The following is a 128582-nucleotide window of genomic DNA, read 5'->3' as shown; positions in this document are numbered from 1 at the left end:
GTGAGGAGAAGGTTTTTGTAGTCGATGCGGTGTTGTACAGGGAGCCAGTGGAGTTGCGTGAGTACGGGAGTGATGTGATCCGATGATTTGGTACAGGTGATGATCCGGGCGGCCGAGTTCTGAATGATTTGCAGTCTGTTGATGAGTTTGGTGGGGAGTCCGGTGAGGAGGGCATTGCAGTTGTCGATGCGAGATGTGACAAATGGGTGGACCAGGATTTTGGTGCTGGACTGGGTCAGTGATGGGCGGAGTCTGGAGATGTTGCGGAGGTGGAAGAATGCAGTCCGGGTGATATTTTGAATATGGGGTGCAAATGAAAGGCTGCTGTCCAGAATGACGCCGAGACTCTTAACTTGAGGGGAGAAGGGTACAAGGAATCCGTCGACGATGATGGGTGGAGCAGGGGTGTGTTGGGATATGGTGATGGTGGATTTGAAGCCGATGAGCAGGGCCTCAGTTTTATTGCCGTTTAGCTTCAGGAAGTTCCTGCTCATCCGGCTCCGGATGTCATCAAGGCAGGTGATGAGGGAGGTAGGAGGGATGGCAGCGGTCGGTTTAGAGGAGATGTAGACCTGTGTGTCATCGGCGTAGCAGTGAAAATGGACCCCATGGTGACGGAGGAGTGTGCCCAGGGGGAGGAGGTAAATGGTGAAAAGAAGGGGACACAAGACTGACCCCTGGGGCAGTCCCAGTGAAACACCCAAACACCCAGACTTGTGGTTCCTTAGTTGCACGAATTGTTAGCTGGGTGGTGGTTGTTTTGGCTTTATGTACGAGTTCCGAGATGGTGTGTTCTGATACTGGGGTGAAGTCGGAGAGGGAGCTGATGAGAGGTTGGCCAGTGGTGATCATCCAGGGTGGATTGTTTGAGGAGGTGCAAGATAAGGCCAGTTGTTGGTGAATGGTGTTGATTTTAGAGCTGAAGAAGTCCAGGAAGGCAGTGCACTGATCAGTGGAGATGTCTGGAGGGAGGGTTTTAGGAGGCTGAAGTAAGTGGCTGACTGTTGAGAAGAGGACTCTGCTGTTGCCTGTACCAGTGTTGATTAGGTTGGAATAGTATGAAGATTTAGCAGTGGTAAGGGCTCTCTTGTAGTGATGAAGGTCCAGTCGACGGCCAGTGGCTTTGAGCTGGCGGAGCTCCGGTGTGAACCAGGGAGCAGTGTGAGTAAATGAGACTGACCGACTTTTCAGAGGGGCCAGGGTGATGAGGGAAGAGGAGAGGCAGTTATTGTAGTGAGTTACAAGGTCAGCCAGGGAGGATGCTGGGGGAGGGCTGGGGTAAGAGCTGATAAGGATTGAGAGATCTGTGGTGTCGATATGTTTGATGTTTCTGAAGGAGATGGTCCGTTGTTCTTTGGCTTTGTGTAGTTGGGTGTGAATTTCAAAAAGGACAGCTTTGTGGTTCGGAAATGGGGAAATCAGTGACATCAATGTTAGTGGGAGTGATGTCAGTACAACAGATCAAGTCGAGTATTTGACCTGTGTTACGGGTTGGGCGGTTGACATGTTGTATAATACCAAAACAGTCCAGAAGTGATGTGAAGTCTTTAGCAAAGATACTAGATGGGTTGTCAATGTGGATGTTGAAATCGCCGAGGAGGATAACAGTGGGGGACATTGCACATACAGATGTTAGTAGTGATGAGAATTCATTGAGGAAAGCAGCAGCGGGTTTTGGTGGTCTGTAGATGGTTACAATGATAGCGGGTTTGGGGCCTGTGAGTTTTACAGCTAAACATTCAAAAGAGGAGTGATGGGGGATTGTGACAGCAGTGACTTTGATGTTATCACGGTGAAGGAGAGCGAGACCACCCCCCCTCCCAGTCGCACAGGATTTACTAATAAAAGAAAAGCCCAGTGGGACAGCCTCATTAAGCTGGGAGAAGTCATTTGGCTGTTGCCAAGTCTCAGTGAGGCATAGAACATCTAGCTTATGGTCAACAATGAATTCAGCAATCAACAGAGCTTTGTAACTGAGGGATCTGATATTCAACAGACAAGGTTTCAGACAGGTGAGTGGTGTGTAGGTGGTTGCTTTGAGCAGGGGGGACAGTACACTGTGATTGACAGGACGGGCAGTGTGGCGGGGGGGGGGGGGCCTGTGGACCAGAAGGAGCAGATCTTTGTGTTGCTGTTGTATTGAGTGTATTGAAAGTTCCGTCCAGAGCCACGGTGGATGTCAGGGAAGATCTCCAATCACAACTAGCCCAGATATTTCTCAAAACAGGCCCATGGACCTACACACATCAGTAGGAAATAGACTTCCTTTCTCTTGGACTCGCGGGGTGGTGTCTGTCGCCGGTGCGGAAGGCGGGCCATTGGAGGGGACCGGGTACGGCGGTCGGCGGCGGCGACTCTGGACGTGTGTCGGGCCCTTCTCGCGGATCACCTCAGTTACGGCGCCCGCTGGGGGAACCCTCCGTTCGCGCGCGGGGCCTCTAGCCTGAAGGCCGGAGCATGCTTCTGCGTTTTCACGTGCTATCGTAGCCCTTCTTACGTGCTTACGTGCGTCGGCCAATTTTTCTAACTAGACAGCAAAGCCCCGCAAGCGTCAACCGCCCGCAAGGGCTGTGATTGGTCTGCTAACTACATCATTTCCGGAGTCGCATTTCCGGTTCATGCCCGGAAACCACGGAAGATTTAGAAGAACGAATATGGACCAAATAGAAGAGCACTTGGCAGAAGAGATCCGAAACTATGACCACTAGTATCACCCGTCACTGACCGGCGGATTTTTCCGCCAGAAAAAGGCTCTGAGGAGCCGCCGTGGCGATGTAAATAAATCGCTCTTCTTCGTGCCACACACGAAGAAGAGCCGACTTCGACAAAAACATTACTCCGCCTAGTGTTCTGGCGGGGAATTGCAATTGCATGAGAACGAGTCCTGCGTTACAACTGCGTGCTTGCGGGCCCCTGACAACGCAGAAGCATGCTCCGGCCTTGAGTCCAGAACATGTGGACATGCTGACATTCTTACATTACAACACACATATCTAAGTCGGATTTTGAGCTGGACACCATTGTTTCATATACTTTAAACATGTTGCACTTGTTTAATATGCAGAACTAACTTTTTTATTTTGATAAGGGTTAAATAGAAACTTTGATTCCTTTTTGAGTTGCACTGCTGACTCAACTTATAAGCCCTCTTTTTTATTTATTTTTATCACATTGGAGTTGCTAGTTTAAACCTACAGTTTTGCACTTTAATATTTGAGCCTTTGTTTACATTTTGTTTTGTGCTGCATTATACGATGACATACAGTTTGTTGTTGTCAAAATAAAATTAACTGAAATGAAATGGTCAATTTGATTTTTTTGGAGGAAAATTAATCGTTTAGATTAATTGACTAATCGATAAAATAGTCGACAGATTAATCGATAGAAAAATAGTCGTTAGTGGCAGCCCTAATTGTATCTTTAATAAAACACTTGAATTGAACCAAACCCTTGGATCGGCTTCTCTCATATTTAAGGATAAACAAACTCATTGTCTCATGAACCAAACCCAGGAGCTCTATTATGACTGTAACCCTGACTCTAGCACAATATGAGAAATTCAAGTGTGTAAAGGCCAAATAAACTACAGCAGTATATTCATGATTCATATTGTTGTAATACAAAATCATAATATAATCATAAAACTGTACTACAGACAATCAGAGATCATTCTGTGGTACAATCTGATAAATACATATTTTTGCCTGATATGAAAATGTTACACACAATTGTCTGTGCACATCCTGAAGTTTTTACACACACAAACAAAGAAGAGTTCCCTCACAATTCCTCCTCCAGCTGCTTTCTAGCATACCACCGTCTCTTGAAAATAATCCTGGCAACAGTCGTCAAATTGGGTTTCCTTTGACACAGAGAGAATATTATATTTATTAGTGTTTCTCTACTTCTCTTTCATACAGTAGCATCAGGGAGGCACCTGATTTTTCCAGAAATCATTCTTCACTGGGGCAAATACCCGGAACACACAGGTTGAGTCATATAGAACTGTCTCCAGAGACAAGAAGAACCAGGAGTCCAGCCAGTGTCGGCGCTATGGGGGGGCATTTATAAATAGGCTATATAGGCTATTATTAAACGAAATCAAACAAAAATAATCTTAAAAGAAGTGTGTGTTTGTGTGATTGTTGATTGGTGTGTTTGAATTTATTATTACAATTGCGTCACGGTTGAGTTGACGGCTGTAGTCAGAGCGGAAGTTAGAGCGATAAGCATAAGCAACGAGGGTCAGGGACGTTAAAACACAAAATGATGCATTGACTGTGATCATATATTTATTGATGCAATGGTGATAGTTGTACTGTAACATTACCTACTTAATTATTCGTAGGCTTGTCACTTGTGGTTTCGGCGATGCTCTGATGCGCACGGTGCACAGTAGGCTACTCAGTGTGTGGTTTCGCCGATGCGTGTGTGTGTGTGTGTGTGAGATAGAGAGAGAGAGAGAGAGAGAGAGAGAGAGAGAGAGAGACTGTCTTACGTGCACTCATGTTTTGAGATTGGAGGTTAGTGTGTTTTGTGTGTTGGTTTGCGGAAAATTCGTTTTATGTCACTGTCAATTGAATGGGAATTTATGCCCCTCCGCTGTGAGCCTATGCCCCCCCATTAGATTGGTTCTGACGCCGACTCTGAGTCCAGCATCAGATGGTCTGAACTCCACAGACCTGATCTGAACATCACAGAGTTGGACTGGGATCATGTAGAGAAAAGGAAACTGGTGTTTTTAACTGTGGGGCTGCGATGGAGCCTGGTTCGGCTGTGAAAGAGTAAAAACCAACACTTTACATTTGCGTTGCTTTTTGAATCTTTAATTTAGGAATAAACACATAAAGCACGAAATGGGCGGTAAAAGAGACAATGCTCCATGAGCCGGAACCGGAAAGATTTCTTCTTCTTCTCTCCGGCATACTCGGCCCTATGTAGCTCGTTGCTGCCTCCTACCGGTACGGACGCATCACTGCAGTTCATGACTGCAATTCATATCTTCCGATAAGAATTTGAAGTTTTAAGGAAGTGCCAGACTTCCCCAGCTCTCTTCTTCTCACACATCCCATCACCAAGCAGTGCTTGTACAGGAAAGGTTTCACTACCCAGTTTGCTGCTTCTATAAAAAGCTTCCTCCTGTCTTTATCTCAGAATGGACAATACATCGAAATATGTTGGACAGACTCCAGGACTCCACAGTTGCTTTCTGTCTTTCCCCACAAGCATCATCCCACTCGTCCACAAGGCCCACTGCTGTCTCCATCCCACTGCTGTCTCCATCCCTCTCTCCTGGAAGATTTCAGGATCAGGTTTTAATGCCAAGCTGAATTACACATACAAGGAATCTGCGGTTGTGTATCTTTGTGCAAGTATAAATATACAAAATAGAAGACTTTTTATGTCATAAATAAATGTAAAATACTATGAGCAACCAGTGCTCAGATTTAGTTGAATAACAATAACGTTGCCACGGTGTTAAAATCACTCAATTACAGGTAAAAGTGCTTCAGTAAATTGTACTTTTATTTTTGCTTCAAAGGGACAAAAATAAAACATTTAAATATATATATATATTTAAATCGAAATACAAACAGACAGGAATGTGAGGACGCAAGTTTAACAGCAAAGTGAAAAGTCATCCGAGGTAAAGTAATTACACTGTTCAAATATGCAGAGGGAAACTGTCAATGGAATGAAGAAGCTTGGAGGTGAAAACTGCAGCTCTGCTCCAGTGACATCGGCCAGAGAGAAACAGAGACAACTGTCTTCTGATGACAACAAGGTAATTCTCCATGTCACAAAGTGTGGGGGAGATTTCTTCAGTCCAGCTCCAGCAGATGAACTCACAACACATCAGACGCAAAAAAAGGATCAACATGAACAGATTGTTTCACCCTGAAGCAGAATAATTGTTTCTAACCTTCATAAAAACACCTTTTTTAATAATAGTTTTTTCAACAGATTGTTTGTTTTCTCACTCCAGGTTGGGCCTCATCAGACACCATCACACAATCCAGATGTGAGGAGTCAGAGCAGACCTTGCAGCCTCTAATCACCCGTCCACTGTTCAGAGAAGAGTTACAGACAATGGTAATAGTCAATCAGGTGGCAACTATATTATAGTAAAATACTATATATAACAACGATATGATAGTAATGTACTATTTATGACAATCACATTAATATGTATCAGTTGCTATTAAAGTTAGCTGCTATGCTTGATAGTTTTAAGAAACCACTCAAGACCTATTTCTCTCCGATCTTTCTTTAAATTAATTTTGTCTGTTTTATTTATTTATTTTGAGTATTTATCCTGAGTCTTTGTTTTATCACTAACAGGTTCTTATTGATCTCTTAGTTCATGTCTTTGATTTGATCATAAAGCACTTTGAGCAGCATTTTATGTATGACAGGTGCTGTATAATCAAATGTATCATTATTATTATTATATGTAACAACCTTATTATAGTAATATACCATTTATGACAATCATATTATATTAATATCCTATTCATGGAAACCAGCACACGGTATATTATTCTAGTAAAATACTTTATTTTTAACCATAAAATATACTATATATACACCTTAAATAACCTGATACAGTGGCTCTGACCGGTGTTTACATGTGTTGATTTTGGAGAAACACAGATTCTGTGCCTGTGGGTGAACGACAATAATACTTGATTTTTCGTGTGATTTAATGTAAATTGTGTTTATTTGAAATCCACGAAGAAGTGGGGGCCAGACTTTAAATGTCTTTATTAAAACAGTTTGAATCAAAGAACAGTGGACTCCATGTTGCACCGAGGGGAAGCTGCAGAGCTCCCCGGCTTCATGGAGGGTTTCTCTGGGGCTGAGTGAGGATCGATCAGTGTGCCTGAAGATCGATTCTCACTCATCCAGCTGCTGCACATCTGCTTCTCCTCTCTCACTCCCTCAGAGCAGGACACGGTGGAGAGGACTGTGTTTCCTGTTTGTTCACATCGCACTTCCGAGCCTTAGCTTAGCCCGACAGAGCGAGCTAAGCTACCGGCCTGTTGGTTAGCAGCCATTAGCTTCAGATCATAAATCACTATATAAATATCGTGTTGTTGTGTCGGTGCTGTCGGTTGTTAAACAGCCGGGAGATGAACCGTGTGATGACGACAGGCCGCGACTCGACAAACCGCCGAGGCTAACAACAAAGCTAAAGCTAGCACGCGTGACTGCTAGCTTTAGCGTTAGCATTAGCTATAGCGTTAGCCGTCCATGTGGACACTGATCCAGGTCTCCGTGGTTCTCCTGGTGTGGACCGGGGCTCCGCGGGCCGGGGAGGCGTGTGCTGCCGCCGGGGAGCAGCGGGGAACCAGCGCCGACGCCCTCCTGCTGTGCCGGGCCTGCGGACTGGAGCTAGCCACCGGGGCGGACATTCACCTGGTCCCCAGCCGCCTGGCGCTGTCCTCCCGCAACCACACGCTGCCCGGGGGCCGGAGGGTCACCGTGCAGCTGTTCGAGAACCCCCACGGGCTCCGCTTCGAGGTGTTCACCTTCAGGAAGGCGGATGTGGAGAAGCACTGGCCGGCGGACAAACACTTCACCTGGTTCCCCGGGTTCTCGTGGACCGCGGCCACATGTCCCCGGTGTCGGACCCATCTAGGTGGGTACCGACCTGCAGGCTCAGGCTGGGGTACCACCGACCTGTAGGCTGGGGTACCACCGACCTGTAGGCTGGGGTACAGACCTCCAAGCTGGGGTACCGACCGACCTGTAGGCTGAGGTACCACCGACCTGCAGGCTGAGGTACCACCGACCTGCAGGCTGTGGTACCACCGACCTGTAGGCTGGGGTACAGACCTCCAAACTGGGGTACCACCGACCTGCAGGCTGGGGTACCGACCGACCTGCAGGCTGGGGTACCACCGACCTGCAGGCTGAGGTACCACCGACCTGCAGGCTGTGGTACCACCGACCTGTAGGCTGGGGTACAGACCTCCAAAATGGGGTACCACCGACCTGCAGGCTGGGGTACCACCGACCTGCAGGCTGGGGTACCACCGACCTGCAGGCTGGGGTCACAAGTATTCTCTGGGGCTTTAAAGTTAAATCTAAAGGGAGATACATTCCAAACAGAACTGTACTGTTTTGGCCACAAACTATTAATCAGAATAAATTGAAAACATTAAATTCCTTTTTGAAAACTGAATTGAATTAAACATTTATCCCTCTCAATATAAGTAGGGTTGAACAAACTCAATACCCCCAGACTGACTTAATTTAATTAATGTGCTGGCTCATTGAAATCACATTTCTCCATTAATGTCAATTATGAAGTAAATAACTTAGAGAGAGTCGAGATATAAAGAAATATTATTCAATGGTGACAATGCTCAACAGGGATTAGTGCAACTCATTCAGGATGCAGTATTGTCAATCATATTCATGCTAGTGACAGCGTTATATTTATAATTAATTAAATTACACAGTATAATGTTACTTGCACTAAATACTTGCATTTATATTCTAATGTGTTTCATTGAAGACTTAGTAGATCATGAGACGTAAGGTCTTAATTATGGTGTAAATCCCTTTGAGCAGTGGAGCTGCAATAATTAATAACAGAAATCAAACTACTTTGATAGTTGAATAATAATAATTGAGTAATAATTTTAAAGCAAAAATGCTGAACATTTGACTTGTTCTCCAGTCGTGAGGATTTTATTTTATTCACTAATTGTCAATTGAAAGAGTTCTTACATTTGGACAGTTGTGTTGTGGATATTTTTCAGTCCAATTTATACAAAAATAATAAAGACACTGGTCAACTGGTGACAAAAATAACCCTTATTGAAAAGTTTAAACACAAAAAATAAATTCTTTAATTAGACCTGCTCAGTTAATTTGAGATATTAAATTTATAGCTAAAATATTCATTATTGTCTGGGTTTAATATGTCCCTTCACTTTAGAGAAAATAAATACTGATGTTGCGCCAAATATATAAACACACCTTAGAAATTTAAATTTACAATCGAGTTGGTAACTTATTTTAACTGATTTAAACTGATTTTAAATTTCTTTACTTAACCTTCCTTAAAAAAAGTCATCTTTATTTCAGAATACACTGCCCAACTCACTGGATTCTTTGTGTTGTATGATCAATGATGTGCTCTCTATTAACATCTTCATCCCAGTGTGTTTAATACCAGTGATTTGGTTCTCTCCCTCCAGGATGGGCCTTCCAGCCGAGTGCCTGGCCCGACACCATCACAAAATCTCAATTTGAGGAGTCAGATGAAACCTTCGTGGCTTTAATCACTCACCAGCTGCTTAGTGAAGACTTTGCTTCAAGCCTGCTGATGACTCCCAAATCCTTCACCAGCTGATGAGACTCTTTCAGTTAACCCAGGTGCCTTTTCTGTGACCTTTCCCCTAAATAAATGTCTATATGCCTCCTTGGTTTGAAGACTCCAACACGTGTGTACACAGTAAGTTTTATTATCGTAACAAAGCAAGTTGTACACCTCAAATTTAAAACAGTTTCTTTTCCCCCCAGCAGAAAAGGAAAGGGTGATTATATGTTAATTCTTTGAGATAACAGGTGGTTTGTTTTAAACCCATGAAGCAGTGGGGGCCAAAATTTACAAGCTTGTTTTTTTCCATTTTGTTCTTTATTAAAAATGTCATTTCAAATCTCATGGATATCTGTAAAACAATACAATGAAAAGAAAAAAAGAAAAAGTCCCATAGAAATGATGTCAAAATAACCACTCTCCCCATAACCAACTGTCCTGCCCCTCCCCAGCTTACCCCACCCCCCGCCCCCTAAACATTACAAGTCAAAAGGAATGAGCTGGTACTTGTTAACCACATAGGGGAAAAATAACAGTTTAAGGGACCGACGCCCCAACTAAAAAAATAAAAAACATGGGAAAAAATATCGAGGTCTGCTAGCACTAGGTCACTACACCATGGCTTTAGTCAATTTACCACACAACCTTAAACAGAAGGAATTCTGCGTGAAGTATCTTCAAATTCTACTCAGGATGCCGTGCTGATACTATTGCAATACTTTTTTTATTATCATTTTTTTTAGATGATTGCGGGGATGGTATTCATAATTCAGGGCAAAGTGCCATTGGCCTTAAGATGAGACAAAGGAGAACATAACATGGCACCGACAGGTGAAGAGGCTTCAGAATGGAAAATGAAGCACACACAATAAAAAAGCAAAAAAACAAAATAAAAAAAAACTTTGCTCCCGAACACGAGTGGAAAAAGCAAACAGGGAATCGAAGGTTGAGGGTCTGGGTTGGTGAAGTTATTTCATTAGTCATCTTCTCCTTCGTCATCCTGCAAGAGAAAGTAAATACAGGATTCTAAGTGAATGTTCAAAAATTACTGCAGACATCATGTGTTTTGTTTACTTTTATCACTTTACCTCTCCATCTTCTCCATCATCCTCTTCATCCTCCTCTCCATCTTCATCGCCCTCCTCGTCGATGTCCTCCAGACCCTCTTCATCCTCTTCCTCGTCTTCTCCTTCGCCCTCTTCGTCGTCCATGTCAGGAACCTGAGGGAAATAATCACTGTCAGCACTTCTGTGTTTCAATAGTAGAGGATGTTATGTAATTACAGCTTCCTGTTGTGGCGCAGCTCAAACAGTTCTGCTCATTGTGGGAAATGGCATCCAGGGAAATTAATATACCACTAGAGCATGAGCAGTAATAAGCACTTTTATTTGCGTGTCATAAACCTACCAGGTAGTACTGCAGAGGGTTGGGCCAGATGTCGTCCTTGATGACCTCCCCGAGCTCATCAGCGCCAGCGTCGGCATGATCAGTGAACCAAGTGAAGAAGCTCTCTGGCTCTTCGTGTTGCCTCTTCCTCCCGGCTTTGTTCTGTGTCTGGCTGGAGCGCTTGGTCAGGTCCTACAAATAAAACAATATATAAAATGACTGCTCAGCACAGGTTGTGTTGCTTTGATTGAACTCTAAAGTAATTCAGGTCAAAAGTTGACAATGAGGTCTCGCCACATAATTTACTTTAATAGCAAAGACAAAATAACAAAAAGACCAACATACCTTTCCTGACTTCCATTTGATTTCTGTTGACTTTGAAGATGGGTCTCCGCTCTCGTTCAGATGGAACTCTTTGGAAAGTACTTTGTTTTCGAAGTACGGATTTTCATCGAAATACTAGAAGAGACAGAATGCACTCAGGTGAGAAAACAAGACAACTTCTTTGTGGTGTGAGCGTGCAAAATTACAATACTTACAAAATCTATTCTGTAGCCCGACTTGATGTCTTCAAACTCTGTCACCTCCACCCGGCTCAGGTAGTGAAGCGCTTCTTCATCTTCCTCTCCCAGTAGGGCAGATACTGCAGGGGAACATTCAACAGAGCAAACATCAACTTCCCTCCTGGTGGACCGTCACACAAACATCGCTGTGTATCTACAGGCTTTCCAAAAGACCAGATACCTAATCTTAAATTACTGACCTTGTGGATGGTTGACAAACGTGGTGACCCAGAAGTTGGGGATTTTAGCGATCAGTTCTGATCTCTTCTGAAAGAATGGCTGACGGAGTTTGTTGTATTTCTGTTCTACTTTGAGGATCTCCTCACTGGCTTGCTCGTTCAACCTGAAGGGGGAGAAATAAAGAAAAGATAAAAACAAAATTAAAAATATCATCCAGGCCTGTTTGTTCTCAGACACACGGCAGAAAAATAGACAATTCCCATTCATATCATTTTAATAACAATAATAAATTTGATTTATACACTAACCATTAATCTAAAAGGGAGAACATTTAAATTACCTGTCAATTTCATTCTGAACTTCGTCGATGTGTTCAATCGCTTCTTGCTGCTCTTTCTCTGTGGGACAGAAAAAAAACAAGAATTGTTAAAAATACACAGAACTTATTACAGATAAATTAAAACCATCAACAATAGAAACCACATACACCTCATATATCAAATCTGAGGATTACCTCATAACAAAAACATGTTTATTTACTTGTTCCCGCTTAAAAAAAGACATTTATGAATTTAAAAGTCAGGTTTGAAACAGTCAAAGTGTTTTATTAACCCACAGCTAAGTTCTGTCTGTGGGGTTTGTGTGTTGTGCACATGTTTCCGGATCACACGGAGAAACACGCCACGGTTTCGCGGTGGATAACGGGAGTTTGTCCGGATCTCCAGCCGGAGGTTCAGGCAGCGCGTTTCCGGCCGGTTGCTATCGACGAGGCCGCGTGGTTTAAATGTGGGACATCGGACCTGCACACACCCGCACGGATCCCCGGTGCCCTGGGTACAGATTCCCCGGGGTGGACACACACACCTACCGCCCGCTGATCCCACTGCGAGCTCCCGGGTCCCCCCATCCAGGAAAGACGGGTACAAATAACACAACTTCCCGCGGGGGGCTGGAGGATTTAAAAGCTTCTCGGTGCAACACACAGAAACACAACGTCGTGCGCTAGCGTTAGGTAACATCACGACAACAACACGACTGGGCTAGCGGCTAAAGCCCGAATGTGAGGTGCAAATCCCCCGGTTATTAAACACAGTTACCCCGAGGGGGGGCTCCTGCCGGGTGGGAGAACGTAGAACAATGACCCCCTAGCATCGCACACGGCCACTCGGTCCGCAGCCGTCGACACCACTGGCCACGCTGGTGATGCTAACGGGGCTAGCTAACATGGCCTCTCTGCACCCGGTGTGGATGGAACAAGGAGTAGCAACATGCTAACGAGCTAATGCTAGCCGCTGCTGCCGCCGCCGAAGCGGGAACACACGCAGCGGTCTCCCGGGGAACAGAGGCCCAGGGACCCGGGGGGGCGAGGAAATAAAAACCAGGCCAACTCGGTCGGTGGGATCCCCGCAGCACCGCGGCACAAATCCACGTTAGAGAGAAGAAAGTGAAAATGGCGGTTGAACAGGAGGCCGCCATTCTCTCTCTCTCTCTCCCACCCCCCCACGCCACCACCACCACCACCACCAGCACTTACCGGAGGTTTCGTCCGCTCCGTCGTGGTTCGAGTTCAGCTCCTTTTTACTCGCTTTCGCCGCCGAGGCCGACATGTTTCCGGGCGCTGGGGTTGACCGAGGTTCGTCCGGGAGGCTGGCGGTGGGTCTGGTGTCTCTCCCCCGGGCAGGAGAGCAGTAATCGGGCGTAGAAGTTCCGCGTGGAGGAGCCGACAACGTGCTGCCTTCCACACAATGACGCTGCGAGGAGCGAGGGAGGCAAGCTCCGCCTCCCAAAGTAGGTCCCTGTGCGCGGGCCCGAGCTGCGCGGGCACGCCGCTCCCCTCTGCCCAAACCTCCACTTCCCACTCGTCAACAACGCGGGCTTCATTTATATCAAGTCAAATAAAGAAAAGAGTAAAGTTCGGTTGTTTCAGGGCGAAGCTGCAGCGGGACCGACGCACGCTGAAAGGCCCAGTGTTATGGAGGACCATACATGACTTAAGTATAAATAAATAAATGTATAAATAAATACAGAAATAAATACAGAAATAAATAAATAAAAAAGGAAATACATAAATAAATGTGGAAATATATTTAAGGCATTTATTTAGACATTTCTGTTGTTATTAACGTATTTATTTATTTATTTCTGTATAAATATCTGTATTTCATTTTTTTTTAATTTATTTATTTATTTATTTCTGTATTCATTTATACATTTATTTATTTATTTATTCATACTTAAGTCATGTATGGTCCTCCATACAGTGTGTGAGCGGCGAGTGAAATTGATCTATGGGCAGAGAAGGAATGCAAAACAATCCCACTGATATCAATTGTTTTACATTACATGACATGACATTACATTACATTACATTTAGCTGATGCTTTTATCCAAAGCGACTTACAATAAGTACATCAACCCCTAGGGTACAGACCAAGAACAACAGGAATCAAGAAAGTATAAGTTTACACATCTTCTGCTGCAAACTAAAAACACACCTATATTAGGTGATAATACTATACCTTGAATAAAAAAAAAAATTAAAAAAATTACTAACAATTTTTGAAACTAACAATTTAGTAGCACTTAAATGGCACTTACTTATAGCACTCTGTAGTTTTGCTTTATTTTTGAAGATTTTGTACTTTTACTTCTTGATTCTTGTTGTTCTTTGTCTGTTCCCTCAGGGTTGAATGCACTTATTGTAAGTCACTTTGGATAAAAGCGTCAGCTAAATGAAATGTAATAATTTCTTAAGTGCCATGTAAGTGCTACTTAATTGTTAGTATATTTCAATTTTTTAAATTTTTTTTTTATTCAAGGTATAGATAAATTGTATGAACTTAAAGGCCCAGTGTGTGAGATTCAATTGAAATGGATATATGGGCAGAGAAGGAATGTGAAACAATCCCACTGATATAAATTGTATAACATTGTTTTACATAACATTTAGCTGATGCTTTTATCTAAAGCGACTTACAATAAGTGCATCAACCCCGAGGGTACAAACCCAGAACTACAGGAATCGAGAAAGAACAATTTCTTCAAAAATAAAGCAAAACTACAAAGTGCTGTCTAGTGCCATTTAAGTGCTACTTAATTGTTAGTTTTCAAAAATTGTTAGTTTTTTTATTTTTTTAAAATTTTTTTATTCATTTTTTTATTTTTATTCAAGGTATAGATAAATTATAGGAACTTAAAGGCCCAGTGTGTGAGAGGCGAGTGAAATGGATCGATGGGCAGAAAAGGAATGCGAAACAATCCCACTGATATAAATTGTATTACATTGTATTTCATTTCATTCAGTTGACACTTTTATCCAAAACTACTTACAATAAGTGCATCAACACCGAGGGTACAAACCAAGAACAACAAGAATCAAGAAAGTAAAATTTCTTAAAAAATAAAGCAAAATTACAAAGTGCTATAAGTAAGTGCCATGTAAGTGCTACTAAATTGTTAGTATATATATTTTTTTTTTTATTCAAGGTATAGATAAATTGTATGAGCTTAAAAGCCCAGTGTGTGAGATTCAATTGAAATGGATATATGGGCAGAGAAGGAATGTAACACTTAAATGGCACTTACTTATAGCACTTTGTAGTTTTGCTTAATTTTTTAAGAAATGTTGTTGTTCTTAGTTTTTAGCCTCGTGGTTGAATGCACTTATTGTAAGTCCCTTTGAATAAAAGCATCAGCTAAAGGAAATGTAATGTAATGTAAAATAATCCCACTGATATAAATTGTATGAATTGTTGTTTTATTTACCCTAGAATGTGCCCTTCATATTTAAATACTTTATAAATACTTCATATTCAGGAGTGGGTCCTCTCTATGGGGGCTGCCATGTTTTGTAATGACTGTAAAATAATTTGTATGAATTGTGGTTTCCTTTACCCAAAAAATTCAGCCCTTCATATTTAAATACTTTATAAATACTTCATATTCAGGAGTGGGTCCTCTTTATGGGGGCCACCATGTTTTGTAATGACTGTAAAATAATTTGTATGAATTGTTGTTTTCTTTACCCTAGAATGGGCTCTTTATATTTAAAAAAGTTATAAATAATGAATATTCAGAAGTGGGTCCTCTCTACGGGGGCCGCCATGTTTTTTTTACAGTAGCCCAAACTGGACAAACTAAACCTTTTGAGTTTTCGTGGCAACTGAAGCTACTGCAAGTTCTCCTTCATGTTTGGAAGGGGAGAGGCGGAGGTGAGGGGTGTTCAGCTGCAACCTGGCACTTCACCACTAGAGGTCACTGAATTCTACAACACTGAACCTTTAAAACATTTCCTGTGAACACTGTGTTCCTTGTATTTTGTTCAAATAAGGGTCAAGTTCAGAGAACATTTCAGTCCACTGATATCAGTGCTGGCATCAAAAAGCCTGATTTGAATTGTGCTTCCTGCCCACTTATCTCTGTGGGTGTTATTTGTATAATCCAGAAAGTGAAACCACTCTGACAGCATTAATAAACAGGGTATTTTATTAGAGGTTGAAGCCATGTCTGAATATTAACCATATATCACATAATAGGCAAATATTCAGTGAGTGGGCTGTTTGCATAATTGTGATAATATTATGTGAATATTGATGTTGTTCAACTTGAGCTCACAAGTCTCCATTGTCAATAAGACAGCTGAAAGGAGCACAGAGCAACCATGTGTGTGTATGCAGACATGACACACAGACACACACACAGTGTTTGTCAGCAGACCTCCATGTCCAGGATCATGTTCAGTACATCAGCAGCTGCTCCTTCATTTCCTGTCCTCTGCATGTGCATATCGACTCCATCACTGTGGGTTTTATTGTCTCTGAAACTGTCTGTCTCGTCCGAGCAGGATAAACAGATCTGCTAAATGCTGCAGACTGTTCTCGGCCCCGTCCCAAACACAGAGGCAGCAGCAGCTCGGTGTTTTCTCTTTTGGTTGGTGGCAGCACAGGGACATGTGGTCATGCAGCGGCCAATGCCGAGCCTAGAGCAGGCGATCAGCAGCAGCAGGACTGGCACTGGAGAGGAACTCTGCCTTCCCCCTGCAGAGAGAAACCCCTCTGGAAGAGAGAGAGAGAGGGAGAGGGGGAGAGAGAAGGGGATAGAGAGAGAGGGAGAGAGGGAGAGGAGGAGGGGGTTTGCTTACAGAGCAGAGGATGAGGATGCAGCGTGAAGGAGATGTTGCAGAGGAGGCTGCAGGGAGACACAAACAAACAGGAGAACCTGCTGTGTGATCCAGGTCTCAAGATGTAGGAGCTGCACCAGAGGAGCCCTCAGACCAGACTGTGTGTGTGTGTTTGTGTGTTTGTGTGTTTGTGTGTGTTTGTGAGAACGCACCATAACAGCAGCAGACTTGTTATGTTTCAAGGATAGTGAAGGTGGAGAGGCGCAACCTGAGAAGCCCCCCCTCCCTCCTGCACTTCCACAGAGGATGACAGATTAGTCCTTATTCAGCAAGGAGCCTGAGCATCTCTCTGAGGTGAGTGAAGTGCAAAGTCATACTGTTTCCGTCCGGTCGGGACCTGCTGTTCTCACTTAGTCCACTTGTTCTCCTCCCATATGGAGCTGAGTTGCATGTGCAGCACTGTGCCTGGTGATCTCCTCTGCTCCTCTTGTTATGGTAAACTATATGGCTGTGTTTTGGTCGGTGTTGTTGTGTGTGACTGTGCCTCCTGCCCACCTGAAGTGTCACTGGAGATGAAGTCGGGCTTGTTGTCTCTTGATTTGATGTCGTTATCCAGGATCAGATGTTGTCCACAGCTCAGCAGATGCTGCAGGATAGCCGCTCCAAGATCGAGCTGATCCGGCTGCAGATTATCAGAGTCACCCAGGCTGGCAACAGCAGCAGCAGCAGCAGCAGCAGCAGTGGAGGAGGTGGAGGAGGTGGAGGAGGTGATGATGGTAGCAACCACGACAGCTCCACTAACAGAGGTTAGTATAGAGTCAGAGTCCTGAGTTATGCCTCCTTTGGTCACATGTGATTCACTGGATCTGAAAAAAAGCACAAAATCTACTCAAAAAGTCACAATTTTGCTTTATACTTTGGGGACAAGACATCTCTGTTTGAAATGTTGTGTTATTACCAGACCAGGTGGAAAGAGGCATCAGATAAATCAGCATGCAGATACTTACATGTATGATGCTTTCATGATAAATGTCACATTATTATTTATGTTATGTTTAAAGACTTTAAAGATGTTGGCTCCTGAGTGAAGGTTGTGGTTTGAAACTGAGCCGCGAAGCAAACACAAGATTTGACAAATCTGAGGTCGGTCAATGATGTCAATTATATAAACACTATATCCATATATATTGGACATATGCTATATTGCTATAGATACAAACTCTATTTGATAATAATTGATATTGTTTTGTTGCCCCTAATTTGTTTAAATTTCAAACCTTTAAAGCTAAAGTATTAATCTGGTTTATTTCCTGTGGACAGAATGCAGACATGTGGCTTGAAAATCGTATGTTTTATTAATTCAATTCAGCCAAAGGCCTTGTTGTCAAAGTATCTAATTCATCGAGGAGTTGTAGTTTTGACGAGCTGCAAAGAAACCAGGTGATTTTAGTATCAGTCCCTCAAAAACCTTAAAGTGAACACTGTGTTTATTGTATTTGGTTCATATAAAGGTCAAGTGCAGTAGAGAACATTTCACTTCACTAATATCAGCGTCGGTATCAAAAAGCCATATTGGTTAAACGGTGCCAACTGCTATCTCTGTGGGTGTTATTTGTATAATCCAGACAGGGAAACCACTCTGACAGCATTAATAGAGACAGACAGCAAATGCGATGATTAAATTCTGAACTGGGGATGTGTGCTGTTTGAAAACCCTCAAACCAACACTGACAGAAATATCCTCCTTGAAAGCGAGAGGAGGAAATAGTAGATGAGTAACTCTACACCCGGTTTCCTCTGCTCACGTTTCCCCTCCCTGACTCTCGACCTCCTTTCTTCTCCTCGGCTCCTGACTGTCGGGCCTTGGCGGACGGACGTGCTGACCAAGCGCCTAAAAGTCTCTAAAAACACCCAATCTCTCGATTCATGAAGAAAGTGAAAAGGCAATCTTGGATCCTCCCCCTTAAAGGGACTCTTACCTTTGTTGCATTTTTACACTTTTTTTGGATAAGGTTAAATTGGTATTAATAAGGTAATGACACTCTAAAATGCAAGACAGACCCACCAGGAGTAAAAACAAACAATTATTTCACTCTCATAATATTTAGTGAAAACTTCAACCAATAAAATTCTTCGGACCGAAGGACCTTATTGGCCGACAGACCTGTCTGTTTGCTGCATGGACATGCAGGTTTTCCGTCTGCTTCTTGTGGCGCAAATAAATGGTGCAAATAACCATTGAACTGAAAAATATATATGTGAATGTAAATGTATATAACTTACCGGTGCTTCTGAATCCGAATCCATTGCTTTGGTAAACAAAAACTCACGTGCGTGCGCGGAGGCTGCTTGTAAATAAAGTTTCTTCAAAAAAACACCGCGGATGGGAACGAGGGGGTGGGGCATTGGAGGAAGGCGGGATGATTTGAATGTGCTGTAATTCTCAAATGCAACAAAGGTAAGAGTCCCTTTAATTGAATCTGCTCCAAAAATTGATGGGTTCTCTCTTGACCAATGTTCCATTCTTCCACCAAGTGTCAATTCAAATGGGTTCAGTAGTATTTGTGTAATCCTGCAGAAAAGCAGACAAACAGCAATGAAAACATAATCTCATGGCGTTGATACTGTGTCACTCCTCTGAACTGAATTCAGTTTTCTCCCCCGTCTTCGTCCCTGTCCCTCAGGAGTGTCTCCGGTCGCGGTCGCTCCTGTGGACGCTCGTCTGGCAGAGCTGCAGCACCACATGCAGAGGGAGACAGATGCTCTGGTTCTGGCCAAAGATGTGGTGAAGCAGCTGGAAGGGATCTCCTCTCTGGACCAGAAGGCGCTGACCGAGGTGGAACACTTCATTTACGTTATATCTCATGATTTCAATATTTACTGTCGAAACTTAGAGAAACACTGGATGACAGAGTGTGAAGTGATATTTAATTATTGTTTTCAATTTGAATTTGGTGTAAAAAACCACACGTCTCATTTGACCTTCAGAGGAAAACAACCTCTAGCTGTAGGGAATGACGTCTCCTTCGCTGGAGAGACTCGGACAATAACTGATTAATTGTTTCGAAAGGCAAATACAGATATTTTGAGATCGGAGCTGACACTTTTTAGTCGGCCTCATTTTCTTGTCAACATTTTTTTGAAGTGAGTTATTGTGAAGGTGGAGAAGCCTCTAAAAGAGTCGTTAGATCGTGAAAACAGTTCAGTGGCACCAGACTGACGATCAGCAGCGTGTGTCTGCTCTTTATAAATCATGTGGAATCACTATTGCAGCTTTAGCTGTGGACTCGGGTCTGTGTTGTAATATTTTTTAAGCATAGTCTTTCTGTGTTAATGAGGTTTGAGTCCGATTTGGGAAGTCTGCTCTGAGTTGCACAAACCGATCACAGACTGTGGAAGATTCACAAGCTCACATTAGATTTTTAAAGTCACATAGATATAAAATGGAAATGGGTCTTATGGGTTCAATGATTTTTGCCAAAATGGCAAATACACCCATAAACCCAAGGTTCATTGATTAAAGTATTGATAATTAATAAAACTATTTTATTTATCAAGATCCATATATCAGTCTCTGGGAAATCAGTGAAAATGTCTCGCAACTTGGTGAAGGTGATGGATTCACTCACCAAAATATTATGATTTCATTCCCTGACTCATCCAACATCTTTCCACTGAGCTCCCTGGTAACCTGTTGTGTTGTTTTTGTGAGATCTCGCTTACAAACAAACAAACGGACGGCTATAAAACTCCCTGAAGGAGGTCAAGAAAGAAAAAGTCAAATTCCACTTAAAGTCTAAAGTTAAAAGTCCCAAAAATACAACACAGCTGTGCTATATTTAAAAAGAGCAAACACAACAACACAATGTTTATCTTCCCATCAGGCCCAGTCCCGGGTGCACGAGTCCTCCCAGAAGCTGGACCTTCTACGACGGTCCCTGGAGAACAGTCTGGACGAGCAGAGCCAGGAGCCGGAGCCACAGCAGCCTGCAGGGGGCGTCCACCCCTCCCAGGGACCCCCGTCCTCCCAGGACCAGAGACCTGGATGTCCCCTGTCCACCTCCCCATCCGTCTTCTCCCTCAGACCTGCCTCCTTAACTGGTATCGACACACTAAGAGAATCATGGGAATACTCAATGTTCAATTTGTTTCTCATATGCAGCTTTTTTAAAAGGTTCGACATTTACCTTATAATGTCCAGGAGATACCTTGGTGGTTCTAAATAAAGATAAAGTAGCAAAACGCTTTAATTTAGACCCAAAATAAATATGAACTCAGTCGTCTTTTGTTGTATTAACTTCATTATTTATCTAAGCTGCATTGTTTGGCTCTTGATTTCAATTATTATCCTGTTCAGCTAACCGCCAATTAATTGTAAGTAATTACTGAAGTTTACTTGAACACTTTTTGTATTAATTGGAACCAGATTATAGAATTTAACCGGACATTGTTTGCACAGCAGCTCGTTGTCTTGTTCTTCTTCTGTAATTATCTGAGAAATGACCATTAATTCATTAATCACTTGTTATGGAAACTTCATTCTAAATCTAAGCTGCATTAGATGGAGGCAGATTTTAATTATAAGGAGCTGCCCCGGAATGAGCTGTAATATATCAATTGGGAGTGAAATTAAAGCCAAATTACAGATATTTAAAGGAAATATCTGAGGAACGTTAATGGAAACACCTAGAAACTGTTTTAAAGGACGTTACTCTGTTCAGCATCGATCTGAAACACTTTGCCTTCGAGGGAAACTTCAGAGAGTTGACGTGTGATTTGTTCATTTTCCATCAAATGTGCAAACAGTGGTATCATGGATGGCCGGTGTCTGATCACGATTTGCCGTACGCTGACCTCTGGATAATCTGGACGTGTAATCTGTTGGTTTTTGGACGGTTCAGTTGTGAGCCAGTCGCTCGGCTGCAGCAAAAAAAAAAAAAAAGGCTTTTTGATGATGTAACGAGGAGACAAATCCTGGAGTTGCTCTGTTGGCAGCGAGTAATGAGGACGAGTCTCGGGGGGGCGGTGAAAGACACTGGGGGAGATTTGCTGCTGCACGGCTGTTAGTGCCACGGTGAAAAGAAGAAAATGAGGATGTGAAAGCTCCAGACAGTTTCTGATTAGAGGCCCTGACTCACAGAGATTTATTCATGCTGACGAGTGCAAGGTTTTATTTTGTAAATGCTGCCTTCACTTTTCAGAGGTTCATTGCACTAGAATAACACTCGTTACTTCTGGAAGTTAGAACAGCACACTTTATTTCACCTTATGAGCTCTTTTTTTTAGTAAATTCTGTTTTTAGGGCAAAACTTGAACTTTGGTTTTGTCTCTTTTTAAGGTAAACTTGAAGTGAAGCTTCTTGGATGTGAGGATTTACTGAAACCTCGGACGAACCCGGAGCAGGAAACGTCTGGGGACGAATCACCAGCTGCTCACAGGACGGAGGGACATCCGGGTCAGTGGAACTTTTTGTTCCGGAAGAATTTAGTTTGTGGTTTTACATTTGAATGTTTTACCAAATATTACATCTTATTTCCAGCCTGGACAATAAAAGATAATAATAATCATCACAATACATTTCATCATTAACCATTCAACACAGATCCAATATATATTTATAGATGTAAGGCTTATGTGTAAGCACAGATCTATGTGTTTTGTTTTTAAACATATCTTTTAATAAAAAATGTTATCTTGATATTGTTTTTGGCCATATCTTCAAGGCCTATTGTTTCCTATGCACAGGAAATATATTCATAAAGAGTACGACATCTTTATTTTCCAGGTCTGTAGTTTCTGAGTTATATCTTGGGAAGGATTCTGGAAAATACTGTATTTGGGTAGTAAAATAAAACAGAAAGTTCAAATTGGTAAATGTTCCAGTCAGTTGAATGTGTGATATGTAATTTTTCTAGTGCTGCCTCATTCATGTGTCTCTCTTTGTGACCTCCCACAGCAGAGATCAGTGCGGTGCTCAGGCTGGACGGCAGGGTGGTGGGCCGGACGCGGTGGGCGGCCGTCAGCAGACTCAGCTGGGATCAAACCTTCTGCATCCAGCTGGAGCGGGTGAGTCCACGGCCGCAGACGTAAAACTCTGCGTTATAATCTTAAACGGGACAGTACAACACTGTAGCCACATTGGGAACATATTCATCCATCCATCCATCTATCCATCCATCCTTCCTTGCATCTTTCCATCCATCTATCCATCCATCCTTCCTTGCATCTTTCCATCCATCTATCCATCTATCCATCCATCCATCCATCCACCAATCCATCTATCCATCTATCCATCCATCCACCCATCCATCCATCCATCCATCCATCCATCCATCCATCCATCCATCCATCCATCCATCCATCCATCCATCTATCCTTGCATTTGTCCATCTACCTATCCATCCATCCATCCATCCATCCATCCATCCATCCATCCATCCATCCATCCATCCATCCGTACATCTGTCCATCTATCTATCCATCCATCCATCCATCCTCGCATCTGTCCTTCTATCCATCCATCCATCCTTCCTTGCATCTGTCCATCCATCCATCCATCCATCCATCCATCCACCCTTGCATCCATCCATCCACCCTTGCATCCATCCATCCTTGCATCTGTCCATCCATCCATCCATCTATCCATCCTTGCATTTGTCCATCTACCTATCCATCCATCCATCCATCCATCCTTGCATCTGTCCATCTATCTTTCCATCCATCCATCCATCCTCGCATCTGTCCTTCTATCCATCCATCCATCCATCCATCCTTCCTTGCATCCATCCATCCATCCATCCATCCATCCATCCATCCATCCATCCATCCATCCATCCATCCATCCATCCATCCATCCATCCACCCTTGCATCCATCCATCCATCCATCCTTGCATCTGTCCATCCATCCATCCATCCATCTTTGCATTTGTCCATCTATCTAACTGGGATCTGAACCGGGAACCTCCGTACTGTGTGGGAACAGGGCTAACCTGGGAACAGAATACATTTGAAGTGTAGCCTCACCCTCAGGTTTGACCCCAGCTCCATCCACTGCATGACATAGAAGAAATGCTAAAAGCTTAGGAGAGGTCTCTTTAGAAACCCTCCCCTCCAGAAGCCCCTGAACTGGGCGTTAGTGGAATGAGAACCACGTTGGTCCTGAGTCAGGTCAGTTCAAGTCGTTGGCTCCGGCCCCAGTTAGGCCTGAGGCCGGAGCTCTGGTAGCCAAGGCAGTGAGAGGGCAGGGTGGAACCAGCCACTGAGACGTAGTATAAGGCTAATGTGGGTTAATATCAGCGGACGTTTGAATAAGTTGTAAAGCTATGTGATGTTTTTTCCATATTACTCCTCTCCCACAATCTGCACAGTCTCTGACTTTTGATTCCAATAGCAGGGATTCAACCAGTAGAGGACAGTCAATCTGCATATTTATCACACAAAGAGTCACTTTAATGTCAAGATTTGGACCTGAATCAATCAACAGTACAACTCAAGACCTTCAGGGGTCTGAGTTACTCTTTATTCCTTCGACAGAGCTTCCAACCGAATCTTACTGTGAGTTTGCTCAAGTGCAAAGAGCAGATTCACTACGCACATCGTTTTTTACACCAGAGAAACCTACTAAAGACAAAAGGTGCTGAGCTCACTGAACAGCTGAGGTGGACTGCAGCAAAGGGAACTTGACTTCAGTCAGGATCGGAGCATGAAGTTACTGAGACGGTTCTAAAAGTGAAGCCGCCATCTATCAAGATCTATTTGTTAAATCGTGAACTAATCAATGCATGTTGAATAACAAAGGCCCAAATCGGCAGTAGATAGTTGACTCACTTATTTTTAATGTAGAAATTAGACAACAGACAGAAACTCGACCTCAGATCTCTGCAGCTCAGCTTCCAGCACCAGGGACTCATGTCTCATGTTCGTTCTGATCCACGTTCAACTCGTCATTCTTTTGTTTCTACTTCCCCCCCCGATCGTCCTGTTTTCAACCTGAAATCAGTTTTATCACAGAGCACGAGCTGAGATGCTCTAACCCCCCCCCCCCCCCCCCCCATCGCCACAGGTCAAACACAACAAGGTCAAGATCTGTGACGCTGGAGCAGAAACAAACAGCATCAGCAGCTGTAGAATCACTGCTGACGCACATGTTACAGCAGCAGCAACAACAGGACAACACAAGGGCACCGAGTGGGACAGACACACACAACACATATGGAGACATGACTGGGACAAGAGGATTTCTGCCAGGACTTAACTCTGTAGACACTAGGATCTTCTTTCATGTACAATTAGGTTTTTTTAAGTTTTATACATCATTTAAACAAATCAAACAAATGAACTTACTCAAGCTCTAAATCATATTAACAGACTTTAATTTTACTTGGTATGTCCTCCTTATGCAACATTACACATCTGCCTCACTTTATTTCAGAGGAAAAATATTTGTCATCTCACTCCACAATGTTCATTTGACAATGATTACAGTTACAAATTACTTATACTGAAATATCTTACACACAAACCAGATATGATTTGGTATATATATATTTTTACAACAGTATTCAAAGTAGTTATATCTTTCTAAATTCTAACATTAAAATTATATAAATGTATGGTAAACACAGAATGTAAAGCACCAAAAAAAATCTGTATTAATGTCTATTTACTGATGATATTTTTGCTGAATGCAGTTCCTCTACATGCACGAGTATATATTTATATTGTGGTATTTGCTCAAGTTAAAGCAGCTTATACTTAATTTATGTATATTGCGTTTATTGCACTGTACAAATTTCAGCTACTTGGATTTTACTCGAGTTTACATCTATTTATTACACTTCTACTCCTCCACATTTCAGAGAAAATATACTGCTGGATATATTACACTCTGCATCCTGACTTATTGTTGCAGTTCAGTGTAAGACCAGGAGGTGTCTCCCTCTCACCTGCAGATAAATATTCGGCTCTGAATCTGAATCCTCTTGATTCTCAGAGTTCAGCTTCACCACTGGATGGTGGTTGCAGCTTTTCCTCTCCTCCCTGGTAACAGAGTGATTCCAATTGTCTCTCTCATTCTCCTCTGGTTTGTCTGTCGTTGGTCTCTGATCAGTCTCGAGAGCTGGAGGTCAGTGTCCTCTGGCGGGACCGGGCCGCCATGTGTGCAGTCAAGTTCCTGCGACTGGAGGAGATGATGGAAAACCAGAACCACAACCAGGGTCTGACTCTGGAGCCCCAGGGCCTCCTCTACGCCAAGGTACCAACAATGACCTGCCCCGGGGTCAAAGGTCAACTCAAGTCTCCTCAGGGGTTTACGCTGATGGAGAACTTGTAAAAACAATTCAAGTACTTGAAGTGATGCTATAAATACAGTATCTATTGCTGGAAGGATCACATACATGTCATATTGACCAGTAGCTATTAGGTTCAATAAAATTGGCCAAATAGGACATGTCTGTCCAATTTAGGGTCAATGCCCAAAACACTCACATTCTCCTGTTGTGTTTTGTTGCAGCTTCGGTTCATTGACGCCGTGGTGGAGCCGCGGCTGAGACGCCAGCGCTGCATCTTCACTAAAGAACGAGGTAAAGAACCCACAACCTGCAGAATCCTCAGCTTCCATCAGGTTCTCTGCTGCTGCTGCAGTGAAACGTGTGTCTTACAGGGAAGAACTTCCTCAGAGCCGCTCAGATGAACATGAATTTTGCCACGTGGGGTCACCTGATGATGAGCATCCTCCCTCACTACAGCTCCTTCACCACATTCAGCTCGCCGCCCTGCACCACCCCCGACCCGACGGCCACCAGCAGCCCGCGGGCCGAGGAGAAGGAGCCACCGATCACCGCTGCACTGCCGGGGTCAGAGGGAATCTGAGCATTCTCAGTTTTCATGATGATAGTGAACATCCCAGAGTGTTTTGACTGTCTCTCCTCTTTCTACCTCTTGTGCGTCTGCAGTGAAACTCCAGTGATCAGACTCAGCGTCACTGAGGATCCTCCTCCGCCCTCCAGCCCGGAGCCGAGAGTGGAGTCTCCCACCGCCCCCCCCACAGAACACAACCACACCTCACCTGGGCCGCCACTGCAGGAAGAACTGGTGACTGATCATCAACCTGACGATTATTTACATTTTATGAGACTTTCAATTTGAGGGTTTTATACTTGTGTATTGGCTCTTGGAGGCTTCACGTTACCTGAGATAAACACTATGAAGTTATTTAAGTTATTTCTTTAGTGTCACAAATAACATTGTGGTTATTCGAAGAGATTAAGTGAGACTGGTTCAGGATTTTGGATCCAGGACAAACGGAGCTCGGGTTCTGCTTGTCGTACATTTCCCTAAAAGATCTATATTTTGTAATATGACGTTTTTTATCCGTTATACTCCAACGTACAAACTTATTACGTTTCATATGAGCTTTTCCTTGTCGGCCACTAGACGTGAAAAGTGACATATTACTGGAAATACTGTAAATTTAAATTGTGATTCTAGGTTATTACAGCCTCGGTTTTTACAAAATGGGAAAAAACTTCTTCAGAGCGACTTGAAAAACTCACTTGACTGTGAATCAAAGAGAAGTAGAGAAATGTTTGATGTCCGGATGTGATTTGTGTGAATGACTTGTTTTCTCTTCTTGCAGTCGTCCATAAACAACACAGAGGAAAGTGAAGACCAGCCTGTGTCTGATCTCAAGTAAAGACACACACACAAACACACAGGTATACACAGGTATACACACTTATCTCATAATGCTCTAACGGACTTTTATTCATGTTTCACAAGGATGCACAGGGAGGATTTCAGATATATCTCGGTTCTGGGCAGAGGACACTTTGGGAAGGTAAACGGATTCAAAGTTTGATCCCTGGTTTCTCGTCCCACTCGATCACATCTTCCTCAGTGGTTTCTTCTCTCTGCAGGTTCTGCTGGCAGAGTTCAAGAAGACAGAGAAACTTTACGCCATCAAAGCCTTGAAGAAGAGAGAGATCGTGACTCGAGATGAAGTCGACAGGTGTGTGGGTCAGTTTATCCAAATTACACTAAGAGTAATCGTGTGGTGTTTTTCTCTATAGATGCTATCAAATGACAAATTTAAGATTGATTAAAACAATAAAGCAGTGTAAAGATTAAAACATCTGAGCTGAAGTTCTTTAGTTTGAGCCAAAACGTTATGAGAAGCAGTAAAATCAGATTAAAACATGAAATCCAGTGAAGTGAATAATACCTGAGTAACTGGTGTGAATCGGATCTGTTGTTTCTTCAGCCTCATGAGTGAGAAGAGGATCTTTGAGATGATCAACGCGTCCCGACATCCGTTCCTGGTCAACCTCCACGGCTGCTTCCAGACCAGCGACCACGTCTGCTTTGTGATGGAGTATCTCCCCGGCGGCGACCTCATGATCCACATCCACAACAACGTCTTCACCGAGGCCCAGACCAGGTCCGTGAGTCGTCCTGTTGCTCAGAGATAATACACATCTGTACTTCTGCTTCCAGGGAATCCTTTCAAATTTTAGCAAAAATTTTCATATAATGATTTTCATGGTGCAAGGTCAAAGGTCAAGGTCGTGGTGGCCTCATAAACCACGTTTTTGGCCTCTTTAACATTCAGGCAATTTCCTCAAATGTTGACCAGTCGTCACTTGGAGTTAAAGATGAACTGATTCGATTTTAGTGGTCAAAGGTCAAAGGTCAAAGTGAACTTACATGAATCTGGGAAAAAAAGCTTGTAACTCAAACTGCACTGGTTGATGGAGATAATTTCAATTCTGAAAGATTATAAAATCCCACTTCATCTCTAGGATCAAGAAGATCCAGTAAACAAAGTTCTTCAGGTAATTAAATGTTCAGCGTTATAATCTAAAACCTGTCGTTGTTGTGTTCAGGTTTTATTCAGCGTGTGTTCTTTTGGGTTTAGAGTTCCTGCATCTGAATAAAATCATCTATCGGTAAGTGACGACTGAAGATTCTGAGAAACGTTCTGCGGCTGCCGGTTTGAATCCTCATCCCACTTTGTGTTTGTCGCAGAGATCTGAAGCTGGACAACCTGCTGATGGACGCGGACGGATTTGTGAAAATCACAGACTTTGGACTTTGTAAAGAAGGTGATTTGAGCCACAAATATATATATATAAATATATGCTTCTACACATCTGGCTTCAGCCTCTGGGTGTGTACTTTATACGTGATTGTTTGAATTTCTAATTATTTTCTGGGAAATGTTCTTTAGATGTAATTTGGTTTAAAGGCCATTAATCTCCATGTATCTACACCTGCAGACTCACATTACACAAACGTAGGATTTTAAACTAGTAAAAACGAAATTTCAAGAAAGAGGTAACGAGACAATCAACGTTGTTCCGACAGGGATGGGTCACGGAGATCGGACCTCGACTTTCTGCGGGACCCCGGAGTTTCTGGCCCCTGAGGTCCTGACCGACGACAACTACACCCGGGCAGTGGACTGGTGGGGGATGGGCGTCCTGATCTACGAGATGCTCGTGGGCGAGGTGGTTAACGCACGTTCAACTCTCACTGGGGAAACTTGCAAGCTGTTGTTTAGCGTTTACAATTGATCATTTGTTGTGTTTTCTTGTTTTTCTGCTGGGTTTTGTGATTTGACGCCATCGTACTTAAACAGCTGACTCAGACAAATCCCCACCAATGTGTTCAGCAGCAACAGGATTTACTGAGACAGGCGGGTTTTAATTTTTTGGAAGAACCCTCAGACCAGAGTTGAAAGTTTTTCCAGGGTAAAAAACATCCAAAGCAAAATTGGTCAAATCCAATATCATTTCCTGACGTTCATTAAAGAACATGTGAGAGATGATTTCTACGTCACAGAAAAGTATTAGAAATGAGAGTTTTCAGTTTATTGGTTCTTGTGTTGTTTGTATGATGTTCTGTTCAAAGTTTTATGTCCATTGAAACAATATATGTTGGTGAAACTAGAGAAATAAGATATTAAAAGCAATTTGAAACCAGATGAATGTCTGACACTCGGCGTCTCTTTCCCTCCTGACAGTCTCCGTTCCCTGGTGAGGATGAGGAGGAGGTGTTCGACAGCATTGTCAACGATGACGTTCAGTATCCCTCCTCTCTTCCTCCCGACGCCGTCTCCATCATCCAGAAGGTACCGAACCACGAGCAGCTGATCCTGGGACATGTTTAAACCTCAGCTCCTCGCTTTGAATTTCCACCTCAGCAGCTTTAAAGTCCGAAAAGAGTCAAATAAAGTTTGAATCTATCACAATAACTTTATATTTATGTCTGATGTTTCATGGATTTTAATTCAGCTTCACGTTTCTTCGTGTTTTCAATTACAAGACCTGGTTTGTTTTCTGCAGCTCCTGAAGAGAAATCCTCTGAAAAGACTCGGAGGTGGAGAGAGAGACGCCAACGAGCTGAAGGGAGAGAAGTTCTTTGGGGTGAATCACTTTGTGTTTTCTCTAAATTCATGTTAAAGTCACCTCTTCTTATATTTCAGTATCTAGACACTGTGTCTGAAATGATTCTATATTCTATGTTTATCTGTAATTGTTCTGCTGTTAAAAATGAATTTCCCCCATCAGGATTAACAAAGGATTATCTTATGTTAGGAAAGTTCAATTTGTGCAACTGTGAAACTAGAAAAAGGCACAAAAAAAAACAGAAAATTCAACCACAACATCATATGTGATATGTGTTCATATAAACCATATTGATATTATATATCATTTTATACAATAATATTGTCTTTTGCACACTCTGTCTACATATTCTTAGACTCATAGTATATTATATTACCTATTGTATAATAAAATTCTTATATTCATATTCATACCTCTACTATATATCATATATTATATCATACTCTCTGTATATTCTTTGTATACATAAGTCTATATACACATATTTATACATGTGTACATGTTATAATTACGATATTATATCACCATTACTATAATTATTATATATACTGTTGCTGCCATTATTACCATATACTGCTTTTATATTGGTATAATTACTATCATATATAAATATATATAATGTTATATTATATACTATATATACTGTACTATTCTTATATACTGTCTAACAATAACATTACCATCATATCATCAGTACTATTACCATCATCTTGCCACTGCACCTTATCTACCTATTTAGCTTGTGTTTCTGTTTTTTTATTCTTTCTACCTCAATATTTTTAATTTTATTCTATTGTATTGTATTTTATTGTATTCAAATATACCGGCTGCTATGACGACTTAATTTCCCTTCGGGGATGAATAAAGTAATCTATCTATCTATCTATCTATCTATCTATCTATCTATCTATCTATCTATCTATCTATCTATCTATCTATCTATCTATCTATCTATCTATCTATCTATCTATCTATCTATCTATCTATCTATCTATCTATCTATCTATCTATCTATCTATCTATCTATCTATCTATCTATCTATCTATCTATCTATCTATCTATCTATCTATCTATCTATCTATCTATCTATCTATCTATCTATCTATCTATCTATCTATCTATCTATCTATCTATCTATCTATCACAACTAAAAAGAAAAACACGAAAGTCTAAATCTGTGTGTGTCTTTGTGAATCTCTGCCGCAGACCATCGACTGGGAGGCTCTTCTGGCCAAGACGGCCAAACCTCCGTTCCTGCCGTCGATCACAGAATCCAAGGACGTCAGCAACTTTGACAGCGAGTTCACTCGACTGCAGCCGATCCTGTCGCCTCCGTGCAAACCCTCCGGCCTCTCTGCCGAGCAGCAGGAGGCCTTCGCGGACTTCGACTTCTGCGCTCTGCACGGATGAAAGACGAGGAGACCGAGGGGGGAGACAAACTGTTGTTCAGAGGCCGAAACGCTTGTCCACTTTGGCAGGTAACCAGCTGTCGTCTCTGAGGTGTAGATCGTCCTCTAACAGCCTGAACACATAGTGACTCACCACTTCTACAGGAACATTAAACAAGGAGTTTAAATGGGAGCAAACAGTCGAACCTTTTGCATTTTTTGCTCTACTAGTCGATCGATGAGTCAATTGACATAAAATCAATCCAGGACAATTTTTAATGATGGATTTCAGATGAAACATTTGCTCATTACACCACAGACGTGAGCGTTTCCCTCATTTTCAACTTCTGACATTTTGCTCAGCAGCTATTTTGACGTGAAATCAAAGGTAAACACCGGAGTCATGGTTCTGTACCTGAACACAACAGATGCTTTATTAGTGGGTTTCGTTAAGCGTGTGTTTACCTAATATTACAAATCAAAATGGCTGCTGTCAGGCCTCTGGTAACACGTAACATCAATGAACCTTCAGTTCCCTCAGAGAACAGTGAAGTACACAGTGTACAATAAACTGAATGTGATGAACGATCACTTCATCCTTCACCCGACTGCCACTCACAGAAAGTTTCCCGCTCTGGTCTCGAGACGTCTCGATCTCCATGGCTGACTCCGCCGACTGTTGTCACTTTCATCCCGTGGACCCCGAGTCGTCCAATCAGGCAGCTTCTCCTTCTTTCTGTTTCTTTTCGAACACAGACAGTGATTGTAGATCTTTATATTCTCTTTATATGTTTTCCAGCGCTCGACTGCTCCTGATGTCGAAGCTCATTTGAGTTCAGGTGAAACGTACAAACAGAGGAAAGTGATCCGACAGAGGCCGGTGCAGGAGATTATAACAGTTTCTCCTCTTTCATTCAACATCTTTTTTTCCATTTCGGAGTTTAATTTCAATACTGGAATTTGAGATATCATGGATAGAGGCCGCTGTGACCTTTGACCCTTGACTGCCACAATCTAATCTGTGAAACACATCCACCAAATTTGGAAGGATTCCCTGGGGATGTTCCTGAGATATCCAAAATACAAACAGTGATTTGTGAGGTCGCTGTGACCTTGCCCTTTGACCTCCAACCCCCAAATTCGAATTAGTTCATCCTTCGGTCAAACTTGAGGTGTCCCTGAGATGTCGTGTTCACAACAATGAGGCGGACGAACGGACAACCCAAGGACATAGTGTCTCCGGCCTCTGGGTTTGATTTGTTTTATTTTCTGTCATTTTTGGATCTGAAAGATTACTTGACTTCATCTTATTTTGATAAAATCTCACGTACAAGCTGTGGCACAACTGCTTCTCTGCACTAAACAGGAAACAGATCACACCCTTTATTTGATTCTGTTAAAGGACACATGAGGAGAAACCTTCCCACTCGTCTGCCCGTGAACCTCTGGGAGCTCCCAGTGAGCTGGAGACTCCGCTTGCTTTGTGGCCTTTGCTCATCACGTTGATTTGAATCTTTTCAGAGGTTAAGTTGCCGTTTCTATGCATCACTGTGACAGGCTTCGCCCACTGCCTTGACCAAACAGACAAAACGAGCAAACACACTTTTAAAATATACCTTCTTAGTGAAATCCCACATGGGGAAGTTTCACGTGTTTGTCGAGTCATTCCGTCGTAGCAAAGACGTTCTGTTCACATATCAGGCTCCTCCTCCAGAGCCGCTGTTTTCTGTTCCCACAGTAGAGGTGCATGGCACTGTGCTGAACGGGGGTGCACTAGGAATCCTATAATCGCTAGCGGTGTAAAAGAAGCCATAGAGAATCTAACATAGCCATAATAGTAAGAGATATCTGTATTTTCAACTTAGCAAATCGTATTCTGTGATAGAGAGCTGTGATGATGTCAGTGCAATAATAGAGGAAGAGGAGGAGGAAGATGAAGAGGAAGATGAGCCCTCTTATTGTGTAGAAGGGTAGAAAAAGATCTTTCAGTTTCCAGTTGGTTGTTGTGGATGAAGGAAGGTTTGAGGATTTAAAGGAAACCACTGCTTCATTCACAAAAAGAGTAACATATCATTTAATATAACACAAAATTATATTGGTAAATTTACTTTAGTATACTGTACTAATTATATATATATATCATAAAATATATTTCATAAAATACTTTATTTTACTGACAGATAACGGTAAGTTTTAATGTAATCAGTGTTTTTGCTGCTGATTGGAGATTCTGTGTTTCAAACCGATGAACAAATTACACACTCGGCTCTTTAATACATGGAAATATCTCTTGAACTGCTTTCCTCAGAATGGACCTTTTAGAATAAAGAGCCTCAACGTGGAACAGTTTCCATTCAAACAGGACTGAAGAGAGTTTATTTGTCTTTCTCTGAAATGTTAGTCGATACAGAAGTTGAACCATTTTTCATTTAATTACAGAAGAATCTCGATGATTTAAACTCAAATAAAACAACCAGGTTCTAAATGAGTGCAGCATCTAATGCTCGCGGCTCCAATTCCATGATCACAACCAAATTACGTAGATGTTTATCGGAAATATACGATTAATTTTACATATATATGAGCGATAGTATGACAAATACAGGACGCGTCAAATAAAGTGACTAAAGTTTCTTAATTGTTGTTGAGTTGTGGAGGCAATTCTGAAAATGTATCCAAGCTGCAAGTTGCTCTTCAGTCCAGAATGTCCCCTCGTGTCCATGTGTCCTGCTGACGTGCCCATGAGCAGGACGCTGAACCGTCCAACGACAACCAACAGGCGCCGGTTCAGCTGCTGTAGCACTTTACGTTAATGCTGCTGAATGTTACATGTTACTTGTGTGTCAGTTCTGTATTAATGTGTAAACGCATCCTGACCTGGACTGTCAGTGTGTGCAGATGTAATCTATTACATGTGTATCATCAGTGTTTTAATGTGCTCTCGTTGTCAATAAATACAAAATCGTACAAATACCGTAGAAACAATTGTAAAATATTTGGCTCCATCTGGTAGTTGAGTTATCAAAAGAAGAGTCAGGCTGGATTCAGAGTGTTTCTCTTGTAGACCTGCTCCCACATCACCGTCCTGCAGATGCAGAAGAAATCCAGCAGGTTGCAGAAGAAGCCGCGGTCGAACGGGTTCTCCTCGCACTCGCAGTTCTTCAGGTACGAGATCCGGTGGCGCGACATGAACTCCCAGGTGGTGCAGTTGATGGAGGCCAGGTAGAGGTGGCAGCCCAGCAGCAGCGAGGCCACCACGGAGAAAACCCCCACCACCAGCAGCGCCGCCAGCAGGAACCCGTTCACCCGGAACCACAGCTCCCACGTGACGCCGGGCGAAATCCCCGACCTGAAAGATTCACACGATAGATTCACACGTTCACATCAGCAACAATCAAATGGTTTTTTAAGGCTCAGGCAATTAAGATCTTAGATTTGATTCGATTCGATTTGACATCTGATTTAAAATCTGATTCAACAACTTTGGAGCACCTTGTTCCACTTGCTTGTTTTCTAAATTCATTCTAATTGTATTTTACCTGGAGTTCAATCAATCAATCAATCAAATTGTATTTGTATAGCCCATATTCACAAATCACAATTTGTCTCATAGGGCTTTAACATGGTGTGGCATCCTCTGTCCTTAACCCTCAACAAGAGTCAGGACAAACTACTAAAAACCCTTTTAACAGGTAAAAATACGTAGAAACCTCAGAGAGACACATGTGAGGATCCGTCTCCCAGGACGGACACAAGTGCAATAGATGTCAAGTGTAGGAAAACATCATCAGGATTAAAGTTTTTAGCAGCATCGATGAGGGTAAACATTTTGAAGGATAACTTCAATACTATATGTCAAGCAGTCCTTCTGCAATCATAGTCTCTGGTCAGCAGCCAGCAAGATCACGATCCAGTTAATTTCCTCCCTGTTACTGAAGTGCTTGATCTTCTTAAAATCTCCTTTTCCATTCACTTAAAGGTCAAATTTAAAATCCTGTCTTTTCTCTATTGTTGATGTTTCTTCACCGGCTGGTCTCACAGCCTCTTCTGTCTACTTTATCAAACGTTTAACAGAGTCTGTCAATTCCCTGGCTTTCTCCAAATCTCAACTGTTACCTAATCTGTCAGAATGTGGGAGAGATAAATCTGCAGCACAGAGTTTACAGTCGCCACATGAAAAACTTCGAAGTCAGGCTGAACGTTGTGATATCTCAGAGACGTACAGAGCGATGTGCAGAGCCCACAGCAGAGCCAGCAGCTGCACCAGCAGGTAGACGATGAACCAGCGGTGGTTCCGCTCCCCCACACAGTTCTCGATCCAGGGACAGTGGTGGTCGAAGCGCCGGACGCAGTGCTGACACGTCTGACAGTGCTTCGCTCTCATTGGTTGCTGCGCGAGACAGAGAAAGAGAGAGAAACACAACTTAGTTCAATTCTGTGTCTGCATTTTATCAAACTGCGGAAAAAAAGTAAAGCTCTGAACTTGAGCAAAATGTAAATATATAAAACTACTATATAAAAATTCTTGTGAGGTCACTGTGACCTTTGACCAACAAAATCTCATCAGTTAATCTGTTTCTAAAGATTCTCTAAAAGCGTTCATGAGATAACATTTTCACAATAGGACAAACTGTTGCTTAAACTGAGGCATAAAAATCCTTCACTTTTACTCAAAAAAAGCTAAAAACTAGATAAATAGTTAGTTTATTGATTCATAATAATTTAATTATCATTAAACACTACTGATGAAATTTCTTTCGACTTAAATAAAGCTCCAGATGTTGTTTAAGGGTAAAACCCTCCCGATAATAATCATAACCACAAAACGCATTTTCTACTCGTATGCTTTCCTGAATCAAGCTAAAATATATGGCTTGAATATATATATAAAGTGTGATGATGTCACCAGGTCATTGCATGATGTCATCGCTCTAGAAACTTCCCACAGACGCCAGAATAAAAAGAACGAGAAGTTGAAAGAAAGAAAAGAGAGAGAGAGGTCTGGAACGAGTTGAGTGCTTCAGAGTTGGAATGGTTGAAATTGGTCTAAATCCCAAAATTAGGATTAAGATGAAGAAACTATGATGATGTGAAAGTAGTGTAACTGCTGAGTCAAAATTCACACAGATAATCTGTCAGCTGAAGACGTATAATCTGAGTATTATTCCCCTATTATTTCCTTGAATGGAAATGCACTGGTGGCATTTTTAAGAGTGTGACTTTAAATTCCTGAAATCCTTACATTTTAAATTGTTCACCGTGACACAGAGTTAAAATTCCATTCATGACCATGGAAATAGACGTTTTATAAAAAGAAAAACTTGCACGTAACTACACACGAGAAAGAACACTTCTGTTGATTCACGACCGGTTGCACTGATTTGAATCGACAATGTGGTGATAAGATGTTCCATCGAGCTGATTGTGATTGGGTTTTTGCCAAAATTGCAAAATACTCAAATACAAATTGAAACAGATCAAGATAATAAAACATTTCGAAAGCCCCAAAATAAATAATAAATGAATCGGTTTAAGGGAAGTTGTGTTAATGACAAACTTGTATGCAGATTCAGATGTTGTGTTGCGTTTGCAGCGGCTGGTTACCTGCAGAAGACAGTATCCACAGCGCCGCAGCCGGGGGGGGGTCGAAGTCTGAGGAATCATTGATTCCATTTCCTCATTTGAACCTTCCACCCCCTGCAGGACATAGAGGGATGTGGGTCACGAGTATACAGACAAGTACACACGTACACACACCTACGCACACCTACACACGTACACACACCTGCACACACCTAGACACGAACACACGTACACATCTACACACACCTACACACGTACACACACCTAGACACGAACACACGTACACACCTACACACACACCTACACACCTACACACACACCTACACACCTACACACCTACACACCTACACACACACCTACACACCTACACACACACCTACACACCTACACACACACCTACACACACACCTACACACCTACACACATACACACATACACACACCTACACACATACACACACCTACTCACGTACACACACCTGCACACACCTAGACACGAACACACGTACACACCTACACAAACACACGCAGGTGATGCCAGGAGAAGGTTGTTGATATTGGAGAAACGTGAATCTACAGACACTTGCGGCTAAAGACAAGAAACTCAAGCAGGTCCCACTGTGCAGGTGGATGGGGATTTACATTATGAATTTCCTTATTAACGCATGTAAAGAAAGTTATACATGAAAAACATTTGACCAATGATTGATAACTAATGATTAACACTCTCAAATAAATACAGATTATAAAAGACAAGTGGGGAATTAATGTTCCTGCAGAAAACATCTTACAATCATTAATTTATGGAAGGAATTATTTTGTCTTTAATAACAAACACATCAGACGTGTCAGAGAGAGAGAGAGAGAGAGAGAGAGAGAGAGAGAGAGAGAGAGAGAAAGTGTGGATCCCTTGATGTTGATCAAACACATCAGCCGATCAATTAATCAATTAACAAACAAGCGCCCATATCTTTTTACATCGGCGTGATGACGCGAGTCTTTCTGTCGGTTTCTCGTACCTTGACGGCGTCGGTGAGAACGAATCCAGGATCCATGAGAGAAACAGCGAAGTATAAGAGCACGGACATCACGACCAGGAAGAAGAAGAGGAGCGGCAGCAGCAGCTCCCCTCGCTCCTCACACCTCCGCAGATCTACACACACACACACACACACACACACACACACACACACACACACACACACACACACACACACACACACACACACACACACACACACAGTTAAGTGTTTCAAACCACATATGTAAAGAAAAGTCATGTACTTCACGTACCATTAATGTAAAATGAAATCTAACCTACAGATGGATGATGATATTACATAGAGACAGTCAGACAAGTTCTATAATTGTTGGAGGGAAACTTTAATATTTCAAATTTCAAATATTCCCAGTGTTTGGTTGTTGTGGTATTTTCTATTATTCTTTGTTTGAGATTAAAAACCTCTTTTTACCAGAGACCTGGTTAAGAATGGCAGAAACACCGTAAAAGTAATTAACAGACAAACATTTAGATGAAAAACATTCAAACGCGATCATATAAATAATAAAGATAATTGAGGGTCAAAGGGAAAATAAGTAAACAAAGCTTCTTTCCCCAGTTTCTATTAAATACTGGACATATTTCCTCCTGGAAACCATTATTCAAATGGCAGAAAACCATGTTTCTTGGCTATAAATTAAACTAAGATTGCCATTAGTTGATTTATAAATTGTTTTATTTGTTAGATGATGATCTGTGTTTTGATTTAGCAGCTTAAACTGTCAAATATACAGTAAACACTAGGAGTATCCATGTGAAGCACAAGTATAGCATCTAAGCTAGCTACTGGTTTTACCCCAGTTTGAAGGGACTTACCAGTGTCGTGCAGGAACAGGATGAGGGTCGTGACCCAGGTAAGCAGCGTGTGACCGGCCCGAACCAGGACCCCGGTCCGAAACATGCTCTGCACCATTTCACCCACATGTACAACTGGGGAGCTAACTGGTGAGCTAACTGGTGAGCTAACTGGGGAGCTAACTGGGGAGCTAACTCTGTAGCATCGCTAGCTGCCCTTTAACAACGCAGGGGAGAAGTCTGGGGAAATGAAACATGGATTTGAACTGTGCTAGTGAAACACACATTAGTTTAATAACGTCACTGTGGAGCTAGTTACTGAAGTTAGTGCGTATTTCATTCACTTGTTTTAAATCTGGGTTTGTTGTGTCGCTCCTGGAGCCGCCACTTCCGTGTTATGGTACGGCAAACAGCGAGGGACAAACCGAGCGGGGAAACGCAAACGACCTATAGAACTGAATTTAATGTTGTTTTCCTGCGTCGCTGTTACATAACAACACTTTACATCCTCTGATTAATCCCAGTCATTAAACTATCATGCTGAGCTGCATATATAAGAACCAGTTATAATCCCCATCATTGCATAATGTCATAAATACTGTAAATAATGCCATAAATACTCAAGGTCACAATGTAATCATACAGTTTCCCTGGAATAATATTACGTGACTCAGTCCTTGTTTGTGAGTTTACTCCAAAGTACAGTGAGTTAATCTGTCACTGATCTCCTCTCTGCCCGGGACCAGTTCAGGAAGAAGGTGAAACTGTTCTCAAGACAGTTTCATCTAACCCTCACTTGTTTTGAGTAAAACATTATAGGAAATACCAGAGACATTAATAAGACAGGTATGAAATCATTTCAGAAATATTTGAATTGGGAAACTGACAATCTTACCAATTGGTGTTTCTCTTTCCCTGTAGATAATCAGACGAGGAATGTAAACTAATAAAAACTGTAGAATGGTTTATGGGGAATATATATATTAAGATGACTGGAAGGATCATCATTAAGTAGATGTGTACAAAGGCAGTAATCTTATCATATTGTGCTTATGGGAGAATGTGTAGGGAAGAGCTTTGTGGGGGTGTTTCACAGTTAAGGATGAAAACTGAGTCCACGATCCTCAGACATTTACTCCTGTAGATTGAAAAACTGTAAAACTCACATTATTTTCAGACTGTTTTAAAGTGGCTGCTGATGTGTCACCATCCAGTCTGCTTGGTTCCAGGGGGAGAAATAAAATTAAATGTGGTTGTAAGGAGCTCGTTAGATGAATCTTTGACAACAATCTGCAGAAAGTCCTGCTTCAATTCCACTTCCGTTTTAATCACCTGATGTGTACATGAGGAAAATACCCTGTGACATCTGCATTCAAGTTCCCAGAAACGGCAGATTAGCAGAACTGGCAGTTGAGAAATAAAGTGCGTTTAATAACTGAACTAAAAGCTGCTTCGGGCGGATTTCCTCTGGTCGATGTGGTTAGAGTGAAACTCTGCTCTCAGTCATCTCTGATACTTTGACAATGATCTGCTGTGTCCAGGTTATAACAGAACATCCAGCTCTCTCATATTTAATCCATTTTAAAAAGGAAAAACACCCAACAAGACATCTGACAAAATTGCATTTATTTGCATGAAAATGGTCCATTAAAACACTTTTAAAACATGAGACAATTCAAATCTTAATACCTGGATTGAAGTGACATTCTTTCAGAGGCTGTTACAGCTTTGATTAAAGTGCATTCGTTGCTCATCCTTTTCAAGCCCTTGTTTTTCCGAGTAGAAAAGTGAAACAAGAATCTAGTGTCCTCTTCTGTGTATATATTAAACAATAACCCGCCCTTAAACCTGAGGTGAACATTGAAACATATTCTTTTTTCTCAAAAGGGCACAAACAAATCTCCACACATTAACAGACATAACCTGAAGCTGTTTGAGCATCTAGAACTTCGTCAGCCACAGCGAAACAAGTACAAGTTCAAACCCCTGTTTTCAACAGTGCACCAGACAACTATTTAGTGTTGTAAGTCACAAGTTAAGGCCGTTGTCTGGTGCTCAGTTCCCACCTTAAACACAATCACACTGCATTTAAAAAAAATAAATGTTCTCCATTGCACATTTGAGTCTTCAGACGGAAAACACTAAAGAACCGGCTCGCTCGGCAATAAAATAAAAAACAATAAATACAGGATTGGGTGGAAATAAATACTCCAAAGTCATTCAGAAAGTCATGTCATCCATCCATTCATGCAGGAAAGAGGTGTAGGGAGAGCAAACTCACATGTGCAAAATCTTCTCATTAAGTGACACTTAGAAATACTCTGTTTGCCTTGAACACTAAATATTCTTTTTTAACTCAAGTGATTCTGCTGGTGATGCTTTTTTAACTCAAAAGACTGAAACACCAGAACATGAAAGAGAAGTAAAAGTGGACATTTGGTACAAAAACGGCAAATGGAAGACAGAGCGAACACATTTGGTCCTCGACTTACAGTCACTCATCCTCCTCGTGGTTCAGCTCCACCACACGACCTCTTAAAACATAAATAGCAGCAGTCACAGTCCCGACAACTTGAGCTCATAGAGTCCATATCCTCCACTTTGGCCTTTTCTTTTCACACGTCAGCGGACATTCACAGAATGAGGAGGCCCCATGAATCCCCAGAGAGACCAGAAGGTCCCGGGATTCCCTGGCATTCACCGTGGGAGAGGGGGTGGGTGGCCTTTGTCACTTATCAGGTGACCTTCACTTGTTTGGGTAAGGGGCACATGTCATTTGAGCCTTTAGAGTCACATGATGGTGTCAGCGTGATTTGACTCCCAGCTGGGTCTTCAGGTGCTCGTACACGACGTAGCTGATGGAGACGGCGGGGATGACTTTGAGGAAGTTGGGGGCCAGGCCTCGGTACAGCCCGGTCGGACCCTCACTTTTCAGAATCTGTCTGAAGAGACCCGTCATGGTCACCTTCTGGCCGCCCTCGGTCGCTGCTGTAGAACATAATGAAGAAGATATGTATTTATTAATAATGCAGTGATTAAATAAAGATTTAAGAGCATCCTGGTTCGTCCTTCGTTTAAAAAACTCTCCACACTTAAACCTGAGCTTCAATTGATTAATATGTTTCAGGTCCTCAAATGTTTGATATTTTATTTATTTACTTTTTAACTGTGGGTCGCACAAAACGAGGTGTCTGTGTGTTGGAGTCACACTTTAAGATGCTGAGTCACTTAAATTAAAACCTCTTTATTGGTCAATACCTCTATGAATCATGTCCTCCACCCATGATATGAATGATGTGAATGTTGTGAATGCTACTCCCCAGTTAGGTGTAGTCCTTCTCTACATCTCCTTTTCAAATAAACTTGAACAATATAAAAATGCGTTTGTGCATTTTCCTTCCATTCTTAGTTAAAGCAGTATATTTTTTTAGGATATTAATTTGGTTAATTTAACACCTGCACACTGACACATCTCAGGATTGAAGGCCTCACCTTGTGCTTGCATGCGTGTTCGGACCAGAGCCAGAGGATAACTGGCGAGCTGACCGCACGTGCTGGACACGGTGCCGCAGCCGAGGAGGACCAGGACGCCGGGATCGGTGCTGTTGGCGCCGTACTTCTCTATGTAGCTGTTCTTCAGCGTCTGAGAAGGAACAAGATGGAGAAATGTTGACATGCTTGTTTGGCTGCAGTTGCATTCCATCGGATGGTGTTATGTAAACCCGTCCAGTGACAATCAGGGTGTGTGTGGAGTTCATTCTCAGGGTGATAAAGTGGGAACAAAACAAGTATAATCAGGCTGGAACAGTACAGACACAATCTGAGGGGTCATAGGGTCAGTACGCTTGTGACTGCTCACCTCATAAATGGCCAGGTCGATGCCTGCGTAGGGGATGACGCCGAGCATGTTGGGGATGAAGCCTTTATAAAACGCACCGAGTCCTTCTCTCCGAAAAATCTGCTTGGCACAGTCAGAGATTCCAGAGTACTGCCCGGTGTTCCTCAGAACCAGACGGGTTTTCAGGACCTGGAGACAGAACCAGAGGAGAAAACGTTTAATGCGACGCTAGAGTTTTGAGAAACACGGTTCCCTAATTGCCCTTCGGCATAAGAGCAGCTGCAGTTAAAGTGGCGCTCACCTCCATGGGGTAGATGGCGCTCTGGGCCATCACTCCTGCCAGAGACCCGGCAACAAATCGCTCCACGATGCTCAGGGTCTGCTTATCGCTGCCGATCAAATGTTTAATCTGAGGAAATAGAGAAGGAATTAGCGAACGGGCGACTAAAGTGGTTTTAAATCCCTGGTTTGCAGATAAGTGCAATTCCGTACCTGCTCGTACGCCATGAACTTGAGCGCAGTCTCTGGGGCGATTTTGATGATGTTCAGGCCGTTGCCTCGCCACAAAGACCTCATCCCGCCCTCTTTGATCATCTGCATCATTCCGCTCATGATGCACATGTTGTTGGTTCGAGTTCCATAAACCTAAGAAGAATGGGATTTGTTAGATTAAAACATTGAAACAGGAAATCAACTGCTCTATTCTGAATTTACAAGCAGGTAAAATAAAATTGGAAATTAAAATTTTGGGGTCAATTAGACACGAAGGCCAAGATTTATTTGACCTTTAAAACCTGGGTCGAAACCGTTTAATCTATGATGGGACAGAGACTAAAACGTACAAGTCAAGCATCTATAGGGCTCCAAGTCGACGGGATTGTTCCAAAGTCGACATGCCAGATAGCGAATGACGTAAATGAGCCATGGACACAGATCCAGAATCTGCACACTCCGACCTTCTGTGCATTGATGACGGTTGAGATTACGCAGCAGAAGGAGCGGTCAGAGGTTTCCCAACGTGGCCCCGGACTCTGAGCCCTCGCTCTGTTAGACATTAACTTATTTATTGGCTTCAGGCAACGCAAGCTGAGGCAACTCTGCTTTGGACTTGGAGCACTAATCGTTTCACCTGCTGCCGCTAAGAAAGACTTCCAGGAGAATCTCCTTCTCATTTAAAAATCAGTTTTTAACTCGCAGGATTAGGAATAAATAATAAAGTAGGTTTTAGACTTGATGGTTGTGAACGAGGTCATGTGACCCCCGAGCTGGAGATAATTTTCTGCTGCTGCAAATGGTGAGCAAGATAAGAGTTTCCTCCTCTCACAAAGTACACCCCCCCTTGTTCAGAGCCAATATATTACTCAGCGTTTGGTTCTAGTTAATTCGATTTGACCTTTGATTTCACCGGGTTTGGATGTGGGCGTCTTACCTGCATCATGACCTTGACTCGGTCCAGGGGAGCCGTGCACGTCCTGGAAACGGCTCCAGCTCCTCCGCCCGCGACCAGGTGCCGCCACCACATTCCAGTCCGTTTCTCCTCAATGGTGAAGTCGTCAGGCACCATCAGGTTCTCGCCCACATCGAACATCTGCAGGGAAGACAGACAGGGAGGTTTAGAGACACAGTAGATTGAGATATGACCGACAGACCACAGAGGGAGAGGTCACATGGAATTCTCTTTCTTAACTGGCACTTGTCGGTAAAGACACCACATGCACACTACAGTAGTTGACCAGTAGCCACAGTACGGGTCAAACTGGGTGGCCCTCACCAACCGCCATGTTTGTTTTCACACATACCGCAGTATAGATCAGGACTTAATTGACCTCAGTGGTTAATCACAGATAATCACCGCCCGGCTTAGAAATCGGAGCCATGCAGATTATAAATGAGGCTCTTTGGGCGAAGGTCAAAAGACAAGAGTCTGCAAGGAGATGAACTTGAAATTGATCTACACCAGGAACACGAGGCAGGCTGACCAGTGGATCTACTTAAACCAGCAGATGTGGATATGTGCCATAAGTTTGTGGTGGGAACCCGTAACCACAGAGAATTAAACATGTTTTTTCCAAAGTGAAACGGTCCCGCAGCTCACATTACATCATAAATTTTTGCCTTTAGTTTGACCTGCTGGGTTTGGAAACTCCAGCTTCCCTCTTGGCCCGGGTTCATTCCGCCAGTGTCTCATTTACACCAAGCAGAGGCTGTGAGGCTCATTAGAGGCACAGCGTCGAAATAACTTGTACAAAACCCAAGATCACAGCGTTCTCCTGAGGGAGCTGCGCTACATCGGTTCTGCCTCCACCCGCTGCTCCCTTTTACATAACAGCCAGACAAACAGGCAAATCCTCCCGACATAATCCTTCCAGAATGGGAGCAATTCCTCGCATGTCCTTAATGGAGCTTAATTACTGACGCAGGATGTTTGCTGACGCCGCTTCTCAATTGACCTCTTCCCCTCCGACCGACAGAAGATGCAACATCTTACGCATGTTGATAAGTTCCAGATTGAGAGAAACAATCATCAGATGCCTTAAGACCCATATCAAATAAAAGAATGTGTGAAAATGTACATAACAAAAGTGGGAGGTTCTGTCTTTCAAACTCACCGTGGAGCGTTTCCAGTAGAGGATGATCTCAGGAATGTTCTCCGCCTTCTCCACCGTCATGTAGTTGCTCCAGTCTTCACTACAGATAGTTATCATCCCGTTCTTATCCATGCTAACAAAGAAACAGAAAAAACACCAAACTAAGACTGGAGACTCTACTTAATACAATCCAAACTTTCAGCAGAGGAAACAGATGAAAAAAAATCACCTTTTAAGGGCTTTGTCTGCGTGCTGCAAGGAGACGTGAACCCCGAGGTCGTGGAGGGACTGCATGAACTCTCTGGCGTCTACGTGGCCTGAAAAGAGACAAAAGCAAAAAGATGTGAGATCAAAGGCAACTCATACTGAAAGTGATCAACTGACACAAACTGAAATAAAACCGAAACCTCAGCACATAACAGCAGCAGCCACTTACCAGCATTGTTCCGGTCGACGCTTTGCACCACCAGTTTCAGGTCCTTCTCGTAGTCCTGCAGATAGTGAACAAACTCCTCAAAGTCCAGCTGTCCATCCGGGTCTTTTTCTTCCCCTGTGAAGGTTTTCTGTGAGGATCAAAGGACACAGGCAGTGAGACAAGGCCCTTCTGGTTGATCGGGTAACAGAACAGAGCAGAGATTTAATAATAATAATAAAGATTTCTTTTTTTATTGAAGCATGTAAGTGGTGGGGCATTAATGCTACACTGCACAAACCCATCAAAACAGGTTAACAGTCAACTTCTGAAATGTGCTCCATGTACAATATGCAGCTGAAAGTCCTGCAGTTCTGAACACGACACTGTTCCCTGGCTCCTGTTTCACGACTCCACAGGACGGTTCCCTGACCCGTCTGCCAAGTCACAGCGCACCTGATGTGCTTGAATGACGCACGTCCCTCCAGCACCCAGTAGGGTATTAGGTAGTATCACCCGCTTCTATCTTTGACCTCAACCACAGGCCCCCACCTGCCAACTGCTGTAATCTCATTAAAGACCTCAGATGTCAGGCGTCCCGAGCTATAACGAGACTGAGGACAACCGGCATTCCTCCGGCCCACTGGCCAGAGCCGACACCGGACCCTCCGGCCCCCCCGAGGGCAGGCACATGACAGCGTAATGAAACCCTGCCTCCACCAAACTACCTGGCAGAATTCATGTACATGGCCCTTGCAGCAGGGTAGTGGTAGAGAGGGAAACCTGTGTCCAGTGTTTGTACAAGACTGGTGTAGCTGCTCTGCAGAAAACAACTGTGACTCAAGATGCTAAGAGAAGCTGTCACACTAAAAGTAATGTTTCAAATAAGACAGTTTCATCATCTCCAAGGCCATAAGACTTTTAAACTCCTCCAATCAGTCATAATTCCACCATCTCTGCACCTTAGCATATTTGCACCATTGCACTATTGTTTTCTTCAGGTGTATATATATATATTTTAGATTTGTATATTTTATTTCTATTTAGATTTGAATATAGTTTTATTTTATTTTTTTAATATTCTGAGCATTGCCATAAGAGGGCCTGTGATCCAAACATTTAATTGCAAGCGACTGCTTAAATGTCATCGTTGTGCATATGACAATAAACTCTTACTGATAATTCTCACTTTGACTTTTAATGTAAACATCAGAAAATCTGACAGGTCTGCTTCTCATTGACCACAGATGGAGCCTGAGTCAGAGTCCAGAGCTTTAAGATCGACTGCTCCTGGTTTCAGAGAAGTGCATGTGCAGGTTTTAGTAACAATAATTATTAATTTAATTATTGAAGTTTACACACTAGAGCAGAATTAATGAGATTTGGTGGGAAAATGCTGCAGCTACTCAGGTTACAATCTCTCGCATAAGTGTTTCCTTTGTCACATAAAATTCCTCAAGTGAAACACATTCGAGTTTCTGACTTTTAGCACAAGTCCTTTTTGATTAAATATCTTATTTACATCCTTTGAAGAGACGTTTTTTAACTGGAGCAGCGTCCAGATTGAAATGAATGACTCGTAGCGACACTTCCTCTTCAGGGAGGAACTTCACCCAATGAATGGCGCCGGTTCCTTTGAAGTTTAGAAAACCCACTGAACGCAGGAAAAAGCCTTCGATCTCAATAGAAACTCCCAGTTAACTGAAAGTTGATCCAATATTGACAGTTTACAGTTTTTATAAAAAGTGGTAAAGTCGCTCGTAGCTTGTTTTCTCAGAAAGCCGGTCCCCTGTATGTGAGGCCTAGTCGTAAGGCTTGTTAGCTCCCGGTGCTAACGCGGTGCTAATCCGTCCTGAGCCCGGGGACAAGCGACCTACTGACTGGATCAAAACAACAACTGACCCCTGATCCCCAACCAGCGAGCCCACAGGTTCGATTCCCACATGTTTCCTTTCTTCCTCACCTGTCTCCACCGCTGGTAGCTGGAGAACTCCTGGGAGGGCAGCAGCACGCTGAGCCGGTTGAACACGGACTTGAGCTCCGAGGGGAGGCCGTCGGACTCGAAGTATTCCACCGCCACCGGGTCGCGGTCGGCCACGGGGACGTAGAGGCACAGGCCGAGCATGGTGACGCCGGGAGAAGGGAGCTGAAAGCCGGGTAAAGAAAGCGAGCGGCGCGGCGTGGGTCTCCCGATGGGATCGAATGAGAAGCCGGCAGAGGAAAAGCCGGTTAACCATGCCGGCAGGACACGCCCCTTCCCGGAATACTGACACGTCACTGGCTGCCCCGCCGGCCACGTCGACGTCATTTTACTACTGACCAATCGCTGAGCTCGCCCATTCAACCGGCTCGGTTCGGCGGGACGGCCACGCCCCCTGTGGACGTGGGAGATTGGCTGACGATTCAATGCCTTTGTGGAATCGTCGACCAATCCCGTGTCGTCTTTCATCCCCCGCGTCGAGGATTGACCAATCCTGGGAGGTCTTTCATTCAAACTGCGGCTGAGGCCAAGATCAAGCGCAGGAGGCTGTAAATAAATAAATAAACAAATACAACAACAGCAGAGAGAAAAAACAACAACAACAATACAACTACTACTACCAATACTATTAATAATAATAATCATCATCATCATCATCATCATCATCATCATCATCATCATCATCATCATCATCATCATCATCATCATCATCATCATCATCATCATCATCATCATCATCATCATTAGCAATACAAAATAAACGAATGTATTCTTTGTGCTCTTTTTGTGTACGTCTGTATTTTTATGATGTGTATGGGTTGTGTGTGACAACTGTTTACAAACCAACTGGCCCCTCGGGGACAGTAAAGACGACCTTAACCTTAACTTAATCTTCATTCTACTTTGTTATTTTTTCATTCTTCGTTGAGTGAGTTTGTATTTGTTATTTTTACGAGTTTTTCTTTGTTAGTATTGAGATGTGCTTTATAAATAAAGATGTGATTTATTATTATTAAATAAACAGGCCGCTGGGAAATGCAGTAAATCCATAAACACCAACAACTTCTTCCTCAAACACAAGCAGCTCCTCCCAGTCAGGGTACGTCTGTGTCTCCTCCCTCCCACAGGTGTGTCAGTGTAAGAACCAGTGAACAACAAGCTGGGAACTGTGGGAGTTGAGTCACTGCAGGAAGTGAACGAGAGGGTGAGGAACAGAGATCTGTCTCTTTTCAGAGAAAGTGAAACTGTTCTACAGTCACTGGAAGCAGCTGAAATGGCGCAGCAAGAAAATCAACTGGACAGAGAAAGATTCTGCTGTTCGATCTGTCTGGATCTGCTGAAGGATCCGGTGGCTACTGTCTGTGGACACAGCTACTGTAAGAGCTGTATTAACACCCACTGGGACAAAGGGGAGGAGAGAGGAAGCTACAGCTGCCCTCAGTGTAGACAGACCTTCACTCCGAGGCCTGTCCTGGGGAAAAACACCATGTTAGCTGATTTAGTGGAGGAGCTGAAGAAGACTGGACTCCAAGCTGCTCCTGCTGATCACTGCTCTGCTGGACCTGAAGATGTTGCCTGTGATGTCTGCACTGGGAGAAAACTGAAAGCTCTCAGGTCCTGTTTGAATTGTTTGGCCTCTTATTGTGAAAAACACCTCCAGCCTCATTTTCAGGCAGCTGCATTGAAGAAGCACAAGCTGGTGGAGCCCTCGGAGAAGCTCCAGGAGAACATCTGCTCTCGTCACGACGAGGTGAAGAAGATGTTCTGCCGCACTGATCAGCAGTGTATCTGTTATCTCTGCTCTGTGGATGAACATAAAGACCACAACACAGTTACAGCTGCAGCAGAAAGGACTGAGAGGCAGAGAGAGCTCGGGCTGAGGAGACAAACAATCCAGCAGAGAGTCCAGGACACAGAGAAAGACGTGAAGCTGCTTCAACAGGAGGAGGAGGCCGTCAATGGCTCTGCTGATAAAGCAGTGGAGGACAGTGAGGAGATCTTCACTGAGCTGATCCGTCTGCTGGAGAAAAGAAGCTCTGATGTGAAGCAGCAGATCAGATCCCAGCAGGAAACTGAAGTGAGTCAAGTCAGAGAGCTTCAGGAGAGACTGGAGCAGGAGATCACTGAGCTGAAGAGGAAAGACCATGAACTGAAGCAGCTCTCAGACACAGAGGATCACAACCAGTTTCTACACAACTACCCCTCACTGTCACCACTCAGTGAATCTACACACTCATCCAGCTTCAGGATCCGTCCTCTGAGGTACTTTGAGGACGTGACAGCAGCTGTGTCACAGGTCAGAGGTCGACTACAGGACATTCTGAGTGAGACAGAGACAAAGATTTTACAGATAGTGTCTCAAGTGGATGTTTTACTGCCACGACCAGAGCCAGAGACCAGAGCTGACTTCTTCAAATATTCACAGGAAATCACACTGGATCCAAACACAGCATACAGAAAGCTGTTATTATCGGAGGGAAACAGAAAAGTAACATATATGAGTGAAGGTCAGTTTTATTCTAATCACCCAGACAGATTCATTGATAGGCCTCAGGTCCTGAGTAGAGAGAGTCTGACTGGTCGTTGTTACTGGGAGCTGGAGGTGGAGGTGGGGGGGGGGGGAGTTCGTGTAGCAGTCACATACAAGAATATCACCAGAGCAGGAGGCTCAGAATCTAGATTTGGAATCAATGATAAATCTTGGTCGATATATTGTAATAGAAACAGGTATAACTTTTGTTACAATTGGATCGAGACTCCATTGTCAGGTCCTGTGTCTTCCAGAGTAGGAGTGTACCTGGATCACAGTGCAGGTGTTCTGTCCTTCTACAGAGTCTCTGACAACATGACTCTCCTCCACAGAGTCCAGACCACATTCACTCAGCCTCTCTATGCTGGAGTTGGGGTCGGGTCTGGATCCACAGCTGAGTTCTGTAAACTCAAATAGACCCGAGTCATTAAAAGCAGAGATTTAGATTATGTGTTAAAATCTTTAACTTCTTTTGTCTCCATGTTTGTTGATCAAAGTTCGTCGTGGTGACGTTTCTGCTCCGCACAGACATCAGCTGTCAATCAAACACTGACCTTCCTTTATCACACGTGTTGAGTTCTCACTTTTTAAAGATAGAAATCTATGATTACACTGACATGAATGTGTTTGAAAGAACTAATGTTGCTGTTGATTTCTTAATCAATGTAGAAAGTACAAGTAATGCAAAGTAAAAATGTGGAATATGGCCAATAGGCCACTAAATGCAAAATGGCGGGCTTCCTGTTGCGTTTGCGGGGGCTCGGGGGGCCACCGTTGAGCCATTTTGCCACACCCATTGAAAATTCCTTCAAAATACGTACATTTTCCCCACTTTCTAATTTTCTGATAATTTTGGTAAGAATTTGAGCATGTTTAGCCTCAAAAAGCCAATTCATTTGCCTGAAAAATTATAATCCTTACAATTTCAATAGGGCCCTACCCTGTCTCACTCTGTTTGGTGCTCAGGCCCTACGAAACAAAACATAGTTCAACATGGTACATTCAGAAACAAATTATAAAATAAAATACCATCAATAATCATGACGTGAGTGATGACGTGCAGAGACAAGTTTTAATTAAAAAGTACCATTGATAATAATGATGATGATATAATAATCAACAGTAATAAACTGAAGATGTGAGGACGAGAAGATTAATGTTAAAAATGAACTAAATAAAATACAAATTGGTGATTTCTGTCTTCATATTCAATTATAAAGCAGAATGGAATAAACTGCTCCAGTCCAAACTGAGTTAGTAATGAAATAATAACAGCAAGTCAATTTGTATGTCTGTTTGTGAAAATATACTTGAACAAATGAAAGAATTCTGATTCTGATTCTGATCTGAAAAGTGCAATTAATCAATTGCTACCAACAACTGTAAACTGGCGAATGTTTTAAGTATCATAACATTGAATGTATAAAATAAAACATACAATAAACCTGATTTATTAACCTCAAGTCATCCTCTCTGAGTTTCATTTGCCTGTGTGGCAACAGCCCTGCTGCCACACACACTATATACCAGTTTATGTCTAAATATTTACGAACTTTATTCTCTCTATACCTATTTTCCTCTTGTATCTTACTTTCCATGATCTATACAGTTAGTTCTGACCTTGTTTATCCTATTAAAAATAAAGAAAACATCATGAGGTCGGGCGCACGAGCTGTGGAACTAAACTGGGAGATGGACGAGAGCCAAAAGCCCAAAAAGGTGCTGAAGAAACATAGAGAGCTGAACCCCGAGTCCGTCAGCTGATCCTGTCTGGGTTTATATAACACACACTCACATACACACACACACACACACACACACACACACACACACAGACACACACACCCTCTCTCACTTAAGTGTGGAAGAACAGACCTAGCTAAAACACATGTGGCTGAACTGGAGCATGAAATGATTTGTCGTCCACATACTTTGGGCCAAGCATCAGATTCAATCAAATTCATAATAAAATATCACCACCTCCACCAAAAATTGTGTTTAATGTTAAAATGGACGAGGACGTGTTTCTCTGCAGCTTCACTGACTGAATATTCTGCAGCTGGGATCAAAACTTTAATTTAGCTCAGATACAAGTTACAAGAACCACTGATCAATATATTAACTACTTAATCCACTTCACTGGTTACAGATTATGTTATCAACTCAAACCTCAGGAATTTAATCTTAACTAAAATCCATGTGTTGCTTTAATGGGCTTGTTTTCCTCACCAGTGCAGTTGTAGTCTACATAATAGTTTTCCCACACTCATGAAAGGTCACCGCGACCTTTGAACTTTGAAATCAATTCAGTTCATCTTTGAGTTTAAATGACAACTGATCAAAATTTGACAAAATTCCTCGACGGCAGATATGAGATTTGATGTTCAAGAGCCCAAACACTTTGTTTAAGAAAATGCATTGTCAACACAAACCATTGTGGCATATACAATAACCTTTGATCATATCAAATAATTTTCTGATATGAATCTACTTGAGAAGTATATTTTGTTAGCTCTCTAATTGTTTACCTGTAAACTTCTGAACACTTATTGCAAGACAGTTTTTCTTTTATACACGTAATGATCTAAATATGATTATTATCAGGTCATATAAGCAAAATTGTGCTGAAAAATAAAGAAACCAAACAATGACAAGGTAAATATTCTATATAAAAATACAAAAACATTCAAAGTTAAACTCATAATGAAGAAAATATGCATAATAACTCGGACTAAATAAAGAGTTTTCCAGCTGCATCTGATCCTTTCCGGATTCAAAATGTCTGATTGAACATCCCAGTCTGTTTGTGACACCAGTTAAAGTCCAGCGTCAACACAAACATGTTGTTCTCTCGCTCATTGTCGAATCCGGTGGCGTCACAGAGCCGAGAGTAAAGGATTCCAGGACAGAGCAGCACGTTAACCTGGAAGGAGCCAAACAAACAGCATCATATCTGACGGAGAGAAACCAGGTGAGAGGTGAACGGCTGCTCTGTCACGACGTCACACATCTGGACCGAGAGGTTCCACAGCTGGATGAGGATGTTTTTCTGTTGTTGTGGAGAAACATCAGTTTTCATTAGTTAATCTTATCTGTGGATCATTTAAGTTATAAAAATAAATATCATATATGTTGAATAGATAATAAGCACAACCCCCACACACCCTCAGGGGCTGGAACAACTATATAAAAAAAGTTTTTATCCACATATTCTCTCGTGAACATGAATCCAAATGAAGGTGAAACCATCAACTGTAAATAAAGAATGCAAAGGGTGAAAGACTGCAGGAAAAAAATTCACAGAACTTTTATTTCTGTCGTCTTTAGTCTGAAGGATTATACTGAGTGTTTTTAATTCTTATGTCATTCGTATCTTGTTTTACAAAAACAAAGTTAAAAAATATGGCAAAACGTTTTTTAACATTGACATATTGGATTTTCCCTGGCAGTTGAAAATTCTGTTGATTTATTGATTGTTGGTTAATAATTACATGTCTTTAATGGCTCTTCCATCACATTTGTGTTCTGAAATATACAAATCAGGCCTTTAATTAAATAAGGCATCATTTACATAATTAAACATAATATTTCAGTGAATGGAACCTGATGTCTCCTTTTCTTCTGCTATTTTTTGTTGTTGCATTAACCAGCTCGTGATTCTTTCCCATCTCTGAATTTTGAGTGCATCATATCATTGGAATAGAACTTGAACAGAACACAAAGTTCACCCAGAGATCTGCTGCTCTCTGTTGGCTGAACAGGAATCTGAAGTTAAAACTGAGCAAGTTCAAGCTGCTGCTCAAATTCACTCAGTTTCATTCTCATGTTTGAAAGTTAAAATCTTAAAACCTTGAAATTGATTTGACTATTTTTCCAAATATGGAGGTAAACATTCCTTTATGACAAAGATAAATATATATATTTTATTACGTTTTCACCCTCATTTACTTTAAAATGTTGATCTGAGTTTGTAAAATGAAAACAAACTGAGGCATCTGAACTGAAACCGAGCCTCCAGCACTTTAAAGGCTGGGTAGTTTATTCTCCAATGAAAATATTACAAAACATAATTTTTTTAAACTGATTGTGTTTATTTCTATTTTAATGTGTAGAGGTACATGTAACCTATATGACCACACGGTGTCGCTGCTTCACCTCTGAGGCCGATGGGTGTCAAGTCAACGAGGGTGAGACAGTAACTGACCGGATGGTGGACAACTCTACCTTTAAAAGTAAGATCACTCAACATTAAACCATGAATCTTTGTCTAGTGATTTAAATTGTTCAATTAAATACAACAATAACAACAACAACAATACATATAATAATAATGATAACTGTTTTATTATTATTATATGGCACCTTTTAAAACAGCATTATAAAGAGGCCAAATAAAACATTATCCTTCTAAAAATAAAAGACAGCAACTTATAGTAAAACATCTCAAATCAAGACAATAAATTTAATAAAAGTGATGTCACGCCCCCTGTTGACTCGGGGGATTGGTTGACGATTCCATGCTATCGTAGAATCGTCGACCAATCCCGTTTAAACTGCAGCTGAGGCGAAGATCAAGCGCAGGATGCTGAAAATAAATAAATAAACAAATAAACAACAACAGCAGAGAAACACAAACAACAACAACAACACTACTGCTATTAATAATAATCATCATCATCATCATCATCATTAGCAATACAAGATAAACTAATGGATTCTTTGTGCTCTTTTTGTGTATGTCAGTATTGTTGTGATGTGTATGGGTTGTGTGGGACAACTGTTTATGAACCAACTGGCCCCTCGGGGACAGTAAAGACGACCTAACCTTAACTTAACCTTTATTCTACTTTGTTAGTTTTTCATTCTTCGTTGAGTGAGTTTGTATTTGTTATTTTTACGAGTTTTTCTTTGTTAGTATTAAGATGTGCTTTATAAATAGAGATGTGATTTATTATTATTAAATCCATCTATTTGATTTGACTTTAATTGTGACTGTGTGTTGTGAATGAAGGAAAACACACTCTGCCTCTCACTGAATCTCCTCTGAACACCAGGTGAGAACGGGCCGCTGTGAAATGCAGTAACTCCATAAACACCAACAACTTCTTCCTCAAACACAAGCAGCTCCTCCCAGTCAGGATATGTCTGTGTTTCCTCCCTTCACAGGTGTGTCAGTGTAAGAACCAGTGAACAACAAGCTGGGAACTGTGGGAGCTGAGTCACTGCAGGGAGTGAACGAGAGGGGGAGGAGCAGAGATCTGTTTCTTTTCACAGGAAGTGAAACTGTTCTAGAGTAACTGGCAGCAGCTGAAATGGCGCAGCAAGAAATTCAAGTAGACAGGGAAAGATTCTGCTGTTCGATCTGTCTGGATCTACTGAAGGATCCGGTGACTACTGGCTGTGGACACAGCTACTGTAAGAGCTGTATAAACACCCACTGGGACAAAGGGGAGGAGAGAGGAAGCTACAGCTGCCCTCAGTGTAGAGAGACCTTCACACCGAGGCCTGTCCTGGAGAAAAACACCATGTTGGCTGATTTAGTGGAGGAGCTGAAGAAGACTGGACTCCAAGCTGCTCCTGCTGATCACTGCTATGCTGGACCTGAAGATGTGGCCTGTGATGTCTGCACTGGGAGAAAACTGAAAGCTCTCAAGTCCTGTTTGAATTGTTTGGCCTCTTATTGTGAAAAACACCTCCAGCTTCATCTTCAGTCAGCTGCATTGAAGAAGCACAAGCTGGTGGAGCCCTCGGAGAAGCTCCAGGAGATCATCTGCTCTCGTCACGATGAGGTGATGAAGATGTTCTGCCGCACTGATCAGCAGTGTATCTGTTATCTCTGCTCTGTGGATGAACATAAAGACCACGACACAGTTACAGCTGCAGCAGAAAGGACTGAGAGGCAGAGAGAGCTTGAGCTGAGGAGACAAACAATCCAGCAGAGAGTCCAGGACACAGAGAAAGACGTGAAGCTGCTTCAACAGGAGGAGGAGGCCGTCAATGGCTCTGCTGATAAAGCAGTGGAGGACAGTGAGGAGATCTTCACTGAGATGATCCGTCTGCTGGAGAAAAGAAGCTCTGATGTGGAGCAGCAGATCAGATCCCAGCAGGAAACTGAAGTGAGTCGAGTCAGAGAGCTTCAGGAGAGACTGGAGCAGGAGATCACTGAGCTGAAGAGGAAAGACCATGAACTGAAGCAGCTCTCAGACACAGAGGATCACAACCAGTTTCTACACAACTACCCCTCACTGTCACCACTCTGTGAATCTACACACTCATCCAGCATCAGGATCCGTCCTCTGAGGTACTTTGATGACGTGACAGCAGCTGTGTCACGGGTCAGAGGTCGACTACAGGACATTCTGAGTGAGACAGAGACAGAGATTTTACAGATTGTGTCCCAAGTGGATGTTTTATTGCGACAACCAGAGCCCAAGACCAGAGCTGACTTCTTAAAATATTCACAGGAAATCACACTGGATCCAAACACAGCACACAAACGTTTGTTATTATCTGAGGGAAACGGAAAAGTAACAGTAATGAGTGAAGAACAGTCTTATTCTAATCACCCTGACAGATTCACTGGTTGTTTTCAGGTCCTGAGTAGAGAGAGTCTGACTGGACGTTGTTACTGGGAGGTGAAGGTGAAGGTGGGAGGAGAAGTTCGTGTAGCAGTAACATACAAGAATATCAGAAGAGCAGGACACTTAGAATGTGTATTTGGATACAAAGATAAATCTTGGTCATTATATTGTGCTGGAACCAGATATATCTTTCATTACAACAGCATCAGGACTCCAGTGTCAGGTCCTGTGTCCTCCAGAGTAGGAGTGTACCTGGATCACAGTGCAGGTGTTCTGTCCTTCTACAGCGTCTCTGACACCATGACTCTCCTCCACAGAGTCCAGACCACATTCACTCAGCCGCTCTATGCTGGAGTTTGGGTTTGTGGGTCTGGATCCACAGTTGAGTTCTGTAAACTCAAATAGACTTGAGTCATTAAAAGCAGTGATTTAGATTCTGTGTTTAAATCTTTAACTTCTTTTGTCTACATGTTTGTTGATCAAAGTTTGTCGTGCTGACGTTTCTGCTCCGCACAGAGATCAGCTGTCAATCAAACACTGACCTTCCTTTATCACACATCTTTAGTTCTCACTTTGTAAAGACAGAAATCTATAATTACACTGACATGAATGTGTTTGAAAGAACAAATGTTGCTGTTGATTTCTAAATCAATGTAGAAAGTACAAGTAATGCAAAGTAAAAATGTGGAATATGGCCAAAATGGTCGTTTCTGTCTTCATCTTCGATTATAAAACAGAATTAAATAAACTGCTCCAGTTCAAACTGAGTTAGTAATGAAATAATAACAGCAAGTCAATTTGTATTTCTGTATGTGAAAATAACTTGAACAAATGAAAGAATTCTGATTGTGATTCTAATCTGAAAAGTTAAATTAATCAATTGCCACCAACAACTGTAAACTGAGGCCGTTGGGCAGGTGAGTGTTTTAAGTATCATAACATTGAATGTATAAAATAAAACATACAATAAACCTGATTTATTAACCTCAAGTCATCCTCTCTGAGTTTAATTTGCCTGTGTTGCAACAGCCCTGCTGCCACACACACTATATACCAGTTTATGTCTAAATATTTACTCATTGTATTCTCTCTATACCTATTTTCCTCTTATATTTTACTTTCCATGTTCTACACAGTTAGTTCTGACCTTGTTCATCCTATGAAAAATAAAGAAAACATCATGAGGTCGGGCGCACGAGCTGAGGAACTAAACTGGGAGATGGACGAGAGCCAAAAGCCCAAAAACGGTGCTGAAGAAACTCAGAGAGCCGAACCCCGAGTTCGTCAGCTGATCCTGTCTGGGTTTAAATAACACACACTCACACACACACACACACACACCCTCTCTCACTTAAGTGTGGAAGAACAGACCTAGCTAAAACACATGTGGCTGAACTGGAGCATGAAATGATTTGTCGTCCACATACTTTGGGCCAAGCATCAGATTCAATAAAATTCATAATAAAATATCACCACCTCCACCAAAAATTGTGTTTAATGTTAAAATGGTCGAGGACGTGTTTCTCTGCAGCTTAACTGACTGAATATTCTGCAGCTGGGATCAAAACTTTAATTTAGATCAGATACAAGTTACTAGAACCACTGATCAATATATTAACTACTTAATCCACTTCACTGGTTATAGATTATGTTATCAATTCAAACCTCAGGAATTTAATCTTAACTAAAATCCATGTATTGCTTTAATGGGCTTGTTTTCCTCACCAGTGCAGTTGTAGTCTACATAATAGTTTTCCCACACTCATGAAAGGTCACCGCGACCTTTGAACTTTGAAATCAATTCAGTTCATCTTTGAGTTTAAATGACAACTGATCAAAATTTGACAAAATTCCTCGACGGCAGATATGAGATTTGATGTTCAAGAGCCCAAACACTTTGTTTAAGAAAATGCGTTGTCAACACAAACCATTGTGACTCATACAATAACCTTTGATCATATCAAATAATTTTCTGATATGAATCTACTTGAGAAGTATATTTTGTTAGCTCTCTAATTGTTTACCTGTAAACTTCTGAACACTTATTGCAAGACAGTTTTTCTTTTATACACGTAATGATCTAAATATGATTATTATCAGGTCATATAAGCAAAATTGTGCTGAAAAATAAAGAAACCAAACAATGACAAGGTAAATATTCTATATAAAAATACAAAAACATTCAAAGTTAAACTCATAATGAAGAAAATATGCATAATAACTTGGACTAAATAAAGAGTTTTCCAGCTTCATCTCATCAATCAATCAAGTTTTATTTGTATAGCCCACATTCACAAATAACAATTCGTCTCATGGGGCTTTAACATTGTGTGACATCCTCTGTCCTTAACCCTCAACAAGAGTAAGGAAAAACTACTAAAAACCCTTTTCACAGGTAAAAATATGTAGAAACCTCAGAGAGAGCCACATGTGAGGGATCCCTCTCTCAGGACGGACAGAAGTGCAATAGATGTCAGGTGTAAGAAAACATCATCAGGATTTTTAGCAGCATCCATTAGGCTAAACATTTTTCAATACTATGTGTCAGGCAGTCCCGCTGCAATCACAGTCTCTGGCCAGCAGCAAGACCACGATCCAGCATCAGGATGGGATCCACTATAATCCACAGTCATTGTCCACCGCCGCCAGTTAGAATCCATTATCAGCTGCCGCCTCGGTCGTGGTCCCTCATCATCCGATGCCAACGCGACAAAGGATCCTCCATTACAACGACGATCAGCTGGCACGATACAGAATCCACCGAACTGGATCCACCATTGCGACCTCCGACACGCGATCCACAATCATAATCCATGGTGCGGCCACAGCTGTGGCCCTGCATCCGCGGGCGCTAAGGCACAGAACTCCGGGAAAAGGGGTCAAGTTAGTAACATGTACTGATCAGATAAGAATTATCTTGATGTGATAAATATGGAGAAAAGGAAGGAGAAGCAGGAAAGAGAAGCTCCGTGTGTCTTGTGTCATAAATTCCCTGTGCGTCTTAGCATCATCAGGGGTTTTTGCCATTTAATCAAATTTGGAACATCGCACAAATTAGCTCTAACTATAACCTTTATAAAAAAGGAAGGTTTTGAGTCTACTTTTAAACGAACAGAGCGTGTCTGCCTCCCTAACTGAAAGTGAGAGATTATTCCACAGCAGTGGGGCTTGATGGCTAAAAGCTCTGGCTCCTACTCTACTTTTAGAGACTTTAGGGACAACAAGTAAACCTGAGTTCTGGGATCGGAGTGCTCTAGTAGGTTGATATGGAACTAACATCTCTTTAAGGTAAAGAGGTGCCATATCATTAAGGGCCTTGAAGGTGAGGAGGAGAATTTTAAATTCTATTCTAGATTTAACAGGAAGCCAGTGTAGCGATGCTAATACTTGAGAAATGTGCTCTCTTTTCTTAGTTCTCGTCAGGACACGTGCTGCGGCATTTTGGACCAGCTGCAGAGTCTTTAACGACTTGCTGCTGGAGCCTGATAATAATGAATTACAATAGTCCAGTCTCGATGTAACAAAGGCGTGGACTAGTTTTTCTGCATCTTTTTGCGAAAGGACATGTCTGATTTTTGAGATATTACGCAAGTGGAAAAACGCGGTCCTAGAAATTACTTTTAAGTGACTATTAAAGGACAAATCAGGATCGAAGATCACTCCCAAGTTCCTGACTGTGTCATTGGAAGCAAGGGCAATGTCATCTAGCGCAGCTGTATCATTAGATAATGTATCTCTAAGGTGTTTAGGGCCGAGTATTATAACCTCTGTTTTATCTGAGTTTAATAAGAGAAAATTGCGGGTCATCCAGGTTTTTATGTCCTTGAGACATGCTCGAAGTTTAGTTAATTGATTACTTTGATCAGGTTTTATTGACAAATATAACTGGGTGTCATCCGCATAACAGTGAAAATTAGGGTTAGGGTTAGGGTTAGGGTTAGGGTTAGGGTTAGGGTTAGGGTTGTTAGAGTGTGTCCTGATAATGTTTCCTAGTGGAAGCATATATAATGAGAATAAAATTGGGCCGAGCACAGACCCCTGTGGGACACCATGGTTAACTTTGGTGCGCACCGATGACTCATCATTGATTTGAACGAATTGGGAGCGATCAGCAAAATAAGATTTAAACCAGTTTAAGGCCGTTCCTTTAATGTTAATTAACTGTTTTAGTCTCTCTAATAAAATTTGATGGTCAATTGTGTCGAATGCTGCACTGAGATCTAACAGAACGAGGACAGACACAAGTCCCTGATCTGAAGCTATTAGAAGGTCATTAGTGACTTTTGCCAGGGCTGTCTCTGTGCTATGATTGGTTCTAAACCCAGACTGAAAGTCTTCATATATATTATTTTCCTGGAGAAACTCACACAGCTGATTGGCTACAACTTTTTCTAAGATTTTAGATAGGAAGGGGAGATTAGATATTGGCCTGTAATTTGCTAAAACCTCTGGGTCTAGGGTGGGTTTTTTGAGTAGGGGTTTGATTACAGCTATTTTAAAAGACTGTGGTACATAACCTGATGATAATGACAGATTGATTGTGTTACGTAACGAATTATCTATTAGGGGCAGAATTTCTTTAAGTAATTTAGTTGGAATCGGATCTAAAATACAGGTTGTTGGTTTAGAACCTGAGACTATTTTGGTAAACTGATCACGGGTGATCAGAGAGAAGCTGTCTAAATAATGGGAAGGATTCTCAGCCGTTTCTGAGATCTCTATTGTTGGGAGGGTATTAGTGCCAATTGAGGGCAGGAGATGATTGATTTTATTTCTAATAGTTAGAATTTTATCATTAAAAAAGGTCATAAAGATATTGCAATTTAGGGATCGAGGAATACTGGGTTCGGTGGAGGTGTGACTCATCGAGTAATAGGCAGCTCTTGCTTTGTGGAGAGCCTTTTTATATTCTGTAACACTACTCTTCCAGTCTAGGAGATTTTCAACACTGTTGCTGGAGCGCCACTTCCTTTCTAATTTTCTTGATATTTGTTTCAACTCATGTGTCTTGGAATTATACCACGGAGCTAATTTACTATGTTTTACACATTTCTTTTTTAGAGGCGCTATTGAGTCTAATGTTAATCGTAATGAGTCTGCAGAGCTTTCTACGAGGTGGTCAATCTCAATAGAGCTCGGGTTTTTAAAGAATTTGTTGTTTATGTCAACGGATAATACGGGTTTAAATGTAATCGGAATTATTTCCTTAAATTTAGCTACAGCACTATCAGGTAGACATCTAGAAAATGAGTTTTTTATTAGTGGCATATATTCAGATAGTGAAAAATCGAAGGTTATTAAATTATGGTCTGATAGTACTGGATTGCGCGGAAGTACTGTTAAATGTTCAATTTTGACACCGTATGATAACACAAGGTCAAGTGTGTGGTTACAACAATGAGTAGGTTGATGCACACACTGACTAAAACCAATTGAGTCTAGTATTGAAATAAATGCTACGCTCAGGCTATCTTTATTATTGTCAACATGAATATTAAAGTCACCAACAATAATAATTGTATCTGTCTTTAGGACTAGGTTTGATAAAAACTCAGGGAATTCTGTTAGAAATTCAGTATAAGCCCCAGGAGCACGATAAACTACAGCAAATATGATTGGCTGTTGGTGTTTCCTGGATTGACGTGGAAGATTAAGAACAAGACATTCAAATGAGTTGTAATTAAGTTTAGGTTTAGGATTAATTGATAGACTGGAGTTAAAAATAGCAGCAACTCCACCTCCTCGCCCGAGTTCCCTGGGAACGTGTGAATTTATATGACTGGGGGGAGTAGATTCATTCAAACTGACATATTCATCAGGATGCAGCCACGTCTCAGTAAGGGACATTACATCTATATTGTAGTCTGAGACTAGTTCATTAACTAAAATAGCCTTTGAGGACAGTGATCTAATGTTTAAAAGACCACATTTGAAAGTCTTAGTTTCCTGTGTTGTTCCAGAGGTTGTGTTCATTTGTATAAGATTATTGTGAGTTCTCGCTCTGTTATTGTTTAATTTAAATAATTGAATCGGACGGTAGACAGAGACAGTCTCTATGCGGTTGGGTGACTGATCCAGAGGGAGCGCAGAGAAGTGTTTAGCACTGCAGCTCTGCTTCCTGGTCCCAACTCTGGGTTGTCATGTGATAGACTTAGTAATATTCTTAGATAAGAGAGCTGCTCCATCCCAAGTGGGATGAACGCCGTCTCTCCTAACAAGACCAGGTTTCCTCCAAAAAGTTTGCCAATTATCTATAAAGCCCACACCGTTTACAGGACACCACCTCGACAGCCAGCGGTTAAAAGAAAACATGCGACTAAACATGTCATCACCTGTAGTGTTAGGGAGAGGGCCAGAGAAAACTACTGTGTCCGACATCGTTTTAGCAAAAGCACACACAGACTCAACATTAACTTTAGTGACCTCCGACATACGAAGCCGGGAGTCGTTGCTGCCGACGTGAATTACGATTTTACTGTATTTACGTTTAGTTTTAGCCAGCAGCTTCAATTTGGATTGGATGTCGCCGGCTCTGGCCCCCGGAATACAATTGACTATGGCCGCTGGTGTCGCTAATCTCACGTTTCTGAGAACCGAGTCGCCAATAACCAGAGTTTGATTCTCAGCGGGTGCGTCGCTGAGTGGAGAAAATCTATTTGAGACGTGAGCTGGTGGGTCTTTAATCGTGGGCTTTCTATGGGCGGTACTATGCCCCCTCCGGACCGTCAACCAGCCACCCTGGGCTCCCGGCTGCCCGGGGCAAGTCGAGGGACTGCTAGCTGAAGCTAAGCTAGGTGGCTTCGCTGCGGCTAGCACGGGCCGGCTAACTATAGCTAACGGGGGTTCTAAGCTGAGGAGCCGAGCTTCTAAGTTGCTAAGCCTCGCCTCCATGTCTACCAACATACTACATTTATTACATTTACCACTACTGTTAATGGAGGCGGAGGAGTAAGTAAACATGAGACACTCGGAGCAGGAGAGAGCGGTGGAGCGAGAGGGAGAGAGAGAACACATCGCTGCTAAAACTATGAGTGTGAGATTTAAACAGAACACAGAATCACAAAGCACCAGAGAGGAGGGGCTGGTATGTGAGGGTCCTTAACTATATACCGGTGATTTTAGCCGTAGTAGGATCATCTGATCCTTTCCGGATTCAAAATGTCTGATTGAACATCCCAGTCTGTTTGTGACACCAGTTAAAGTCCAGCGTCAACACAAACATGTTGTTCTCTCGCTCATTGTCGAATCCGGTGGCGTCACAGAGCCGAGAGTAAAGGATTCCAGGACAGAGCAGCACGTTAACCTGGAAGGAGCCAAACAAACAGCATCATATCTGACGGAGAGGAACCAGGTGAGAGGTGAACGGCTGCTCCGTCACGACGTCACACATCTGGACCGAGAGGTTCCACAGCTGGATGAGGATGTTTTTCTGTTGTTGTGGAGAAACATCAGTTTTCATTAGTTAATCTTATCTGTGGATCATTTAAGTTATAAAAATAAATATCATATATGTTGAATAGATAATAAGCACAACCCCCACACACCCTCAGGGGCTGGAACAACTATATAAAAAAAGTTTTTATCCACATATTCTCTCGTGAACATGAATCCAAATGAAGGTGAAACCATCAACTGTAAATAAAGAATGCAAAGGGTGAAAGACTGCAGGAAAAAAATTCACAGAACTTTTATTTCTGTCGTCTTTAGTCTGAAGTATTATACTGAGTGTTTTTTATTCTTATGTCATTCGTATCTTGTTTTACAAAAACAAAGTTAAAAAATATGGCAAAACGTTTTTTAACATTGACATATTGGATTTTCCCTGGCAGTTGAAAATGCTGTTGATTTATTGATTGTTGGTTAATAATTACATGTCTTTAATGGCTCATCCATCACATTTGTGTTCTGAAATATACAAATCAGGCCTTTAATTAAATAAGGCATCATTTACATAATTAAACATAATGTTTCAGTGAATGGAACCTGATGTCTCCTTTTCTTCTGCTATTTTTTGTTGTTGCATTAACCAGCTCGTGATTATTTTCAATCTTTGAATTTTGAGTGCATCATATCACTGGAATAGAACTTGAACAGAACACAAGTTCAGACAGAGATCTGCTGCTCTCTGTTGGCTGAAAAGGAATCTGAAGTTAAAACTGAGCAAGTTCAAGCTGCTGCTCAAATTCACTCATTCTCATGTTGGGAAGTTAAAATCTTCGAATCTTGAAATTGATTTGACACTTTTTCTGAATATGGAGATAAACATTCCTTTATGATAAAGATAAATATATATTAATAGATGTATATTTTATTACGTTTTCACCCTCATTTACTTTAAAAAGTTGATTTGAATCTGTAAAATGAAAACAAACTGAGGCATCTGAACTGAAAACGAGCCTCCAGCACTTTAAAGGCTGGTTAGTTTATTTTCCAATGAAAATATTACAAAACAAAATCATAGTTTAAACTGATTGTGTGTATTTGTATTTTAATGTGTAGAGGTACGTGTAACATGTATGACCACACGGTGTCGCTGCTTCACCTCTGAGGCCGATGGGTGTCAAGTCAACGAGGGAGAGATAGTAACTGACCGGATGATGGACAACTCTACCTTTCAAAGTAAGATCACTCAACGTTAAACCATGAATCATTGTCAGTGGATTTAAACTGTTCAAATGAATCCAACAATAACAACAACAACAACAATACATATTATAATAATGATAACTGTTTTATTATTATTATATGGCACCTTTTAAAACAGCATTACAAAGAGGCCAAATAAAACATTATCCTTCTAAAAATAAAAGACAGCAACTTATGGTAAAACATCTCAAATCATGACATACATTTAATTAAAGTGATGTCACGCCCCCTGTTGACGTGGGGGATTGGTTGACGATTCCATGCCTTTGTAGAATCGTCAACCAAACCCGTTCCGTCTTTCGTCCCTTGCATCGAGGATTTACCAATCCTGGGAGATCTTTCATTTAAACTGCAGCTGAGGCGAAGATCAAGCGCAGGATGCTGCAAATAAATAAACAACAACAGCAGAGAAACAACAACAACAACAACAATACTACTACTACTGCTACTGCTATTAATAATAATAATAATAACTAAACATCATCATCATCATCATTAGCAATTCAAAATAAACTAATGGATTCGTTGTGCTCTTTTTGTGTATGTATGTATTGTTGTAATGTGTATGGGTTGTGTGTGACAACTGTTTACAAACCAACTGGCCCCTCGGGGACAGTAAAGACGACCTTAACCTTAACTTAACCTTTATTCTACTTTGTTAGTTTTTTATTCTTTAATGAGTGAGTTTGTATTTGTTATTTTTACAAGTTTTTCATTGTTAGTTTTGAGATGTGCTTTATAAATAAAGATGTGATTTATTATTATTAAATGCATCTATTTGATTTTACTTTAATTGTTACTATGTTGTAAATGAAGGAAAACACACTCTGCCTCTCACTGAATCTCCTCTGAACACCAGGTGAGAACAGGCCGCTGGGAAATGCAGTAAATCCTGAAACACCAACAACTTCTTCCTCAAACACAAGCAGCTCCTCCCAGTCAGGACATGTCTGTGTCTCCTCCTTTCACAGGCGTGTCAGTGTAAGAACCGGTGAACAACAAGCTGTGAACTGTGGGAGATGAGTCACTGCAGGAAGTGAACGAGAGGGTGAGGAGCAGAGATCTGTTTCTGTTCACAGGAAGTGATTCTGTTCTTCAGGGACTGGCAGCAGCTGAAATGGCGCAGCAAGAAATTCAACTGGACAGAGAAAGATTCTGCTGTTCGATCTGTCTGGATCTACTGAAGGATCCGGTGGCTACTGGCTGTGGACACAGCTACTGTAAGAGCTGTATTAACACCCACTGGGACAAAGAGGAGGAGAGAGGAAGCTACAGCTGCCCTCAGTGTAGACAGACCTTCACACTGAGGCCTGTCCTGGAGAAAAACACCATGTTAGCTGATTTAGTGGAGGAGCTGAAGAAGACTGGACTCCAAGCTGCTCCTGCTGATCACTGCTATGCTGGACCTGAAGATGTGGCCTGTGATGTCTGCACTGGGAGAAAACTGAAAGCTCTCAAGTCCTGTTTGGTTTGTTTGGCCTCTTATTGTGAGAAACACCTCCAGCGTCATCTTCAGTCAGCTGCATTGAAGAAGCACAAGCTGGTGAAGCCCTCGGAGAAGCTCCAGGAGAACATCTGCAATCGTCACGACGAGGTGATAAAGATGTTCTGCCGCACTGATCAGCAGTGTATCTGTTATCTCTGCTCTGTGGATGAACATAAAGACCATGACACAGTGTCAGCTGCAGCAGAAAGGACTGAGAGGCAGAGAGAGCTCAGGCTGAGGAGACAAACAATCCAGCAGAGAGTCCAGGACACAGAGAAAGACGTGAAGCTGCTTCAACAGGAGGAGGAGGCCGTCAACGACTCTGCTGATAAAGCAGTGAAGGACAGTGAGGAGATTTTCACTGAGCTGATCCGTCTGCTGGAGAAAAGAAGCTCTGATGTGAAACAGCAGATCAGATCCCAGCAGGACACTGAAGTGAGTCGAGTCAGAGAGCTTCAGGAGAGACTGGAGCAGGAGATCACTGAGCTGAAGAGGAAAGACCATGAACTGAAGCAGCTCTCAGACACAGAGGACCACAACCAGTTTCTACACAACTACCCCTCACTGTCACCACTCAGTGAATCTACACACTCATCCAGCATCAGGACCCATCCTCTGAGGGACTTTGAGGACGTGACAGCAGCTGTGTCACAGGTCAGAGGTCGACTACAGCACATTCTGAGTGAGACAGAGACAGAGATTTTACCGATTGTGTCTCAAGTGGATGTTTTACTGCCACAACCAGAGCCAGAAACCAGAGCTGACTTCTTAAAATATTCACAGGAAATCACACTGGATCCAAACACAGTAAACAAACGTCTGTTATTATCTGAGGGAAACAGAAAAGTAACATGGATGAGTGAAGATCAGTCTTATTCTAATCACCCAGACAGATTCACTGGTTGGTATCAGGTCCTGAGTAGAGAGAGTCTGACTGGACGTTGTTACTGGGAGGTGGAGATGGAGGTGGGGATGAGAGGAAGAGTTGATGTAGCAGTCACATACAAGAATATCAGCAGAGCAGGAGGCTCAGAATGTGTATTTGGATACAATGATAAATCTTGGTCATTATTTTGTAATCGAAACAGTTATAACTTTTATTATAACAGCATCACGGCTCCAGCGTCAGGTCCTGTGTCCTCCAGAGTAGGAGTGTACCTGGATCCCAGTGCAGGTGTTCTGTCCTTCTACAGCGTCTCTGACACCATGACTCTCCTCCACAGAGTCCAGACCACATTCACTCAGCCTCTCTATGCTGGAGTTTATGTTTATACTGGTTCCACAGCTGAGTTCTATAAACTCAAATAGACTTGAGTCATAAAAAGCAGTGATTTAGATTCTGTGTTTAAATCTTTAACTTCTTTTGTCTCCATGTTTGTTGATCAAAGTTCGTCGTGGTGACGTTTCTGCTCCGCACAGACATCAGCTGTCAATCAAACACTGACCTTCCTTTATCACACATATTTTTAGTTCTCACTTTGTAAAGACAGAAATCTATAATTACACTGACATGAATGTGTTTGAAAGAACAAATGTTGCTGTTGTTTTCTAAATCAATGTAGAAAGTACAAGTACAGCAAAGTAAAAATGTTGAATATAGCCAATAGGCCACTAAATGCAAAATGGCGGGCTTCCTGTTGCGTTCTGGGCGGCTTGGGGGGGCACCGTTGAGCCATTTTGCTACGCCCATTGAAAATTCCTCCAGAATACGTACATTTTCCCCACTTTCTAATGTTCTGATAATTTTGGTAAGAATTTGAGCATGTTAAGCCTCAAAAAGCCAATTCATTTGCCTGAAAAATGATAATCCTTACAATTTCAATAGGGCCTCACTCTGTTCGGTGCTCGGGCCCTACAATACAAAACATAGTTCAACATGGGAGATTCAGAAACAAACTATAAAATAAAATACCATCAATAATCATGACGTGAGTGATGACGTGCAGAGACAAGTTTTAAATTAAAAACTACCATTGATAATAATGATGATGATATAATAATCAACAGTAATAAACTGAAGATGTGAGGACGAGAAGATTAATGTTAAAAATGAACTAAATAAAATACAAATTGGTGATTTCTGTCTTCATATTCAATTATAAAGCAGAATGGAATAAACTGCTCCAGTCCAAACTGAGTTAGTAATGAAATAATAACAGCAAGTCAATTTGTATGTCTGTTTGTGAAAATATACTTGAACAAATGAAAAAATTCTGATTCTGATTCTGATCTGAAAAGTGCAATTAATCAATTGCTACCAACAACTGTAAACTGAGGCGGTTTGTCAGGCAAATGTTTTAAGTATCATAACATTGAATGTATAAAATAAAACATACAATAAACCTGATTTATTAACATCAAGTCATCCTCTCTGAGTTTCATTTGCCTGTGTTGCAACAGCCCTGCTGCCACACACACTATATACCAGTTTATGTCTAAATATTTACGAACTCTATTCTCTCTATACCTATTTTCCTCTTGTATCTTACTTTCCATGTTTTATACAGTTAGTTCTGACCTTGTTTATCTTATTAAAAATAAAGAAAACATCATGAGGTCGGGCGCACGAGCTGAGGAACTAAACTGGGAGATGGACGAGAGCCAAAAGCCCAAAAAGGTGCTGAAGAAACATAGAGAGCTGAACCCCGAGTCCGTCAGCTGATCCTGTCTGGGTTTATATAACACACACAGACACACACACACACACACACACACACACACACACACACACACACACACACAGACTCACTCACACACACACACACACACACACACACACACACACACACACCCTCTCTCACTTAAGTGTGGAAGAACAGACCTCACTAAAACACATGTGGCTGAACTGGAGCATGAAATGATTTGGTGTCCACATACTTTGGGCCAAGCATCAGATTCAATTACATAATAAAATATCACCACCTCCACCAAAACTTGTGTTTAATGTTAAAATGGATGAGGACGTGTTTCTCTGCAGCTTCACTGACTGAATATTCTGCAGCTGGGATCAAAACCTTCATTTAGCTCAGGTACAAGTTACTAGAACCACTGATCAATATCATAACTACTTAATCCACTTCACTGATTATAGATTCTGTGATCAACTCAAACCTTAGGAATTTAATCTTAACTAAAATCTATGTGTTGCTTTAATGGGCTTGTTTTCCTCACCAGTGCAGTTGTAGTCGACATAATAGTTTTCCCACACTCATGAAAGGTCACCGCGGCCTTTGAACTTTGAAATCTATTCAGTTCATCTTTGAGTTTGAATGACAACTGATCAAAATTTGACAAAATTCCTCAACGGCAGATCTGAGATTTGATGTTCAAGAGCCCAAACACCTTGTTTAAGAAAATGCATTGTCAACACAAACCATTGTGGCTCATACAATAACCTTTGATCATATCAAATAATTTTCTGATATGAATCTACTTGAGAAGTATATTTTGTTAGCTCTCTAATTGTTTACCTGTAAACTTCTGAACACTTATTGCAAGACAGTTTTTCTTATATACACGTAATGATCTAAATATGATCATTATCAGGTCATATAAGCAAAATTGTGCTGAAAAATTAAGAAACCAAACAATGACAAGGTAAATATTCTATATAAAAATACAAAAACATTCAAAGTTAAACTCATAATGAAGAAAATATGCATAATAACTCGGACTAAATAAAGAGTTTTCCAGCTGCATCTGATCCTTTCCGGATTCAAAATGTCTGATTGAACATCCCAGTCTGTTTGTGACACCAGTTAAAGTCCAGCGTCAACACAAACATGTTGTTCTCTCGCTCATTGTCGAATCCGGTGGCGTCACAGAGCCGAGAGTAAAGGATTCCAGGACAGAGCAGCACGTTAACCTGGAAGGAGCCAAACAAACAGCATCATATCTGACGGAGAGGAACCAGGTGAGAGGTGAACGGCTGCTCCGTCACGACGTCACACATCTGGACCGAGAGGTTCCACAGCTGGATGAGGATGTTTTTCTGTTGTTGTGGAGAAACATCAGTTTTCATTAGTTAATCTTATCTGTGGATCATTTAAGTTATAAAAATAAATATCATATATGTTGAATAGATAATAAGCACAACCCCCACACACCCTCAGGGGCTGGAACAACTATATAAAAAAAGTTTTTATCCACATATTCTCTCGTGAACATGAATCCAAATGAAGGTGAAACCATCAACTGTAAATAAAGAATGCAAAGGGTGAAAGACTGCAGGAAAAAAATTCACAGAACTTTTATTTCTGTCGTCTTTAGTCTGAAGGATTATACTGAGTGTTTTTAATTCTTATGTCATTCGTATCTTGTTTTACAAAAACAAAGTTAAAAAATATGGCAAAACGTTTTTTAACATTGACATATTGGATTTTCCCTGGCAGTTGAAAATGCTGTTGATTTATTGATTGTTGGTTAATAATTACATGTCTTTAATGGCTCATCCATCACATTTGTGTTCTGAAATATACAAATCAGGCCTTTAATTAAATAAGGCATCATTTACATAATTAAACATAATATTTCAGTGAATGGAACCTGATGTCTCCTTTTCTTCTGCTATTTTTTGTTGTTGCATTAACCAGCTCGTGATTCTTTCCCATCTCTGAATTTTGAGTGCATCATATCATTGGAATAGAACTTGAACAGAACACAAAGTTCACCCAGAGATCTGCTGCTCTCTGTTGGCTGAACAGGAATCTGAAGTTAAAACTGAGCAAGTTCAAGCTGCTGCTCAAATTCACTCAGTTTCATTCTCATGTTTGAAAGTTAAAATCTTAAAACCTTGAAATTGATTTGACTATTTTTCCAAATATGGAGGTAAACATTCCTTTATGACAAAGATAAATATATATATTTTATTACGTTTTCACCCTCATTTACTTTAAAATGTTGATCTGAGTTTGTAAAATGAAAACAAACTGAGGCATCTGAACTGAAACCGAGCCTCCAGCACTTTAAAGGCTGGGTAGTTTATTCTCCAATGAAAATATTACAAAACATAATTTTTTTAAACTGATTGTGTTTATTTCTATTTTAATGTGTAGAGGTACATGTAACCTATATGACCACACGGTGTCGCTGCTTCACCTCTGAGGCCGATGGGTGTCAAGTCAACGAGGGTGAGACAGTAACTGACCGGATGGTGGACAACTCTACCTTTAAAAGTAAGATCACTCAACATTAAACCATGAATCTTTGTCTAGTGATTTAAATTGTTCAATTAAATACAACAATAACAACAACAACAATACATATAATAATAATGATAACTGTTTTATTATTATTATATGGCACCTTTTAAAACAGCATTATAAAGAGGCCAAATAAAACATTATCCTTCTAAAAATAAAAGACAGCAACTTATAGTAAAACATCTCAAATCAAGACAATAAATTTAATAAAAGTGATGTCACGCCCCCTGTTGACTCGGGGGATTGGTTGACGATTCCATGCTATCGTAGAATCGTCGACCAATCCCGTTTAAACTGCAGCTGAGGCGAAGATCAAGCGCAGGATGCTGAAAATAAATAAACAAATAAACAACAACAGCAGAGAAACACAAACAACAACAACAACACTACTGCTATTAATAATAATCATCATCATCATCATCATCATTAGCAATACAAGATAAACTAATGGATTCTTTGTGCTCTTTTTGTGTATGTCAGTATTGTTGTGATGTGTATGGGTTGTGTGGGACAACTGTTTATGAACCAACTGGCCCCTCGGGGACAGTAAAGACGACCTAACCTTAACTTAACCTTTATTCTACTTTGTTAGTTTTTCATTCTTCGTTGAGTGAGTTTGTATTTGTTATTTTTACGAGTTTTTCTTTGTTAGTATTAAGATGTGCTTTATAAATAGAGATGTGATTTATTATTATTAAATCCATCTATTTGATTTGACTTTAATTGTGACTGTGTGTTGTGAATGAAGGAAAACACACTCTGCCTCTCACTGAATCTCCTCTGAACACCAGGTGAGAACAGGCCGCTGTGAAATGCAGTAACTCCTGAAACACCAACAACTTCTTCCTCAAACACAAGCAGCTCCTCCCAGTCAGGGTACGTCTGTGTTTCCTCCCTTCACAGGTGTGTCAGTGTAAGAACCAGTGAACAACAAGCTGGGAACTGTGGGAGCTGAGTCACTGCAGGGAGTGAACGAGAGGGGGAGGAGCAGAGATCTGTTTCTTTTCACAGGAAGTGAAACTGTTCTAGAGTAACTGGCAGCAGCTGAAATGGCGCAGCAAGAAATTCAAGTAGACAGGGAAAGATTCTGCTGTTCGATCTGTCTGGATCTACTGAAGGATCCGGTGACTACTGGCTGTGGACACAGCTACTGTAAGAGCTGTATAAACACCCACTGGGACAAAGGGGAGGAGAGAGGAAGCTACAGCTGCCCTCAGTGTAGAGAGACCTTCACACCGAGGCCTGTCCTGGAGAAAAACACCATGTTGGCTGATTTAGTGGAGGAGCTGAAGAAGACTGGACTCCAAGCTGCTCCTGCTGATCACTGCTATGCTGGACCTGAAGATGTGGCCTGTGATGTCTGCACTGGGAGAAAACTGAAAGCTCTCAAGTCCTGTTTGAATTGTTTGGCCTCTTATTGTGAAAAACACCTCCAGCTTCATCTTCAGTCAGCTGCATTGAAGAAGCACAAGCTGGTGGAGCCCTCGGAGAAGCTCCAGGAGATCATCTGCTCTCGTCACGATGAGGTGATGAAGATGTTCTGCCGCACTGATCAGCAGTGTATCTGTTATCTCTGCTCTGTGGATGAACATAAAGACCACGACACAGTTACAGCTGCAGCAGAAAGGACTGAGAGGCAGAGAGAGCTTGAGCTGAGGAGACAAACAATCCAGCAGAGAGTCCAGGACACAGAGAAAGACGTGAAGCTGCTTCAACAGGAGGAGGAGGCCGTCAATGGCTCTGCTGATAAAGCAGTGGAGGACAGTGAGGAGATCTTCACTGAGATGATCCGTCTGCTGGAGAAAAGAAGCTCTGATGTGGAGCAGCAGATCAGATCCCAGCAGGAAACTGAAGTGAGTCGAGTCAGAGAGCTTCAGGAGAGACTGGAGCAGGAGATCACTGAGCTGAAGAGGAAAGACCATGAACTGAAGCAGCTCTCAGACACAGAGGATCACAACCAGTTTCTACACAACTACCCCTCACTGTCACCACTCTGTGAATCTACACACTCATCCAGCATCAGGATCCGTCCTCTGAGGTACTTTGAGGACGTGAGAGCAGCTGTGTCACAGGTCAGAGGTCGACTACAGGACATTCTGAGTGAGACACAGAGAAAGATTTTACAGATTGTGTCTCAAGTGGATGTTTTACTGCCACAACCAGAGCCACAGACCAGAGCTGACTTCTTAAAATATTCACAGGAAAACACACTGGATCCAAACACAGCATACAAACTTCTGTTATTATCTGAGGGAAACAGAAAAGTTAGAGTAATGAATAAAGATCAGTCTTATTCTAATCACCCAGACAGATTCACTGATTGGCGTCAGGTCCTGAGTAGAGAGAGTCTGACTGGACGTTGTTACTGGGAGGTGAAGGTGGGGGGGGGAAGAGGAGGAGTTGATGTAGCAGTCACATACAAGAATGTCACCAGAGCAGGGAACTCACATGAATGTTTATTTGGATACAATGATAAATCTTGGTCATTAACTTGTGTTGGTAACAATTATAACTTTTATTACAACAGCATCATGACTCCAGTGTCAGGTCCTCTGTCCTCCAGAGTAGGAGTGTACCTGGATCACAGTGCAGGTGTTCTGTCCTTCTACAGAGTCTCTCACACCATGACTCTCCTCCACAGAGTCCAGACCACATTCACTCAGCCTCTCTATGCTGGATTTGGGGTCGGGTTTGGATCCACAGCTGAGTTCTGTAAATTCAAATAGACTCGAGTCATTAAAAGCAGTGATTTAGATTCTGTGTTTAAATCTTTAACTTCTTTTGTCTCCATGTTTGCTGATCAAAGTTTGTTGTGGTGACGTTTCTGCTCCGCACAGAGATCAGCTGTCAATCAAACACTGACCTTCCTTTATCACACACATTTTGTAAAGACTGAAATATATAATTACACTGACATGAATGTGTTTGAAAGAACTAATGTTGCTGTTTTTTTCTAAATCAGTGTAGATAGTACAAGTACAGCAAAGTAAAAATGTGGAATATGGCCAAAATGGTCATTTCTGTCTTCATTATAAAACAGAATGTAATAAACTGCTCCAGTCCAAACTGTGTTACTAATGAAATAATAACAGCAAGTCAATTTGTATGTCTGTATGTGAAAATATACTTGAACAAATGAAAGAATTCTGATTCTAATTCTGATCTGAAAAGTTAAATTAATCAATTGCCACCAACATCTGTAAACTAAAAAGGCGAGTGTTTTAAGTATTATAACATTGAATGTATAAAATAAAACCTACAATAAACCTGATTTATTAACCTCAAGTTATTCTCTCTGAGTTTCATTTGCCTGTGTTGCAACAGCTCTGCTGCCAAACACACTATATACCAGTTTATGTCTAAATCTTTACATACTGTATTCTCTCTATACCTATTTTACATCTTTGAGTCTAAATGACAACTTATCAAAATTTGACAAAATTCCTCGATGGCAGATATGAGATTTGATCTTCAAGAGCCCAAACACTTTGTTTAAGAAAATGCATTGTCAACACAAACCATTAACACTAATTTTTCAGCTTCTCCTGTTTTATTCATCTTTAACAATTAATTATCAGGCTCATAGAAATAACCTTTATCATATCCAATAATTATCTGATATGAATCTACTTAAGAAGTATATTTTGTTAGCTCTCTAATTGTTTACCTGTAAACCTCTGAACACTTATTGCAAGACAGTTTTTCTTATATACACGTAATGATCTCGATATTATCATTATCTGGTCGTATAAGCAACGCTGTGCTGAAAAATAAAGAAACCAAACAATGACAAGGTAAATATATTCTATATAAAAATACAAAAACATTCAAAGTTAAACTCAAAAAGTCATTTTGAAGAAAATGTGCATAATAACTCCTACCAAATAAAGAGTTTTCCAGCTGCATCTGATCCTTTCTGGATTCAAAGTGTCTGATTGAACATCCCAGTCTGTTTGTGACATCAGTTAAAGTCCAGCGTCAACACAAACATGTTGTTCTCTCGCTTATTGTCGAATCCGGTGGCGTCACAGAGCCGAGAGTAAACGATTCCAGGACAGAGCAGCACGTTAACCTGGAAGGAGCCGAAGAAACAGCATCATATCTGACGGAGAGGAACCAGGTGAGAGGTGAACGGCTGCTCCGTCACGACGTCACACATCTGGACTGAGAATTTCTAAGCTGGATGAGGATGTTTTTCTGTTGTTGCAGAGACACATCAGTTTTCATTAGTTAATCTTATCTGTGGGTCATTTAAGTTATACAAATAAATATCATATACTGAATGTTGAATAGATGATAAGCACATCCAACACACGCTCAGGGGATGGAACAGCTTTATAAAAAATGTTTTTATCCACATATTCTCTCATGTACATGAATCCAAAGTGAGCGAGAACTCGTGTAAGAGAGAAGCTGAAAAACCTAAAATCTCCCAAAGGCCAAACGAACATAATTATATAAAATTAAAAACAGTGAGGACGACAGAAAGACAACTAATAAATGAAGGTGAAACCGTTAACTGTAAGAATGCAAAGGGTGAAAGACTGCAGGAAAAACATTTGTCTTTAGTCTGAAGGATTTTACTGAGTGGTTTATTCTTATATCATTCGTATCTTGTTTTACAAAACAATTTGACTCTTTTTCCAAATATGGAGATAAACATTTCTTTACGACAAAGATAAATATTTATTATATATATATATTAATTTCACCGTCATTTACTTTAAAAAGTTGATTTGAATCTGTGAAATGAAAACAAACAGAGGCATCTGAACTGAAAACGAGCCTCCAGCACTTTATCAATCAATCAATCAATCAAATTTTTAACAGTATACATCTGGCCAATTGCTGAATTCCCTCAAAGAAAGAACCACCTCTGTGTTACACCCTGTGTATTTATAAATACTGTGGACGTATTGTTCTTATACAATAAACTTATTACTGTGAAACTTTTGAACATGGAACTTGTCTAAATTATTAACCTTTCCCATTTGAACCTTGAATCTACGAACACGCTGTCTGGTCCGGATGGGGCCGGGCTCAACAAGAGACAGGTATGTTTATGGAGTGTTCCGCTTCTACATGTCATCACAATGTTTAACGCATGCTACTCGGACTGCCAGGAGTTTTAAGAGTTATTTCAAAATTTAGCGCTGCACTGTGCTGCCAATTCGCGCCGCAGCAAAACGCGGCATCAAGAGAGATTTCTTGTGGGATGAAATCAAAAATCAAAAACTCAAAGACATAAACTGAAAAGTAAATTAAAAACACAATAACTCAAAGACACAAACTGAAAATAAAATCAAAAACTTAAGTTTCAACCCTCGGGGGTCTCCTTCAGGTCTTATTAGGCACGTGAAAAAGCAAAATATTTCTATCTGAGCTGTGAGGTCCTTCCACTACAATGTTCAGCGCAAGAGTGAGTGAGGAGACTGAGGGCTCCTCTATTTATAGGCTGCCTCTCACAGACTCCTCCCCCTTGTCTATTCCACAAATAAATGTATTCATATATATTAGCATACATGATACCGTGTATCTATGAATGTTATATTTTATTGGACCTAAGTGATATATTTATTTATTTAAATTCTATTAAAAATAAAATAGTGACTTGTGACTTTAAACGAATTTCGTAGCGATAAATTGTGATTGTTTTAACTCACATATCAAATTACGTATTATTTATTTCCTTAGTGTTTATTTGAGTTGTCTTCATCCATGAATTATTTTTGTGATCCATCATGTTGTTAATACTACTTTGTAACATCCACGAATTGTCTTCTTTTCAATAGTCTTTGTGATTTGTGAGTTTCTTTCTTGATTAGTGTAATTTGGAGAATATGTTATACAGAATATCTGGACTTAGATATACACTGTTACTCTCAAGTTAGAAGGTTTTAGGTTTAGGCAAAGGTCCATAGTGGTTAGGGTTGTCAGGTTCAGATCTTCACTCCTTCTTACACTGACACTGACTTATACCTAAGTAACAAGTCTAGAGAAATGGGAGATAATGGTAAACGTGTTGAAGGTTATTTCAACTTGGTTTGTATTCTTTCTTTCCAAAAATCTAAACAAGCAAGTTAAATTTTGTCAAGGAACTTGTGCAGTCAGACAAACTCATTACGACTTGTCAAAAACAATTATTAATTCAGTTTCAACTACTCAAACATTTTCAACATCTGTAATTACATAGTAAGAATGAAACTACTTTTGTTATTCATTATAGAAAACTACACTTCAGTAGAAATTTTGAATCATCTTGAATTCCACTTCAAGATATCTTTAATTTGGCTCAATTTAAGATTCCTTTTATCTACTTTAAGGTAAATTAAGTTTGAACTCCTGAGAATGTTGTAGATATCATGAACTTAAACTGTGAGTATCCAGAATTAAATGTTGATATCTGAATCTGGAATTATCTTCATAAATAAGTTGCATTAGTCCGTAATACTTATACGTCCTTGAGAGATGTTTACTGTGAATGTTCATAGTGACATTATAGATACAAGTTTAAGCAATTTAAATTAGGGCCCGAGCACCGACGGTGGGAAGCCGTATTGAAATTGTAAGGATTTTATCGTATTATTATTTCCCCTTTTTTTTCAAGGCCTAGACATGCTCAAACCCTCAACAAAATTAGCAGGGAGTGCAAAGCCCAAAAAAGTAATTTTAATCTGGAGTAATTTGAAATGGGCCTGTTAAAATGGCTCAACAGCGCCACCTACGGAAAAGCCCCTCATTTAGCTTTCGCCGATCCTCACGGACCAAACTGTGTGTAGGAAAGATGTAATAACCATGTTATGCAAGTGACCGTTATCTTAAATCTGTCTCTCAGGTGGCATTCAGACGGTAAGAGTATAGGAAGAAGAGGTTTAGGGCGGGGTTGGTGGGAACGGGGTTGGAGGAGCTGAAACATTTCCAAGAGTTAGCTGTGCTGAATCAGAGCGAGGAGGCACAGAGCATGAGCGACAAGATGGACAGAGAGTCAGGGCCAACAGCAAGGATGTGACAAGTCTCATTGTGTTTCACTCATTTAAAATCTGTAACGTAACATGTGATCAAAACGGTTTGGTTGTTATTCTCTGCTCTGTATGAACAGAGATATGGAATCACAGGCAGCAGCAAGGAGAAGGGGGAGGCATTTCCACACCATCAGGGAGGAGGTGGTCCAGCTCCACCACCATCTCCTGGAGCCCCCAGAGAGGGTCAGTAGCAACCTGTCCGCATCCAGCCTCACCTCCTACGCCACCGGGGGGAGATTGCTGTGCTCCCGGGTGGCAGTCATCGTGCAAAACACGGCAGAGGTCAGTTTAAGTTCAGGTTCAGATCTTTGTTCCTTCTTACACTGACAAGGAACAAGTCTAGAGAAATGGGAGATGATTGTGAACGTGTTGAAGGTTATTGTAACTTGGTTTGTATTCTCTTTTACAAATAATCTCAATAAGAAAATTAAATGAAGTCAAGGAACTTGTGCAGTCAGACAAACTCATTACGACTTGTCAAAAACAATCATTTGTTCAGTTTCAACTACTCAAAACTTTTCAACATCTGTAATTACATAATAATATTCAAACTACTTTTGTTACTCTATTATAGAAATCTACAATTCAGTAGAAATCTTGAATTATCTTTTATTCCAGTTCAAGATATCTTTAATTTGTCTAAATGTAAGATTCCTTTTATCTTACCTTTAAGATACATACAAGATACAGCATTGTACAAGAAGATGAAGTTGCTTTTTGAATAAACTGCCAGAAAGGCTAAATTAAATAATCTTTTAATCAGTGTTTCATTATCTAACCAAATCTCTCTCCAGGGGGCGTTTCCCAGCGTGAAGGACGTGGCTGACACGGAACGGTGCCTCGCCGAAATTAAGTATCTTATAAACTCAATGGATAAAGAGGTCCAGGAAAACAGGGAGATTGTCTGCAGAGAGACCAGGAGGGCGGCCAAGGAGGCCCGAGAAAATGCTCGGAGGAAATGTGAGCAGGAGCAGGAAGAATTACAACAGTGTTCGGTTCTTAATATTTATTTAGGAAATGAGGTGATGTTAGTCCCTCACCCTCAGGGATCAACCCTGAACCGCCCCCCTTTATGTGAACTAAAAAGAACAGACACTGAGAACATCCTGTTGATTTATTATTATTGATGTGATGATATAACAGTTCAATGTAAACCTGCTCCTACAGGGCTTGAGGACGGCTTCGAGGAGCGTTCTTTGAGCTGGGCCAAGGATCTCAAGGATTCAGCTGCTCAGTGGGCCCAGTCCGTTGAGCAGCTGAACTCCACCAAAGACGTCCAGGTGGGTTCATCCTCTCTGATCAGTGTTTGAAATGTAAATTTCCCAGCAGCTGACACTTGCCAGGTGAAACTGATTTTAGATGAATAATAACAACAACCGTCTTATCATAAGAGACGAGAGCAGACGACAAACAGCAGGAGGATACAGACTGTACCAGTGAGCTGAGACTGACTCGCACTTGATCGAGCAATTAACAAACTGCGGCTCTGCACCGCGATCACCACTGACTCCAGTGACATCATGTTCATATCTGGTTTTCTTCCTTCTCACAACACAGACTGTGAAGCTGAAGAGTGACCTCCAGCAAGCAGTCAACATACTGTTAGAAGAAATTTCAAGAAACTCTGGTTCACAGCTCAGAGAAAATTACGACAAGATCGTCAAGCTTCTATCGGGGCGGTGGGTGATGTCAGGGGGGAAGTCTCGCACTTGATCGAGTAATTAACAGGGTTCCTACTGTCATGAAAAACCTGGAAAAGTCATGGAATTGTAAAATGTTTATTTCCAGGCCTTGAAAAGTGCTTTTATAAGAAATACGTTTTTTTATGTAATTCCAGAATGAGCAGCAGCCGTCTGATGAGGATGTTAAGGTACGGAAAAGATATGTGAATGTTGTTTATACACATTATTTATTTGCTCCACAGGATAAGGCGCATGATGGGGGAGAGGGTCAGTGGTGCAGGGAAATCTCAAAGATTTTTTATCTTTTTTTCATGCATGATCATGAGTTATAACATAACTTGAATTTTTTGTTCCTATGCAGGACGGGGTGGAGAACAACAAGGCTGGATATGGCTGGGGCGGTTTTTGCTGTTGGAAAATGTTGCCACTAATTTGGCACAGTTGTGCATTTCAATTGGTGTAAAAAAATAAAAGAAGAGAAAGGCATTTTGGTCTGATTTCTTTTTGAGAGATGATAAGGTTCCTCAGATATTTACATGTTTTAATTTAACCTTACTTTAAGAGAATTCAAATTCACAAAATGTATTTACTAATTTAATTTCCCAGTCGAATTTTATTTACATATTTTCCCCTTTGTTCATTTGCTGCCCTCAAACGTCATCATTTTATTTTAGTGCGCCCCCATGTAGCCATGTTCCTTCATTACTTGGCCTGAAAGTTTTGAGAAGCGCATCCAAACTTTTCCATCTGTCAGAAATGAGCATTATTATTTTTGTAGGTTACATATAAATGCACCTAAAATAAAAAATAAAGCTTTAAATGAACTTTTACAGTTATCTGTGTTTGTCACCATCCAGTTTGTTCTGCAATTAATTCAACTCGTATACGTGAAACGTGTGGAAGGGGAATTGTAGGAACAATTTCTCTCCACAAAAGCTCCCTACTACTACGACTGCAGAGGACATATTCAGCTCCGTGGACTTGTATTTGAGTTCAGTGGGACGAAGCTGGGACATGTGCGTCGGTATCACAACTGATGGCGCTGCCTGCACGACAGGAAAAAACTCTGGAGTTGTGAGGAGAATACTTGAGAAAGCACAGAATGCAACTTAGATCAATTGTTTTTTGCATGAAATGAAATCAAAATTTCAGACATAAACTGAAAAGTAAATCAAAAACACAATAACTCAAAGACACAAACTGAAAATAAAATCAAAAACTTAAGTTTCAACCCTCTGGGGTCTCCTTCAGGTCTTATTAGGCACATGAAAAAGCAAAATATTTCTATCTGAGCTGTGAGGTCCTTCCACTACAATGTTCAGCGCAAGAGTGAGTGAGGAGACTGAGGGCTCCTCTATTTATAGGCTGCCTCTCACAGACTCCTCCCCCTTGTCTATTCCACTGTGATCCTTTAATTCTATAACTGTGAATAAAAATAAACGTATTCATATATATTATCCTACATGATACCGTGTATCTATGAATATGTTATATTTTATTGGACTTAAGTGATATATTTATTTATTTATATTCTATTTAAAAAAAAATTGTGACTTGTGACTTTAAACGAATTTCGTAACGACAAATTGTGATTGTTTTTACTCACATATCAAATGACATGTTATTTATTTCCTCAGTGTTTATTTGAGTTGGCTTCATTCATGAATAATTTGTGTGATCCATCATGTTGTTACTACTTCGTAACATCCACCAATTGTCTTTTTTTCAATAGTCTTTGTGATTTGTGAGTTTCTTTCTTGTTCTTGTGAGTAAATAAATATATATGTGTGTATTTATTCTTTTTGATAAGTGTTATTTGGAGAATATGATGTACGGAATATCTGGACTTAGATAAACACTGTTGTTCTCAAGTTAGAAGGTTTTAGGTTTAGGCAAAGGTCCATAGTGGTTAGGGCAGGGTAGAAAATGGTTAGAATTAGAGCCCTAGTCCACGGCCAGGATTCTATACCCACTGTACACTCTATGAATTGGGTCTCCTGGGTGCTGAATATTATCTTCATTCTAATTAAATGACCCATGTTGTTTAGAAGTCATGAATACTCACAAAATTGTTGAATTTATTTTAACATTCAGGCCAATTGGTTCTTCCATCTTCTCTCCATTTTCTTTTGTTCTATATTGGTCCAAGACAAATTGTATTTGAGGCCTGCTACTCTTAGTGATTGTGGTCCATGTAATATGAAGTGTTTTGACATCAGGAGTATTTGTGTTTTTCTTGTGTCTCAATTTAGACCTGTGTTGTACCATTCTTGTGGCTATGGAATTATCAGTAATCCTTGATCTTGTATCATTGTTTGAAAAATGTTCTTACGTTTGTTGTTCATTACTCCACTAATAGAATGTTGTAATAAGAGGAATCATTTCTCTATCTATTTGTGGTTTTTGTTCTTCAGTTTTTTAAACCTTGATGTCCAATTTATGCGATTGTGTGAATGTCGGTCCCTTGAATTCTGTGGTGTCCAGAAAGTCCACAGACTGGTCATTTGAAGTGTATTTCAGAGTGATGGAAGCATCGTGTATGTTCACATATTAAAAAATGTATCAAACTCCTCCATAGAGTGGGTGTAACTCCCCCTTATGTTATCTAAATATCTAAAATAATGGAGTGGCTTTTTGGGGCATTTTCTTTCCAATCTGCCATTAAAATATTGGCACAAATGGGTGCAAATTTTTTGCCCATTGCCGTCCCTTTGATTTGTAAATAAATTGTCCATCAAACTCAAAATCATTTTTGGTGAGATTGATTTTCAATAATTGTAATAGCGCCTGATCCAGCCTTTTGATGTTAGGATATTTTTTTTTTTTTTTTCACAGCCAAAAGTCGCACTTTGGTATCAATATTGGTACATAAGCTGTCTATATCTATTGACAATACACCACTGTTCACACACATACACACACTTTAACGTGTAGTCAGATACACATAGCGTAAACACACAAACATAACACATAGTTCTTCTCCTGCTTCTCAACCTCAGAATGTTTCATACTCCTTAAAAAGGGAGTCTGCCATAGCGGACAGATAACAGGTTTTCAAACCTCTGGCTTCATGAATAACTTCATTATATTAGTTCTGAGACTCCCTCACACACACACAGCGGACAGATTAGACTAGAGGTTTTCATGCCTTTCTCACAGTTTTCTATGACCTCACTTCACTTCACACACACATAAAATAAGCACACACACGGGGCAATATGCTCATGAACTCTAGTAACCGCGACACGGCTTGCACGTCATCACGCAACGCCAGGAGGAGGATCAAACGACGGCAGGAGGACGACCCGACGAGATCCGACCAATCCCAATCCAAGAAGAACCTCTGTCATGCCCAGTATCAATATATAAGCTTTGTGCGTACTCTGACTAAGGGCCATTTTTCCTGTACAGGATCAGTGGACCATGCATGATCATTTGCTAGACACCGCAGTTTCCTGACCTGTGACCTCTGAATAAACCTGCTTAAATTTAACTTGAGAACGACGCCTCCTGCCTTTGATTTCCACCCGCAACATATCCATGGTGAAGAAAAAATGAATTCGGAGAGATTTGGAGGTTTTTAACAATGTCTGTAAAGTGATATGTTGTGGCGTGCACTCATGGGTGTGTCCTCTCACCCAGTGGGTCGATGGGAAATGTAAAGTCTGTAGCTATATATACTTCCCGTATGGGGAACATGTGCCTGTTCTTCCTGACTACTGAATAAACAACAGTAAGCAGTACCTGCGTCTCTTTCTCATCCGGGTGTCCGGGCGTCGGTGAAGTTGGTGTCTTCGAAGTTTGTGTGGCCTGGCCTTCGCAAAGAGGTCAAGGAGTGGGCGGCCACATGTGTGGCGTGTCAGCGAGCTAAAGTTCACCAGCACACTAGGGCGCCCCTTGAGCCATTTTTGATTCCAGCCAGGCGTTTTGATCATGTGCATATCGACCTTGTGGGGCCTCTTCCCCCTTCCCAGGGTTTTACACATCTCCTTACCATGGTAGATCGGACCACTAGGTGGCCAGAGGCGGTTCCTCTGTCTTCCACGACATCTGCGGACGTGGCACGCGCTTTTCTTTCAGCTTGGGTCTCACGTTTTGGTGCACCGTCTGATATCCCCTCTGACAGAGGCCCGCAGTTCATTTCGGAGCTCTGGTCGGCGCTAGCAAAGTCTTTGGGCACACAGGTTCACCGTACCACTGCCTTCCACCCCCAGGCTAACGGTTTGTGTGAACGTTTTCACCGGTCGCTTAAGGCGTCATTGCGGGCTGCGCTCTCAGATGCAAACTGGTTGGATCGGTTGCCGTGGGTGATGCTCGGGTTGCGCTTGGCTCCTAAGGCTGACCTGGATGCCTCGCCTGCAGAGTTGGTGCTCGGTCAGCCGCTCCGCATCCCAGGGGAGTTTCTGCCTCACAGCTCGGCCCCCTTTCCGCGTCCTGCGTCACAGTCCGCTTGTGCACCGGTGCCCGTGCATAATTTTTCTCCTCGGTCTTTCGTGCCAACGGATCTCGCGACCGCTCGGTTTGTTTTCGTGCGTCACGATGCTCACCGGTTTCCCCTCCAGCCCCCGTATGACGGCCCGTTTAGGGTGTTAGAGGCGGGTTCTAAAAGTTTCATTCTGGACATGGGCGGGCGCAGGGAGCGTGTTTCGTTAGACAGACTTAAGCCAGCTCATCTGTTGGCCGGCGAAGAGGTGCTACCGGCCCGGGTTCCCCGTCGTGGTCGCCCCCCTTCTAAGACCCCTGTGTTGTTTTCTCCAGTTGTGCCTCCTGATCCTGTGTCTGTTGTTAATGATGTCCCTTCTGCTTGTTTCACCCCTGCGTTTGCGGACGGGGATCGGCGTAGCCGTTATGGTCGCCTCGTTAAACCCCCTGAGAGGTACTGACTTTTGTCCCATTTTGTATTTTTCCCTCTGGGTGTTCGGGGGGGGGGCTGTGTGGCGTGCACTCATGGGTGTGTCCTCTCACCCAGTGGGTCGATGGGAAATGTAAAGTCTGTAGCTATATATACTTCCCGTATGGGGAACATGTGCCTGTTCTTCCTGACTACTGAATAAACAACAGTAAGCAGTACCTGCGTCTCTGCCTTTCCTTCAGTGGCGGAGCCAGGGAATTTCCATTGGGGTGGCCAGGATGGGGCCAGTGATAATTTTTGGGTGGCAAGCATGTGTCTCACCAGGCGATGCAGAGCTATTTAAGACACATATAGGAAACATCTCAACATTATTTGGAATTCAGGTGAAAAAAAAGAATACACTTATTCTGTATTCATACTTGGTTTTAAACTGTGTTGATTTACCGATTGCTATTTGTGTTTTTATTTGTATTGTACGACTGAGTCGAACAATGGTTGTAGAGATATGCAATGACAGTAAGGTACTCTATTTTATAGTAGAGATGTCCTCAGTTTATGGCGACAAGCCAAGTCAATTCTCTCAGTGTATCATCAGGAATACAAAACAAGGATGCAAAATTAGAAGTGCAATGTTTTTTTAATCAAGTCTGATCACAATATGGATTTATCTTTAAATAACAAAAAGTATAAAATACTGAGCTAATGTATAGAAATATGAAAATAAATAAAATAACATCCTGAATACAATTTGCTGAATTACAACAAATGTAAATATGACAAGCATTAACAGCCTGTTTAAATAAGCAGTGTCAATTTTTCTTCAATTCGATCCATAAACATCTATCAAACACATAATAACAAACATCATATTCACAATGGGTATTAGGCGGAGTCTGCAAGAATGATTCAAGTTTGAGCCACATTTACACATATCAGACAGAGAATCCAAACAGTGACATCTCATGAAAACTGAACACTTCAATGACTGTCCTTAAAGATCTAAAGATTAGCCTCCTGTATATAACAGAGGCATTGAACACTTTGATACTTTCCTTTGTGTTATAAAAAATAGTGCCTCTTAAAAAAACAATTGCCTCGAAGCCCTTGGGGATTATTTACATGGAATCTTCCAATGCAGAACTTCTAACTGCATTATTGAAACTATTTACATCATCACTTCATCATATCATTGTTTACACACTCATTTCAGACGTATTCTGCGGTTATTGTGATTAGCAGCAAATCGATTAACAAATTCATCCAAGTCCAGGGACTTTGCTCGTCTGGACTCCACACTTAAAATACCCAGACTGCTCAGTCGATCATCATCCATAGTGGATCTCAAGTGTGTCTTTATTAACTTGAGTGTGGAAAAGCTGCGTTCACAGGAGGCAGTACTGATTGGTATGGCAATAGCAATTTTGCATAACCTGAAGAGCTCATGGAATACCTCTTTAAAGGGTTCAACGAATTTAGTGAGTTCTACTAGGCTAGAGGGCTTCTGTATGCCAGATTTGACTTTTCTCTCTAGGATTCTTTTCATTTGGTGTAACTCGTGTTTGAGGTCATCTGTGTTACATTCATAAATAGAAGCAAATGCAAATAGAGCTTGCTCTTGGCAAAATGTATTACTTGACGGATTTAAGGCTTGGATTCCCAACATTATTTCACAATTTGGTTTAGCAAATCGTCTGTTTAGCTCACTGAGCATGTTATCCAGCACAGGGTAAAATATGCTGGTACGGAAAGTGTCCATACTCTGCTCTGAACGCTCACCCGTTGAGGACATGACAGCATGTCCATCTAGCCACCGGCTCTGTTTTGTCTTTCTTTTTGAAGTAGGTTCCACCTCTACATCACATTTTTCAGCAGTATTTAAGATTTCTCTCCAGAGTCCTTCAAAGTAGGATTCATCCCTGTAAGCTTGAACATTTTGCACAAGGGCTTGAACTAGATCCACAGCTGAACACAAATCAAGAGAGGGAGACTGTAGCATGTCAGAGAGACACCTTGCATCACCAAAAACCTTATTGCATATCACCAAAAGTCCAATGAACTGCAGGTCAAATTGAGCGAGCAGGCCTCGTGCATCAATGCTTCTATCGCCACTGTTTTCTGAAGCCACTTCTACAAGGAGACGCATGATGGCAGGTAGTCTATCAAGAACAGTGTGGCAAGCTATATGCCGGCAAGCCCACCTTGTTTCACTCAATCGCTGAAGTTCTCTGGGTGCTCCAGGATACATTTCTTTCTGTATGTTCAGCCACTTGTTGTGAATGTACAAGCCAGACACAAATACATAGAGTCTCTGCAACAATGCGAAAAAACATTCAGCTTGTGGTACTGCCTTAACTGTGTCCACAAGAACAAGATTAAGACAATGGGCATTACAATGTACATAAAAGGCCTGTTTTGCCACCTCTTTAATACGAGCCTGAACGCCTGAGTGCTTGCCACTCATGACAGAAGCCCCATCATATGATTGCCCGATCAGGTTACTTTTGTATTCCAAGCCACATCTCTCAAGTACCTGTATTATTTTATGCGTCAGGCCTGCAGCATCTAGGCGGTCTGCAGATTCAAAGTGCAAAAAGCTCTCTTTTACGGCTCCTGCATAATAATATCTTAACACTAAAGAGATCTGCTCCTTTTTTTTAAGGTCTTTAGTTTCATCTGCCATAAGGGAAAAGACTTCACTCTCCTTGACTTCGTTTATGATGGAAGCGCGTACCATTTCAGCTAATGTATCCAAAATTTCATTTTGAATTTGGTGGCTCGTGTATTTTGCATTGCGAGGCCCTGTCATTTTCTTTTTAACAACTGGGTCATGTTTAGCAATCATGTCCAATATAGCCAAGAAGTTTCCCCTGTTGTCTGCATCTACTGTCTCCTTGTGTCCCCTCTGTGAAATATTCTGGGTTGCAGTTAACAGTAGGACTTCTGCTAAACTTTTTATGTAGGCACGATTTTCCTCTATCTGCTTATGATGTTCTTTACTTAAAGTACTCATTAACAAGGCATCAGCTTTATCTGCTCTCTCATATTCTTTCCAAGCAATCATTGCATTTGTGTGACCCTCTCCCTTTGCATGTCCACAAAACCCTCCATCTCTGAATGTTGCCTTTTTCCAGTTTTTAAAACCCAAGGCTGACGTAAACACTGACTCTGTGTGTGGGAGGCCAAAATGCCTGCATGCATAACAGTATGCTGAGTCTTGTGACAGTGAATATTCAAGCCATGTGTGGATAGAGTACCACGATGCCTGAAAGTGTCTGCGCCTGTCGCCCTGGAGTGTCCTCGGATAGAGTTTCAGACGTGGCTGGACTGGACTATCAGTTCTTGATTTGGAAATGTCTGTTTAAAAATGGAAAAAAAGGCATATTCAATTATTAAATTACAGCAGAGATTAATAATCAAGATAAACTCATACATTGGAGTGTACTATCCCATGTTACATCTAATGGATTATCTGAACACTATAATCTTCTTAAAAACGTTATAGATTTGAGGCCATTCATCCAACTCTACTCCAGTTGAGGTGAGTGGTATGACTCATACCTGTTTATGAATTATCAGGCCACTGTATCAGATTGGGCAAAACTGAAGTGGAATTAAAGTGTCCAGTATGCGTGAAAGAGTGAGTATACCTGGAGGTCCACTTGGGCCGCCACTCGTTGTTGGAGGCTCCTCTCTCTCGCTGTCTGAATCTTCTCTGTGGGAATCTAAATATATATATTAAAAACATTAATAGGTGTTTAAAGTATTTTCCACAAGGTGTAATGATCCACTATCCAATTTCACAGATACAAAAGATTAAAATTCATTTTCTACAGCATTAAACATATTCAATATAAACTTGTGGACAATATCGATGGAAAAGTTAGCAGAAGAGTACAACATACAATGTAAGATTGACAATTTACCTGGGGATCCACTGGGGCCACTCCTCAGGGAGGACTCTTCTGTCCTGCTCTCAATCAATCTTTCAGAAACATCTAAAATAATTACAATAAGGTGTACAGGTAATTTTCCTAAAGGTTTTATAATGCATGCTATATAGTGTTTTACAAACACACTATAAGCTAAAGTATAATATTAGTGGTAGTAGTAGGTAGCAAATACAAATATGCCATACTTTAATGTAATGAAAAAACTAACTGATATGTTTTACAATGCACTTTCAACCTGACCTGTATATGAATAGACACACTTTAAGCCAATTGTAAATAAGATAACCTCATACCAAGCTGTACTATATGTGAGTCTCTATACTGTATACCTGGAGGTCCATTTAAGTTGCTGCTCTCTGGGGGCTCCTCATCCGCGCTCTCTGCCTGTTTTTTCTCCATCTCATCCTCATTCTTTGCCTTAGCTGTCTTCTTTCCACTTGCCCTGAAGAAGGACGCTATGTCTGCCTTCTTCCTCTTCATTATTTTTCCCTCTTTAATGACACCTATCCAAAATGCATACTGTATATACCTGAAACCAATCATAACACGTTCTGACAACAATAGCAGTTAACAGCAAATAACTAGATCGAAAGTCGATCCGAAGTTGCAAAAACAAATGTGTGTAGAGACAAGAGAGAGATTATATTAAAACACTGTACACAATCTCGCAACGTAGTTATCAAATACAGCATAGCATATAGCAATTTTAACAGTTTACTATGTTCTCCTCCGATCTAGCTTGCTTCTAAACTTTCGCAAAAAAGATAGTCATGGGTGGGATAGTCACAGTTATTAGAAGACAAAAACAACATCCATTATGATATCATACCTTTCTGTTTTGGGTTTCTTCACTTAGCCGCAGGTGCCGGTCGAAGCGTCAGGTGGTAACAGGCATTCTCAGGCCATGCTTGAGCCGTTTAATTCAAATACAGGATGTGTGCGCGCTGCGCGTGGCTAAAGGGTCCGACAGTGTACTAGCGGTGCGAGAAAGGTTCCGCATTTTTCCACAGCCGTCAAAACTTTTGACCGCTCTGATGTGGTGCTTGGGGTGGCCAATGGGGTGGCCGAGATTCTACGGGGGGTGGCCGTGGCCACCCCCTGGCTCCGCCATTGCTTTCCTTGTCCTGCCACAATGTATCTATAATATATGATGAGTGTTTTATTGACAACGGATTGACATTATAATCGATAAATTCTGCTGTTTGGTACGTTTCACTTCAGCACAGGTAAACCGGGTCGGAACCAGAATCAGAATCAGAATCAGAAGTATTTTATTGCCAAGTACGTTCACACATACAAGGAATTTGCTCTGGTAATTGGTGCAAACAATGAACATAGAACATAAAGACGCAATAAATACAGCATGCAAGAAGAGCAATAAAAAATGTGAAACCAGTATATATTTACTCACTGTTTACTTCTCATTTACTCACTTTTTATCAATATTTACACAAAGTAACATTTATTTTGAGATAAACATTTCTGAATAAAAATATATAAAAAAATATAAAATATAAAAGTGAAGTAAAAAGTGAAATGCTAAATGCAAAACAGTTAACAGTGTCATATTGCAATATGCAATGTAATGCAGTATAATATAATATGATATGATATAATGTGTTAATTTAACACATCCTAGAGGTGTGGGGGTGGAATAAAAGTCCGAGTCAGGTGGGGGTCCCGGGCCTTGTTGATAAGGCCCACTTAACAAAGTGGTGGGAAGTAACGAGGTAGAAATACTTTGTTTCTGTACTTAAGTAGATTTTTTTTACATATCTGTACTTTACTTGAGTATTTCTTTTCCTGACGACTTTTTACTTTTACTCGTTACATTTGAAAAATATATGTGTACTTTCTACTTCTTACATTCTCAAACTGGCTCGTTCTCTCTCTCTCTCTCTCTCTCTCTCTCTCTCTCTCTCTCTCTCATCTAGGGTTAACATTTTTTACATTATATACATTATATTCATATTGTTGTTAAAATGTTTCAGTCAGTTGAGATAAATCTTGAGGAGAAACGTTTTGGTTTGTTTTGTGTCTGTATAGGACTACTATAAAAAGCACTTTGCATTTTTAATTTTGGTACTTGTACTTTTACTTTTGATACTTAAGTACATTTCAACACCAGATACTTTTGATACTTAAGTACTTTTAATATGAGCTACTCTAAGACTTTTACTCAAGTCATTTTCTGACGGGTGACTTCTACTTTTACCGAAGTCACTTTCAGGTAAGATATCTGTACTTTTACTCAAGTATGGCTTTCAAGTACTTTATACACCACTGGTCAAAACCCACCGGGAAAAACCGGGTTCGAGTCCCGTAGTCCGTGCATTGATCACCACTCCTCCTGGAAAGTCCACCCAGGACTTTACAGGAGATGAATGTTGAATTTATTGACATTTTATTGGACTTAATAGAGTCTTAAAAGTTGTCTCTCATGTGTCTGATTTCATATATAGTGATTTCCTATGTTTTCATTTGTTTTATCTCCCTTTTGAATATTAGAAAGATCTAAAATAAACTTAAATCATTTCTTTTGGCATCGTTGACAGATTTACGATGCAATTATGGTTGACTCATAAAGTAAGAGGCTGAAAGATATAGAGTAATACACTTTTTAATTCAACATTCAATGCGTTTACAAAGGGCTTCGCAGACATGACAACAAGAAACACACAAAGAGACTACAAAGGGAAACAAGATCATGCAAGACTATGGGGGAAATAAAGCAATAAAGCAAACAGTTTTTAAAACCATTTTAAAAGAGGATCCTGTTTAAAACCATTTTAAAAGAGGATCCTGAGGTGATTCTGTGATTGACAGAGGGAGTTTTTGACATAAAAATTCAGCAGATAGACTTTAGAAGATGTTATCAAACGCTTGTGAGCAAGAAATGTAATTGAGGCTTTATATTTTACAGTTTAATCATTACCTTAATAATAATAAAAGCAGAAAAACAAAGAAAACCCCATTGCGTTGTGGATGTCTTTGGTTGTATAAAGAACTAAAAGAGACTAAACAGTTTTGCATCTTTGCTGTAAAGTTTATCTGGGTTATTTTTACGAGTTTTTCTTTGTTAGTTTTGAGATGTGCTTTATAAATAAAGATGTGATTTTTTTTATTTAAGGCTTCTATTAGATTTGACTCTTATATTTACTGTGTGTTGTGAATGAAGGAAAACACACTCTGCCTCTCACTGAATCTCCTCTGAACAACAGGTGAGAACAGGCCGCTGGGAAATGCAGTAAATCCTGAAACACCAACAACTTCTTCCTCAAACACAAGCAGCTCCTCCCAGTCAGGATGTGTCTGTGTCTCCTCCCTTCACAGGTGTCACAGTGTAGGAACCAGTGAACAACAAGCTGTAAACTGTGGGAGCTGAGTCACTGCAGGGAGTGAACGAGAGGGGGAGGAGCAGAGATCTGTTTCTTGTCACAGGAAGTGAAACTGTTCTAGAGTAACTGGCAGCAGCTGAAATGGCGCAGCAAGAAATTCAAGTAGACAGGGAAAGATTCTGCTGTTCGATCTGTTTGGATCTACTGAAGGATCCGGTGGCTACTGGCTGTGGACACAGCTACTGTAAGAGCTGTATTAACACCCACTGGGACAAAGGGGAGGAGAGAGGAAGCTACAGCTGCCCTCAGTGTAGACAGACCTTCACACCGAGGCCTGTCCTGGAGAAAAACACCATGTTGGCTGATTTAGTGGAGGAGCTGAAGAAGACGGGACTCCTAGCTGCTTCTGCTGATCACTGCTCTGCTGGACCTGAAGATGTGGCCTGTGATGTTTGCACTGGGAGAAAACTGAAAGCTCTCAAGTCCTGTTTGAATTGTTTGGCCTCTTATTGTGAAAAACACCTCCAGCTTCATCTTAAGTCAGCTGCATTGAAGAAGCACAAGCTGGTGGAGCCCTCGGAGAAGCTCCAGGAGAACATCTGCTCTCGTCACGACGAGGTGATGAAGATGTTCTGCCGCACTGATCAGCAGTGTATCTGTTATCTCTGCTCTGTGGATGAACATAAAGGCCACGACACAGTTACAGCTGCAGCAGAAAGGACTGAGAGGCAGAGAGAGCTTGAGCTGAGGAGACAAACAATCCAGCAGAGAGTCCAGGACACAGAGAAAGACGTGAAGATGCTTCAACAGGAGGAGGAGGCCATCAATGGCTCTGCTGATAAAGCAGTGGAGGACAGTGAGGAGATCTTCACTGAGATGATCCGTCTGCTGGAGAAAAGAAGCTCTGATGTGGAGCAACAGATCAGATCCCAGCAGGAAACTGAAGTGAGTCGAGTCAGAGAGCTTCAGGAGAGACTGGAGCAGGAGATCACTGAGCTGAAGAGGAAAGACCATGAACTGAAGCAGCTCTCAGACACAGAGGATCACAACCACTTTCTACACAACTACCCCTCACTGTCACCACTCAGTGAATCTACACACTCGTCCAGCATCAGGATCCGTCCTCTGAGGTACTTTGAGGACGTGAGAGCAGCTGTGTCACAGGTCAGAGGTCGACTACAGGACATTCTGAGTGAGGCAGAGACAGCGATTTTACAGATTGTGTCTCAAGTGGATGTTTTACTGCCACAACCAGAGCCACAGACCAGAGCTGACTTCTTAAAATATTCACAGGAAATCACACTGGATCCAAACACAGCATACAAACTTCTGTTATTATCTGAGGGAAACAGAAAAGTAACAGTAATGAGTGAAGAACAGTCTTATTCTAATCACCCAGACAGATTCACTGGTTGGTATCAGGTCCTGAGTAGAGAGAGTCTGACTGGACGTTGTTACTGGGAGGTGGAGATGGAGGTGGGGATGAGAGGAAGAGTTGATGTAGCAGTCACATACAAGAATATCAGCAGAGCAGGAGGCTCAGAATGTGTATTTGGATACAATGATAAATCTTGGTCATTATTTTGTAATCGAAACAGTTATAACTTTTATTATAACAGCATCACGACTCCAGCGTCAGGTCCTGTGTCCTCCAGAGTAGGAGTGTACCTGGATCCCAGTGCAGGTGTTCTGTCTTTCTACAGCGTCTCTGACACCATGACTCTCCTCCACAGAGTCCAGACCACATTCACTCAGCCTCTCTATGCTGGAGTTTATGTTTATACTGGTTCCACAGCTGAGTTCTGTAAACTCAAATAGACTTGAGTCATAAAAAGCAGTGATTTAGATTCTGTGTTTAAATCTTTAACTTCTTTTGTCTCCATGTTTGTTGATCAAAGTTCGTCGTGGTGACGTTTCTGCTCCGCACAGACATCAGCTGTCAATCAAACACTGACCTTCCTTTATCACACATATTTTTAGTTCTCACTTTGTAAAGACAGAAATCTATAATTACACTGACATGAATGTGTTTGAAAGAACTAATGTTGCTGTTGTTTTCTAAATCAATGTAGAAAGTACAAGTACAGCAAAGTAAAAATGTTGAATATAGCCAATAGGCCACTAAATGCAAAATGGCGGGCTTCCTGTTGCGTTCTGGGCGGCTTGGGGGGGCACCGTTGAGCCATTTTGCTACGCCCATTGAAAATTCCTCCAGAATACGTACATTTTCCCCACTTTCTAATGTTCTGATAATTTTGGTAAGAATTTGAGCATGTTAAGCCTCAAAAAGCCAATTCATTTGCCTGAAAAATGATAATCCTTACAATTTCAATAGGGCCTCACTCTGTTCGGTGCTCGGGCCCTACAATACAAAACATAGTTCAACATGGGAGATTCAGAAACAAACTATAAAATAAAATACCATCAATAATCATGACGTGAGTGATGACGTGCAGAGACAAGTTTTAAATTAAAAACTACCATTGATAATAATGATGATGATATAATAATCAACAGTAATAAACTGAAGATGTGAGGACGAGAAGATTAATGTTAAAAATGAACTAAATAAAATACAAATTGGTGATTTCTGTCTTCATATTCAATTATAAAGCAGAATGGAATAAACTGCTCTAGTCCAAACTGAGTTAGTAATGAAATAATAACAGCAAGTCAATTTGTATGTCTGTTTGTGAAAATATACTTGAACAAATGAAAAAATTCTGATTCTGATTCTGATCTGAAAAGTGCAATTAATCAATTGCTACCAACAACTGTAAACTGAGGCGGTTTGTCAGGCAAATGTTTTAAGTATCATAACATTGAATGTATAAAATAAAACATACAATAAACCTGATTTATTAACCTCAAGTCATCCTCTCTGAGTTTCATTTGCCTGTGTTGCAACAGCCCTGCTGCCACACACACTATATACCAGTTTATGTCTAAATATTTACGAACTCTATTCTCTCTATACCTATTTTCCTCTTGTATCTTACTTTCCATGTTTTATACAGTTAGTTCTGACCTTGTTTATCTTATTAAAAATAAAGAAAACATCATGAGGTCGGGCGCACGAGCTGAGGAACTAAACTGGGAGATGGACGAGAGCCAAAAGCCCAAAAAGGTGCTGAAGAAACTCAGAGAGCTGAACCCCGAGTCCGTCAGCTGATCCTTAATGGGTTTATATAACACACACAGACACACACACACACACACACACACACACACACACACACACACACACACACACACACACACACACACACACACAGACTCACTCACACACACACACACACACACACACCCTCTCTCACTAAAACACATGTGGCTGAACTGGAGCATGAAATGATTTGGTGTCCACATACTTTGGGCCAAGCATCAGATTCAATTACATAATAAAATATCACCACGTCCACCAAAACTTGTGTTTAATGTTAAAATGGATGAGGACGTGTTTCTCTGCAGCTTCACTGACTGAATATTCTGCAGCTGGGATCAAAACCTTCATTTAGCTCAGGTACAAGTTACTAGAACCACTGATCAATATCATAACTACTTAATCCACTTCACTGATTATAGATTATGTGATCAACTCAAACCTTAGGAATTTAATCTTAACTAAAATCTATGTGTTGCTTTAATGGGCATGTTTTCCTCACCAGTGCAGTTGTAGTCTACATAATAGTTTTCCCACACTCATGAAAGGTCACCGCGACCTTTGAACTTTGAAATCAATTGAGTTCATCTTTGAGTTTAAATGACAAATGATGAAAATTTGATCAAATTCCTCGACGGCAGATCTGAGATTTGATGTTCAAGAGCCCAAATACTATGTTTAAGAAAATGCGTTGTCAACATAAACCATTAACACTAATTTTTCAGCTTCTCCTTAGTTGTATTCATCTTTAACAATTAATAATCAGGCTCATAAAAATAGCATTTTTTCATATCCAATAATTATCGGACATGAATCTACTTGAGAAGTGTATTTTGTTAGGTCTCTATTGGTTTACCTGTAAACTTCTGAACACTTATTGCAAGACAGTCTTTTTTTTTATATATACACGTATAAAAATAATTATCATTATCTGTTCGTACAAGCAACTTTGTGCTGAAAAATAAAGAAACCAAACAATGACAAAGTAAATATTCTATATATAAAAATACAAAAACATTCAAAGTTAAACTCAAAAAGTCATATTGAAGAAAATTTGCATAATAACTCAAACTTAATAAAGAGTTTTCCAGCTGCATCAGATCCTTTCTGGATTCAAAGTGTCTGATTGAACATCCCAGTCTGTTTGTAACACCAGTTAAAGTCCAGCGTCAACACAAACATGTTGTTCTCTCGCTCATTGTCGAATCCGGTGGCGTCACAGAGCCGAGAGTAAACGATTCCAGGACAGAGCAGCACGTTAACCTGGAAGGAGCCGAACAAACAGCATCATATCTGACGGAGAGGAACCAGGTGAGAGGTGAACGGCTGCTCCATCACGACGTCACACATCTGGACTGAGAGGTTCTACAGCTGGATGAGGATGTTTTTCTGTTGTTGTGGAGAAACATCTGTTCTCATTAGTTAATCTTATCTGTGGATCATTTAAGTTATACAAATAAATATAATATACTGAATGTTGAATAGATGATAAGCACATCCCCAACACACCCTCAGGGTCTGGAACAGCTTTATAAAAAATGTTTTATCCACATATTCTCTCATGTACATGAATCCAAAGTGAACGAGAACTTGTGCAAGAGGGAAGAAGCTGAAAAACCTAAAATCTCCCAAAGGCCAAACAAACATAATTATATAAAACTAAAAACAGGGAGGACGACAGAAAGACGACTCATAAATGAAGGTGAAACCATTAACTGTAAGATTGCAAAGGGTGAAAGACTGCAGGAAAAACATTTGTCTTTAGTCTGAAGGATTTTACTGAGTGGTTTATTCTTATATCATTCGTATCTTGTTTTACAAAACAATGTAAAAATATGGCAAAACGTCTTTCAATATTGACATATTGGATTTCCCCTGGCAGTTGAAAAAGCTGTTGATTTATTGAATGTTAGATAATAAAAAACGTCTTTCATGGCTCATCCAGGGCTCACCTTTGTGCTCTAAAATATACAAAGCAGGCCTTTAATTAAATAAAGCATAATTCACATAATTAAACATAACATTCCAGTGAATGGAACCTGATGGCTCCTTTTTTTCTCATGTCCATTTTTTGTTGTTGTTGCATTAACCAGCTTGATTATTTTCAATCTTTGAAATTTGAGTGCATCATATCACTGGAATAGAACTCGAACAGAACAAAGTTCACACAGAGATCTGCTGCTCTCTGTTGGCTGAACAGGAATCTGAAGTTAAAACTGAGCAAGTTCAAGCTGCTGCTCAAAAGTTAAAATCTAAGAACCTTGAAATTTATTTGACTCTTTTTCCAAATATGGAGATAAACAAATTTCTTTACGACAAAGATAAATATATATGCCGACCTCATACACATGTTTTGGTCATGTCCAAAACTTACTGACTTCTGGTCCAAAATATTTGACACCCTTCAAATTGCTTACCATTTTGTGGCCGACCCCCAACCCCTCTCTGCCCTCTTTGGTATCCCACACAACAAAATCTTAACAGCTGAGGCACGACATTCCATGGCCTTTTGCACTCTGTTGGCTAGGCGCTTAATTTTGCTGAACTGAAAGCACACTGGAATTGCCCCCATCCTACACTCGATGGGTTAAGGAAGTTCTTCACAACTTAAGGTTGGAAAGATTGTGGTTTTCCCTCAAGGGCTCTCTGAGGAAATTTGACAAAATCTGGAACCCCTTGTTGTCCATTATAGACTCTTTAGATATTACACCTGAGGAGTCAGATATCTGAGTTCTGCTGACGTACCACTAAAACTTACATTCTCAAATAATTGTTTTTGTTTTGTTTTTTTCCTTGTTTTTGCTTTGTTTTGTTTCTAATTTTTTTTGTTTCCTTCAACTCTGTTTCTTTTTCTCTTTTCTTTTTTTTTTTCTTCTTCTCTTCTCTTTTCCCTTCACCTAGAGACAGGTTGGGGTGGGACCTCTACTGGGGAAGGATTTGTGGGTGGGTGTGTGGGAGGGGGGGTGGGGGGTCACTGTAAATTGTAAAATTTGGAAAAATGTGAGCATTGTACAGTATCTCTTTCATGTCCTCATTTTGTATTACCTTTGCTCAATAAACATGCTATAAAAAAAAAAAAAAAAGATAAATATATATTATATATATATATATTATATATTAATTTCACCGTCATTTACTTTAAAAAGTTGATTTGAATCTGTAAAATGAAAACAAACAGAGGCATTATTATGAAACAAGACACACAGAGCTTCTCTTTCCTGCCTCTCCTTCCTCTTCTCCATACTAATCACATCAAGGTAATTCTTATCTGATCAGTACATGTTACTAACTTGACCCCTTTTTTAGGGTTTTTAGTAGTTTTTCCTTACTCTTGCTGAGGGTTAAGGACAGAGGATGTCACACAATGTTAAAGCCCTATGAGACGAATTGTTATTTGTGAATGTGGGCTATACAAATAAAACTTGATTGATTGATTGATTGATTGATCTGAACTGAAAACAAGCCTCCAGCACTTTATCAATCAATCAATCAACCAGCCCGGTTGGGACCGGGCTCAACAAGAGACAGGTATGTTTATGGAGTGTTCCGCTTCTACGTGTCATTCCAATGTTTAACGCATGCTAATCGGACTGCCAGGAGTTTTAAGAGTTATTTCAAAGTTTAGCGCTGCACTGTGCTGCCAATTCGCGGCATTATGAGAGATTTCCTGTGGGATTTGTGTAGAACGAAGGAAAAGTGCATTATTCCTTTTCAAATGTTGTTTGAATGCCAGCACAGCTGAATTTGGGGGTTAATGGAAGGTTGGTTGCAATCCTCCCTCTCCTTAGTTCACTTTCAGTCCTGTTATATGGATGTTATATGGTTACTGTGTGTAGGCAGAAGAGGTTTAGGGCGAGGTTGGTGGGAACAGGGTTGGAGGACCTGAAACATTTCCAAGAGTTAGCTGTGCCGAATCAGAGCGAGGAGGCACAGAGCGACAAGATGGACAGAGAGTCAGGGCCAACAGCAAGGATGTGACGAGTCTCAATTGTGTTTCACTCATTTAAAATCTGTAACGTAACATGTTATCAAAACGGTTTGGTTGTTATTCTCTGCTCTGTATGAACCAAGATATCATGGAAGCACAGGCTGAGGGCAGGAGAAGGGGGAGAAACTTGGACAACATCAGGGAGGAGATGGTTCAGCTTCTCAACCATCTCCTGGAGCCACCAGAGAAGACTTTAATGCACCTGCCTCCATCCAGCCTCAGCTCCTACACCACCGAGGGAGATTGCTGTGCTCCCGGGTGGCAGTCATCGTGCAAAACACGGCAGAGGTCAGTTTAAGTTCAGGTTCAGATCATTGTTCCTTCTTACACTGACAAGGAACAAGTCTAGAGAAATGGGAGATGATGGTAAACGTGTTGAAGGTTATTGTAACTTGGTTTGTATTCTCTTTTACAAATAATCTCAATAAGAAAATTAAATGAAGTCAAGGAACTTGTGCAGTCAGACAAACTCATTACGACTTGTCAAAAACAATTATTAATTCAGTTTCAACTACTCAAACATTTTCAACATCTGTAATTACATAGTAAGAATGAAACTACTTTTGTTATTCATTATAGAAATCTACACTTCAGTAGAAATTTTGAATTATCTGGAATTCCACTTCAAGATATCTTTAATTTGGCTCAATTTAAGATTCCTTTAGTCTACTTTAAGGTAAATTAAGTTTGAACTCCTGAGAATGTTGTAGATATCATGAACTTAAACTGTGAGTATCCAGAATTAAATGTTGATATCTGAATCTGGAATTATCATCATAAATAAGTTGCATTAGTCCGTAATACTTATACGTCCTTGAGAGATGTATACTGTGAATGTTCATAGTGACATTATAGATACAAGTTTAAGCAATTTAAATTAGGGCCCGAGCACCGACGGTGGGAAGCCGTATTGAAATTGTAAGGATTTTATCGTATTATTATTTCCCCTTTTTTTTTTTTTTTTTTTTCAAGGCCTAGACATGCTCAAACCCTCAACAAAATTTGCAGAGGGTACAAAGCCCAAAAACGTAATTGTAATCTGGACTAATTTGAAATGGGCCTGTTAAAATGGCTCAACAGCGCCACCTACAGAAAAGCCCCTCATTTAGCTTTCGCCGATCCTCACGGACCAAACTGTGTGTAGGAAAGATGTAATAACCCTGTTATGCAAGTGACTGTTATCTTAAATCTGTCTCTCAGGTGGCACTCAGACGGCAAGAGTATAGGAAGAAGAGGTTTAGGGCGGGGTTGGTGGGAACGGGGTTGGAGGAGCTGAAACATTTCCAAGAGTTAGCTGTGCCGAATCAGAGCGAGGAGCCACCGAGCATGAGCGACAAGATGGACAGAGAGTCAGAGTCAACAGCAAGGATGTGACAAGTCTTGTGTTTCACTCATTTAAAATCTGTAACGTAACATGTGATCAAAACGGTCTGGTTGTTATTCTCTGCTCTGTAGAAACCAAGAGATCATGGCCGAGGGCAGGAGAAGGGCTAGGCACCTGGACACCATCAGGGAGGAGATGGTCCAGCTTCTGAACCATCTCCTGGAGCCATCACAGAGGACTTTAATTCACCTCCGTCCATCCAGCCTCAGCTCCTACACCACCGGTGTGAGAATGCTGTGCTCCCGGGTGTGAGGACGAGGACATTTGAGCTCTGAAATATGCTGAGAAGTCGTCGTCACATCTATCACAGCTTCTGCGTCCATGATCTGAGTTTTGCCATCAGAAGCTTTGTGTGTGTGTGTGTGCGGAATTTGGACTGAGGTGTTACACACACCAGATGAATTCCCTGATAGATGTTATGAATCAGGAGGTTAACGTGAACCAGGAAACTGCCCGCAGGGAAACAAGAAGGGCGGCCCAGGTGACCAGAGACAATGCTCGGAGGAAATGTGAGGGCTGCAGCTACTGGTTATTTTCATTATCGATGAATCTGCTGATGATTTTCTCCATTAATCAGTTAGTTGTTAAGAGGGTTAGTTGACTTGTGTAAAACTTTGAATCCCTCTCACAGACATCGCTGCGGAGAGGAAACATCAAACCTCCAGGAGGTCAACTGAGCTCCACGTTCTAGAGGTCGTGAGGACGAGGACAAATCTACCAAAGCTTCTGCGTCTCTGCTTCCATGTTCTGGACAGTTTTTTTCCATCAGCAGCTTTGTGTTTGACTCTTAAACAGTTTATCCAGGCAGATAGTTTGTTTTTATTTACCTGAGGAAGTTCATCATTTAATTAATTTGGTTAGAAAGTGCTAGAAAATAGTAGAAAATGCCTGAATCACAGAAAATATTTAGAATTTCTTTGCTTAAAAGATGATCAGAACCTTTTCAATTCTCAAAATGTGTGGAATTAGACCAAGCTCAATCAAAGGTTTTTTTGTTTTTATTTAGGTTTTTTTTCTCCAGGTTCTTACAAAGTTTGTGTGTGTGTGATTACTAAATGCTAAAGTTATAGTTACTGGACAGTACTTTGTGAGTGATGTTATTTCTGAGCTCAATCAAAGGTTGTTTTGTTTTTATTCAGGGTTTCTCCAAGTTCTTACAAAGTGTCAAATCCAATAATCATTTAGGCCTTAAAAAAGTTTTGAATATGTTGATATTTAACTTCAAGCTCCTAAAGGCCATGAATTAAACATATCTATATAAACCTACTGTTTGAAGTCTGAGAGAAATGTGGTGTTTCCAGGGTTTTTCTTTCCTCAGCTACTTTATCTTCAGTTATTATAAAGTGTCAGTAATTCTGGGACATTTCTTCACATCTGTCGTACTTGACATTTAAATCTTAAATTTCATTAAATATGGAAAAGCCTTGAATTAAACTTGTTGATTATGAGAGTTTAACTTGGTTATTGGTTAAACACACTAAACAGCACAGTGCTGCAGGGGGAGTTAAACACAGACACAGGATCAGTCAGAGGCGTTATCTTTAAAAACTGAAAACAAGCTTAAAAGGCAGATGATTGGATTAGCAGGGAACAGAACGGCATAAACAGGAATCTGAAAAAACACAGGAAGAAATAACTGATTTTAGGAAAGAAAAGCAGATGATCTGACTCTGATTGGTTGGTCGAAGAACAGTCAGATGCACAGATCTTATATAGGAGAACAAGGCTGTTTGCCTGGGCCAGTTCAGACTGGTTCTGTAGGTCAGTTTTAGACAGGAACCAAAGCACAGGAACAAATCATTTTCATTTATTTCCATTGGTTTCTTTGGACAGTCAATAAGTAATGGAAAGGTCAAACAGGTTTCAGGTCATAAACATTTAAGGTCATGGAGTCTTAGACAGGGTGCATAAGGTTACTCATCAACTACAAAATAGGTTTCAACCATTCTTAGTTAATTTTTCCAATACAGTGTGTGTGTGTGCAGGGTTCCCGCGGGGTCTTACATTTAATAATCGGAAATTCAGGCCAAAAAAGACTTAAAAAGTCTTAAATTTGATTGAGCTAGGTCTTAAAAATGAATTGGATTGCAGCGCACGCTCCGCTTTCTGTGCTATGCGCGCACCCCCGCGCTGCAGATAGGCAGCCTTTAGTCGCAATGTCTAGCAATTGAAAACCCTGATTCTTGCTGTAGGTGTTTCAGGTCCAGACGAAGTTTTGACTCATCTCCATGAACAGTTTTCTGTGTATTAACGCAGACAAATCAAAATATCGATGCACTTCCATCCCTGTGTTTCTTTTCCTTTCCACTCAGACTGTTCACCTGCTCAAATGTGGATCAAACTAGAAACAGGAACCAGAAGCTTACAGGCGTCTTTTAAGTGACTCTGCAGGTAATATCTTTTTTTATCCTTTTCTTTAGCTTCCAGCTCTCAAGTACAAACTCGTCCTTTCTCTCCTTCCTCCTCTGCAGAGTGTAAATGAGCAGACGTTGTGGAACCAGTGGTGACTTTCATCTTTATTCTCAATAAAGGCCACAGGCTGCAGGTAATTGAATCAGTAATTTACAGGAAATACATTTCCTCACAAACATGTAATTCCAGAATGAGCAGCAGCCGTCTGATGAGGATGTTAAGGTACGGAAAGGATATGTGGATGTTGTTTATACACACTATTTATTTGCTCCACAGGATAAGGCGCATGATGGAGGAGAGGGTCAGTGGTGCAGGGAAATCTCAAAGATTGTTTATCTTTTTTTCATGCATGATCATGAGTTATAACATAACTTGAATTTTTTGTTCCTATGCAGGACGGGATGGAGAACAACAAGGCTGGATATGGCTGGGGCGGTCTTTGCTGTTGGAAAATGTTGCCACTAATTTGGCACAGTTGTGTATTTCAATTGGTGGAAAAAAATAAAAGAGGAAAAAGACATTTTGGTCTGATTGCTTTTTAAGAGATGATAAGGTTCCTCAGATATTTACATGTTTTAATTTAACCTTACTTTAAGAGAATTAAAATTCACAAAATGTATTTACTAATTTAATTTCCCAGTCGAATTGCTGGGACATGTGCGTCGGTATCACAACTGAGGGCGCTGCCTGCATGACAGGAAAAAACTCGGGAGTTGTGAGGAGAATACTTGAGAAAGCGCAGAATGCAACTTAGATCCATTGTTTTTTGCATGAAATTAAATCAAAATCTCAAAGACATAAACTGAAAAGTCAATCAAAAACACAATAACTCAAAGACACAAACTGAAAATAAAATCAAAAACTTAAGTTTCAACCCTCTGGGGTCTCCTTCAGGTCTTATTAGGCATGTGAAAAAGCAAAATATTTCTATCTGAGCTGTGAGGTCCTTCCACTACAACGTTCAGCGCAAGAGTGAGTGAGGAGACTGAGGGCTCCTCTATTTATAGGCTGCCTCTCACAGACTCCTCCCCCTTGTCTATTCCACTGTAATCTTTTAATTCTATAACTGTGAATAAAAATAAATGTATTCATATATATTAGCATACATGATACCGTGTATCTATGAATGTTATATTTTATTGGACTTAAGTGATATATTTATTTATTTAAATTATATTTAAAATAAAATAGTGACTTGTGACTTTAAACGAATTTCGTAGCGATAAATTGTGATTGTTTTAACTCACATATCAAATTACGTATTATTTATTTCCTTAGTGTTTATTTGAGTTGTCTTCATCCATGAATTATTTTTGTGATCCATCATGTTGTTAATACTACTTTGTAACATCCACGAATTGTCTTATTTTCAATAGTCTTTGTGATTTGTGAGTTTCTTTCTTGATTAGTGTAATTTGGAGAATATGTTGTACAGAATATCTGGACTTAGATATACACTGTTATTCTCAAGTTAGATGGTTTTAGGTTTAGGCAAAGGTCCATAGTGGTTAGGGTTGTCTTTTCTGATTTTTGTGTATAACAATCGTTGGGACAAAGGCCAAGCCCCTGTTTAAAAGATGCAAATACTAAAACATTCTGTGAAGTAAGAGATGCTAAACTCCTAGCCCCCTCCTTTAAAAGGCTTGTGGGGCCTTGAAGTTTAAAGTAGTCGCCCAATGGACAAGCATTGTCTGTACAGTTGTCTTGGTGCAGTGGATGTGGTCCCTTTCGTAAAGGTAAGTTTAAGTTCGGGTTCAGATCTTTGCTCCTTCTTACACTGACACTGACTTATACCTAAGTAACAAGTCTAGAGAAATGGGAGATAATGGTAAACGTGTTGAAGGTTATTTCAACTTGGTTTGTATTCTTTCTTTCCAATAATCTAAACAAGCAAGTTAAATTTTGTCAAGGAACTTGTGCAGTCAGACAAACTCATTACGACTTGTCAAAAACAATTATTAATTCAGTTTCAACTACTCAAACATTTTCAACATCTGTAATTACATAGTAAGAATGAAACTACTTTTGTTATTCATTATAGAAAACTACACTTCAGTAGAAATTTTGAATTATCTGGAATTCCACTTCAAGATATCTTTAATTTGGCTCAATTTAAGATTCCTTTAATCTACTTTAAGGTAAATTAAGTTTGAACTCCTGAGAATGTTGTAGATATCATGAACTTAAACTGTGAGTATCCAGAATGAAATGTTGATATCTGAATCTGGAATTATCATCATGAATAAGTTGCATTAGTCCGTAATACTTATACGTCCTTGAGAGATGTATACTGATTATGTTCATAGTGACATTATAGATACAAGTTTAAGCAATTTAAATTAGGGCCCGAGCACCGACTGTGGGAAGCCCTATTTAAATTGTAAGGATTTTATCGTATTATTATTTCCCCTTTTTTTTCAAGGCCTAGAAATGCTCAAACCCACAACAAAATTAGCAGGGAGTGCAAAGCCCAAAAAAGTAATTTTAATCTGGAGTAATTTGAAATGGGCCTGTTAAAATGGCTCAACAGCGCCACCTACGGAAAAGCCCCTCATTTAGCTTTCGCCGATCCTCACGGACCAAACTGTGTGTAGGAAAGATGTAATAACCATGCTATGCAAGTGACTGTTATCTTAAATCTGTCTCTCAGGTGGCACTCAGACGGCAAGAGTATAGGAAGAAGAGGTCAGAGATATGGAAGCACTGGCCGAAGCAAGGAGAAGGGGGAGACTATTACAGACATTAAGGGAGGAGGTGGTCCAGCTCCACCACCATCTCCTGGAGCCACCAGAGAGGACCAGTAGCCACCTCAGCCAATCCAGCCTCACCTCCTACGCCACCGGGGGGAGACTGCTGTGCTCCAGGGTGGGAGTCATCGTGAGAAACACGGCAGAGGTCAGTTTAAGTTCAGGTTCAGATCATTGTTCCTTCTTACACTGACAAGGAACAAGTCTAGAGAAATGGGAGATGATTGTGAACATGTTGAAGGTTAATGTAACTTGGTTTGTATTCTTTTACAAATAATCTAAATAAGAAAATTAAATGAAGTCAAGGAACTTGTGCAGTCAGACAAACTCATTACGACTTGTCAAAAACAATCATTTGTTCAGTTTCAACTACTCAACTTTTCAACATCTGTAATTACATAATAATATTCAAACTACTTTTGTTACTCATTATAGAAATCTACAATTCAGTAGAAATCTTGAATTATCTTTTATTCCAGTTCAAGATATCTTTAATTTGTCTAAATGTAAGATTCCTTTTATCTTACCTTAAGATACATACAAGATACAGCATTGTACAAGAAGATGAAGTTGCTTTTTGAATAAACTGCCAGAAAGGCTAAATTAAATAATCTTTTAATCAGTGTTTCCTTATCTAACCGAATCTCTCTCCAGGGGGCGTTTCCCAGCGTCCAGGACGTGGTGGACTCTGAACGGTGCCTTGCTGAGATGAAGTATCTCATCAACACGATGGACCAAGAGGTCCAGGCAAACGAAGAAAAAACCTGCAGAGAGACCAGGAGGGCGGCCAAGGAGGCCCGCGAAAATGCTCGGAGGAAATGTGAGCAGGAGCAGGAAGAATTACAGCAGTGTTTGGTTCTTAATATTTATTTAAGAAATGAGGTGATGTTAGTCCCTCACCCTCAGGGATCAACCCTGAACCGCCCCCCTTTATGTGAACTAAAAAGAACAGACACTGAGAACATCCTGTTGATTTATTATTATTGATGTGATGATATAACAGTTCAATGTAAACCTGTTCCTACAGGGCTTGAGGACGGCTTCGAGGAGCGATCTTTGAGCTGGGCCAAGGATCTCAAGGATTCAGCTGCTCAGTGGGCCGAGTCCATTGAGCAGCTGAACTCCACCAAAGACCTCCAGGTGGGTTCATCCTCTCTGATCAGTGTTTGAAATGTAAATTTCCCAGCAGCCTTTAGGACACTTGCCAGGTGAAACTGATTTTAGATGAATAATAACAACAACTGTCTTATCATAAGAGACGAGAGCAGACTGTACCAGTGAGCTGAGACTGACTCGCACTTGATCGAGCAATTAACAAACTGCGGCTCTGCACCACGATCACCACTGACTCCAGTGACATCATGTTCATACCTGGTTTTCTTCCTTCTCACAACACAGACTGTGAAGCTGAAGAGTGACCTCCAGCAAGCAGTCAACATACTGTTAGAAGAAATTTCAAGAAACTCTGGTTCACAGCTCAGAGAAAATTACGACAAGATCGTCAAGCTTCTGTCGGGGCGGTGGGTGATGTCGGGGGGGGAAGTCTCACACTTGATCGAGCAATTAACAGGGTTCGTACTGTCATGAAAAACCTGGAAAAGTCATGGAATTGTAAAATGTTTATTTCCAGGCCTTGAAAAGTGCTTTTATAAGAAATACGTTTTTTTTATGTAATTCCAGAATGAGCAGCAGCCGTCTGATGAGGATGTTAAGGTACGGAAAGGATATGTGGATGTTGTTCATACACACTATTTATTTGCTCCACAGGATAAGGCGCATGATGGGGGAGAGGGTCAGTGGTGCAGGGAAATCTCAAAGATTGTTTATCTTTTTTTCATGCATGATCATGAGTTATAACATAACTTGAATTTTTTGTTCCTATGCAGGACGGGGTGGAGAACAAGGCTGGATCTGGCTGGGGTGGTTTTTGCTGTTGGAAAATGTTGCCACTAATTTGGCACAGTTGTGTATTTCAATTGGTGTAAAAAAATAAAAGAAGAGAAAGGCATTTTGGTCAGATTTCTTTTTGAGGGATGATAAGGTTCCTCAGATATTTACATGTTTTAATTTAACCTTACTTTAAGACAATTAAAATTCACAAAATGTATTTACTAATTTAATTTCCCAGTCGAATTTTTAAATTTACATATTTTCCCCATTGTTCATTTGCTGCCCTCAAACGTCATCATTTTATTTTAGTGCGCCCCCATGTAGCCACATTCCTTCATTACTTGGCCTGAAAGTTTTGAGAAGCGCATCCAAACTATTCCATCTGTCAGAAATGAGCATTATTATTATTGTAGGTTACATATAAATGCACCTAAAATAAAGCTTTAAATGAACTTTTACAGTTATGTGTTTGTCACCATCCAGTTTGTTCTGCAATTAATTCAACTCGTATACGTGAAACGTGTGGAAGGGGACTTGTAGGAACAATTTCTCTCCACAAAAGCTCCCTACTACTACGACTGCAGAGGACATATTCAGCTCTGTGGACTTGTATTTGAGTTCAGTGGGACGAAGCTGGGACATGTGCGTCGGTATCACAACTGATGGCGCTGCCTGCATGACAGGAAAAAACTCGGGAGTTGTGAGGAGAATACTTGAGAAAGCACAGAATGCAACTTAGATCCATTGTTTTTTGCATGAAATCAAATCAAAAACTCAAAAGACATAAACTGAAAAGTAAATCAAAAACACAATAACTCAAAGACACAAACTGAAAATAAAATCAAAAACTTAAGCTTCAACCCTCTGGGGTCTCCTTCAGGTCTTATAAGGCACGTGAAAAAGCAAAATATTTCTATCTGAGCTGTGAGGTCCTTCCACTACAACGTTCAGCGCAAGAGTGAGTGAGGAGACTGAGGGCTCCTCTATTTATAGGCTGCCTCTCACAGACTCCTCCCCCTTGTCTATTCCACTGTGATCCTTTAATTCTATAACTGGGAATAAAAATAAACGTATTCATATATATTATCCTACATGATACCGTGTATCTATGAATATGTTATATTTTATTGGACTTAAGTGATATATTTATTTATTTATATTCTATTTAAAAAAAAATTAACTTGTGACTTTAAACGAATTTCGTAACGACAAATTGTGATTGTTTTTACTCACATATCAAATGACATGTTATTTATTTCCTCAGTGTTTATTTGAGTTGGCTTCATTCATGAATTATTTTTGTGATCCATCATGTTGTTACTACTTCGTAACATCCACCAATTGTCTTATTTTCAATAGTCTTTGTGATTTGTGAGTTTCTTTCTTGTTCTTGTGAGTAAATAAATATATATGTGTGTATTTATTCTTTTGATAAGTGTAATTTGGAGAATATGATGTACAGAATATCTGGACTTAGATAAACACTGTTGTTCTCAAGTTAGAAGGTTTTAGGTTTAGGCAAAGGTCCATAGTGGTTAGGGTTGTCTTTTCTGATTTTTGTGTATAACAATCGTTGGGACAAAGGCCAAGCCCCTGTTTAAAAGATGCAAATACTAAAACATTCTGTGAAGTAAGAGATGCTAAACTCCTAACCCCCTCCTTTAAAAGGCTTGTGGGGCCTTGAAGTTTAAAGTGGTCGCCCAATGGACAAGCATTGTCTGTACTGTTGTCTTGGTGCAGTGGATGTGGTCCCTTTCGTAAAGGTAAGTTTAAGTTCGGGTTCAGATCTTTGCTCCTTCTTACACTGACACTGACTTATACCTAAGTACCAAGTCTAGAGAAATGGGAGATAATGGTAAACGTGTTGAAGGTTATTTCAACTTGGTTTGTATTCTTTCTTTCCATAATCTAAACAAGCAAGTTAAATTTTGTCAAGGAACTTGTGCAGTCAGACAAACTCATTACGACTTGTCAAAAACAATTATTAATTCAGTTTCAACTACTCAAACATTTTCAACATCTGTAATTACATAGTAAGAATGAAACTACTTTTGTTATTCATTATAGAAAACTACACTTCAGTAGAAATTTTGAATCATCTTGAATTCCACTTCAAGATATCTTTAATTTGGCTCCATTTAAGATTCCTTTTATCTACTTTAAGGTAAATTAAGTTTGAACTCCTGAGAATGTTGTAGATATCATGAACTTAAACTGTGAGTATCCAGAATTAAATGTTGATATCTGAATCTGGAATTATCTTCATAAATAAGTTGCATTTGTCCGTAATACTTATACGTCCTTGAGAGATGTATACTGTGAATGTTAATAGTGACATTATAGATACAAGTTTAAGCAATTTAAATTAGGGCCCGAGCACCGACGGTGGGAGGCCCTATTTAAATTGTAAGGATTTTATCGTATTATTATTTCCCCTTTTTTTTCAAGGCCTAGAAATGCTCAAACCCACAACAAAATTAGCAGGGAGTGCAAAGCCCAAAAAAGTAATTTTAATCTGGAGTAATTTGAAATGGGCCTGTTAAAATGGCTCAACAGCGCCACCTACGGAAAAGCCCCTCATTTAGCTTTCGCCGATCCTCACGGACCAAACTGTGTGTAGGAAAGATGTAATAACCATGCTATGCAAGTGACTGTTATCTTAAATCTGTCTCTCAGGTGGCACTCAGACGGCCAGAGTATAGGAAGAAGAGGTCAGAGATATGGAAGCACTGGCCGAAGCAAGGAGAAGGGGGAGACTATTACAGACATTAAGGGAGGAGGTGGTCCAGCTCCACCACCATCTCCTGGAGCCACCAGAGAGGACCAGTAGCCACCTCAGCCAATCCAGCCTCACCTCCTACGCCACCGGGGGGAGACTGCTGTGCTCCAGGGTGGGAGTCATCGTGAGAAACACGGCAGAGGTCAGTTTAAGTTCAGGTTCAGATCATTGTTCCTTCTTACACTGACAAGGAACAAGTCTAGAGAAATGGGAGATGATTGTGAACATGTTGAAGGTTAATGTAACTTGGTTTGTATTCTCTTTTACAAATAATCTAAATAAGAAAATTAAATTAAGTCAAGGAACTTGTGCAGTCAGACAAACTCATTACGACTTGTCAAAAACAATCATTTGTTCAGTTTCAACTACTCAAAACTTTTCAACATCTGTAATTACATAATAATATTCAATCTACTTTTGTTACTCTATTATAGAAATTTACAATTCAGTAGAAATCTTGAATTATCTTTTATTCCAGTTCAAGATATCTTTAATTTGTCTAAATGTAAGATTCCTTTTATCTTACCTTTAAGATACATACAAGATACAGCATTGTACAAGAAGATGAAGTTGCTTTTTGAATAAACTGCCAGAAAGGCTAAATTAAATAATCTTTTAATCAGTGTTTCCTTATCTAACCGAATCTCTCTCCAGGGGGCGTTTCCCAGTGAGCAGGACGTGTCTGACTCTCAACGATGCCTTGATGAGATGAAGTATCTCATCCAATCAATGGACCAAGAGGTCAAAGAAAACGAGGAGAAAACCTGCAGAGAGACCAGGAGGGCGGCCAAGGAGGCACGCGAAAATGCTCGCAGGAAATGTGAGCAGGAGCAGGAAGAATTACAGCAGTGTTCGGTTCTTAATATTTATTTAAGAAATGAGGTGATGTTAGCCCCTCACCCTCAGGGATCAACCCTGAACCGCCCCCCTTTATGTGAACTAAAAAGAACAGACACTGAGAACATCCTGTTGATTTATTATTATTGATGTGATGATATAACAGTTCAATGTAAACCTGCTCCTACAGGGCTTGAGGACGGCTTCGAGGAGCGTTCTTTGAGCTGGTCCAGGGATCTCCTGGATTCAGCTGCTCAGTGTGCCGAGTCCATTGAGCAGCTTAACTCCTCTAAAGACCTCCAGGTGGGTTCATCCTCTGTGATCAGTGTTTGACATGTAAATTTCCCAGCAGCCTTTAGGACACTTGCCAGGTGAAACTGATTTTAGATGAATAATAACAACAACTGTCTTTATCATAAGAGACGAGAGCAGACGACAAACAGCAGGAGGATACAGACTGCACCAGTGAGCTGAGACTGACTCGCACTTGATCGAGCAATTAACAAACTGCGGCTCTGCACCGTGATCACCACTGACTCCAGTGACATCATGTTCATATCTGGTTTTCTTTCTTCTCTTTAACAGACAAAGAAGCTGAAGCTGGAGCTCCAGAAAGCCGCAAACAATCTCATCGATCAAATTTCAAGAAACTCTGGTTCGCAGCTCAGACAAAATTACGACAAGATCGTCAAGCTTCTGTCGGGGCGGTGGGTGATGTCGGGGGGGAAGTCTCACACTTGATCGAGCAATTAACAGGGTTCCTACTGTCATGAAAAACCTGGAAAAGTCATGGAATTGTAAAATGTTTATTTCCAGGCCTTGAAAAGTGCTTTTATAAGAAATACGTTTTTTATGTAATTCTAGAATGAGCAGCAGCCGTCTGATGAGGATGTTAAGGTATGGAAAGGATATGTGGATGTTGTTAATACACATTATTTATTTGCTCCACAGGATAAGGCGCATGATGGAGGAGAGGGTCAGTGGTGCAGGGAAATCTCAAAGATTGTTTATCTTTTTTTCATGCATGATCATGAGTTATAACATAACTTGAATTTTTTGTTCCTATGCAGGACGGGGTGGAGAACAAGGCTGGATCTGGCTGGGGCGGTTTTTGCTGTTGGAAAATGTTGCCACTAATTTGGCACAGTTGTGCATTTCATTTGGTGGAAAAAAATAAAGGAAGAGAAAGGCATTTTGGTCTGATTTCTTTTTGAGGGATGATAAGGTTCCTCAGATATTTACATGTTTTAATTTAACCTTACTTTAAGAGAATTAAAATTCACAAAATGTATTGACTAATTTAATTTCCCAGTCGAATTTAAATTTACATATTTTTCACTCTTGTTCATTTGCTGCCCTCAAACGTTATCATTTTATTTTAGTGCGCCCCAATGTAGCCACGTTCCTTCATTACTTGGCCTGAAAGTCTTGAGAAGCGCATCCAAACTATTCCATCTGTCAGAAATGAGCATTATTATTATTGTAGGTTACATATAAATGCACCTAAAATAAAAAATAAAGCTTTAAATGAACTTTTACAGTTATGTGTTTGTCACCATCCAGTTTGTTCTGCAATTAATTCAACTCGTATACGTGAAACGTGTTGAAGGGGACTTGTAGGAACAATTTCTCTCCACAAAAGCTCCCTACTACTACGACTGCAGAGGACATATTCAGCTCTGTGGACTTGTATTTGAGTTCAGTGGGACGAAGCTGGGACATGTGCGTCGGTATCACAACTGATGGCGCTGCCTGCATGACAGGAAAAAACTCGGGAGTTGTGAGGAGAATACTTGAGAAAGCACAGAATGCAACTTAGATCAATTGTTTTTTGCATGAAATTAAATCAAAATTTCAAAGACATAAACTGAAAAGTAAATCAAAAACACAATAACTCAAAGACACAAACTGAAAATAAAATCAAAAACTTAAGCTTCAACCCTCTGGGGTCTCCTTCAGGTCTTATAAGGCATATGAAAAAAAAAATATTTCTATCTGAGCTGTGAGGTCCTTCCACTACAATGTTCAGCGCAAGAGTGAGTGAGGAGACTGAAGGCTCCTCTATTTATAGGCTGCCTCTCACAGACTCCTCCCCCTTGTCTATTCCACTGTGATCCTTTAATTCTATAACTGTGAATAAAAATAAACGTATTCATATATATTATCCTACATGATACTGGTATCTATGAATATGTTATATTTTATTGGACTTAAGTGACATATTTATTTATTTATATTCTATTTAAAAAAAAAAATTGACTTGTGACTTTAAACGAATTTCGTAACGACATATTGTGATTGTTTTTACTCACATATCAAATGACATGTTATTTATTTCCTCAGTGTTTATTTGAGTTGGCTTCATTCATGAATTATTTTTGTGATCCATCATGTTGTTACTACTTCGTAACATCCACCAATTGTCTTATTTTCAGTAGTCTTTGTGATTTGTGAGTTTCTTTCTTGTTCTTGTGAGTAAATAAATATATATGTGTGTATTTATTCTTTTGATAAGTGTAATTTGGAGAATATGATGTACAGAATGTCTGGACTTAGATAAACACTGTTGTTCTCAAGTTAGAAGGTTTTAGGTTCAGGCAAAGGTCCATAGTGGTTAGGGTTGTCTTTTCTGATTTTTGTGTATAACAATCGTTGGGACAAAGGCCAAGCCCCTGTTTAAAAGATGCAAATACTAAAACATTCTGTGAAGTAAGAGATGCTAAACTCCTAACCCCCTCCTTTAAAAGGCTTGTGGGGCCTTGAAGTTTAAATTGGTCGCCCAATGGACAAGCATTGTCTGTACAGTTGTCTTGGTGCAGTGGATGTGGTCCCTTTCGTAAAGGTAAGTTTAAGTTCAGGTTCAGATCTTCACTCCTTCTTACACTGACACTGACTTGTACCTAAGTACCAAGTCTAGAGAAATGGGAGATAATGGTAAACGTGTTGAAGGTTATTTCAACTTGGTTTGTATTCTTTCTTTCCAATAATCTAAACAAGCAAGTTAAATTTTGTCAAGGAACTTGTGCAGTCAGACAAACTCATTACGACTTGTCAAAAACAATTATTAATTCAGTTTCAACTACTCAAACATTTTCAACATCTGTAATTACATAGTAAGAATGAAACTACCTTTGTTATTCATTATAGAAAACTACACTTCAGTAGAAATTTTGAATCATCTTGAATTCCACTTCAAGATATCTTTAATTTGGCTCAATTTAAGATTCCTTTAATCTACTTTAAGGTAAATTAAGTTTGAACTCCTGAGAATGTTGTAGATATCATGAACTTAAACTGTGAGTATCCAGAATGAAATGTTGATATCTGAATCTGGAATTATCATCATGAATAAGTTGCATTAGTCCGTAATACTTATACGTCCTTGAGAGATGTATACTGTGAATGTTCATAGTGACATTATAGATACAAGTGTAAGCAATTTAAATTAGGGCCCGAGCACCGACGGTGGGAAGCCCTATTGAAATTGTAAGGATTTTATCGTATTATTATTTCCCCTTTTTTTTTTTTTTTCAAGGCCTAGACATGCTCAAACCCTCAACAAAATTAGCAGGCAGTGCAAAGCCCAAAAAAGTAATTTTAATCTGGAGTAATTTGAAATGGGCCTGTTAAAATGGCTCAACAGCGCCACCTACGGAAAAGCCCTTCATTTAGCTTTCGCCGATCCTCACGGACCAAACTGTGTGTAGGAAAGATGTAATAACCATGTTATGCAAGTGACTGTTATCTTAAATCTGTCTCTCAGGTGGCACTCAGACGGCAAGAGTATAGGCAGAAGAGGTCAGAGATATGGAAGCACTGGCCGAAGCAAGGAGAAGGGGGAGACTATTACAGACATTAAGGGAGGAGGTGGTCCAGCTCCACCACCATCTCCTGGAGCCACCAGAGAGGACCAGTAGCCACCTCAGCCAATCCAGCCTCACCTCCTACGCCACCGGGGGGAGACTGCTGTGCTCCAGGGTGGCAGTCATCGTGAGAAAGACGGCAGAGGTCAGTTTAAGTTCAGGTTCAGATCTTTGTTCCTTCTTACACTGACAAGGAACAAGTCTAGAGAAATGGGAGATGATTGTGAACATGTTGAAGGTTATTGCAACTTGGTTTGTATAGGCAGAAGAGGTTTAGGGCGGGGTTGGTGGGAACGGGGTTGGAGGAGCTGAAACATTTCCAAGAGTTAGCTGTGCCGAATCAGAGCGAGGAGGCAGAGCATGAGCGACAAGATGGACAGAGAGTCAGAGTCAACAGCAAGGATGTGAAAAGTCTCATTGTGTTTCACTCATTTAAAATCTGTAACGGAACATGTGATCAAAACGGTCTGGTTGTTATTCTCTGCTCTGTATGAACCAAGATATGGAAGCATTGGCTGCAGAGAAGAGAAGGGGGAGGCAACTCCAGACCATCAGGGAGGAGGTGGTCCAGCTCCACCACCATCTTCTGGAGCCACCAGAGAGGGCCATAAGCCACCTGCCCGCATTCCAGCCTCACCTCCTACGCCACCGGGGGGAGATTGCTGTGTTCCCGGGTGGCAGTCATCGTGAGAAACACGGCAGAGGTCAGTTTAAGTTCAGGTTCAGATCTTTGTTCCTTCTTACACTGACAAGGAACAAGTCTAGAGAAATGGGAGATGATTGTGAACGTGTTGAAGGTTATTGTAACTTGGTTTGTATTCTCTTTTACAAATAATCTCAATAAGAAAATTAAATGAAGTCAAGGAACTTGTGCAGTCAGACAAACTCATTACGACTTGTCAAAAACAATCATTTGTTCAGTTTCAACTACTCAAAACTTTTCAACATCTGTAATTACATAATAATATTCAAACTACTTTTGTTACTCTATTATAGAAATCTCCAATTCAGTAGAAATCTTGAATTATCTTTTATTCCAGTTCAAGCTACTTTAATTTGTCTAAATGTAAGATTCCTTTTATCTTACCTTTAAGATACATACAAGATACAGCATTGTACAAGAAGATGAAGTTGCTTTTTGAATAAACTGCCAGAAAGGCTAAATTAAATAATCTTTTAATCAGTGTTTCATTATCTAACCAAATCTCTCTCCAGGGGGCGTTTCCCAGCGTGAAGGACGTGGCTGACACGGAACGGTGCCTCGCCGAAATGAAGTATCTTATAAACTCAATGGATAAAGAGGTCCAGGAAAACAGGGAGATTGCCTGCAGAGAGACCAGGAGGGCGGCCAAGGAGGCCCGAGAAAATGCTCGGAGGAAATGTGAGCAGGAAGAATTACAACAGTGTTCGGTTCTTAATATTTATTTAGGAAATGAGGTGATGTTAGTCCCTCACCCTCAGGGATCAACCCTGAACCGCCCCCCTTTATGTGAACTAAAAAGAACAGACACTGAGAACATCCTGTTGATTTATTATTATTGATGTGATGATATAACAGTTCAATGTAAACCTGTTCCTACAGGGCTTGAGGACGGCTTCGAGGAGCGATCTATTTGCTGGGCCAAGGATCTCAAGGATTCAGCTGCTCAGTGGGCCCAGTCCGTTGAGCAGCTGAACTCCACCAAAGACCTCCAGGTGGGTTCATCCTCTCTGATCAGTGTTTGAAATGTAAATTTCCCAGCAGCTGACACTTGCCAGGTGAAACTGATTTTAGATGAATAATAACAACAACCGTCTTATCATAAGAGACGAGAGCAGACGACAAACAGCAGGAGGATACAGACTGTACCAGTGAGCTGAGACTGACTCGCACTTGATCGAGCAATTAACAAACTGCCGCTCCGCACCACGATCACCACTGACTCCAGTGACATCATGTTCATATCTGGTTTTCTTTCTTCTCTTTAACAGACAAAGAAGCTGAAGAGTGACCTCCAGCAAGCAGTCAACATACTGTTAGAAGAAATTTACAGAACCTCAGGTTCTCAGCTCAGAGAAAAATTCGACAAGATCGTCAAGCTTCTGTCGGGCGGTGGGTGATGTCGGGGGGGAAGTCTCACACTTGATCGAGCAATTAACAGGGTTCCTACTGTCATGAAAAACCTGGAAAAGTCATGGAATTGTAAAATGTTTATTTCCAGGCCTTGAAAAGTGCTTTTATAAGAAATACGTTTTTTTATGTAATTCCAGAATGAGCAGCAGCCGTCTGATGAGAGGATGTTAAGGTATGGAAAAGATATATGAAATACACATTATTTATTTGCTCCACAGGATAAGGCGCATGATGGAGGAGAGGGTCAGTGGTGCAGGGAAATCTCAAAGATTGTTTATCTTTTTTTCATGCATGATCATGAGTTATAACATAACTTGAATTTTTTGTTCCTATGCAGGACGGGGTGGAGAACAACAAGGCTGGATATGGCTGGGGCGGTTTTTGCTGTTGGAAAATGTTGCCACTAATTTGGCACAGTTGTGCATTTCATTTGGTGGAAAAAAATAAAGGAAGAGAAAGGCATTTTGGTCTGATTTCTTTTTGAGAGATGATAAGGTTCCTCAGATATTTACATGTTTTAATTTAACCTTACTTTAAGAGAATTAAAATTCACAAAATGTATTTACTAATTTAATTTCCCAGTCGAATTTAAATTTACATATTTTTCACTCTTGTTCATTTGCTGCCCTCAAACGTCATCATTTTATTTTAGTGCGCCCCCATGTAGCCAAGTTCCTTCATTACTTGGCCTGAAAGTTTTGAGAAGCGCATCCAAACTTTTCCATCTGTCAGAAATGAGCATTATTATTATTGTAGGTTACATATAAATGCACCTAAAATAAAGCTTTAAATGAACTTTTACAGTTATGTTTGTCACCATCCAGTTTGTTCTGCAATTAATTCAACTCGTATACGTGAAACGTGTGGAAGGGGAATTGTAGGAACAATTTCTCTCCACAAAAGCTCCCTACTACTACGACTGCAGAGGACATATTCAGCTCTGTGGACTTGTATTTGAGTTCAGTGGGACGAAGCTGGGACATGTGCGTCGGTATCACAACTGATGGCGCTGCCTGCATGACAGGAAAAAACTCGGGAGTTGTGAGGAGAATACTTGAGAAAGCACAGAATGCAACTTAGATCCATTGTTTTTTGCATGAAATCAAATCAAAAACTCAAAAGACATAAACTGAAAAGTAAATCAAAAACACAATAACTCAAAGACACAAACTGAAAATAAAATCAAAAACTTAAGCTTCAACCCTCTGGGGTCTCCTTCAGGTCTTATAAGGCACGTGAAAAAGCAAAATATTTCTATCTGAGCTGTGAGGTCCTTCCACTACAACGTTCAGCGCAAGAGTGAGTGAGGAGACTGAGGGCTCCTCTATTTATAGGCTGCCTCTCACAGACTCCTCCCCCTTGTCTATTCCACTGTGATCCTTTAATTCTATAACTGGGAATAAAAATAAATGTATTCATATATATTATCCTACATGATACCGTGTATCTATGAATATGTTATATTTTATTGGACTTAAGTGACATATTTATTTATTTATATTCTATTTAAAAAAAAAAATTGACTTGTGACTTTAAACGAATTTCGTAACGACATATTGTGATTGTTTTTACTCACATATCAAATGACATGTTATTTATTTCCTCAGTGTTTATTTGAGTTGGCTTCATTCATGAATTATGTTTGTGATCCATCATGTTGTTACTACTTCGTAACATCCACCAATTGTCTTATTTTCAATAGTCTTTGTGATTTGTGAGTTTCTTTCTTGTTCTTGTGAGTAAATAAATATATATGAGTGTATTTATTCTTTTGATAAGTGTAATTTGGAGAATATGATGTACAGAATATCTGGACTTAGATAAACACTGTTGTTCTCAAGTTAGAAGGTTTTAGGTTTAGGCAAAGGTCCATAGTGGTTAGGGTTGTCTTTTCTGATTTTTGTGTATAACAATCGTTGGGACAAAGGCCAAGCCCCTGTTTAAAAGATGCAAATACTAAAACATTCTGTGAAGTAAGAGATGCTAAACTCCTAACCCCCTCCTTTAAAAGGCTTGTGGGGCCTTGAAGTTTAAAGTGGTCGCCCAATGGACAAGCATTGTCTGTACAGTTGTCTTGGTGCAGTGGATGTGGTCCCTTTCGTAAAGGTAAGTTTAAGTTCAGGTTCAGATCTTCACTCCTTACACTGACACTGACTTATACCTAAGTAACAAGTCTAGAGAAATGGGAGATAATGGTAAACGTGTTGAAGGTTATTTCAACTTGGTTTGTATTCTTTCTTTCCAAAAATCTAAACAAGCAAGTTAAATTTTGTCAAGGAACTTGTGCAGTCAGACAAACTCATTACGACTTGTCAAAAACAATTATTAATTCAGTTTCAACTACTCAAACATTTTCAACATCTGTAATTACTTAGTAAGAATGAAACTACTTTTGTTATTCATTATAGAAAACTACACTTCAGTAGAAATTTTGAATTATCTGGAATTCCACTTCAAGATATCTTTAATTTGGCTCAATTTAAGATTCCTTTAATCTACTTTAAGGTAAATTAAGTTTGAACTCCTGAGAATGTTGTAGATATCATGAACTTAAACTGTGAGTATCCAGAATGAAATGTTGATATCTGAATCTGGAATTATCATCATGAATAAGTTGCATTAGTCCGTAATACTTATACGTCCTTGAGAGATGTATACTGTGAATGTTCATAGTGACATTATAGATACAAGTTTAAGCAATTTAAATTAGGGCCCGAGCACCGACGGTGGGAAGCCGTATTGAAATTGTAAGGATTTTATCGTATTATTATTTCCCCTTTTTTTTCAAGGCCTAGACATGCTCAAACCCTCAACAAAATTAGCAGGGAGTGCAAAGCCCAAAAAAGTAATTTTAATCTGGAGTAATTTGAAATGGGCCTGTTAAAATGGCTCAACAGCGCCACCTACGGAAAAGCCCCTCATTTAGCTTTCGCCGATCCTCACGGACCAAACTGTGTGTAGGAAAGATGTAATAACCACATTATGCAAGTGACCGTTATATTAAATCTGTCTTTCAGGTGGCACTCAGACGGCAAGAGTATAGGCAGAAGAGGTTTAGGGCGGGGTTGGTGGGAACGGGGTTGGAGGAGCTGAAACATTTCCAAGAGTTAGCTGTGCCGAATCAGAGCGAGGAGGCACAGAGCATGAGCGACAAGATGGACAGAGAGTCAGGGCCAACAGCAAGGATGTGACAAGTCTCATTGTGTTTCACTCATTTAAAATCTGTAACGTAACATGTGATCAAAACGGTTTGGTTGTTATTCTCTGCTCTGTATGAACAGAGATATGGAATCACAGGCAGCAGCAAGGAGAAGGGGGAGGCATTTCCACACCATCAGGGAGGAGGTGGTCCAGCTCCACCACCATCTCCTGGAGCCCCCAGAGAGGGTCAGTAGCAACCTGTCCGCATCCAGCCTCACCTCCTACGCCACCGGGGGGAGATTGCTGTGCTCCCGGGTGGCAGTCATCGTGCAAAACACGGCAGAGGTCAGTTTAAGTTCAGGTTCAGATCTTTGTTCCTTCTTACACTGACAAGGAACAAGTCTAGAGAAATGGGAGATGATTGTGAACGTGTTGAAGGTTATTGTAACTTGGTTTGTATTCTCTTTTACAAATAATCTCAATAAGAAAATTAAATGAAGTCAAGGAACTTGTGCAGTCAGACAAACTCATTACGACTTGTCATAAACAATCATTTGTTCAGTTTCAACTACTCAAAACTTTTCAACATCTGTAATTACATAATATTCAAACTACTTTTGTTACTCTATTATAGAAATTTACAATTCAGTAGAAATCTTGAATTATCTTTTATTCCAGTTCAAGCTACTTTAATTTGTCTAAATGTAAGATTCCTTTTATCTTACCTTTAAGATACATACAAGATACAGCATTGTACAAGAAGATGAAGTTGCTTTTTGAATAAACTGCCAGAAAGGCTAAATTAAATAATCTTTTAATCAGTGTTTCATTATCTAACCAAATCTCTCTCCAGGGGGCGTTTCCCAGCGTGAAGGACGTGGCTGACACGGAACGGTGCCTCGCCGAAATGAAGTATCTTATAAACTCAATGGATAAAGAGGTCCAGGAAAACAGGGAGATTGCCTGCAGAGAGACCAGGAGGGCGGCCAAGGAGGCCCGAGAAAATGCTCGGAGGAAATGTGAGCAGGAAGAATTACAACAGTGTTCGGTTCTTAATATTTATTTAGGAAATGAGGTGATGTTAGTCCCTCACCCTCAGGGATCAACCCTGAACCGCCCCCCTTTATGTGAACTAAAAAGAACAGACACTGAGAACATCCTGTTGATTTATTATTATTGATGTGATGATATAACAGTTCAATGTAAACCTGTTCCTACAGGGCTTGAGGACGGCTTCGAGGAGCGATCTATTTGCTGGGCCAAGGATCTCAAGGATTCAGCTGCTCAGTGGGCCCAGTCCGTTGAGCAGCTGAACTCCACCAAAGACGTCCAGGTGGGTTCATCCTCTCTGATCAGTGTTTGAAATGTAAATTTCCCAGCAGCTGACACTTGCCAGGTGAAACTGATTTTAGATGAATAATAACAACAACCGTCTTATCATAAGAGACGAGAGCAGACGACAAACAGCAGGAGGATACAGACTGTACCAGTGAGCTGAGACTGACTCGCACTTGATCGAGCAATTAACAAACTGCGGCTCTGCACCGTGATCACCACTGACTCCAGTGACATCATGTTCATACCTGGTTTTCTTTCTTCTCTTTAACAGACAAAGAAGCTGAAGAGTGACCTCCAGCAAGCAGTCAACATACTGTTAGAAGAAATTTACAGAACCTCAGGTTCTCAGCTCAGAGAAAAATTCGACAAGATCGTCAAGCTTCTGTCGGGCGGTGGGTGATGTCGGGGGGGAAGTCTCACACTTGATCGAGCAATTAACAGGGTTCCTACTGTCATGAAAAACCTGGAAAAGTCATGGAATTGTAAAATGTTTATTTCCAGGCCTTGAAAAGTGCTTTTATAAGAAATACGTTTTTTTATGTAATTCCAGAATGAGCAGCAGCTGTCTGATGAGGATGTTAAGGTATGGAAAAGATATATGAAATACACATTATTTATTTGCTCCACAGGATAAGGCGCATGATGGAGGAGAGGGTCAGTGGTGCAGGGAAATCTCAAAGATTGTTTATCTTTTTTTCATGCATGATCATGAGTTATAACATAACTTGAATTTTTTGTTCCTATGCAGGACGGGGTGGAGAACAACAAGGCTGGATATGGCTGGGGCGGTTTTTGCTGTTGGAAAATGTTGCCACTAATTTGGCACAGTTGTGCATTTCATTTGGTGGAAAAAAATAAAGGAAGAGAAAGGCATTTTGGTCTGATTTCTTTTTGAGAGATGATAAGGTTCCTCAGATATTTACATGTTTTAATTTAAGCTTACTTTAAGAGAATTAAAATTCACAAAATGTATTTACTAATTTAATTTCCCAGTCGAATTTAAATTTACATATTTTTCACTCTTGTTCATTTGCTGCCCTCAAACGTCATCATTTTATTTTAGTGCGCCCCCACGTAGCCAAGTTCCTTCATTACTTGGCCTGAAAGTTTTGAGAAGCACATCCAAACTTTTCCATCTGTCAGAAATGAGCATTATTTTTATTGTAGGTTACATATAAATGCACCTAAAATAAAGCTTTAAATGAACTTTTACAGTTATGTTTGTCACCATCCAGTTTGTTCTGCAATTAATTCAACTCGTATACGTGAAACGTGTGGAAGGGGAATTGTAGGAACAATTTCTCTCCACAAAAGCTCCCTACTACTACGACTGCAGAGGACATATTCAGCTCTGTGGACTTGTATTTGAGTTCAGTGGGACGAAGCTGGGACATGTGCGTCGGTATCACAACTGATGGCGCTGCCTGCATGACAGGAAAAAACTCGGGAGTTGTGAGGAGAATACTTGAGAAAGCACAGAATGCAACTTAGATCCATTGTTTTTTGCATGAAATCAAATCAAAAACTCAAAAGACATAAACTGAAAAGTAAATCAAAAACACAATAACTCAAAGACACAAACTGAAAATAAAATCAAAAACTTAAGCTTCAACCCTCTGGGGTCTCCTTCAGGTCTTATAAGGCACGTGAAAAAGCAAAATATTTCTATCTGAGCTGTGAGGTCCTTCCACTACAACGTTCAGCGCAAGAGTGAGTGAGGAGACTGAGGGCTCCTCTATTTATAGGCTGCCTCTCACAGACTCCTCCCCCTTGTCTATTCCACTGTGATCCTTTAATTCTATAACTGGGAATAAAAATAAATGTATTCATATATATTATCCTACATGATACCGTGTATCTATGAATATGTTATATTTTATTGGACTTAAGTGACATATTTATTTATTTATATTCTATTTAAAAAAAAAATTGACTTGTGACTTTAAACGAATTTCGTAACGACATATTGTGATTGTTTTTACTCACATATCAAATGACATGTTATTTATTTCCTCAGTGTTTATTTGAGTTGGCTTCATTCATGAATTATGTTTGTGATCCATCATGTTGTTACTACTTCGTAACATCCACCAATTGTCTTATTTTCAATAGTCTTTGTGATTTGTGAGTTTCTTTCTTGTTCTTGTGAGTAAATAAATATATATGAGTGTATTTATTCTTTTGATAAGTGTAATTTGGAGAATATGATGTACAGAATATCTGGACTTAGATAAACACTGTTGTTCTCAAGTTAGAAGGTTTTAGGTTTAGGCAAAGGTCCATAGTGGTTAGGGTTGTCTTTTCTGATTTTTGTGTATAACAATCGTTGGGACAAAGGCCAAGCCCCTGTTTAAAAGATGCAAATACTAAAACATTCTGTGAAGTAAGAGATGCTAAACTCCTAACCCCCTCCTTTAAAAGGCTTGTGGGGCCTTGAAGTTTAAAGTGGTCGCCCAATGGACAAGCATTGTCTGTACAGTTGTCTTGGTGCAGTGGATGTGGTCCCTTTCGTAAAGGTAAGTTTAAGTTCAGGTTCAGATCTTCACTCCTTACACTGACACTGACTTATACCTAAGTAACAAGTCTAGAGAAATGGGAGATAATGGTAAACGTGTTGAAGGTTATTTCAACTTGGTTTGTATTCTTTCTTTCCAAAAATCTAAACAAGCAAGTTAAATTTTGTCAAGGAACTTGTGCAGTCAGACAAACTCATTACGACTTGTCAAAAACAATTATTAATTCAGTTTCAACTACTCAAACATTTTCAACATCTGTAATTACTTAGTAAGAATGAAACTACTTTTGTTATTCATTATAGAAAACTACACTTCAGTAGAAATTTTGAATTATCTGGAATTCCACTTCAAGATATCTTTAATTTGGCTCAATTTAAGATTCCTTTAATCTACTTTAAGGTAAATTAAGTTTGAACTCCTGAGAATGTTGTAGATATCATGAACTTAAACTGTGAGTATCCAGAATGAAATGTTGATATCTGAATCTGGAATTATCATCATGAATAAGTTGCATTAGTCCGTAATACTTATACGTCCTTGAGAGATGTATACTGTGAATGTTCATAGTGACATTATAGATACAAGTTTAAGCAATTTAAATTAGGGCCCGAGCACCGACGGTGGGAAGCCGTATTGAAATTGTAAGGATTTTATCGTATTATTATTTCCCCTTTTTTTTCAAGGCCTAGACATGCTCAAACCCTCAACAAAATTAGCAGGGAGTGCAAAGCCCAAAAAAGTAATTTTAATCTGGAGTAATTTGAAATGGGCCTGTTAAAATGGCTCAACAGCGCCACCTACGGAAAAGCCCCTCATTTAGCTTTCGCCGATCCTCACGGACCAAACTGTGTGTAGGAAAGATGTAATAACCACATTATGCAAGTGACCGTTATATTAAATCTGTCTTTCAGGTGGCACTCAGACGGCAAGAGTATAGGAAGAAGAGGTTTAGGGCGGGGTTGGTGGGAACGGGGTTGGAGGAGCTGAAACATTTCCAAGAGTAAGCTGTGCCGAATCAGAGCGAGGAGGCACAGAGCATGAGCGACAAGATGGACAGAGAGTCAGGGCCAACAGCAAGGATGTGACAAGTCTCATTGTGTTTCACTCATTTAAAATCTGTAACGTAACATGTGATCAAAACGGTTTGGTTGTTATTCTCTGCTCTGTATGAACAGAGATATGGAATCACAGGCAGCAGCAAGGAGAAGGGGGAGGCATTTCCACACCATCAGGGAGGAGGTGGTCCAGCTCCACCACCATCTCCTGGAGCCCCCAGAGAGGGTCAGTAGCAACCTGTCCGCATCCAGCCTCACCTCCTACGCCACCGGGGGGAGATTGCTGTGCTCCCGGGTGGCAGTCATCGTGCAAAACACGGCAGAGGTCAGTTTAAGTTCAGGTTCAGATCTTTGTTCCTTCTTACACTGACAAGGAACAAGTCTAGAGAAATGGGAGATGATTGTGAACGTGTTGAAGGTTATTGTAACTTGGTTTGTATTCTCTTTTACAAATAATCTCAATAAGAAAATTAAATGAAGTCAAGGAACTTGTGCAGTCAGACAAACTCATTACGACTTGTCATAAACAATCATTTGTTCAGTTTCAACTACTCAAAACTTTTCAACATCTGTAATTACATAATAATATTCAAACTACTTTTGTTACTCTATTATAGAAATTTACAATTCAGTAGAAATCTTGAATTATCTTTTATTCCAGTTCAAGCTACTTTAATTTGTCTAAATGTAAGATTCCTTTTATCTTACCTTTAAGATACATACAAGATACAGCATTGTACAAGAAGATGAAGTTGCTTTTTGAATAAACTGCCAGAAAGGCTAAATTAAATAATCTTTTAATCAGTGTTTCATTATCTAACCAAATCTCTCTCCAGGGGGCGTTTCCCAGCGTGAAGGACGTGGCTGACACGGAACGGTGCCTCGCCGAAATGAAGTATCTTATAAACTCAATGGATAAAGAGGTCCAGGAAAACAGGGAGATTGCCTGCAGAGAGACCAGGAGGGCGGCCAAGGAGGCCCGAGAAAATGCTCGGAGGAAATGTGAGCAGGAAGAATTACAACAGTGTTCGGTTCTTAATATTTATTTAAGAAATTAGGTGATGTTAGTCCCTCACCCTCAGGGATCAACCCTGAACCGCCCCCCTTTATGTGAACTAAAAAGAACAGACACTGAGAACATCCTGTTGATTTATTATTATTGATGTGATGATATAACAGTTCAATGTAAACCTGTTCCTACAGGGCTTGAGGACGGCTTCGAGGAGCGATCTATTAGCTGGGCCAAGGATCTCAAGGATTCAGCTGCTCAGTGGGCCCAGTCCGTTGAGCAGCTGAACTCCACCAAAGACCTCCAGGTGGGTTCATCCTCTCTGATCAGTGTTTGAAATGTAAATTTCCCAGCAGCTGACACTTGCCAGGTGAAACTGATTTTAGATGAATAATAACAACAACAGTCTTTATCATAAGAGACGTGAGCAGACGACAAACAGACAAACAACTTGATCGAGCAATTAACAAACTGCGGCTCTGCACCGCGATCACCACTGACTCCAGTGACATCATGTTCATATCTGGTTTTCTTCCTTCTCACAACACAGACTGTGAAGCTGAAGAGTGACCTCCAGCAAGCAGTCAACATACTGTTAGAAGAAATTTCAAGAAACTCTGGTTCACAGCTCAGAGAAAATTACGACAAGATCGTCAAGCTTCTGTCGGGGCGGTGGGTGATGTCGGGGGGGAAGTCTCACACTTGATCGAGCAATTAACAGGGTTCCTACTGTCATGAAAAACCTGGAAAAGTCATGGAATTGTAAAATGTTTATTTCCAGGCCTTGAAAAGTGCTTTTATAAGAAATACGTTTTTTTATGTAATTCCAGAATGAGCAGCAGCCGTCTGATGAGGATGTTAAGGTACGGAAAGGATATGTGGATGTTGTTCATACACATTATTTATTTGCTCCACAGGATAAGGCGCATGATGGAGGAGAGGGTCAGTGGTGCAGGGAAATCTCAAAGATTGTTTATCTTTTTTTCATGCATGATCATGAGTTATAACATAACTTGAATTTTTTGTTCCTATGCAGGACGGGGTGGAGAACAACAAGGCTGGATATGGCTGGGGCGGTTTTTGCTGTTGGAAAATGTTGCCACTAATTTGGCACAGTTGTGCATTTCATTTGGTGGAAAAAAATAAAGGAAGAGAAAGGCATTTTGGTCTGATTTCTTTTTGAGGGATGATAAGGTTCCTCAGATATTTACATGTTTTAATTTAACCTTACTTTAAGAGAATTAAAATTCACAAAATGTATTTACTAATTTAATTTCCCAGTCGAATTTAAATTTACATATTTTCCCCTTTGTTCATTTGCTGCCCTCAAACGTCATCATTTTATTTTAGTGCGCCCCCATGTAGCCACGTTCCTTCATTACTTGGCCTGAAAGTTTTGAGAAGCGCATCCAAACTATTCCATCTGTC

General features: G+C 40.7%; 9 protein-coding genes across 9 annotated transcripts; 6 read left to right on the top strand and 3 right to left on the bottom strand.

Moving 5' to 3' along the window:
- Nucleotides 1-6934: 6934 nt before the first annotated feature.
- Nucleotides 6935-9436, top strand: si:ch211-51h9.7 (uncharacterized protein LOC558400 homolog). Its single transcript, XM_061071228.1, has 2 exons — nt 6935-7642; nt 9213-9436. The coding sequence occupies exons 1-2, from the start codon at nt 7255-7257 to the stop codon at nt 9365-9367; spliced, it is 543 nt and encodes a 180-aa protein (XP_060927211.1). The 5' UTR covers nt 6935-7254; the 3' UTR covers nt 9368-9436.
- Nucleotides 9437-9463: 27 nt separating this feature from the next.
- On the bottom strand, nt 9464-13261 carry LOC133001610 (protein SET). Its single transcript, XM_061071227.1, has 8 exons — nt 12998-13261; nt 11804-11861; nt 11484-11626; nt 11260-11363; nt 11066-11179; nt 10742-10912; nt 10423-10554; nt 9464-10334 (listed from the first exon to the last, which is right to left on the bottom strand). The coding sequence occupies exons 1-8, from the start codon at nt 13068-13070 to the stop codon at nt 10311-10313; spliced, it is 819 nt and encodes a 272-aa protein (XP_060927210.1). The 5' UTR covers nt 13071-13261; the 3' UTR covers nt 9464-10310.
- Nucleotides 13262-17204: 3943 nt separating this feature from the next.
- LOC133001862 (serine/threonine-protein kinase N2-like) lies at nt 17205-31400 on the top strand. The gene is made up of 19 exons (XM_061071569.1): nt 17205-17361; nt 19267-19418; nt 20467-20683; nt 21921-22037; nt 22539-22648; nt 25693-25836; nt 26095-26164; nt 26245-26437; nt 26537-26692; nt 27219-27272; nt 27363-27420; nt 27500-27591; nt 27844-28020; nt 28466-28528; nt 28608-28684; nt 28947-29089; nt 29605-29712; nt 29927-30007; nt 31197-31400. The coding sequence occupies exons 1-19, from the start codon at nt 17205-17207 to the stop codon at nt 31398-31400; spliced, it is 2373 nt and encodes a 790-aa protein (XP_060927552.1).
- A 2891-nt stretch (nt 31401-34291) lies between these two features.
- On the bottom strand, nt 34292-39204 carry LOC133001775 (palmitoyltransferase ZDHHC12-B-like). The gene is made up of 5 exons (XM_061071462.1): nt 38837-39204; nt 37980-38113; nt 36983-37075; nt 35602-35768; nt 34292-34727 (listed from the first exon to the last, which is right to left on the bottom strand). Exons 1-5 carry the CDS (start codon nt 38931-38933, stop codon nt 34412-34414), a joined length of 807 nt encoding a protein of 268 aa, XP_060927445.1. The 5' UTR covers nt 38934-39204; the 3' UTR covers nt 34292-34411.
- Nucleotides 39205-40424: 1220 nt separating this feature from the next.
- On the bottom strand, nt 40425-47841 carry slc25a25a (solute carrier family 25 member 25a). Its single transcript, XM_061071264.1, has 10 exons — nt 47617-47841; nt 45678-45804; nt 45471-45558; nt 45263-45374; nt 44083-44241; nt 43146-43298; nt 42955-43062; nt 42675-42842; nt 42308-42458; nt 40425-41803 (listed from the first exon to the last, which is right to left on the bottom strand). Exons 1-10 carry the CDS (start codon nt 47776-47778, stop codon nt 41619-41621), a joined length of 1413 nt encoding a protein of 470 aa, XP_060927247.1. The 5' UTR covers nt 47779-47841; the 3' UTR covers nt 40425-41618.
- A 996-nt stretch (nt 47842-48837) lies between these two features.
- Nucleotides 48838-57679, top strand: LOC133001458 (uncharacterized). Its single transcript, XM_061071031.1, has 2 exons — nt 48838-50569; nt 55462-57679. The coding sequence occupies exons 1-2, from the start codon at nt 48908-48910 to the stop codon at nt 57148-57150; spliced, it is 3351 nt and encodes a 1116-aa protein (XP_060927014.1). The 5' UTR covers nt 48838-48907; the 3' UTR covers nt 57151-57679.
- An 8829-nt stretch (nt 57680-66508) lies between these two features.
- Nucleotides 66509-68213, top strand: LOC133001933 (tripartite motif-containing protein 16-like). The gene has a single exon (XM_061071651.1). It carries the CDS (start codon nt 66509-66511, stop codon nt 68183-68185), a length of 1677 nt encoding a protein of 558 aa, XP_060927634.1. The 3' UTR covers nt 68186-68213.
- Nucleotides 68214-73101: 4888 nt separating this feature from the next.
- On the top strand, nt 73102-75289 carry LOC133001932 (tripartite motif-containing protein 16-like). The gene has a single exon (XM_061071650.1). The coding sequence runs from the start codon at nt 73128-73130 to the stop codon at nt 74802-74804; it is 1677 nt and encodes a 558-aa protein (XP_060927633.1). The 5' UTR covers nt 73102-73127; the 3' UTR covers nt 74805-75289.
- A 17758-nt stretch (nt 75290-93047) lies between these two features.
- LOC133002099 (tripartite motif-containing protein 16-like) lies at nt 93048-94916 on the top strand. The gene has a single exon (XM_061071857.1). The coding sequence runs from the start codon at nt 93064-93066 to the stop codon at nt 94738-94740; it is 1677 nt and encodes a 558-aa protein (XP_060927840.1). The 5' UTR covers nt 93048-93063; the 3' UTR covers nt 94741-94916.
- The last annotated feature ends 33666 nt before the right edge of the window (nt 94917-128582 follow it).

Source organism: Limanda limanda, chromosome 5, assembly GCF_963576545.1.
Source record: "Limanda limanda chromosome 5, fLimLim1.1, whole genome shotgun sequence".
Lineage (NCBI taxonomy): Eukaryota > Metazoa > Chordata > Actinopteri > Pleuronectiformes > Pleuronectidae > Limanda > Limanda limanda.
This window is presented reverse-complemented; position numbering and strand designations above follow the sequence as displayed.

Bases quoted from the DNA above. Each gene is read 5' to 3' on its own strand.
- LOC133001862 (XM_061071569.1), top strand. From the start codon at position 17,205: ATGTTGTCCACAGCTCAGCAGATGCTGCAGGATAGCCGCTCCAAGATC. The intron at 25,837-26,094 runs GTACCAACAATG...GTTTTGTTGCAG, and splicing joins AGGGCCTCCTCTACGCCAAG to CTTCGGTTCATTGACGCCGT. The intron at 29,090-29,604 runs GTGGTTAACGCA...CCCTCCTGACAG, and splicing joins ACGAGATGCTCGTGGGCGAG to TCTCCGTTCCCTGGTGAGGA.
- si:ch211-51h9.7 (XM_061071228.1), top strand. From the start codon at position 7,255: ATGTGGACACTGATCCAGGTCTCCGTGGTTCTCCTGGTGTGGACCGGG. The intron at 7,643-9,212 runs GTGGGTACCGAC...CTCTCCCTCCAG, and splicing joins CCGGTGTCGGACCCATCTAG to GATGGGCCTTCCAGCCGAGT.
- slc25a25a (XM_061071264.1), bottom strand. From the start codon at position 47,778: ATGCTCGGCCTGTGCCTCTACGTCCCCGTGGCCGACCGCGACCCGGTG. The intron at 45,375-45,470 runs GTGATTTTTTTT...TTTCTTTGTTAG, and splicing joins GCAGACAAAGCCCTTAAAAG to CATGGATAAGAACGGGATGA. The intron at 43,063-43,145 runs GTACGGAATTGC...CTATTTCCTCAG, and splicing joins AGTTCATGGCGTACGAGCAG to ATTAAACATTTGATCGGCAG.
- LOC133001610 (XM_061071227.1), bottom strand. From the start codon at position 13,070: ATGTCGGCCTCGGCGGCGAAAGCGAGTAAAAAGGAGCTGAACTCGAAC. The intron at 11,180-11,259 runs GTAAGTATTGTA...TGTCTCTTCTAG, and splicing joins CGGGCTACAGAATAGATTTT to TATTTCGATGAAAATCCGTA. The intron at 10,555-10,741 runs GTAGGTTTATGA...TATTTCCCTCAG, and splicing joins ACCCTCTGCAGTACTACCTG to GTTCCTGACATGGACGACGA.
- LOC133001933 (XM_061071651.1), top strand. From the start codon at position 66,509: ATGGCGCAGCAAGAAATTCAACTGGACAGAGAAAGATTCTGCTGTTCG.
- LOC133001458 (XM_061071031.1), top strand. From the start codon at position 48,908: ATGGCGCAGCAAGAAAATCAACTGGACAGAGAAAGATTCTGCTGTTCG. The intron at 50,570-55,461 runs AAACTCAAATAG...GTTCTAGAGTAA, and splicing joins GATCCACAGCTGAGTTCTGT to CTGGCAGCAGCTGAAATGGC.
- LOC133002099 (XM_061071857.1), top strand. From the start codon at position 93,064: ATGGCGCAGCAAGAAATTCAAGTAGACAGGGAAAGATTCTGCTGTTCG.
- LOC133001775 (XM_061071462.1), bottom strand. From the start codon at position 38,933: ATGGTGCAGAGCATGTTTCGGACCGGGGTCCTGGTTCGGGCCGGTCAC. The intron at 38,114-38,836 runs GTAAGTCCCTTC...GTGTGTGTGTAG, and splicing joins CCTGTTCCTGCACGACACTG to ATCTGCGGAGGTGTGAGGAG. The intron at 35,769-36,982 runs GTAACCAGCCGC...TGTCTCGCGCAG, and splicing joins GTGGATACTGTCTTCTGCAG to CAACCAATGAGAGCGAAGCA.
- LOC133001932 (XM_061071650.1), top strand. From the start codon at position 73,128: ATGGCGCAGCAAGAAATTCAAGTAGACAGGGAAAGATTCTGCTGTTCG.